We start from the raw sequence: 124,128 nt of genomic DNA, 5'->3' as shown, positions 1-124,128 counted from the left end.
GCCTTTAATAACCATTGCTAAAAATAACCAGTTTCAATTGTTTCCTGCAGCTTTGACATCTCATCTTTCTCATGACACCCCCGGTCTTTACAGCCACAGCCAACTTGCCACATCTGAAGAGTTTCAGGAAGGAAGCTAGCAAGCCACTGTAGCGCTGAGGTAGAACCGCAGTGAGACCTGGGGCAGCGGTCATTGCATGAATTTTAGTGCTTGCTTTCAAAAAAGAAGGCACTTTTTTAGTTGCTGTGGGTTTCAGTAGTGATTTCAAACTTGCTTTTCTAAGAGATCATTTTCTTTCTTTTATGTACCTTGAGTTTAGATTCAGTGTAATGGAAGAGGAGGTAAGGCTCAAATCATTTCCACGCATCAGTGCTGTCACCATCCTTTTTGATAAGCATTTTTGGAAATATTGACTTTCTTCTGAAAAAGTACAGTATATTCCAGCAAAAGATAATGGTGTAAATGGATATTTAGATAACAGTGCATTTGAATTATCATCTGTATCACCTTTTACCAGAAAATATTCTTTTGCTATGAAAGTAAAGAGTAAAGTAACTGTTTAGAGCAGGGACCTGCACGACTTCTCTCAGAGCTGTGTCTGAGGCTACTGCAGGAGACATAATGTGCCACGACGTTGGTGTTGTGAAGTAGAGAAGCTTCCCTGGCTGTTGCTCTCTGGAGGAAGCTGGGACAAAGGAGACAGCAGACTCTGTAAGTAGCCCTCTGAGACCCTCTGAAGGCAGACTTGAAACCAGATTTAGATAACCCCAGGAGATGGGGCAGGATGGCAGAATGCCTGCAATAAGATGCCTGGTGACCTGCCATTGATCTTCAGGGGGCCATCAGAGCCCAGAAGTGGGGGAAGAGTTGGGAAAGGCAATTAACCTAAGTGGTCACAGATGTTCTCACTCTGTATCTGCCCTCTGCGGAGTTCAGTGCTGCAGTTTTTGTGGAATGACAAACTCTGGGTCCTAAATGGAACTACTGTCCCTCACAGGAATTAATTTTTTTCCAAAGGTCCGTGCTGCAGCTGTGCAACAGGAGATTTTAAATGCAGAAACACGTGAAACTATCATGCAGTAGACCTGTGTATTCAGATCCAAACTAGAACCTGTTTTGTCTGAGGAATAATTGCAGGTTTTGATATGAATTAATCCAATAAATTATTCTAAAAATGGGGAGATCTTTATCAATTGCGAAGGCCCTGTGTAATCCTCAGTGAATCTGGGGTCCTTTTCAGCAGTCCTTTCTCTCCCCCTCTTTAAGCAGACCAAAGAAGGTGAAATGAAGATGGAAGAAGATGTAAAGATTATTTTTTGCTTTCAGGTTTTAGCTAAACTTCTTACTGAAAGATTTAAGTGTATGTGCGTGTCTGTGTGGGTGAATTTATTTACTTATTTAGGACAACCTTTATTTTATTATTTCTTATTCATATAATATCTTGTTTGGTTAAGATTTTATTAGCTTATTTGGAAAAGTTACCTTGCTGAGTGGACTGGGCTTCCTTTTTTACTGAGTCATTCAGCTATTTCCAAACATCTTGAGATTTTGGGTACATTATTTTCCACTTCTCCCTGAAAAAACTGCAGTATCCCAGCATTGTTTTCTGCTGACAGCATTAAATTGGCAGAAGAGCTTTGAAGATAATTGACAAAATGACAGTATAGGATAAAATGTTGGAAGGAAACGTCTGACACAGGCATTCTTGGACTTTCTAACAGTTAAACCACAATGGCCTGTTGAAATGAATGAATTACTCCCGCGAAAGAAAGTAAATTTTATCCCTCCCAGAACTTGTATATGGAACAAAATGGCAAAGAACCGCTTACAGCAATGAATTGTATGGTCTGTGTCTCACAGCAGGCTAAAAGCTGGGCTGAAATTCATGCAGCCTGCTCAGAGGTTATCAGGAGCAGAGAAAAGCCATCAGACATCTGTAGTGGCAGCTGAGCCAGAGCTGGCAATAACCTTGCCTGTCACGGCTTCAGTGATGGATGCAAAGGCGGAAAGGTTTCTAGAGGTCTCCTTCAAAAAGCTCACAACATTGAGCAAGAAAACACATTTCTGCCCTGAGCCTTGTTGTCAGTAAGATCTGATCCTGGACATTTTAATGGCACCTAAGTTTCATATTAAATTCAAATCCCACCCTGAGCTGTGACAGGTGACCCTGAAGGGCCTTTTTAGCCAGTGCCATCGTCCTGCACAAACACATCACCTTGCACAAACACACTGTCTTGCACAAATGCATCTTTCTGCACAGATTACCTTGCTTGCCCGGCCCAGGAAAGGAGGCAGCACGGAAACAGATACACAGGCACGGAAGGCAAAAAAAGAAGCACAGCATTGGATTTAATGCTCTAAGTTAGCCAGAGAAGAAAGAAACAATGTCAACACAATTTCCAGAATGAGCTAAAAATATACCTCTTGGTTTATTTTTAGATGTGCCATGCTATCCAATAACAGTTCAGCTTTATGGCATGTAGAAATAGGATCCAGATTCTGATTTTGGTTGTATTGCTGGAAGTGCTCCATTGACTTCAAAGACACTTAATATTTTCACCAAAGTAATTTGATCAGAATCTGGCTGTAGATGTGTTGTTCTTCATGTGATTCACTTACACGTGAGCTTTTGTGAGAAAGAAATCTTTCAAAGAGCAATGTACTGATCTGTTTCACAGCTTTTTGAGGTTCAAATTATATGATGTGTCCTGAAAATGAACAGTGCTATATGTATGCTAAGTGTTGTGACATATTATATAAATGCATAATCCCAAGCATGCTATTTTCATTTTTGCCCGCAGCACAGTCATTACATATCTGTAGTAGGCTGAAATGCAAGCAACGTTGCATTTAGCAAAAGTAATGGATTATGTTTGTATATCGAGTTGTTAGGTGATCTGCTGCTTCTTACATCTAGGTCACTACTCAGATCTGCCAGGGTTAAGCATGGCCACTCATTGCTGTCTGCGTGCTTCTGCTGCAGCAGAACTTGTTCCCCTCTGTAACTCATCAGCTCTGGTCAGATCCAGGGAAAATGCTTTGTGGTGATCACGTGGCAGGAGGAAAATGCCATTCTTTGTTCCGGAATATCCTGTTCAAAGCACAGCTGAGCAGCGCTGGTGACAGGGGTGTAAAATGAATTAAGGACACACAGCTGAAATATCATCACAAGCACTGAAAAGCTAACTAAAATAGGAGAGAGAATGTTTAATAAGCCAACGGTTATCTTAAGATAGTAGTTTCTTTTTTACGAAGATCCAGCATGCTTGCCATGAAGTGTGGAACAGAAGGTCCAAGTAAAAGACGCAAGCCCAACTTCGAGAGCACCGAAGTTTATTCCAGCTGCAAAAACATGTATTCAGTTTTTTTTCAGGTTAAATTTGTATCTCATGCCTAATGTTTGTCATTGTTCCTGCGCTGCTGATATTTGCCCCACAGAAGCACAGTGAAAATCCACCCAACCAAATCTGAAGGCCTTCCGGTCCGTTTTTATGGAGCTCTTTCAGGGAACAAAGGCTGCAGTTGTTCCAACCTCATGGATACAAAACAGCTGAGCATGCGCCCTTCCCTCTGATTTCCATGGCAGACGTTGCTGAGTAAGGGCTGGCTGGGCTGCTGACAGGGCCATGTGGGAGGAAGATGAAGGTGCAGGAGGATGGACAGGCTGTGGGAGCGGATCCCTTTCCTTTCACACACATGGGAGTGGTCACGGAGCTTCCCTGCCCAGCAGCCTCTGAGGATCCTTGCACAACTCGGCCTGCTTTAAGCTTTTAACAAGGGTGTAGGAGTTCAGAAAAAAAATAAAAATACCTCCCTTCCCACAAGAAAAAAATTAATTGCAAAGGTTTGTTTTGATGTAGCGTGTACAATAAACTTGAATTGCCGAAAGTGAACCACACGGTTGTGCAAGTATCTCTTTTTTTCTTTGTTTTTTTTTGTCCTACTTTTCATTCCTGGTTAGCTGTTCATTTTGTTTTGCTCTCGGAGAAGGCATGCTGCACACTGGATCCCAGTCCCAGGGAGGCCAATGGCAGAGTCCCTGCGGCCGCTATCACCCCAGGGCTGAGACAGCTCCGCTCTGCTAACCCTGCTGGGGCTGCCCCATTACACACCAGCAGACAAACTGCTCCCTGTCATGTCCACTCCAGACAACCTTCGCTGTGATTCATTTGTCAGGCAAGGCAAGCATTAATGCTGAGTAATAATACCTAAATAGTGAATGGAGATAGGTTCCACTCTCCTTGTAACTGTGTTACTAATTATGAGTACTGCTTACTTCTTATAACATTCATCTGTTTTAATACTCTTCAAGAAGCGAGGAGCCCAATGTTTTTAGGGCTCCATACAAACAAGGCCTTGATGTTACAGCACGCTCTGTGCTGGGAGCCCATGTGTACTCACAGCTTCAGTGTCAACATCGAGCTCTGGAGACCTCAGCTGAACCCAACACGGATGCTTCAGATCTATTTTTCTGTTAACAGGCTCAGAATCTGGATCTTGGTTATTATTATTACCAGTACACAGCATGCCAAGATGTGAAGGACAAATGAAAGGACAGTCTAATGCAAATGATGCAATAAATGGGCACAGAAAATAGAAGGGAGAGAATGTAATCCAAAGGGACAAGGCCAAGAAAATGGTTGTTCAATTTAGGAAGAGCAGTCCAACAAAACTGACTAATACTTAACGGTCACATACTCACAGTGGAGTCATTTACTGTGGCCAGAAATGAAGAAAACATTAATGACTGACCTCTTCCATTCCCTTTTCTCTCCTTTTTTCCCTTGCCCTTATCCCATCCCATCCCATCCCACCCCATCCTGTCCCATCCCAACCTTCTCTTCATCTTTGTGCTTGGCTTCCCTGCAGCAAGATGAAGGCCTGATCTCAGCCTTGTTCCCATTACTGGTAGCATAGTAGGCATAGGTAAGGATTGCTGGTTGTCAGGGGAAGGGAGAAAGCTTCTGCTTTAGGAGTGATGGAAATGGAAGCAAACTCTTACCCTTCTTGTCCCCGTTCACATTTCACTGACAGTAACAGTCCTCCTCCTTTCAGACCTGCCCAGTGCCACTGCAGAATTTACTTAGAATTCATGGGAAATCTTATGCCCTTTGTTTTAGTAGAAACTGAAGTGTGGAAAACACCAATGAAGTTGTCCAGAGAGTCTATAGAAGAGAGAGAACCAAATAAATAAACAAATATACACATAAATACATCTTTTCACACGTAGGATGTTACCCATCTACCAAGCATTCTTTTTTTTTTCTGAGCAGTATTTTCTATACGTAGTCTTCTATGTTTTTTTCACACATTTTTGAGGTTTGCATTTCTTAATTTGCTTTGCAAATACTTGTGCCAGTGTTCATACCATTCATAAGCTGCATGACACGATCACCTCAAAACCTTTTTGTGGATTGGCCAGTTGTGCAGGCAGGGGTTACAAACAGTGCCATGTGACAAATCAGGCCAAAGGACAGGCAGCTGATGTGCTAAGCAATAGTCCTAATGTATAGCTCATGAGAAAGCCATTGGCTGAAATTGGCTTGTCAGTCATTTGTTAAACATTTATTAGCACTAAAGGCTATGTCCTGGATGAACTCGGCTGATTCTCACACCCAGGAAGAGTTAATGTGTCCTGAGGCTTGTGTTTATGGAACTACGTATTCGTTCATTGATCTCTTACCAATAGAAGAAGGCTTAAGGAATGCAGTTTTGTTGTTAATATTTTGCTCAATGTTGAGACAAAGGACAGCAGTATTCTATAGCTGCCCTGTCAGTCTGAATGGACACGTCATATACAGCAAATGACAAAGTCAATAATTAACATAAAACTCTCCAAGTCCTACAGCCGACTCCTAGCATCCTTCCTTACCTTTTCTTTTTCTTCTTCTTTCTGGGGAGGTGGATTTAATCTTCTTTCTACAAGTCTGTAAAAGAATCCATTTATAGAAACAACAGCATTGATAGAATTCATTAAAATATGCCTAATTATTTGCAAAATTAAATATTGTTTCCAAAATTGTTATAAATCTGAACATAAAAACTTCCAGTGGAAATTCCTGTCCTTTTACTGCAGCTTTAGCATTTAGAGCATTTTTAAAGGAGCAATATTGCCACGCGTCCAAAGCAATTCCAAATTCCAATTAAAGGATAACATTATGTTGAACAGTTACAATGTTAGAGATTTGTGCATGATTTATAAGATATAGACTGAAGTGGTTTCTTTCAAATGTCTACACAGACCTGAAGGTGGTACGTAATGTATATGTGTGTATCTGTATGCATCGTAAAACTGCACACACGTAAATATGCCATGTACAGGCACACAGACCAGTTCAGGCACACAGGCACACTCCAAAGACATCTTCCATTACGGATGTTTCTGTCAGTGGGAAGGAACGTGATCTTTCGTAACAAGGAAGTAATTGTTTATTTTTTCCTTGCCGTTTTGTGGCAGGAATTAGACATTTCGTGTTTCTTATTACCATGCAGTAATTACTCCTTGTATGCTGAAGGCACAAGTAAAGCAGAGTGTTTCCTAATTCCCAGAAGGCTTGTGTTATCTCATGGTGACACACACACACAGAGCGTGGTGTGACATTTCTTTCTGATATAGGTAAATTGGCTAATGCTATATTTCAGATACAGCTTTGCAGTTCCATTAAAACCACGCTTGCATTTCCCTGGTTGCAAAATACTTCTTCGAGCTGTAGAGTACAGAATAAAAAAATTGTGGAGTGCTTTTGCCACTGAGATTTTAATAAAATCCCGAAAAGGACTAAACAGAAACGTGCCACTGCTGAAAAGCTCCATAGACAATATTTGGGAGAAAGCTGCTTTCTTTACTTTAGGAAAGGATATTGATAATCCCATGTGGCCGACAAGCAACAGTATGAGGACAGCTTTCTTAAAGCATATTGCCAATATAAAGGACACGTATTATCACTAAACAATTTCATGGTGCTATTCTCAGGTTCTGACTATTCCAAGCTTTCATCTCTTCTATCAGCAAATCGTATGAGCAGCCTTCTGCACGTGCTCTCATCCCATGCTGCTCTCACTTCTCAATATTCTCAGTCATGAACGAGCCCAGGATGCATCCCAGCTTCCCAGCTGGCTCCTTGTGCTGCTGCTGCTGCAATGAGCAGTTTGGAGAGATGGACAATTCCGTGTCGTGACGAGACCCCAAATCCATCATTACATTCTAGTTGTAATGTGTTTTTCTCAGTTCCCCATAGCAAGGTGTCATTCACTACTCTGCCCTTCACTTGAGATTAAACTCCACCAAGAGGAATGCATAGTGAGTCTGGCCATGTGAAGACAGATTCATGACAGGATAGACTGGGGACAGAGAAAAGACCCTTCTGGTTATTGTACCTGAAGAGCTCCTCCGGGTCCCTCTCAGTTCCTTCTAGAAAGGAATGTGAGCCATGGAGCACATATTCTTAGTGTAAATAAGTTACTGCTTTCTGCCAGTGAGGTGATACAGCCCTTCCTTTATACTAGATATTATACTCACAAATAAATTCATGCATGTACATTATAAATACATGTAATCTCTAAAACCCAAGCTCCTCTGTGTTACAGAATCATCAGTAGAGGAATTTTTTTCGTTTATTAAATGAGAACTTGGACATGGGAAGATTCTCCAAGGGGAACTCCCATCTATCATGAGAAAATCATGAACCAGGCTGTCTTCCAACTATGGTCGTAAGTCATTTTATCTTTTCTCTTAGTAAAAATCACTCCTGCTAGTCTGAGGTATTAACAGGTGGATTTTTGGCAATAGCTTTTCATGCTTTACATGCTTTCCATCAAGAAAAAGGGGGAAACACATCTGGGTTGGAGAGAAGAGCAGACAAACAATTAACTCCAATACAGTTAGTGGCAATAATGAGATCAAGATGAAAAACATATTTTTTGATTGTGGTTTTCTTTTTTTCCTGAAGTTGTTTCTGAAACAAAGTCCCCTATGGATGCATTTCTCAAGATGACAGCCTCTGCTTTGCATCTGTCCTACAAAACTGAATATGAGCTCTGAAGTTCAAAACTGGATTTCAAGTCAGACAAAGTTCAAGGCAGTCTTGGGATTTTGGCTTGGTTTCACATCTGATTGCATAGTGTAAAATGCTGGTCATCTCAAGTCAGTGACACAAATCATATTTGTTTCAGTGGGGCAAGAATGTCACCAATGGCAGTTTAGCAGTCAGTTACCAAAAAAAAAAAAAGAAAAAAACCACTCTGATTTTGACCAGACAGTCATTAGGGCATCTTTATTCATGCCCATATCAGCCATACCTATAGTATGCTGGATCTATGTTTCCCTCTCCTTACACTTATCAAAACTTCCCTGCCACTCTTTTGCTGGATCTCTTGTGTCAAAGGTTGCAATCTTCAGATCCAAGAGACAAAATATTTGCTAGGAAGTACCACAGCTTGAGATAAAGCTCTGACAGCATTTTGGTGCTTGCAGTCCAAATCCCAATGGAGTCATAGGGCAGATCCCACTTATTTGAATGGTCTCTAGATCAGTTCTTTTTAAAGCTCTAGAAGCACTGGATGCCATCATGTGAGATAAGCCAGAAGTGTTTGTCCGAACAAATTGGCAGTAATTCTGAGCAGCTATTATCTTCAGTTTTTTTATCATCATGTCATCCTCAAACATTCATGACCATAGATGGTATGAGCTTTTTGCCTTTATTCAGGAATTTCTTCTTCAAATTCTCTTTTTCTGAAGGCAGCCTGTGCTTGGATGACACGGAAAACATCTGGAGCATGATGCAGCCCCTCACATCCCCATCCGACAAACAGATGGCTGAGCACGCCTCGGGCAGCGCAGGAATATCACCCCACTCGGAGAGCTTTAACCATAACTCAGCTAGTTGCTCCAAAACATCATATGTTACACCAACATTTTGCACAAATTGAGTAATGTGAAATGTTCTGCCAAGCCTCCTCGGTGCGCTCCTCCTCAGCTGTCAGCCCCAGGACAATGCTGGCAGTGAGGAGCCCTGCGCTCCCGCAGGAGCTCAGCTGGCCTGAGCCTGGACTGAGGCCAAATGGCTCCTCAAACGCTTTCCATGGGCTACAGCCGAACGTATATCGCCTGCTGCATTCATGCCATTCCTTCTAGTGGAAGGAAGGCTTGCATGGAAGCTGCTGGAGTGCTTGCAGTTCTCTCTGGAAGTGGGTGAGGGAGAGGCCCTCCCTGGAGAGCTCACACCGCAGTGTTTTCAGTGACGATAAGTTTACACATAGATACTGTGCCGCCAGATTTTGTTTGCTCAAGCCTCATTAAACTTTGTGGAGTTTAAATGTAGCAAAGCCCCAGCTCTGGCTTATAGTATCCTTCTTGTTGACCACTGGCCTTGCCGTAATGACCAGAGTGGCGTTCTAGGAGGGCATCCCCTGTTGGGATGTTGCACTGCTTCACCCTCACCCACTGATTTCTCTCACATTTCTCCACCACAAAGCATAGGGGTTGAGGGGCTCTGTTTCTTCCCTAGGTGTTGGTCTTGATCAAACTGAGCATATACTTCAGCGGAGTGTTCATCCATAGCCACTTTTCAAGCAGCAGTGAGTAGAGCAGAGCGTGGACACAAAAGCTCCTCTCCATTCATCACTCTGGATTGGTAACGGCTTTTGCAGTTCAGTTTTGTAAAATAGGGGGGTTGTTATATGGACACCAGCGGTGTTGTGAGAAGGTTGTTGCTGCGTCAACTTAGTAAGGCATTGCACAGCAGGATATTAGTGGGCCATGAAGATGATGAAAGGGCTGGAGCACCTCTCCTGTGAAGAAAGGCTGAAGGAGCTGGGCTTGCTCAGCCTGGAGAAAGCTCCAGGGAGCTCCATTATGGCCTTCCAGTACTTGAGGGGAGCTAACTGACTGTTAGTTATTGCACATGTCAGTGGAAGAGAAAGATCTTGAAGAACTGAAAGAAGCCAAGAGATCCTCTGGACGTAAGTAAGGCAAAAAGACTGCATTGGCAAGCTGCCTCTTGTGGTCAAGGAAACAGGATCCTATGCCCACTTTCAGCAATGAGAAAATAGTTGGAAGGAATGTCTTTTAACCAAGAATGTGTGTTTGCATTTACTCATATTTGAAGTTAACAGCATAGAAGGATGTTGTGCTATTTATAGTTTGCATAGCAATGAAATTTCACAACTGAGGAATATCAGGCTAAGATTACTTCAAGCTGAATAGTAAGAAAAAATATATGTAAAAATACATTCCATACAATCCATTGTTTTTTTGAACAACAAGCCTATGATGGATTCACATTTTGATAGTTATGTAGGTAAGTAATGAAGTAAGCAGAGAGTTCAAGTTAATTGCATATGAATTGAGATCTGCACCAGAGAAGTGTTAGAGGTCTGCAAACCCAACTTGTTAAAAGCCACTGATGCATTTGTTGTTCTCCATTTTCCAGGGGTGGAACTGCCCATTGCCTGCAGTGGGAGGAATCCCATTTACTCCAGGCTGGTATATCTTCCCCAGAGTGCAGTAGTCTGGGCTGCAATCATTAACTCTGATTACAAAAGAAGCTAATCCCTGACGTTGTTCCTCTGCAGTGTCTGTGTCAGAGCTCTTTCCAAAGCAGTGATCTCCATTTTGGTCCTTCGAGGGTTCTCCGGGAAATGCTTGAAGGCCTTCTGTTGGGTCAGAGCCAGTAGTTCCTGGAACAGATCCTTCTCTTGCCTCTTTCTCTTTTGAACTCCATGTTGGCCAATCTCTATGCACTGCCTACTGCTCGGTGGGAGCTATGGTAGCAAACAGCCCAAAGCAGTGTTTAAAAAAAGGAGGAAGGGGGTTAAGGTTATACTGTCTGAACATCAGTCCCCATGACAAATGCAATAAAATGCTTCTGCTCCCTTAGCACCACCCCATCTTCATTTTGCACTCGAGTCCTGACGAGGTGGTGAGATGTAATACAGATTGCTTTCACTTGCTCCAGGGCCTCATGTCACAAAGATGAGATGCTTTGGAACATGGCAAGACAAGGGGTAAGGAATTTCGGGCATTGTGGTGTTCCAAGTAAATAGATGGCACTGGTCAGCAGATGAGTCACTCTGTAATGCCCCAGGTTCTCTTTGTATAGGACAGTCTCAGTGAGGGAGTCTCAGAAATCGTGATGAACCTTGCAAAGGCCTTGTACAAGAGAAGTGCCTTGTCACAGTGGTGGCCTAGCAGCTTCAGCATTCCTCTCCGTGCTATGCTCTTGTGCAATATTCAGCCCTGCTGGTTTGTGCAGTGTTGGCTGCTCTAATGAGTCTCCTGACTGAATCCCAGTGCACACACCAGATCAAAAGAGCTTTCCATGGATTTTACACTGTTTATTTTGCTGCCTTCAGTGCCTGTGCTGCAGTCTTAGGTGCTTTGTGAATGGATAACCACCACATAATGTTTGGAGTCTCTGCTTGCAATACTTGAGGAAAGGTGGTCCAGCATGTCTGTCAGTGTCACATGAAGCTCTCTGGCTTTGCCTTGGCACAGAGGCCAGGACAGTATCTTCCTTACTCCCTCTTTATCTTGGAAATGTTCCCTAAATGACTCCACATTCTGGTGGTTCCTTGAGAGCGGTGGCACACCGCTTTCAGACTGTATGACATCACATGGCAGTTCAACTTTGTTCCTTAGCGCCGCTGCAGGACAGTAGTCTACACTTTCATATCAGGGCTTGTGGAGGTCACTAACCACACCCTGCAATTTCAGAGACAGCGCTTCTGTTACCAGAGCACTTAGCTCTATTTCTTCACGCTGTTTTTTTTCATGTTTATGGCAGATTACTACCTGCCTCTCTGAGAGAAAATACAAGTTCTGTAACCTCCTACTCACACGTTCAGTGTTTCTGGAGACCTAAAGCTGCATGATCAATGCATGCATCTGCTGGTCTGATGCAAAAGGCGGAACTTGGCTGTTTTGTTAAAATCACAAATGACCCGTCAACACTGAGCTCTCCCTTTCAGTCTCTCCAAGTTACAGGAAAATTGGTGTGGGTTGCTAATAAGGCTTCTGCCACCACGCCAGCTGACTTTGTCTGCAACGCCAGTCAAGACAGTGACCAATTTTGCAATTTCAAGATGGAAGTGATAGTGTAGTGGTACCTAGTAGTGCTGAATTCCATTTTAGTCTTCTGGAATGGGACATTTTGATCTCTTCTGGAAAAAAAAGAAAAGAAAAGAAAAGAAAAAGATCTTTGATTACCATTTGACAAAATGATTTGACTGATACGTGGAGCTGCGGAGCAAAAATACTGCAGCCATTCTCCTTTGCCAGATGACTAATAAGGTGGAAGGAAGAGTGCTCATTAGAATGTTGAACAAATAGTTGCAGCAACATATACTGTAGAAAAATAATTTACAACTGCTGTAGATGTCTTCCAACACCACTGTGTGGGCAATTTTAATAGAAGAAATGGAGGCAAATGCAAGCAGCTACTGCTGGAGGCGAGAAAGGTGATGGTTACTTAAAAATGCCATTGACAGACCTCACTTCGCAGAGACTCCTCGTAGATCATTAAATGGATCATGTCATAAATCATTTGCCCATCCCAATCCTTTGTTCTGACACAGTGCTACGAGTCATCTGATTTGTCAGACAGTAGGATGGTGTCAAAGTTCTGTTCCATGTCTCATTTTGTGCCCCAAGGCTGAGAAAAAGGATTTAGCTGCAGCAGTGAAGAGCAGATAGAACTATGGCTATTGCCTGGTACATTTGCCTTCAAAATAGTTATATAACATTACTTTGACTTGTTGCATAAATCCACAGGACTGATATTAAAACGGAACCAATTGTGCCAAATTTCATGAGCCCTTCAAATGAATCCTCACACTCCATCGTGACTAATGCCTTCTAAGGTTCTGAGAACATGCCAGTGGCTTGCACGTTCTGCTCTGGTTGAGAAACAAAGAATCTCCATTCATAGAGAAATCTTTCAAGTAACTTCATATAAATCAATCACAACTGCACAGTCAGTTTTCTTCATCTCGTCAGGTTTTAATTAAGAAGTTACGTCAACAAGCGATGACAGACTTGAGCAGCATAGCCTTCTTCAGAATGTGCAGATTCATCTGAAGGTGAGAACACAGAACAAATCTCTGTGCTGCCCACAGAATATGAGCAGAAAATGACCTGCAACACAGAAGAAAGAGCACTGAAAGACAGATTTAAAGAAGAATTCTCTCTGACCATTAATTCGTTGGCCTAAACGTAGCTGCAGAATAAATGAGGCAACTGTATGTTGCAACACTTGGCTGCATGACATCAGCATTCATGTAATGGTGATGATGGCTTATAAGGAATGAGGGAAAGATGGTCCTTGTTTTCTTTCCATGTATTCTCCTGTACATTTTATTGTCTTAGTTTTGAATTGAGGAGCATATTAGAGGATGGAAATCCTTGTTACAAAGCTATCCAGCACTGACTATATCCTTCTCTTTGCACTGTATCCTCCTGGTGGATTTAACTAATGTGTGAAAAGTACTGACACATACCCTGACCAGATTCCAACAGATTTCCAGGCAAGTCTTGTGAAAACCCAGAACTGACAATCCAATATGAGGAGAAAGGAAAACAAGGCAATATGATTTAGAGGTTCAACCATTTCAGGCCTCCTTTCAACACCATAGAGAGGGAGAGATAATGGACAACTCCATTTAAAATAATTTCTTTCAAGACAGATAACCTTAAAAATAGAGAAGAGAAACCTACAGATCAGGGGGTTGTGAAATCTTCTGTCCATAGACTTGTAACTCATTTAGTTTTCTGCTTGCTCAGGAATTACAGATTAAGGAACTTAGATCAGATTCACAAGAAAAGTAGAGGACTTTGGGGACTTTTTTATCTTTGACCACAAACATGAAGGGCTTACATTTTTATCTTTCAGTTAGTTAGCTCAGGATTACCTAAGATACAGGGACTTACTGAGGATTTGTAGAAGTCTTTTCAAAGTGCTTTTGTTTCTACATTATCAAGCAGTTTAGGCTGGCAACTTCAGGATTCCTCGCTAACTTTGTTTTTGTTTGGTTTATTTAAAGATGTGTTTCATATAACATGAGTGTTATAACTTTTTCTTTCCATTAATCATTGAATGTCTTAAGTAAATGCCATGATTTAATCTTTAAATCTTTAAAGCTTTTGCTTTCTCACATTTTGTGATATTTCACCTGCATTATCCTGAGTTAGGCCTCAGTTCTGCACAGGTATCCAGCCATACTGACTGCTGCAGTTAAGCAGCATTTTGTTCTCTCAGTCTCATTCTCTGAGGATTCTGAGGACATAAAGAAGATGACAGCTTTAAAATTTAACTTGCTGCTTATTCTTTCATCATGAGAAGTTGCTTTAAGACTATGCAAGTCTCAATCAGTGACTGATGTTTAGTGCACCAAATAAATGCTCTGGATAGATATGAGCCCATATTTTGCTTTTGGTATTTGGGAAATATTATCTCACTGTAGAAAAGTCAGAGAACAATATTATGCAGGCAGGCAGGATTTCTGGGAAAATAAAAGAAAGTCTAAAAAAGAATAAAGAGGATAGAAAAGGTAGAAGATGAAAGCAGTGCTGGAGAATTTACCATGTAGTTAGCAGCTTCATAATGATCAATAATAACCTGCACTTCTCAGAGGCAGGCAGCATAACCACAAGATAATTCACAGGAAAAAAATTGATAACTGCACACCAAGAAACTCACATGCTTACTGATAACTACATCGTCATGAACAAGCCATTTATTTGTACAAAGAAGACAAAAATATTTCCCTCCTCTCAGTAAATATTTTTGCCCCTTTTAAAACGGTCAGTAACTTTCTAGACAGAAAAGTATGTTATCATACCTGCCATACGCTCTTCTTATGAGGTTTGCATTGTTGGATAAAAAAATATATGAAACACTTTGGCTTCAGCTTTATCTTCCAGACTTTTATGTACCTTCTCTCAATACAAGCAAAGGGCAGTATTGTGTTTGAGATGCATCACCTGGGTCCAAAATGGAGGGGAGTAATCTGTATTTATCCCACACCTCCTCTGACAGAATGCTGCAGGGTTTGTTTTCAAAAGCAGTTTCTGATTTTGCTGTGCTTGATGCATGTGCCCAGTTTGATCAGCCTGAGGTCACATATTTAATGCCTCCAGCTCCAGCTGAGGTCCATGAGATCTACAGTTCTTCCTACACACAAGTCAAGGTGAGGATGCTCTAAGAGCAATCAGGAATGTCATTTCCCCAAGTCAGAAGCCACGTTTGAAAGTCAAGGTTTTACTCTGTGATTATTCAAAATATTTAATTTAGGTGCCTTGAGACTCAACTGGCTGTAAGAAGCCTAGGGCTCCTGTGGGCCAAGTGAGAAGCTTAAAGGCTGGCAGTGTGAATTTGTAATCTCTGTAGAACAGGATATCATCTCAGCACACAAATCCACCCAGAGGTTGAACACTGGTGTGCTTTGGAAGTGCTCATGTTTACACTGAAATAAATATATAGAAAAAGCAGAAATGGGCTTTGCTGATCCTTTGATTATGCAAGCAACATATGCAGAGTGTTATGTGAGAAATTTCCCCACAGAAAATTTCATTGACTAGATACCTATCTAAACAGACCCAGAAGTAATGGCTTCATGATGTGAATAAGGAGCCAAGCAGAAGATTAATGTATCAATATTAGGAACCTGATTTTTGTTCTTTTTAGATTAGTTCCATCCAAGAGCATTTCTCTTGAAACTGATGAATTTGCCATCATTAAATTCTTTCAGTGGAAATAAAATCAGACTCTCTAAGAGAGAATAGTCTTCTCCGTTTCCGATGCAAGTACGTGGGCAATAGATATTGAGGGTTAGGAAGAGCTTAAGTTCAGTTTAATCCTTTTATTGAGTTATTACATGTTACAGTGAGCTTGATGTCATTGTGGGATATCATCCAAGACTAATAATAATCATGATACTATCACATGAAGGTTGGCTTTTATCCTTATTGCAGCCAAGTGCAGCAGCCAGGAGGAGAGTGAAGAGAGAGGAGACTTTCATAGCTTTCTTCCTGTTCACGTTGTGCAGAGACATTCATAGAGAAGTTGGTCTTCTGCAGCAAAGAGATGCTTTGGTTGAGAGTCAAAGAAAAAAAAATGGTGACACTGGTGCTATAACTCTCTCAGATCTCCTCCTGATGTGGGATCTACAAAGGTTATCACGGACCATGGAATAATTTCAAAGGGTTTTGTTATTTTTGTTACTGCTATAACCCAGGCTCAGTAGAGTAAGCCTTCTGAATAGAGGAGGATTCCTCTAGCCTTAAGCTATTCATTCTAGTTGTGAAAACAGAAGAGAATGTGACCTACCGATATCTCCCTTCCAGAGAATCATGAAGTCTCTTGCAGCATCTAAAGAAAATCAGCTGCCTGTGGGGATAAAAAGATTACAGATGAATTTACCACTGATAAGCCCCAGCTTTCGTTTTTTAAAATGGTGTATAATTCCCAGCAGATGGTCTTTACGTTCTCTAAGTTGAACATCATCTGAAGCTCTGGCTAGGCAAGATTTGGGTGCTTCAAAGCATAAATGTACAGACTCAAAACTCAGTCCATAGGGAAACAAAGCCCACCCTCAGGCCACTATTCCCTGGGAGCCCTGCCTTCCAACCAGCTAATTCAGATCTACTTGTGGGTGATGCTGAGTACACCTAAAGCCCCAGGTAACACACAGGAACTAAGATCAAGCTTTTCAAACACTGATCACAAAAAGATTGCAAGCAAAGTCAGGCTGCATTGCAGTGCAGTGCAGTGTGCCCTCTTCAAAATGTTAATCCCTTCACCTACCCCTGACCAGATCTCTCTCATCAATTGGTTTCCTCATTACACAGCCTGCAAGCAGATCATCTTCTTGTCTTGAATGGTAAGACTGATGCAGAAAAGGTTTTCTGCTGCTGGTTCCAGTCTGAGCAGCTCCTTTTTGGAATCGCTTCTGAAAATGTATTCACAGCTTCAAGACTACACCTGCTCAGGAGATGCCTGTGGCAGTCAGTAGGGAATGTGACTAATTAAATAGGAACAGATTTTAAAAGATTGCTTCACCCAAGAAGCGAAAGCTAATAATTATATGGAACAAGATGATTACCTGGAACAAGATGATAAAACTGCTAATGTTCCTGTTTATAATATGACTGTGAAACTTCTCTGCTAAAACTGGGCTGCAGTGCATTACAATTTACTGTCCGATAATACAAAAAGTAATGCTGCCAGTATTCTTTCAGAATCATACTTTTCTTCAAATGAAATCCCACATGGAACTGCCCCGTCCAAATAACTCCTACACCTTTTTGGATGATTATCTTCACCTGGGAAGGAGGAAGGCTTTGGCACAGATCTGCTTTTGCTTCATGTGTCAAATGTATCTGAGAGCTTCGATAGATGTTGAAGAATTGGTCCCTTCTTCCCGGGAGGAAAAGGAGTAACATCTGTGTGAGATGGCAGGCCATGGTAATGGGTAGATCTGTGCTTCTGTGAGTTTGAAAGGAGGGCACAGCGCTGTGTGCACACCTTCTAAAACTGCCAGAGCTCTTTTGTTCCCTGTCAGCTGGGGCTGTGATTGCAGGGTGTGCCTGCTCCACGCACACAGCCATTACACAAGCAAATACAGCAGTTAAAATGTTGATATTTCATCTGTCACTGCAGAGCTGATTCCTCTGACCTCTCTGTGGCAACGTCCCAAGTGCTGTGCAGGTTCAACCCTGCTCTCCACCCAGCCTTTGTGCTTTTTTATTGATATACACATTTCTCCTATTTTTCTATATTTCTTTTAAAGAAGCCTGAGTTTCTGGAGAAATAAATAGCAGGTTGCAGAAGGTGCCAATGTGTCGTACCACGAGTACAGTTCAGTGCAAGTGCTGTCTAGACTCAACCACTATTTTACAGATGGCCCTCTACAGCACATTAAATTGCTGGTTGTCTCAAAACAAACTCTTCCTCCTGCTTTAGTCTCCCACACCTTCTCAGAAGCAATTTATAATGACCTTTGCAGGTTTGCTTCAAAAATGTGAGTTCTTGTTGGCATCTGAAGGCCAATGTGGCCTCGATGCTGTACTCCACACCCATGTGAAACTCCCAACCTGAACCTCAGCAGCTGGGGTCAGCATCACCAGGGCTGCCACACACCACCCAGGCCTTCGGAATTGCTTTGATTCTTTCAGTTCCTGTGAGACAGTTCACATCCATAGAACTGTATATGACTTGAAAAGGCTTGTTGGATCAGGACTTAATTTTACCTGAGACAGGCTGGGACATTCCTAGATGGCCTGCAGTGTGTTTATTGGGCTGAGCGAGCTATTTCAATTTTCAAAAGCTTCTATAAGTAACGGGTCCACCTTAATTGTTGCTTGTTTTTAACCATTTGTCCAACACCTCCAGCCAATTGGCAGGATTAATAGGTTAGCGATGCTATATTAATTAAAATCATGAAATTGCTCTGAAGGAAGGAAGAGCTAATTAACTACGGAGCATTTATACACTAACCAAGAGAGAACCCAAGGGAAAAAGTCTCCAGTATAATTAAAAGCGAAGACATTTTTCTTCACTCTACTGTCTCCCCATTGTCACAGTCACTAATGACTTTTGTGTGGCTTTCTGAAAGGTTTTCTGATCTGTGCATAAAAATACCTAGAGGTAATCTGTACTGTTTTTTGCCTTCCCAACCTTTTTTTTTTTTTCCTGGCAATACTTTTGATGCAAGAAGTAAACTTTCCTTTGCTATTCTGAAATTCTGGTGAAGCAGCTTCTTCCTTGCATGCAGGTTAAGGCCCAAACCCAGCCGTCAGCAATACTGGCATGGCACGGTACAAGAATGGGGCATGCCACAGCAACCCTTTCCATGGTGCACTTTCCCTTCCTACTGTACATCCCACACTTTTCCTCTGAATGATAGCTGAGATCACTGCCCTCTGAGTAAAGAATTTCCTCCTAACGTCTAATCTACATCTCCCCTCTTTTAGTTTAGGCCATTTCCCCTTGTGCTATCACTATCAGACCACATAAAAAGTCAGTCCCCTTCCTGCTTGTAAGCTCCTTTCAAGCACTGGAATGTTGCAGTGAGGTCTCCCCAGAGCCTTCTCTTTCTCTCCTCTTTGTCTTTCTGAGGAGAGATTACACCAAGCACTCCAATCTCTGGATGAATAATCTCGTTATTTTCCTGAGAAAACATTTTGCCACGCTTATGCAGCCAAGCCTTGCCCAGACATGTTTTCAGTAGATGGGAGCTGATAACACGTGGAGGAGGGTGTGGGATGGCCCTTCTCTGTGCAGCCTCTCGACATTAATCACTGCATCCATGACAAAAAGTGTTGATGGAATAGGTTTAGACAGGCTTTTGGGTTAGAACAAACCCAATGTGGCACCGGCTCAACCATCACTACTTTTCCTGCTGGTGGTTGCCTGCTGTGACGCAATGGAAAGCTGCGTTCTGGTGCTGTTAGCTCCTGATGCCTGCCTGATGCAGGAGGGTAAGACAGGCAGGGCAGCCCCCAGCCACACACACCTCCCTGGGATGGGACAGTAGGAAGACTGAGATTGCTGTTGTTGGACATAGCCTTCCTCACAAAAAAGCTTTTGACTTGGAGAGCTTCACATCTTTTTGCGTCTCATGCTTTGAAATCTATTAGGAGGAAAGCAGTTGGTGCAGACAAGTACTTTTTTTTGTTTGGTGAATTTCTCTTCAGGTATCGCCACAGTGTAAATAATTGAAAGCTTGCTATTTCCTCACTCCTGCTGGAACTGCTGAAAGAAAAATATTGGCAGCACATCAAAACTGTCACTGATTACAAATATCCTAAAGAGAGGGATTCACATACCACAGTTGCAGCTGCGAGGACTGGTATAGTACTTGGAAGCTGCTGGAGCAGATGGAGCAGCAGGTTTGGAACAGAAGAGTAAGTGCAAGTGTCCCCAGCTACCACCAGATTCTGCTCCCCACCACTCAGGATCCCCCAAGCTTTTTGCTCCCCTTCCTCTCCTTACATTATTCCCAGCCATGCAGGTGACCTGGAATATGGCTCTCTTAGCACTGGACAGGCTAAAGGCTCTTTTTCCTGGTAAAAGGACTTCAGTCCTTTTTGGAGAAACTTGCTGTTCTCTGAGTCAAGAAACCCCAAATCACCCTTGTTCCAGGCCTGATGTACTCACCAACTTTCCTTGGGATCTGATGATTTTTGTCTGAGGATGGAGCATTGCAGTCTTGCATTTACCATTTCTCCTGGCCTTCAGCCCAATTGGCAGATTGTCTACAGCATCCTTGCAAGAGCAATGGACTAGGCTTGGAACTGGCACCAATTTTGCTTGGTTGGATCAGAGAGGTAGCCCATTTGCTGAAGTATCTAAAGCATGAGCTTAGCAAGGATCCATGCAAAATGAAGAAATAACCCACAGCTCACTGGGATGAGCTGTCTTGACACAAAGCTCACAAGAAATTGCTCTGCACCCTGACAAGAGGAAGGCAGCTCTTGGAAATACCTCTGCAGTGTTAATCTGCAGGGTTCCAAGCTCAAACGTAAGAACTTAGACAAATCCTTTGATTATATTTTCTTAAATAGTAAAATTAATTCTTAAAAGTAAATTAATTTATTGGAGTACTTACAAAATGTGTAGAAATCCACTGAAAGCAAGCCAGGGGCTAGCACAGCTCACATGGACCTTTGGTGTTGGAAGTGAAACAGACTGCACTCAGCTGTGAGCAGTACAAACCCCACTGCTTGTTCTCTTTCTTCACAAGTTGCCTCCTGGGCTTCTCCAGCTTGTCAAGTCCACTGCAGTTGCATACTTAACAGCTGTACCTGAAGCATGATAATTTAAACACTCAAGCTGGCAAGTATCTATGCAAAAAGCTCTTGCAATATTCACCCAATTCTAGGGTGAAAAATAGCTCAATTTCCTACAGTTGTAACAACAAATTGTATTTGTAGCAAGGTCGTACTATGGGTTACATTAGAAAAACAGAGCAGATTTACCTGGGGGAGGAAAGACAACAAAATATGTACAAATCGTAGCATCTAGAAATTCACTTTATGGTCAATCTAATAAGAATGGCTGCTTTTCTGTATGTATTTCAAGGAAAGATAAGGTAGAAACATATACTGTATTTAATGTTCAGTACAGTTCTGTAAGTATGGGCTAGTACTGGTTTTGAGCCTAAGGAAGCAAGTGGCATTTTCTACTTCTCTCACATTTCTGCAAGATCTGCATGATCCAAGTCTGACTGTATGGCCAGAAAATCACTCAGACTTGTGAGCCAAAAGCTAACATCCCTGACTTATTGGCACAAAGCACCTTTCCCTGCAGACACTCCACGCTGCTTCATCATTTGGCTCTTATTTTTAGCAGCTTCCAAAACTGATAAAATATATATTGTTACGAACGTTTTGGATGTACATTTTCAAGGCCTCATGACCATGAAGTCATGCTTGTGTGTGTCATTCTTTCCATTAGGGATGAGCCTGAGGTGCCGAGTTTATTTCTGAATCCAGATGGGTATTTGGATCCTTATTTTTCATCTCGGCACATGATCAGATTCATTTACTGGCTAAAAACACATCAGGATCTGTACTTTTGAGTACTCAGTGAAAAAAAATGCATTCAGCTTTATGTTACTACTGAATTAGGCAATCGTTCTTTCTTCCTGTGCAGAAGACATAAAGTGTGACTGTAATGAGCAATCACAAAAAGCAGAATCCCCACAGTCTTCTGAAGTTTTTAACCTGTTCCACATCAGCAAAAGTTCAGCACCTTTTCACACTTCCTTATTTTTAGCCTCAGGATGAAGGAGAAAGTTGTCTAGACTGCATCCTTAGAGCCAATTAACTGTTCGGAGGAAATACACAGCAGGGAGAAATACAAAGATTTGGCTGGGATTCCTCTTATGTATTTTCACACCATGTCCTGAAGGATCACTCATTCCTTTGGGCATAGCACAGGCTGCTATTTTGTGTTACAAAGTCATGCCAAAGTTGGGGTATTTCAATGTGTTGATACTGCCCAAGCTCTGAAGCAAGAATATGCATTTGGGACTTTGTCCTTGAACCAGAAGATGCAGATCCTGAAAACATGAAAATGAATGCATGTAGTATTTCTCTGTATGCTGTACACATGCCAGCTAAGCTCCTTTTGCCCACAGCTCCAGCTGAAGATTTATTACTTGCTGCAGAGTGCTTGTTCCAGCTGCTATTCAGATCAGTCTTCTCCCTGGTTAAGAGCTGGTTAGGAAGCCTAGAGAGCACAAAGGTTTTAAAACACTTTACCAGCAGGCTGAACATTGGTCTTCTGTAAACGTGACAACATTCATCTGTAATAATGGGCAGAATACTACTTACTTACCACCAGTGTCAGAAGCTTAACAAGCAACTTAAAACAGTCTCAAGACCGTCAGAGGGATGTAGCTTATGCTAAAACAGAGGGTAAGCTGTCACAAACATCATACCTCAAACTTTATTACCCTGTAGACATGCTAGGGCAAATAGAGAAGCGTGTGTCCAAATGCTGTGGACACAAACAGCTCTGGGATGGCCCAAAGGGTTTAGCAGGAGAGCAATACACCTTTTGCATTCGAGCTTTATTATAGCCCATACTGATACATCAAGTCTACAACTCTTCAGCCTTATAGACAAAGACATCCGCAACCACAGGCTTTCTGGCAGCGCAGAGCTACACCTACAGTCCAAAACATTTCGGGAACCCTTAGGGATGCAGTCACAGCCACAGCTTACTGGCAGCACACAAAAGAAATGTCTGTAGTGTGCAGACTTTCTGGCAACACAGCTGCATCCCCAGAGCCTGGCTTCCTACAAGCAGTGATATACCAATCATACCACATCCCTTAAGGCAGAGAGATGATACAGCAACACCTCACATTGCAGAGGCAAACGCCTCTGGAAAGGAAAATACTTTCTTTTTTTTTTCTTCCAAATATACTGCATAACAGGGGCTCTCTTATTTATGTGCCAACAGTGTTAAAAGCTATCTATGCATGAAGTGACTGCTCAAGTGTTAATAAAATACATTTAAACTACACAGCCTGTGCATTCTGCTGAGTTGTACAAACCACGAGAGCTCTCTGCTGTGGTGGTTTATGTTTCCACCAAGAACCCATAATAATGAAAGCACTGACCCAGCAATCATCATTGAGAGTGCAAGCCTTCTGATTGCTCAGCTGGCTCTAGTTTCTTTCTCGAGAAGAGACCGTGTAACAAATCTGGTGAGTGGCAGGCTGCATGTAAAGGGTCCTGACTGTTGGTGCTCCTGATGCTCTTCAAGACAAGGAAGACCAAAATTAACGGAGGAGTCATTTAATAATATATAGCACATCCTGATTTGTTATTTAGGATTATAGCTAGCTGGGATTTACTTTAATCTCTGTGAAGGACCAGGTCTGTCTGGAAATGGCAGCCTTTGTGCTGTAGCTGATCTGCTGGCCATCGCATCAATCCAGAGCTTTTCTTATGGCTACTGCCTTCATCTTGAGCTCAGGAACAGTTTCAAATGGGGTCTTGACTTCCAGGCATTCCAGGTGGAGTGCGGGATTTCCATCCTGGCAAAGAAAATTGGGGAATATAAAGGAGCTTTCTGCTGCCCCGTGGCTTCTGGTCTCAGCTGAGAAAGCTGGCAGTCTCCAGATTGCTGCCTGAAGCTCGCTCAAAGGAGCTCCTCTAGCAGCACATCTCTCAGGTCTCCCAGAAATGAACAGGATAGGATATCTCTGCCACTTTCACACCACCAAATTATAAGAATTCATTACTAATAGCTTGCCAAGTAATAATCCCAAGTCTGTTAAATTTTGTCTATTATACAGCAGTAATAGATGCTTATTAACATGTAGGATGTTCATGCACAAGGGCTCTGAAGAAATCCGGGTTAGGATTTGGAGTTTCTTGCTCAGGCTTGTTTCCAAAAGACATAACTCAGCAAGAATTCCTTCTCTGGAGATCTTCAAAGCCCGCCTGGACACGTTCCTGTGCAACCTGCTCTAAGAAGACCTGCTTGGTTGGACCAGATGGACCCAGAGGTCCTGCCAAGCTCAGCCAGTCTGTTATTTTACATGTGAAGAATGATTCTGCCTTCTTGCTAGCTCATTGCTATAGCCCAGTGGTCACTAGTTGCATTACACGCACCAGTGAGAAGACATTTTGGCAGAATGCCTTTGGGTGAGATTGTGTGGCAGCATGCTCTTAGAGTAGATGGGGGAAGGTGGTTTTGCAGCTGATGCTCTTAAATCGTCTTCAGTGGAATGAAATGGTTGGGAGAAGGTCCCATCTGTATGCAAAGGGGTGCCTAAATGACAGAAAAATTGCCCCACAGAGCTTCCAACATTGGAGATGGATAATTGTGCAGACTTGTGTGGTTACAGATGAAGGGTGTTGCTTCCCTTACGAGCCTGCATAGACATCAAGGCTGGAACCATGACCTAAGCCTTTATTGAGTACATGAGACAGGTCTGGAAAAGAGGACTCTGCATGGCTGGTTCCAGCACTGCAGTGTTTATGAGAGGTTATAAAGGTGAAAATCAGGTGAATGAAAGGATACTGCTAAATGTATGGATAAACCTACATGCTGACCCATTCTTTTGGGCCTTCATTACTCCTCATTTTCTGCATGGTGTTTTTGTGATGGCACTGACTTAATTTGTCCTGTGCTAGTGGAGCTGGTAAGCTGCACTGCTCTGCTGCACAGTGAAATGCAGTCAAAAATAATGAAAAAAAGAAAATACAGTCCATATCTTTACAGAAAGCTTGTAAAATAAGTTGCCAGCATAGCTTCTATTTAATGACAGTAAAAATAAAAAAAATACAATAATGATAATAATAAAGTAAGGCTTAAGGCTGGTATCTTGGAGAGGAAATTGAAAATGAAATATTTCCAGTTTGTTGGGTTATGTCTATGTCTTGCTAGGCTATGTCAGGCTCCATTCCTACTTCAAAGTTTACTTTGATCTTTCTTTATTTACATTAGCTTTTGCCACAGTATTCACAAAGAGTTTTCAATGACTGCTCCAAGTCATGTATTGCTCCATGCTAAGACAACTTTTAAGCCTGTATTGTGATGGTGCACATTAGCTGGAATAACAATAACATGCCCAGCAATATGAAGTATTGACCCTATCCCTTTAATGCATGCATATCAGAATTTATACAGTCTCAGTGGTTGTTCCAGATAAATTGGAACAATTTCTAACCAAAACTCTTCAAAGTTCTGTGAAAGTTGCCTTACAAACCCAAACCTCAGCATGGTTTTTCCCAGAGTATGTTCACTCATCATGGTACGTAATCATAGAATCACAGAATGGTTTGGCTTGGAAGGGACCTTTAAGACCACCTCGTTCCGCCCCCCTGCTATAGGCAGGGACACCTCCCTGTAGACCAGGATGCTCACAGCCCCATCCAGCCTGCCCGTGAGCTCCTCCAGGGATTGTCCTGTTGATACATGTCCTTATAAAAAGTCCCTCCCCAGCTTTCCTGTAGGCCCCTTCAGAAGGCTGTTATCAGGTCCCCCTGAAAGTTTCACCAGGCTGAAGAGCCCCAGCTTTCTCAGCCTGCCCCACAGGGGGGATGTTCCAGCCCTTTGCATAAAGGTACATAAGGAGCAAACTCACAGATCGCTTTGCCCGAGAGAGGTACATAACAATTGCACTAAGACAATTGACCAAGACAAGATCAAGCAGGGCACCAAGATAAACGGCAGAAGGTGACTATATCTCAGTTATACTGGAAGCAAGGAAGCAGAAAATGTGCAGGGTTTTTACCTGCTTTGCCTAGCTATAAGCAACCAGCAAGCTTGAGGGCAACAGAAAACCAAGCCCTAAATGCAGAGCCTCTTCTGAGATTCTTGCTCTCCCTTGCCTGATCCCACAGGACAGGGCAAGCAGTATGGAAATTCCCACAGAAATCACAAGACAAGGTGGCTTCTCTGTATTTCTAAACATTCCAAGGATGAAGTAGAAATTTCAAAGTGTTTGCTTATCATTATTTCATTACTTACAGCCAGGTCTATTTAGGAGGTATCATCATAATAATACTACAAAAAGTGTCATCACAAATTAGGTAGCATTTTGCAATGCAAAACCCTCTGTTTTTTTCCATCCTCCTCGACTTTGGCTAGATAGTTGAAAGGGTGACATAAAGGAGAGACTAGTGAGATGATCAAAGTATTGGGCCATGAGTTTCATTTTCATTAAGGCTTTCTTACGCCTCTGTAGAGAGAGGGAGCCCTAAAGCATGCAGGTATACAGGTAGTGGCAGACAGTGTGAAAGAGCTGTGGGTTACATGGAAAGCAGATTTTATTCTGTAATTTACACTTGTCAGAAGGCTACAATAACTGTATCACTCATGCAGGGTGTGGAGTATGAATATGCTACCACATGTTCCAGAAACCAGACAGTCACTACAGAAGACTTTTTGTAAACACCAACTTTCTTGGTCCCATGAAGAATCTGTTGTAATCCAAGTGATGTTCCAAATTTGAGTCTGGTTAGGAAAATGCAGAATTCTTTAGATAACAACTGTAGTTTTACTTATGCAATAATCTACATTTTCATTTAGGACTACAACAGACCAGATAGTGCATTCTGCTAGCCACGCTGAGGGGAAGAAAGGCAAATTCACACCGTTCAACAGATGCACAGAACAGTGCCTGGGAAAACCCAAGTTCCACAGCACCATTTCAGTATTCCTAAGAATATCTGCTGTTGCAATACATCTGACTAATACTACATTTACATAAAGTTTTTGAAAACAAAAATGTCACGTGTACTACCATAAAATGACAAAGTTATTCTAAATCCATGGTCTTCCTACAATAAGAAGATATGGCAAAGTACTTGCTTGACTGTGTCTGAAAGCAGACCCAGAATGACTACTTTTTGAGCTGCTGACTTTTCAGCTGGTTGCATTGCTTGAAATGGTCTGGTAAACACAAAATACTTCCCATTCCATACAAAGAAATGTGTACAAAGTGTTCACACCTTGGAATGGGCAGGCAATTAGAAGTTCCCAGTTCATTTCTCTATAATTCTGTTAAGCTTCCCATGTCCTAATTTCTCTATCTTTCAACCTAAGAATGAATTCTTTCCTTAATAAAAAGACAGTGAGATCTGCTATATGCAGTTTTATTCATAAATGCAAACCATTCCAATTTCTCATTTAGAAAATACTTTCCGTGTTCTCAGTGAATACCTACAAGTGGTTTTTAACATTTCTTCTGTAGCAATATCACTAACACAAGCCTCGGAGTGATGCTGACTATAAACAAAAGTCACATTCCTTCTGCTTTCATCATATGCCTTAGTGGGTGTCATGCAGTTTGGAAAAGACTCTATTACAGTGAAGGCGCATAAGACTGAAGTAGGACAAGAGATGACTAATGTATTCCAGACTGAAGATAAAAGGGGAGCTGGACACGTTTCTTTTGTTGCCACTGAAACCACTCGTCTCTATCAGTAAGGAAAACAAACAGGAGGAGAGATGCAGCTGATGCTGTATATTAGAAGTCTGCATCTGCTGTGCTGTTCTGGGCTGACTGGTTATAAAATCAGGAGAGCAGCTGGAAAAAGAGACTGTAGGAGGTGTTGTCTGTGGGAAAGGAGACCACAGATCCTGAGGAGCAGAGACATCACAAATTAGAGCTGAGATGAGCTCCCTGAATTCAGATGGGAACATAAACACTTTCAGAGTAAGGATATTTGCATTCCAGATCTGAATGCTTTCCTCTATATTATACTGGCCAGTTATGTCATATCCAGATTTGAACTCCATTAATGTTATAAAAGCAAGAACCCCTTTTCCTACTTAAAGGCCTTATCTGCAGTGGTCACAAATCACTGTAGGTCCGTTGTTCTCACTGAGAATCTGAAGTGAAAGTTTTACTGATTTTTTTTACCGATTCCATATTTTTCCCTAAACACATGCTTAGGAAATGCTAACAGCACTACCAGTCATGGGCTGACAGTGTCAGAAATGGTTTGCTAAACCTTGCGATACTGAGAATTTAATTTTAGGGAGATAGAAGAAAACAACTGCTGATCAGATCTCTTTGTTCAAGAGTGAATTACAAGCCACTAGAGGAAGGTAATCTATATTCTTAGATGTTTTGGGTTTTTTCTGTCTAGAATAAAAACTCTACAAAAATGGAATTGAATGAATTTATATAGTTCCTACTTGTAAGGATTTTTCTCCCTTTTGAACAAAAAACTCCATCAGGAATGCCACAAAGATTGTTCTGTCACCATCCCATGTTGCAGTTAGCAACAGGAGGCTTGGAAAACAGTATTAACCTGGGGGGTTTCATCGCAGTAGGACTAAAGCTGTGCTGACCTGCCGTGAAATCGTCTTGGGATGCACAACTACAGATCACCATCAATGATGTTCTCAGGATAACATGCACCAGAAAACTTATTTTCCAGCCTGGGTACAGTGCCAACTCACTTGCACATCCCTTTGCAGTGAGCCAGCACAGCTCAGTGTAAACTCTCTCAGTTCTTCAACTGGGGGTGGGGGGGAAGTGTAGCCAGAGGAAATACAGATCTAACAATTTTTAAGCAACAAGCTAAAAAGTTTCAGGAACCTGAGACAGTGAAATGTCCAGCACCATCTTGTGGTACTATCATTAATTCAACCAGTCACCCTGTCTCACTTTCTGCTTTGGTAATTCTGTGACTCTTGCTGTTTCCCCCCCCCCCCCCCCCCCCCTCAAAGAGAGCTGATGAGAGATTTATTGTTATAAAGCAAGAGCACTGATACAAATCTGCTGCCAAAAAGAAAGGGCTTAGGATTAGCTGTGTTGTTAAAGATAGGATGTGCTCCTCCGTTTCAGACAGAAACACAAACACTTCAACACTTGCTGTTATTACTTGAAAAGAACTTTAAACCTAAAATTAATGGCTGTTTATAAAAAATGCTGTTAGGCAGGAACTGAGTTAGGTAACATCACACATACCCAAAGCACAATGGGGCAAAGGGCAAGAACACTATACCTTATGTGAAACTGTGCTGGTGTTGGTGTATAGTGCTGGTGTACGAGCTGAGCCCCATGTTCCTCGTGCTGCTGGCACCCAGGAGGGCACTAAGCATCCAGCATTTCCTTTAGAAGGCTGAGGAGCAGTTCCTTCTCTGAGGGCCTGGCCAACAATGCCTTCCTCAGTTGGACAGGGTCTGCTTTGCTCCAGCTATCACTGAAATAGAGCTGCTGCCACATTTGCTTACATAGCTGATGCATTACCAGTATCTAAGTCCTTGTCCGCACAGCACTCTGCAAGATACTCCATATAAATGTGTATATAAAACCACATTGTGCTCTCATCTAAGTTTATAAAATGCTCTCATGGAGCTCCACAGATTCAGACCAGAGTTGAACTGAGCAAAAGAATGGAGTCATTTATGGGAAGCTTTCAATGCTCTCTGAACCGTTGCTTCTTAGCCTTACTTTTTCAAACAACAGAACTGCCCGTCTGCTTTATCTTCTCTGCATGGATGCATGAATTAAACTCCACTGTGAGGTGTTTCATTCACAAATGTGAAGGCTAAAACATGTTTTCACTCACAGAAATGATGCAGGTCAAACTCCACAAGCTCACCCCATCTTTGCTCTTTGGGTCCCGAAAGCTGAAACTGCTCTGCCTCTTGTATCCCAGTGCTTCCCAGCCTTGAATTTAAAAGTCTGCGTTTATGGATATAATGTTTTAGTTCACTAAGTCTTTGGCCTCTGAAACTGGTAAAACATTCCAACTTTAAACAGCACCTGGCAGAAGGATTGTTTGTTTATTTTTAGTATGATTTGTTGCAGCAGAAGTTGTATTATCATTACCAAATCCATTTCAGAAGTCACTGGATTCTGTGGCCTCCACCTACAGCTAATGTAAACTGGTGCTGCTCTACAGACATAATGTCTCCTGAGGATCTGGCTGCATTTCTTTGCAGTGTTTGCAGCACTGCTGCAGACTTTGCGCATGTACAGTGTGCATCTCAAAGAATCACGGAATCATAGAATGGCCTGGGTTGAAAAGCACCATAATGATCATCTAGTTTCAACTCCCTGCTATGTGCAGGATTGCCAACCACTAGTCAAGGCTGCCCAGAGCCACATCCAGCCTGGCCTTGGATACTTTTAGGGATGGGGCATCCACAGCCTCCTTGGGCAACCTGTCTATGCTCATAGCTTTCCCAGGGATGACATCTGCTGGTTCTGTGACTGGGAGTGGCAAAGACACTCTATGCCACCTTTTACCCTTGCTTCAGCGAGGCATGCATAGAATGAACCCTGTTACTTTCATTCCTCAGAATAAGTCTTTGATAATTTCTGTATGGTTTTGTATTCCTGCTCACGCTTCAACTCTACACTTTTCGATTCAGGTTGAGGAACAAGTAATTCTTTTAAAAAATAAGTATTTTAGGATGAAAATGCATGTTGAGGAAAGGTAAATAGAAAAAGATATTGCCTGGAAAAAGCAAAGTTAATAGGTATTGAATCTCAGATGCACTTGATACTCAGTTCAGATATCAGTTTCCTTGATATTTAAGTGAGACAAGGCTGCAGCTTGCTATTGAACTGTATGCAGTTACTGCAACTCTTTCATTGAGTTTTACAGCAAATCAGGAAACAGAGCTCTGAAGTAAGACACCCAGACACATGATGTGATGTCAGTGGAGACTGCAAAGTATTTTAAGTCAGAAAGCAAATAGAAAAGCTCAGTGAACCATAAAAATTTAAATACATTTGAGAATATATATTAAACAGATTGGTGCCAGGAAGATTTCCCTGCACTTTTCTAAAAATTATTTCACCAAAAGATGAATTCTAGCACAACGAATTACAGAATAAATAGCAGATTTACCCTTCTTACTGCAGCTTAGAGTACCATGGGTAATATGTTGAACTCAATGCATGCCAATAAATTGAATTCATGCTTAAATTGTTAGGGTTTACTTAGTTTTGGCTTTTGGCAAATGTAATTTCAACCTGTCAGAAATAAAGTAACATGAACTACAGCAATGGAGTATTTTTATGTGCATGAACAAATAAGGGAGAATCATCAAAACTTTAACAAAGACAAAGGAAATTATTTTATTTGGTTGATGAGAGGAGCGTGGGGTCTTACTAAGTCATACAGGATAATTAAATGACTTCAAGTTCAGAAAACAATGAAAAAGAGGTAATACGTAATATAGATAACCCAAGAGGAGAAAAAAAAATGTTTCATAAGTAAGCACAAAGTTTAGAAAAAGATATAATACTCAGTAGTCAACCACTGAAGAAATGTCTCTGAATGCTTTGAATACATTCTTAAAAAGAGACTTTCTCTTGCTATTGCCTGCTGGAGTAATGATAAATGAAGACTTTCTGTTTAATGGAAGATTCCTACTGAAAACAAATTCTTTGTACAAGCTGATGTTCAGCAGCTATGTTTGCCTTTTAAGTGAAAATAAAGACAAGCCTGGCTTTGAAAGCAAGTTTCTGTACCACAGCTTTGTATCCATTATCTGCCCGAGCCAGTCATTGTGCACTAAGAGAGAAGGTGTTTTCCTTCAGAATAGGAATGCATTGTCTATGCTGGGCCAGGAGCAACACTTGGCCACAGTACTTTGAGAATGACCTATAATTTAACAAGCATCAGGCTCACATGAGCTTGCAACCAACCTCAATGGAAAACTGATTTCTTTGAATCCTGTGACATGGAAAGGTTTGACAGGCAAGATTGAATCTACCCTCCTCTATTAAATCCTCTGGGTGAGCACAATATCAATATGAGCACCAGCAGCATACTCAGGATGCTACTCTGTCACTAATCTTGGTGCTGTAAAACATTTTTGGAATTGGGAATTGCTGTGTGGGATGTGCACGTTTCTGTGGGATGCACAGGACATAAGGAAACATGTTCTTACAGCTATGTCCTCCGTTAAAAAGGTAAGGAACATCCCCCTCCATGGAGGAGATTTGGGTAGCAGCAATACCATCTAACTTTAAGGAGAGAATTTCAAGAGATTATGAAACTTATTTCATGAGAGGGCACTGTAAATTACCAAATAAGATAATTTCTCATAATGATATTACAATATAATTGCATGAAGTTCAGAAAGAATCAAGATTTAATAGAAAAAGGGGAAAAGTAACTCACCAGTCAGCTTTGTAGTGAAAATGAAACAAAACATGCCTTTTATGATGTGGGAGAGTTTTTTTACTATAATGCCATGCCTACTAATTTACTCTGTATAACAGAGATTCAAGGCTAAAAAAAACCCAAGCAACTCAATGAAAAGAAGAAATCAAGTAATGCGGATGTATTTTAGTATTAAACTGAAATAACATTCACCTTAGCAGAAGGCATACAGAAAGGAGCTGAGAGAGGGAAAAGAAAGTTCCTATGCTCTTCCTGGGGAGTGGCTGCAGCTGTACGATCTTAGTATATTTCTCTCACATCTTTTTCTCACCCCCAAGAAAACATGAATTCCAACCTACCACGTATAAAGAACATGAATAACATTGTCCTTTACTTGTTAGGGGTCACAGGGTAATGCCTGGTGGGGACACGTAGAGCACTGCTGGCTGTGCTCCTTGTCCAGCTCCAGACCAAAAGTACTTTCCAGCCTTCGCTTGCAGAAGCTCAGCCCGTGCTCTCTGGCTGGGGGGATCTACAGGTCAGTGCACTGAGAGCTTTTATCCTGCTGATGGTCTGCAAAATGCAGCATCCCTGGCTTTGGTCTGTCCAGGCTGCTCAGAGTTGAGGTTGGATCCCTGCTGTTTGCAGCCATGCAGCTGTGGAGCAGCTCTGCAGTGAGGGCCAGGGCAGCAGCTGATTGCCAGCAGACCTGTCCTCCTTGCCACAAAACTTGTTCAGCCAGCGCAAAGCAGCTAAAAACGAGACGGTTCACAAAGTTTGAGAGCTCTGCTATAGCTAATTATTTCCAGCTACAGCCTGTTTTGAGGGTGGCATTGGAAGAAGTTAATTAGTGGGTATTTTGACTGTCTGCTGAAACTACTTTTTTACATTCAGCTAGGTCGGAGTATCCTGACAATAATAATATGTAAGTCTAAACATACTGGTCTGGTGGAAGAGCAGCACCTCATGGGAGACTGCTTTTATATCCCTTTCTTTTTTTTTTTACAGATTTTTTTTTCAAAAATGAACTGAGCATGACATGTTGTAGCTGGTGGTGCAACAGATCAGGCCAGAAAACAGCAGCTCTTCCCCATCCTGGCATTAAACCAACAGGCTCCCGCTTCCCTCAAAAGCAGTGTGATGCTCTGGCTCTTGTTGATGTGCGGCCATAGAAAGCAGCACTAGGGGAAAAATCCTTTCTATATTTGCTGCAGCCTTGCAAAGCTTTGCAGAGGCAGGTGTGTGGAATCTTGGAGCACTGGAGAAAGTGCCAGAGTCTTGGACCAGGTAATGGGCATTCCTTTCTCTTTTCCAATGTTTAGTAATTCAATATTCTCATTCTGAGAATGAAAAACTTACACTGTCCTTGTTTTGCATGATACCATTGCCCTGAGGACTGTTGCATTCTACAAGTACACACAGACATGTCTTTAAAGCCTCCTATGGAGACATCCACTGGATAAAAAGCATAAAACCTATTGCTATCTAGCACATTCAGATTTCAGGCTTATATTTATTTATACAGGGAATAAGTGATATTCAGGTTTGGGCACAGCTCTAAATACCTCAGAAATTCAGGGTTATTTGTGTCAAGTCTGCAGATTGAAGCTTTTATTTGAGGATGGATTGTTGTTTGCTCCCCACCTGCAGGCTGACCTCTGCAAGCTGTGGGAGAATTATTCCAATACAGCCTCCAACTGTACATTTATTTCTAGAGCTATGCTGTTGTTCGGGTAAAAAAAAATAATAAAAAGTATAGTGACATTCTCCACTTTCAGCTGAAGCAAATTACTCCTGGTACTAACAGCTGTTTGCATAGTCATCACTTAACTCATTTATTTCATCAAACTAAATGCATGTCAGAAATACAGTTCAATTGTTGCTGGCACTGAGCTTCGTAATTACACCTCTGAATTAAAAAAAAAAAAAAAAGAAAAACAAAAGTGGGTTAGAAAAGGACTTTAAAGTTGTAAGAATGGAGAAAAAGAAGTAATTTCATAAATTGTCACAGGTCAGATATTTAAAGCAGAAATGAATAATTCCTTTAAGCAGGTAGAATAAAGGTGGCCCAGGAAGCTGCCTCTTGCAGATACTAGCACACTTTAAAGTATGATGTCCACACTGTATCATATTTTTCCTAAACAGTTATTTACATTCTAGCCAATGCTTCTGTTCAGGATTGTTATGCATAATTATGTGCTGTCACGATGATCACCGTGCATGCCCTGAACCACTGCCCCCAAGACAAATTCTCTGGAGGGCAGCTCTCTTCTCTCCCAGCCTCCCAGCTAAAGCAGCTGGGGGCTGCCTCTGTTCCTCAGCAGGACTCAAAGCCACTCAGGGATCCCAGCCCCTCACCAGGCTGAGCCTTCTGCGTGCTATACCCATTACAAATCCTTCTCAGAGCCCTTCTCTTTGCTGCCCACAATCCCACAGCACTGCTCTAGCTCTAGGCCTTTACTTCACCCAAACCTGAATCCCTAAAAATAACTGTAATCTGAGGATTATCCTATGACTGTGTGGCAGCTGTTGGTTATGATATTGACTGTAGCATTTCCAGATATCTGGTGTTTGATTACCTGAAGGAATAACAAACAGCACCAGCTTCATCTTGATGTCTAGGCAATTTTTGAAAGCAAAAAGAACTTTCACCATTTTTGCCTGTAATGACACTGATGCCAAATCCAGAGGAGCAAATTAAATACCATTTTTAGAATAGTAATTATAGGTATCAGAGCAAAGCTTGCAGACAGTTTCCTTTGGAAAGTGGCGCAGTTGAATGGACAAATATTTAAATTGAAGAACAAGTTCCTATTCTGGGGAATAGACTACAGAACTTTACTCAGCTGCCGGGAGATGGTCTCCTAGGTCAGGATGTATGGGTTTGCTTAAGAGTGGGAATTGGTAAGTTGGAGCCACTGAAAGAGGTGAAACTTCAATTAGTGGTTTCTAGAATCATAGGTGGTTTTTTCTCTCCAAGGCTATTCATTCTGGTGAGAGCTGCAGAAGAGAAGGATGTACAGTATCCTGACAAAGAGGCTTCAGTAAAATCACACTATCAATGAGGAATCTGGAAGCTTAGAAAGCAAATGTTTAACAGGTTAAGTGATGGTGTCAGGATTTCATAATAGAACTCAGTATGATTATAAAAGTTAAAGAAGCTCTAGACTTCACCATTACACTTCTACAGGTTCCCCTCCCAAACCACAGAAACAGTAGGTGATTTGATGGAATGCATAGAAGGAATATTTTTAGCACTGACAGAATGATAGATTGTAGATTAATTTCCACCCTGAAAATGGCTGTAAAGCCATTTAAATTCTCAGGAAATCCCAAGGTAAGAAAGGTAAAGAAAATACTGATCTGAGCAAGTTGAACTTAGAAAATTTGTATCTGACTACAGTCAGGGGTTGAAACAAGTGCTAAACAACCTGTCTCTGCCATCGAAGACTTCCCATTGCGGATGCTACAAAGCCGTGGCAGAACTAGGTCAATACAATGTCTAAAGTCGACTTCTTTTTTTTTTTTTTTTTTTTTTTTTGGCTATCTGCTGCCCTCTAACAGCGGTACAGAGGAACCACATACTGTTTTTCACTTGTCTAATAGAAAAAACAGGACTTCATTTCTTCTGCACTACACACCTTCCTGGCTCCTGTAACTGCAGAAATGGCTCCTACTTCCATTCTCCTATGGTGCTGGAAGAGAGAATGCAAGCTGGGATTGCCAGCATGAGTGCTCCTGTTATCTCACTCATAAGAAACTAAGAGGGACCTGCAGCATAACTGTAACACAGAGTCTTCAGCACTATCAAAATTTAAAAACAAAACAACCCTGCTAGGAAAGAAAGGATCTTTTGGGTTGTTTTTGTTTGCTGCTCATTGGTTTTAAATTTTCTGTCTTTCAGAGAAATTCTGTACTATGTGTAGACTTCGTATGGGATACATATGGTGCAGGAGGTGTTTTGGAATAACATAGCCACAGCTGCACTTACAGAACAAAACCAAGAAAACCCAGCCCAAATTTTGAAGGCGTGTTATAATCCTGAATCTGTGGGAAAAAAAAAAAAAAAAAAAAGAAATACCGATCTCTATGGAACTTGGTGTATATTCTCCCTGTAACTATGTGGACGATTTATAACAAGAATTGCTGCTATTTCTGAGCTGAGATTGGGTTTCTATTCTAGCTGCTCAGTTTGTTTCTACTCCATGCAAATTCAGTCTTCTGTCAGACTCTTGAAAGAGTAACATAAATAAAAAATGCAGGAAATCAAATTTTCTTCCTGAAACCTACACAACCACTGTAGCATTAGAAAGGGGTTAACAGTTCTGTATGATTTTAAATGAATTTAATGGGTACTTCCAGACTGGATCATCTGTAAATGTTTGTTTTAAATGCCAATTTAGCAAGCTAAATTATAAGTAATCTCCCTCTCTATGCACGATGAACACACGCTGTTCTGTTCAGACAGTTTGAAAGTGGGAAGAGAAACCCTTTCTCTGCCAACTTCATTCCTTTTGAGAATTTATTTTTCATGCTGTGCGGGCCTGCAGATCTGAAGGAGAACTCTAGCTCCAATAGTGATGCTGAATAAGACTGTCATCCGGTATTTCAGATCCAGTTTTAGAAACTAAGCAGCTAACGCTAATTGGATTAGCTGCTAGCCCACTGGCACTCTCAGTGCTTGTGACACTGGCCCATCTAATGAGCCCATGGCACTATGAAGTTAAAGAAATTACATGGAGCTTAAAGCCGGCAGCTGGCCTGTCTCCCTTTTCTCTCTAGAGGTTGTTTATTTCTCTCAGGAGGCACAAGACATGCAATTTTCATATTGTTGTGCCTGAGACCTGGACTTGTAAGAGTGTAATCCCACTCAGCAGCATGCAGCCATTTTCTGCTGCAATACGTCTCCTAAGAGGCATTTATAGATATTCCTTTTCCTTCTGTCTTTGAACAACAACAAGAGAGGGGCCAGCCTTCAAAACCTCCTTTTTTCTCCTCTGGAGTTATGTTTAGGAATAAGAAAAATCAGTGAAATCTCACTGAATGGAACAGATGACAACAGGATGTAAATTGGTCACATCTTAAAAGACATTAAGTCTCCCTGATTATATAAACAGATTGGTTATCTGCTGATGCTCTTAATGGGGAATTTAAAAGACAAATTACTATTTGCATGTGAGAAAACATATTACAGGCTTTTAAATACACCTTGATAATGGCTTTCTGATTTTGATGTAATTTGTTACCCTGGATATGTGAGATAACAGAAAAATCCTTCAATAGGAATGTTGTGCCTACAGTCATAATCCATTTTGCAAGTTCAGTCAAACCTGCTAGACCCACACCACCTAAAATCACAGATGATAGTGAAGGGAAGTTTGAGGACAGGCTGTGGGTTGAAAACTATCCATTCAAACAATTCTGCAAGTACACGGGTTTGCAAAGAGTTTGTAAGCAGAACTATTTGGCAAAAAGTTCACCATACAAGGTACTTGCACTGAATTCTTTGGCTACTGCTATTTGAAAGGGATCCATTTAGATTCACCATGTAGGCTAAATTTCTCAGCATGTGAGCCAGTTATCTCAGCCCTAAATCCCCCAGATGGCAGTCTGAACTCATCCTTAGAGATGCCAAATTTGCTTTGCTGACATTCAGGTTTTTGCTCATTAAGGATCATAACGAACAGGCTTCCCTTGTTCTGTTTTTATATATCTCCTGATCCTTTCCCCAGTATTTCTCTCAGATCCATGACATCAAAGTCTCACTATAATGAATAAAGATATTGAAAAGATGAACTTCAAATACAGGAAAGGAATATTTTTTTCTTGATTGATAGCACATTAGAAAAGTTGTAAGGATACAGCATCTATAGCTATGTCAGCTGCATTCTTAACAACACCAAAACCAAAAGAGAGATGAGAGATCTGTAACTTAATCACCACTCTAGAGACTTTTAGCTTATGTGCAGAAAAGCCATATATGTAATGTTCTACTGATAAAAGCAATTATTTTTTAAAAAATATAGTTCAGACACATGAATAATGTAGTAAATCTATCTTATGGGTCTCCATCACTGACTAAGCCTGTGAGCTATGTTATTTTAAAGGGGCTTAGATAAAACTCAGAGTCATATCTGCAAGTTGTTTGAATATACGTTTGTGAACGAAGATATTGTAACATTTATTACTGACTTTTAAGAGCAGGGGATATAAGGGACAAATGATGGACTGATCACCTCTGCAAGTAAAGCTGCATTGCTGAAAACCGATTGCCTTCCTTATTTCTGTCTGCTTTTGTTTTCAGCATTCTGAACATCAGAAAACTATATTAAGCTTGTTCAGAATCATTCACAGGTTCATTTCAACAGTCTTTGGCCTGTAAATTTACCAGTTTGAATGCTCAGTACTTGAATTCTCATTCATATATGTTTGTCACAACTAGAACAAAAAGTGAGTTGGGTACACATGTACACATACACGACTGGGGAATGTTACTGGTAGAATCACAGTTGTAGCAGAGATTTTTCTTCTGGCAATGTTCATCAATGTTTGTATGCTCTTTTTCTAGGACTCTTCTAGCCCATGAGACTATCTGCTGAAATATTCATGAACAGTGAACATAGATGGTGTATGGGAACTGCTGAATCACAGCCTGAACCTCTGATCACCTGAGGTGAGCACTGAATCAGCCCTGGGAGCACAGGTGAAGGCAGTTCACCTGTGCTGCTAGAAGGAGTGGAGCCTGGCTGTACCTCTCCTAGAGCCATGTAAGAGCTCACTGCCAGGAGGAAAGGGTCTCTTCTGGAGATCCCTTCTCTGGAGTTTTGCAGTGAGTCCAGGATGCAGGTAAGCATTCTATCTATTCTCTTTTTGTTTTTATAGCCTGCTTTGTCTAATTCTCTTGTTTATTTTGTAATTATAGCATCTTTATGTTTATAGATTATACAGATGGGAATAAATATGCTTGCAGTGAATTAATAACAAAACATGAATATGCTCAGGAAAAGTTGTGTATTTTTTGCTTGGCTCTTGTCTCTCAAGATACTGAGCCTAGTAGCTGATAGTGCTTTTCCCTGAAACACTGAAATCTGGATTCTGAGATTGCAGAACTTGGGCAATACGAAAGTATGAAACCTGGCCATTCTCAACACAGAATGCCCTTATTGGAAGAAAAATTCTTTACTATCTATGGTGAGTCTCCAGTGCCTGCTGTCATGCAAGCCACAGTGGCTCAAGGAAGCAGTAGAGAAAGCAATTCTTCAGGAGGACAGAAAACCAAACTACTACATTCTGTCAGTTTTCTTCCAGTGTCTCCTATTACTGGTGGCTGTGAGTCCAATGTAGCAGGGGCCAGTGAGAGGGTGAGATGGAAAGTTCTGTGGCGTCACTTTTTTCCTTATTTTTTTTTTCCCTTCACTCCTGCTGCTCTTCAGCTGTATCTTGTCTTCATCAGAACTAATTCAGTTAATTCTCCATTCTAAAATGAGTCAGTTGTTGTTGGTGCATAGTTGCATAGCAACATCTGCCACTTGCAGGCAGAGATAACAGGCAAGCAGGGATGCTAGTGTGTGCCTGGCCCAGGAAGATGAGGAACAAAAGGAGCAAAGCAGATTGCTACTCCATAGGGTTTTGCAGCTGTGCGTCACACTGCTACAAACTGGCAGATATATCAGAAGGGCAGGGTTTGATTTCATTTCTAGAACCAGCTTTTGGAATAAAACATACCATCTCAGTGCAGGACACATCCTTCCTATCTCAGGACTTCCTTCAAAAAATACAAAGGAAATTGTGGGATGAGAACTTCAGGGCTTTTTGCCATCCCCTTGTGGGTAGTTTTGTGTGGGAATGTACTTTGGCTCTCTGTGGAAATGTTCAAACCACATCTTTATGCACAAAAGTCAAGAAAGACAAAAGTTAAGAGTCAGAATGGGCAGCACCAATTACATTCAATGATTCCAGAAGATCCACATGGTCTTAAAAATCTTGCTATTTCAAAAGAAAAATCTGGGAATATATATTTAGAATTCAGATTGTCTACAATTATTTTATCTTTTTAATAGAAGGTTGGGATGGCAAACACATTTCTCCATAAGGATTTGTGAATAAAGTTCCTTGTACAGTCAGAAGCACAATAATCTTTATGCCTTCTTCACAACCCTAAATTGCAAAGGATGAATTTGGGGCAGGGGGCAAACAGAATTTTATTAAGTCTTACAGGCTCTTGTAGAGAAATATCAGCTGGAGATGTTGCAGTGTCCTGCCTAAGTATGCTGAGTGGAAGACTTAACCAAGCCCAGATCAGCTGACAAGACATGCTGCCCAGCCCCCTCATCTTCCCCCCCCCCCCCCCCCCCCCCCCCCCCCCCGCTCCTGTTTGTGCTGTGAGTCAGAACATCTGCTCTGATGACTTAAACGGAAGTCACTGCTTTAGTATGTTGTTTTCCCTTCACAAACTCAGGCTTCGATTGCACTGTATGTAAGAAATTGAACTTACAGGAAGAGAGAAATATCAACAGCGTATGTAGTGCTCCAAGGCATCTTTCTATCACCTGCTAGCCAAAAGCAGTATTTACTGAACTTGACACTCTTCCTGTGACAGCACTATCAAAGCTTCATGCTCTTAGCTCTGTCCCAGTTGTGCCTTGTGGGGACTCCGAATAGGGAACTCAGGGCCCTATCTACTGGATAGACAGAAAGGCCAAGCACAGATATACCAAGAAGATGGTTTTTTTGATGCAGAACACTTCCTGGGCTGTATTTTTAGAGGGCATATACCAAATAGACGCCTACATTTATATAAACATTTTAATCATGCAAGTAGATGCTCAGGGGTGACAATGTACAAGTTATATGGAAGCTTTGGGAACTGCAGGTATTCGGAGGGTGCAGGAGAGACATCTCTTAGGCATGTAAGGATGCACAACTGCACTTAGCTTTGATTAAGCAGCAAGAAAAGATTTGGCACAAACACAAATGTTCACATTCTCTTTGCATTTTATTGAATGCTGGTTAATTCTTGCCCCCTGTCCATGAGAGCTAACTGCAGTACTGGGAAGCCATATATGCATGTATTTGAGAGGGTAATTGCATGTATCAAACTGACATGACAGTATACATGCATCTATTAAATAAATTGTCAATTTCATTTTCACCTATTAAAGATCAACTTCAAGACTCTGCATATGATAATACAATCACATTTATTTATGCTAACCAGCCTGCTTAAATGACAGGTGGAGATCATCACAGATGATGAAGAAAGTTTTACTCGCAGCACTCCATGGATCTCTGGACTGACCCTAAGCAATCACTTAATCTTTCATTATCTTCAGTTCCTCACATGAAAAACCCTCCTAACTGTGCTTTTTTTTTTTTTTTTTTTCAAAATGCATTAAGGTATCCAAATGATAGCAACCATGTAAACTGTAATAGGAACTATTGTTACTGTAGATGTATTGATAATTTTGGATGTTGATTGAGCATTTAGCTGAACGGCTTCAAGAGCTGATTTGTATTTGTGACAGAGTTTTTTGAACATTTTAAAATGGATTCTCATATAATTATAACGAATATTTTAAAATTAATAAGTACTAAATAAGGCACAACAAACACAAATGATAATTCAGTAGCCAGAGTGATAATGTGAGTTCATTGGAGCTCGATCCCCTCTTCAAATATTAATTCACTTGCTGAATTATTCATTTCCTTATTTTATGAATTAATCGGTATCTTGGCAGTTTTGTAACTTGACATCTTTGTGTACAGCAAACCAGGCAGGGATATGACGGCATCTTACACTGTTCACTAGTCTCTAAAGGAGGAAATTTCCATTAGGTGACAAAAGTGTCACTGGAGAATGACAAACCATACTCTTAATTTAATTTCTTGTGTGCTCTTCGCTTATTCACTTGACATTACTAGTGACTTTGCATATGTTACACCTAAATATAATTAAATGCCCTTTTCCCATAGACTTGAGATGTTTAATTAGTGTTTTCAAAGTCATTTGTCCCTGTTGCTTTCAACCTTTCCCACACTGTGACCTTATTTGACAATGTATTTCCTTCCCATCGGCACACAGCGTGTAATTTTATGCCTGCTCAGGATAAAGGCAGGATTCAGACATTCTGTCTTTAAAAGGCAGCAAGATTATTCAGCTGCTTGAATTCAAGTCTAACCTACACATTCCCAGAGGAGCCACCAATTTTAAACACAGAAACAAAGCACGCATGCTGTTACTAAGGGCAAAACTGTTATTAGGTGCTGATTGATTACTGCAACAAAATAAAACTGAAGACACCAGAACTTGTCAGGACAAGTTAAATACGGGTTATGTGAAAATCCGACCAGAGATTTTCTAGAAGTTATAATCTGAGGCAATTCCAGTTTAGAATGAAGCCTCTCTTTGTGCTCAGTCCTAGATGGTCTTTAAAGACCACCCAAAACGCTCGGATCAAAACTCAAACCTCTTATACTTTCAGCAGGGCTTGTATACTTGCACCAGCACTTCTGCTCTTGACTATCTGCCTGGTAAAGTAGCTGCTGCATAAAAATAAACGTAAAGGGCTGCTGTTGAGGGAAGTTTCTCTCAGGCGTGAAAAAAGCCATTCTGTGGTGCTCCTCTCAGTGTGCTTTTCTTTGTGTTTGGATTTCATGTTGAGGGACATGGTTTAGTGAGTACTATTGGCGATAGGTGGATGGTTGGACTGGATCATCTTGAAGGTCTTTTCCAACCTCGGTGATTCTGCAATCCCTTCTCCTGGCCCAAGGGGAACACTGGTGAGGCTGGGGGGCAGCTGTCAGCGCTATACTGACATTACCCAGTCACCCTCAGTGCTGCTGCCACCAGGACACCTCAGCGTCCAGAGATGGAGCAGAAATTGGTGGGCGTTACATCCAACCAAGAGCCACGGTGCAAGAATTCGATTATGAGATCGAGTCAGCGCCTCAACGCGCCTACCTTCAGAGACGGGGCGGCTGAGAAGACGGGCCGGCTTTTCCTCTCAACCGAGTACTCAGGCACCTCTCGCATGCCGATTACTGCATAACGACTTGGCCCCGAGGTGAAAACTCCGCCTGGAGCGGCTGAGTGCCCTCCGCTCCACGCAGCGGGCGAGAAGCACCCGCCCCCTCACAGGGGCGCCCGAGCCACCTCTCCAACGGCTGCCAGCGTCACGTGACGGCCGTCGCGAGGGGGGGGGGGGAGCACTCGGCTCTGCGCATGCGCCTTGCGCGGGACCGCGCGGCTCCGGCTGCGAGGGAAGGCGGCGACCGCTTCCGGGTCGGGCGGCGCGGCGGCACCATGTCGTGCGCCCTCGTCCCCTTCGGCCGCTTCCAGGATCTGGAGGCGGCCCGCGACTTCCTGTGCCCTCACCGCCGCCAAGGCAGCGCCGTAGCCGGCGGGGAGAGCGGTGAGTCCGGCTTGCCGCTGGAGGGGGATCTGGGGTTTGGCTCCGCATGCGGGGCTCGGTGGGGCGGCAGCCCGGCTGTGCTGAGGATACAGCCTGCCGAGGAAGGTGCCGGCTGGGCGTGCCACGTCTGCAGGCTCTGCTGTCACACTGCCGGGCGCTTCTGGTGCCCGTCCGACCTGCCGCACTCGTCTCCGTCCTGTGGGGTGTGAGTGAAGCTCGTCAGGCACTGCGCGTCTCCGGCTTCACCGTGGAAGTTTGCGGTGTCCTACTTAAAGGAGTGCAGTTCTCAGAGGGTTCTATTAAAGTGCGCATGTCTGAGATCGCAAAGCGCGCTGTGAGCGTGCTAAAGAGTTAGTTTGGTGGCTCCGACGAGAACAAAAGAAGTCACGAAGCAACTGGTCAGGAGCTGGAGACCGGGTTTGTGTTGCACGGGGCAATCCATATCATGGAATGGATTTGGTTGAAAGAGATCACCCGGCCCCATCCCCAGTCGTCGGCAGGGCTGTCCCCCCAGTTCAGGCTGCCCTCATCCAGCCTGGCCTGGAGCACCTCCAGGGATGGGGTTTCACAGCTCTGTGGGCAATGCCAGGGCCTCACCGCCCTCTGAGTGAAAAATGACTGTCTGAAATTTAGGCTGAAAAAGCCAAGCTTGCTGTGTTCCCACAGAATGACTGCAGATCCAAACCCAGGGCTCACAGCACAGTGATAGAGATGTGATATGGCATTGACTGTGTGTTGCTGTGCATGGCTGCTTTTGTTCTCATTTGAGCCACCAAATTAACTTTAGCACAGTCTTTGGGCTTTCTGGCAACAGTGTGGAAGGAATGCATTTGAAGAAGCTGATTGGGATCCTTCTTAAGTTCTCTCATCTATGAACTGAGCTATGAGGGAATGCTGAGATGCTTATTTGAAAAAATCTTAAAGGTTTTGTAGGAGATCAGAAGGGGCAAGGCAGCACAGAGATTGTGAAAATGTAAAAATACACTAACTAATTTACTGCTGAATCTTGTTGGCTTCTTTTTTGTGTTTATGGTTGAATTTAATACACTCTGTTGTCGAAATGCACTTGGAAAGAAGTAATTTGGGAATAATTTTATGTAACTTGTCTCGATTGTTGTGCATCTTTGATTATTCAAAACTCCTAATAGGAAGCAGTAATGTTCTACTACCATGCTTCTCATTTTAATCCTATGGTACTGTGAAAAATGTACACAGATTCTGCATGGCTCATCTCTTAGTGTCAGTGGTATCTAAAGGATTCTGGAACTGTTAGCACCCTGTTAAAGTGTCTGTTGGATACTGAAGATAAAAGCTGAGGATTGTGTTTGTGTTTCTAAAGGTGCGTGTTGAAAGAAATTCAAGTATTTCTCTATCATTTGATAATACATGCAAGACTGATGGGTGTAAAGGAACTTCTGGATGCTTCTGTTGGTGTGGATTCATCAAATGGCAGCTGGAAAGAGAGGAGGCGTTTTGTCTGTTGTAGAAGCACAAAAAAATGATAGCAGCATTGAGATTGCATGTTCTAGAATGTGCTGTTCATCCTCTTTAATGAGTAGACTCTATTTGGGGCTATTTTTGTATTTGCTTATTTAGTCATCAAGGCTGAGTATCAAAACTGAGCGTTTCTCAAAGTACCATTCATTTAGACTTATTCACATCTTTTGGATTGGTAGCTGTAATTTTTTTTGATACTGCAGCTATTGGCTCTAAGTGAGTTAGAGTCCTCAAAGCAACTTAAAGCACACAAACACGCCATGTTGGAGCACAGTGTCTCAGTGCATTCATTTTTGATCAGGTGGAGCACTGTTATAATTTGGAGAGGTGTCATGTTAAAAACGAGCAAGTTGTGTAAGTATCTTAAGTGAGGGGAAAAAAGAAATGGATTTGGCTGTGTGGAATGGGAGGTTCCTTTCCCTTTACATTTGTTTCGGAGATCATAGAAATCATTGTCATTGTTTCTTGCTGCCTGCTTTCCTGCCACTCTGCAGTCTAAGCAACTGAGTCACTGAGCTGTGAGGATGTTTGGAAACATGTTATGCTGGGTGAGATGGTGTAGGTAATGCCGTCACTGCTGCTCCTGAGGTCTTGTACTCTGAGTTGCTGTTTTTGTCTCTTCCTTTATTCTTTACACCTACATATTAATCCAGTCATTTTTCTTAGTCAGTAGCTGAGTTGCGTGGCAGATCAGAAAAGCACTTAAGGTTTCCTATAGTCATTATAATTTGAGGAATTTATCTACAGCTTATTTAAAGTGATGTCAGGGATCACTGTTCTACCAGATGCTGAACTGAAACAAATGTACAGCACGTTAGTGATGTAGCCAGGTGTGCCTGATGCTAGGTAGGATTTAGGGTTACCAACATGAAGTAAAAACAAAAATTCAGTACTTGCCTGATGTGCAGATAGTCATAGCTCGTAAATGTGTTTATCTCCCATTACACAAATGACATTCTTCCCCTCCCAAATCATTTCTCCTTGGGAGCTCCCAGGTGACGATGCTTGCATGTAGTACTAATCAGGTAACTTCAGGGTGGTACACGGCTCAGCCTACAACATTAAAATGCTGCTGCTTACTTTGGGTGGGGCTGGGCATGAGACTGAGGGGGATGTTTTGACCTTGGTAGGTGATGTCTAGAGCCAAGAGGTATCACTTCTCTGCCCCTTTTTACAATAGGAATGAAAGATAACCTTGGTAGAGGAGCTCTTCTCCAAAACCCCACAGTGTTAAATTGACAGCATCCTGAAAAGCATTCTTCAGCCCCATTCCTTGAAACCACATATTTGGAACTGTGCTTAACACACTTGGCTTTATCTAGACTAACTAATTTGATTCAGGAATTCAGAAAGCCAGACTTTTTATTTCAGAGCTTCAAACAAGGTTAAAAAAATGCATTACAAAATTAATTTCTAGCTGGCATTTGGCTATGGGATTCTTAAGTGCATCTGTATGCCTCTTATTCAATTTGGTATTTTCCTGTTGAAGAGTCTCTCGATAAACTTTTTTGTATTGCCTCTTTAATTAGATCCTCGCTCTCCGGATTGTGTTGTATACACTTAAGGTTCTTTTCTTTCCATTCCTGTAAGATATAAAAAAGGATAATGCCTTCTTTATGTTTCATATGTAAAGTACATTCTGAGATGCAGGGCAGATGAAAAGATAGGCTCTCAACTCACGTGGGAAAGTGGTGTCAGAGTACTTTGTCCAAACATCCTTCACACTGGTTGGTGTTCTTATTTGTTTTGTTCTGGTTGTTTTTCTGTTTTTACTGCTGTAACATCTTTAGTGGATAGCTTTCCTTCTTTCTCGTTGTGACTGATAACTGGAGCTGCTTGCAATTGAAAAAGGAAGCACGATGTTTTATGTGTCATCAGTTTCATTTCTTTCCAGTGTTGTATTGTTTCACAACGTTTCCTTCCTGTTGTGCTACCTCCAACTTTGTTTTTGGATAATCTATGACTGTAAACCGTGGAAATTTGCAGCATTATTTGAAAAAGCTATGTAGTATGGGACCATTTTAAATCATGTTTGTTTTTTTTGGATTAAAGCAGTTAAGAGATTCTTTCTCCCTTAGATGGTCACAAGAAATGCATTAGCTGGTTTTTGTTTCTTTTTGGATTAGGGGGCAAATTTAATTTGAATGCCATCTTTTTTCTTTTTCATTTCTTTTAAGATAAGAACAGTGCAGATCTGCAAAAGGGCTTCCTAGTAATGCTGTCAAAGCAGCCCAGTATGTCTGACAGTCTCCAGTCAGGGGGAGTTTGGGAAGAAATGCCCTGTGATTACTGAATGGCAGAAAGTTGTAAAATTATTTTTAAATAAGTCCTTGGCTTGAAGAGAAAAGAAGCTGATATTTCTGCCCATGTGAAATCCAGGCATAGAACAAATTGGTGCATGACTTGGTTTTATATGCAAGTAGGATGTATGTGTTACATTTCTACATGATGCAGCTTGAGACTTTATGGACTAAAATCTAAAACCATGTTGAAGACAATATTCTGTCTTGAACACTTTATTCAAATCTATCTCATTTAAAAAAAGAAAAACAAACAAAAAACCAACAAACTTTTTTCAGTCATATATCCACATATATAGGGGTGGTTTGATCACCTTAGCTTTTTTCTGCACCCAGTTTTCAACACATGTTCTCCATCTTCTTCTGAGGGATATTTTGTGATGCATTACCACTAGTGAGTAATGCTGTGCTGTAGTTGAAGTATTACAGGTGTGCCCCCCTGCTGGTTCTCTCTCCATTATTTCTGAGATGAATCACTTGTTTAATACTCTGCTTCACTCGCCATTTCAGTTGCATTGCATAGGTGAAGTTCTTGATATGGATAGAGGCACCGTTTTTCCAGAATTCATGCCTGGAAGGATGGAAAGAATGCATACAGGGGCTTGAGAAATGTGCATCATTAAAGTACATGGGGCAGTCTGTGTAATACTGGGTGGATACAAAGGAGTAAGCTTGTAATGGCTGTAAGCTGGAGGACATGCTGGCCTTACAGAGCAGGTCACAGCTGCGAGAGATCTTTGCAGCATCACCAGTGGGATGATGCCTCACTATTACCTCATGTTTTCCCGTCTCTCTGGATTTCTGAGCTATCTAGATTCATCCGAAAGATGATGACAACACTTATAGTACAGCTGTGCGCATAAAGGCTGCAGGAATTGTAGCGGTGAGGGTTTTATGGTGGGTGTTGAGTCTCAGCATTGATGTGGCAGAGTTCTGGTGGAATAGTTGGTCTGTTCTGTGCTCTGGGGATTGAATTGGCCCTGATGGTGCTTCCTGGAGGTGGTTTTGACTCTCTGGACTGTGATGCACTGACAGTTTTCTTTCCTGCATGAATTATATAGAAAGGAGGTTTTTTTTCTTTTGAGATAATAAACGCAAATGGAAATAGAATTTGGTTAGCTAGCTTAAACTAAATATTGACGTGGTTTCTGTTTTCTTCTTGCAGCTTATATTCAAAATGCCATAATTCTCCTTTATTTGTACACTGGAAAGTCATAAAGCCTCATCTTGTATTTGAGCTTGTCTGTTGTTGTTACGCAGGTAGACCTCTTGAGATAACTGCGCAGCCAGCTCTGTATTGGCGATGATGCAGTAAGCTGGCTGACTCACCCGTCTCATAGATGGTGGAGAGGTTTCAATTTTAACAAAGGTTACTCATGTATTAGTTGTTTGGTCATACACAGTCTTGTGAAACAGCAGCGTTGGTGGAATGCTTCTTTCTTAATCGAAAATATTTTTAAAGTCGTTTTTCTTCATTAATGGTACAAAAGCTTAAAAAATCTGCATAAGTAGAGTTTAGATTTCAATTTCTGTTTTGTTTTCTAGCTTGATTTTGTTGTTAAAGTAGCCAGAGGTTTTTAGAGAAATAGAGTGTTCTTGGTATAAACATTCTTGTTCATGCTGTTTGGTCATCCAAAATGTCTGAACCTTTCTTGATTAAAGCTAAATTTAAACTAGGTTGAGATGAGATGCTTTAACTTGTTAAGGTCCATGCAGCCATGACGTCAGTTAATGAAGCTCTTAGAAGAACTCCTCAGAAAATGCTTGAAGTCTAAAGAAACCTGAAGCAGTAACATCAATACATCAATTTCTGTACTTTTTTTTTTAAAGCTATCACAGTGATAAGCTTGTAGTCTTATTGAAGCTTTCAGTGATGGTGGTGGTTCAGAATTGTGTTAAACCTGCTCACTGCAGGAGCTGTACATCTTTTACTATTTAGTGCCTGTGTGCAACTAACCTTTGGATCTTCAGTTCCCATCAAATGCAGAAGTGTTAAATGAAAGATTTTCAAATGTTGTTATAAAAGACCAGTGCCTCATCCCTGGTAAGACAGCTGAGAAGTAGACTTCTTCCTACTAATTGCAATTTTCTCAGCTTATTTGAGCTATTTTGTAAGCTTGTAGTTTCCTGAGGTTTCTGAATGATGTAACTGAAACCGATTGGTGTCTTGTTAACTTTCCCCTGCATTGTTTTGCCAAGAGGTGAATAGGCAGTGCCAGTGTGCTCCTTTTCCCCGTGGAGGCTGTAGCTTCAGCTTTGCTGTGGCTTCTTTGAGAGCAGTTGAATCTGTGTTGTCCTGGCCGTGGAGATTCTGTTATCAGAGGTGAATTTCCTTGCACACAGTCATTTCCTGTCAAAATGGACTTACCTTGCTACCGGCTTGTCCTGCAATTGACTGAAAAACAAACCAAAAACGCCAATATGGAAAGGAAGATATTTTTTCATGCAAAATTATTTCACAAAATTTTTCACACATGGTTCTTATGATTTGCAGGGCTTCTGACCTTGTCAGTATGATGCTCAAAGACACAGATGTGAATCCTTGAAGGGATGAGACAACATCCTGTCTCCTTACTTTCTCTTTAGCTTCCTGCTAATATGTCCAGGATTGTACTTCTGCTGTCTTTGAAGGAGTAACAATTTTGAATAAAGCTAAAGCTTGGTTTTTACAGAAAGGTCTTAGGTCTTCGTAGCTCCTGTTGTTTTAGCTTGCTGAAACAAACTAGGAGTTTATCTTGGCTCTCCTGAAAGAACTGTGGAGAAATTGAGAGAAGGCTAAAGTGGCTGAATGATTTGTCCAGTAAAGCGCAGAGGCCCTGCTGAAGGATGTGTTGCACAAGGCGCCGTAAGCTGTTACAGCCCAGAGCTCTGTGCACAGTTTGTCAGGTGCTGCTGCACCTGTTTCTAATCTGTATTTAGGTTACATCTTGATTTTATTGGCTTTTTTTTTACTCTTTCATAGATTTAAAGTGAAGATAAATAGGAGGAAATCCAGCTCTACCTCTTCATGTTGTTTTTTCTTTTTTTTCCCCTGCAGAGCTTGTTTAGTATCTACTACTAATAAAGTTACAGTGCATTGGTGGAGAAAGGAAAACAACTGCCAGTAATCCACTTTGTGGTTTTTCTTGCTTATGTCGTATTCATGTGAGTGTTTTTTTTTTTTGTCTGTTTAAAGCAGGTAAACCAACAAACTGGGAAGATGGTGGCTGGGGAGCCTGGGATGAAGCAGAATTACCAGAACCTGTAAGTTCATATGCATGAGTTCTAGGTCTCTGCATTTCAATCTCATTTTCCCTTGCAGTTACTGTGGAGGCACAAATTCAGGCATCTACTCTCAGAATCTAGGTGACTCTCAGAAAAACTGTTTCATAGCATATGCATATGCATATAAAAATATCGTGGTAAGAATAAACAACAAACTAAAACATTCTTCCGTGAATTGCAGGAGAGCTTCCTTCAGTATGTAATTGTTGTGGTAGAGGAATGCATTGTAAGGTGTAAGTAATTCCAGTATTTAAAGTGCATTATTCCTGATCTTTAGGAATAAATAAGAGAATTGATATGATCTTTTAGAACTGGTCTAAAAACTCAAGCGTACCTACCTGGAAATGGGTACATTCCTTCATTGCTGTCTGTTTTTTCATTGCTTTGATCGGGTCACATCCCTCATTCTTCTCTTACTGCTTGCCATTCCAATATGTAACTAATATTAGGAAGTGCAATTACCCGAAATCTAAAAACAGTGATGTAAGCTGATGTAATTACATGCTGTGTCCTCTGCGTCAGCTTTAATGGTTTGCAGCTGCCTGTGTGGTTAGGGGATGACAGTCCAAAATATTCGTGGGGAATGAGGAATGCTGGAAATGCATCAGATTTGGATAAAAGTGAAAGAGTAAAGTGGTTTAAAAAAAAAAAAAAAGTGTAGATTTTAATTTTACTTGGAACAAGTGCCTGAAATTAGCTTTTGAGGGAAAAAAGGAGAGTAGTTAACTTTATTTAGATACGGTGGCAAGGAAGAAAAAGTATTTCTATACTTTGCTCTTAGTAGCTGTCTGAATGGTGTCTTTTGGGGGCCTGGGCATGACAGTGAAGTTATGGTCATCAACCAGTCTTAAGTGTAGACTTTGAAATCCTGAACCACTGGTGTAAATATCTTTCTACTAGTCACACAGTACTCTCTTTATGTTGTGATGTATGGATGATATTAAAGAGGAGATGAAATTAAGCAAGCAGGATGAGGGCTGCACTGTTGCTCTTTGCCGGGAGAAAAACATCCTTCTTCCAACAAGCGTATTTGAGAATAATGCAGCTAGCCTGGGGTTGGTGTTGAGGGTGAGACTTGTAGCTGTCAGGGATGACTTGCATAAGGTGTTAGGGAAGCTGTTTCTGTATAGAAATCCTCTGCATCCGAATGAATCATCTGAAGAAAACTGCTTGATAAATTCCATGTTAGAGCTAATAGGAGAAGTTGAAGAATCCAGGCCTCGCCTTGCTAAAAAAAACCCTGTTCTGTATTTATCTCAATGTGCAGGAAGTATGCCTGAGGAGTGGGGCAGAATCTTCAATTTTTTACTTGAATGAGGAAAACTGTGTTATGAGGAAAAATACGTTATTACAGCTGAGGTGAAAAGTTTGAATGAGCATGGTGTGTCCTAGGGATGAGTCAGCCCCATGCTGATGTCAGGGAATAAAAGGGAATATAAAAACTTTCAAATAGGGTGGATATTCAGCTCTCATTTCAATGAAGTGAAATTATCAGCCACATTTTTATTACAAGTGTCATAAGCTTTTGTAATTTGGTAGATTCAGCAAGTGTAACTGAATTGTAATTGATCTTTTCCTAGAGCATTTCATAGAATCTTAGCATAACCTGAGTTTGAAAGGATCCCTAAGAATCACTGAGTCCAGCTTGTGGCTCCACACAGGACTACCCAACATCCAAACCATATGACTGAAAGCACTGTGCCAACACCCCTTGAACTCTGCCAGCTCAGCACCACAACCCCTGCCTTGAGCAGCCTGTTCCATGCCCAATGTTTCAATGTCTGAAGTATGTTTCTACATATATATACATATGTTTTTCTTCTAGAGGAATTTCCTACTTCTTCATTTTAGGGAGTTGTAGGTGAAAACAGTTCTGCATTTAATCCTCATATGTTTCTTATAATTAGTTGAGTTGGAGCTAGTTTTAACTGGGATGTGTAGCTTGTTGTGAACCATGTGGTTTGCTAGTAAATACGCTCTAAATCTTTTGCCATGTTTGAACTGTAAAAGGGAAAAGTGAAAATAAATATTACAATCCTAGCTCCCAGTGTGATTAAGGAAAAAGTATTACTATAGAATTTGGCATCCATAACCAGACAAGAATGACATGAAAGAAAGATTCACTTGTATGAATCAAGTGATAGCGTGGACGAAGGTAGTTATCAGAGTATTTGCACTGTGCTGATGTTGACCAGATGATGGACATTCAGTGTATTCTTTATATGCACAAAGTGACTTTTTAATGCTGTGGCATTATGAAAGGAAATGAATGTAACAGGCAACCATGAGTGTGGTCTGTCGGTTCTTCCTGCAGCTTTTCTCTGGACGAGACTTGCATTTCTTCCAAACAAATGCAGCTTCATTACTAATTTGCAGACTTGCAGATGTAATTAGTGTAAGGTTGATGCCTTTTTGTGCATTGTGGTTTTTTATGCAAATTTGTGCTTTAGCAATTTGATAGGTAGTTGTGCATTCAGCAGTAGTATTGATATTAAGCCAAAGTGTAAATTTGAATCTTGCAGGTTGTGCTGTGTTTAAAAGTCACTGCATACATTAACTAAAGCTTTACTTGTAGGAAGAAGAGGAATCTACTTCTAAGAACCAGAGAAATTACTGGCTTCAAGACTGTGTGTTATCCTTGTCACCAACAAATGACCTGATGGTAATAGCTAATGAGCAGAAGGCAGTCTTTTTAGTGTGTAAGTATATGTTCTGCTAAGTATGTAAGCATATAAATTTAATAGTAGTCAGGGCAAAATCTATTTTTTCCCGCTATTTCTGGAGTTATCCTTAGGAATATGAACATTGAAGAGCCAGCTCCCATTTATCTACTTGCAATGACCTGGTTGCTTTTGCCAATAACAATTGCAGTACATGAGTATGATATGTTGGTGATTCTTTCCCTGTACTCTGCCTTTGTAAAAACCCACCTGGAGTACTGCATTCAGCTCTGGGATCTCCGAAATAAGAAAGACATGGAGCTGTTGGAGCAGGTCCAGAGTAGGGTCATGAGAATGATCAGAGGACTGGAGCACCTCTCCTGTGCATAGAAGCTGAGAGAGCTGGGATTGTTAAGCCCGGAGAAAAAGAAAGCTCTGGGGATACCTTACAGTAGCCTTCTGCTACCTAAAGGGAACCTGCAATAAAAATGTACAGGGACTCCTTATGGGGGAGTACAGTGGCAGGCCAAGGAGTAGTGGCTTTAAATGAAAGGAGTTAGGTAGTTAGACAGATTGCATTAAGTTAATACACTGCAAGTGTTATTCTCTGAAGAGTTATGTGATCTAAAACCCATGCGGGTTAGTTGCTAATTTTTCAAAGAAAATAGGACAGCAGTGGTCCTCAGAAAGTTCCTATTGCATCAAGAATAAGGAGATGATTTAGCTTATCTGCTGGAGGGTGCTGCTAGAATGCTCAGCAGTAACTATACCACACAGTGGCCAGAAGTGTCCTTGTGTCTTAAACTTTAGGTGTCAATCAAATGCCACACTGTGCTAGTTTTCTTAGTTGTCCATCTGCAACTGGAAGTTGATGAAACAAAGTGTCAGTTGTAATAGCACTCTGAATAGGAAAGCATTGCGTTTTCTAGCACTATGCTGATTAAAACTTGCCAGCCTTAGTGTAGGGTTTTCATGTTCTCAGGGTTAGCACTAAAATTTTGTTATTTATTTAAGCTTCAGTAATCATCCCAGAAGAAGTTTGCATTAATTGAACCTTTAAAAATTTAATGAAGTGGGTATTACTATATGTAATTTTTTGAACAAAACTGGTCATTTCATAATGATTTTAATAGTATATTGGATGTGGCTCTGGGCAGCCTGGTCTAGTGGTTGGCGACCATGCACGTAGCAGGGGGGTTGAAACTTGATGATGGTCCTTTTCAACCCAGGCCATTCTATGATTGTTCCATGCAAGTTTGTACAAAGGTACGAGTTTTTTAGAAAAGTCAGTAAAAATAATATTCTTTTTAGTCTTCAAGGTATATGTAACTTGTGGTTAATCTAAGTATATGTAACTCGTGGTTAATCTAAGTGTGATAAGATGTATTTTATGAAAGAGCTATTAGGAATAGACTTCTGTGAGATGTAAGACATTACAGTTTTATAGATGGCATCTATTTTTAATCATAGCTAAATGGAAGCAGAGTGACAAGGGAAAAGAAGAAATGCAGTATGCTGTTGGCTGGAGTGGCTGTCTGAGTGTTGAAGAAGGGTAGGTGTTGGAATGCAGTTGTGATTAAAACATTGTTTTTCTATTTAATAATTAACAATTTGTACTGTCAGCTTTGTTTTTTGCTTTTGTCCAAGTGCATTTATGTTTTCAGACATTCATATGTTGAAAACAGAAATGGACTAACCTGGGTGAGCTTTGCGAAGGTCACTACTCATGGGTACTGTGTCTCAGGACATGCTCATATAAATTAGGAGGAATTCTGTCAGTGCAGTTTAATGTATTTACATGTAAATTAGAAATCAAATCTGGGTTTTCAAGCTTTATATAAGTACTAGGAGAATGTTTTTTGAAAATCTGCTTTTCAAGTAGAGGTGGAATTTTGGTAGGGGATGTTGCTACTGGAAGTGCATGAAATTGTTCCAGAAATAATTCTTTCCATTTTCAAAATCTCAAGTATATGTGAAGATCTCTTTGGTTAAGAAGTCAGTCCAAATTACAAGCTGTGAGCAACATTCATGTGCTTTTTCTGTGTTCATCTTTTCAGATGCATTGAATTTATCTATCTGTGACCTCTACAGTAAATAGCCTGTTACCAGTTTTTGTGACTTTTTGAAATGGTTTTGGTGCTCTAAGTCATTTAAACAGTTAGAAAATTTGCCTTGGAAATACATTTGGTATTTATACAAAATTTCTGCTGGATCTGTCTTCAAATAACCAGACTGACACTTTCTGGAATCTCCCATATGGAGTAGGATTTGGATTTCATTATCAAGTTTGCAGTCTTGAGTTGTCTGCATTTGAGTATGCCTGTTGGCTTCAGCCTTCTGTTATGCTGCAGGAGGTGCTGAATTAATCGGCCATTTTCCAATCTGTATGATAAGCCTGCTGCTGCAGTGAATTTGAACTATTTTGTAACGTGTCCCTTCAGGGCTTTTCCCCATTCTACCACTGAAATTACTATGTCATCTTCTACTCTAAACAAACAAACTGCACAACAAATGAACAAACCCCTCTGTTCAGAGCCTTAGTACTGTTCTTTGAGATCCGTTGTGGAATGGGTGGCTTTCTTTAGATAGACACAGCTAAATTTGTTACAGCTTGATTTAAGGTTTGCAAGTGTTTCCTGTAGGTGAGGGTTCTATTTCTGTGGAGGTGTCAGTAGGACAGTCTCTGCCAGATTGTCTAAAGCCTTGTGGTGTTTTTTGCCCAGAGCTGTCTTTAACTGATATGTTGTGAGGCAGCTAAGCTTTCCTCTTAAAGATGAGGTTTCACTGAAATGGATATTAAGTTGTGATTATATTGCAATTCATGTCAAACTTGTGTTTAGGAATTTTTTTCTATAATTTTCTAGCCTGGTTATTTAATTACTGCTTGGGGAATGGAGGTGGTCTGAAATGCAAATAATCCGCAGTACTGGAAGCTTTTATGCTTCAAATGCTATTCAGGATGTAATCTTGAATTTATATGGTATTCCATAAAATCTTTGTATTTCTTCTGTTTCCCTAGACTGTGTAAAGCTTTCTGTTGTAGAAACAGCTAAATAATTTTTGATTTGAGATATTGAAGCCTGCTCCTCTGCTTGCCTTCTGCGTGCTGTGCCTGCCATGCTCAGTTTCCGTTACTTGGGAAGACCAAGTTACTTCTTGAAATGTTATCCAGTTGTAATGATGAATACAATGGATGTAAAAATCTATTTGGTTCCATAATGTATTTCAGAACTGTGTTTTTGAGAAGTGTGGTCCAGGTGTAGTATTTGTTCTTTTAAGCAGCGAGTCTTTACTGAGAGTACTGGCGGAATGATCAGTCTTGAGTAATGAAGGAGAACAATAACAAGGTGTAATAGGCACTCACTGCAATCTGTTTAGGTACTTACATGACCTTGTAATTCAAAATGCCTTTAAAAGGAAGGTTTTCTTTTTTTGGTTTTTCTCATTTGAGCTTGATAAATTATGTGCTGCATTACTATATTGTTAATATGTTTAAAGTGTTGACAAAATGTCATGTAGAGCAGTCTTCTACAACTGGAAAGTAAAATATGCTTATTAGTTTTATCTTTTTCTAGTGAATGTGTGAGCAGTGTATTGTGTATCCCATTGGCAAGTCAGAAGAGGTAAGGATTGATATTCCTATGAATATGCATTCTCCTTACATTACACCCTCATATGTTTATGACTTAGAGCAGGATTGGTTTTTAACTTCTAATGTATCTTTATGAAACAGGAGCTCCACAGGTCGTCCTGACTGGACCTGCATTGTGGTTGGCTTCACCTCTGGCTATGTTCGTTTTTACACTGAGGTATGTTTCTCAGCACAGCGAGCCCACAAGAAAGCCATTCTAATAAATATCTATTTCTAAAAAACATCTACTTTCACAGACAATGTTTTTTGTCTTCCCTGAGAAAAAGCACAGTAATGGTCACACTTATTATTCTTTCTCTTTTAGAGCGGAGTGCTGCTTCTTGCACAGCTTTTAAATGAAGATCCTGTCCTGCAGCTTAAGTGCAGAACCTATGAAATTCCCAGGCATCCTGGTGTCACAGAACAGGTTTTGTCAGATTATTTCAAAAGCGAACTGGCAGTGTTAAGGGGTATGGAAGGGAGTCTTCTCTGTGAATCCTCTACGTCCTTTACCAGTTTTTTCATGGGTAGAAAATTCCTTACAAGAGACTGCAGATTTCTTTTTCTAGAATTATATTATATAGTTTGAGGAGGATTCAGCATTTCTTATTAGTAATTCAGCATTTCTTGTTATTAGTAGCATTTAGTTTACTCTGTAGATTTCTTGTGGTTATCTCAGCAGCAGCATTGCAAAGGAAGGTTTAATTCATCTCCTATTTCTCATTTATGTGCACAAAATATGATAATGTGTTGATGATGAAAGGAGAAAACAAAGCTTGATAGGTAGGTGCCAGGAGCTCTATGTACGCATTCACAAGCATTTATGTTCTTTCACAGAGAAGATAGCTAAAAATTGAAGCCATGGTTATGAGAGTGCTAAGAATCTGCATAATGACTGTTTCCTACAGAGAAGTTTTTTGTAGAGCTCAAGCTACTTAGTAGAAAAGCCAGCTTTCTTTGCTTTTGGCTGAGTAGGCATGCTGTGTGCAGAAAACTAATGAAGTTAAAGACATTTCTGAGTTTGTGTTATGCATGTGTTTGTGCATTGCTAGCATGATGTTTTGAGATCGGTTTTGAAATACAAAAACATTAAGGAATTTGAATCCTGAGTTTGTGTGACCAAGTTAATGTTTTTGTGCCCAAATGGTAATGCATGTGCTAATCCACTTAAAAATTTGGCTCATGAAGCATTGTTGTATTCTAGATAGACCTGATTTTCTGTGGTCTTCACAAGCCACTGTAAATTTTATATTTTCTCCCTAAGCCATAAAATGTACTAAGCAAACATAAGAGCCATTGAAGGAAGACAAAATGATAAAATGTCAGGCCTGAATAACTATTTATGGGATGGCACAACACTTAGTTCTTTTAGTTCTGCCTTATTGTTTTGCCTGGGGCTTGTTAGAAATTAACTCTTTGGGTGTAATACTTGTCTTCATGTAGTTAACTGCTTATTTTCTAGCTACTGTGTTGTAACAGTTGCAGTGATTTCTCTTTTTTTTTGTCTTTAATTTTTTCCTACAGAATGAAGAGCTAAGTATCCTGTATCCAGCAGCAATTGTGACAATTGATGGTTTCAGTCTCTTTCAGTCCCTACGTGCTTGTCGCAACCAGGTAGCAAGAGGTATAGTTAAGAGAAAGTTTTTATTTCTGAGTCTCTTTATTTTGTGTAATGTGAAATACTATTTACTTACACTTATCAGATATCAAGTCAAGGTAAAGTTCAAATCTTTTTTGCTTGTCCTTTAGTATGGAGGCATCTTTTGCATTTGTGGTAATTCCTTACACCGCAGAAAATGTCCTCAGCACAAGTTGTCTGAGTGCCATTGACTACTTTGTACGTTCTCACCGTAGTGCTGTGTGCTGGTTGTGGCTGGGATAGAATTTGTTTTCTTCACAGTAGCTCATATTATGCTGTTTTGTATTTGTTACCAGCACAGTGTTGATAACATTAGTGTTTTAGCTGGTGCTGGACAGTACATAGTGTCAAGGCCTTTTCTGTTTCTCATACTGTCCTGCTGGAGAATAGGCTGTGGTGTATGAGAACTTGAGAGGGGACACAAGCAAGAGAGCTCCCTGTTTCTCATATCATGTGGTGTTGTGCCAGTAGTAAAAGATGGGGCAAAGGAAGAGGAAGGGAGGATGTTCAGAGGTAGTGTTAGTGTTAGTCTTCTGAAATGCCTTTTTTTTTTTTTTTTTTTTTTTGTGACAAAACCCTGCCTTTTTTGAAATGGCCAAACATTTGCCTGCTGGTAGGGAGGAGCGAATGAATTCCTTGTTTGACTCTGTTTATGCACGCAGCTTTTGCTTTACCTAGTAACTGCCTTTATCTCAAATCGTGCAGTTCTTTTCACCATCCCCTGTGGGGGAAGTGAGTGGCAGCTGTGTGGTGCTTAGACATGTTAACTCACAACGTCATGTTAAAGTAATTCTTTGGCTAGTGAGTTGCCACATAAATATGCCTAGACCACAGAAATAAATTGTAGTAGCCTCTGTAATTTGTGTAGAATAGTAAACCATGCATAATTTGTAAACTCTGTAAATAGTAAATAAGGTTGTGATGGGTATTGTGAAATTCTATCCAGTTAATGGTGTTTTAATTTCATTATGGAAAGTATTTCAAAATGCCATTTTACTTCAGCAGCTATTCAAATGTATGTTAAATTAAAATTATTCTTCAGATCCTATCAATTTCTTTCTGTTATTCTTTTCCTTTGACTAACTAGATGTGTTTCTTTTTTTTTGTACTTACCAACATGTGTCAGCTGCAGCATCTGGCAACGAGAATGTTCAGCCACCACCTCTAGCTTATAAGAAGTGGGGTTTGCAGGACGTGGATACAATTGTTGACCATGCTAGTGTTGGTAAGCATTTTTGTGTACCTTCATATTTGGCTTGAATGAAATTGAATGTTTTAGAGTTAAACTTGGGTTGAGAGCACTTACTAATGGTTCTGTTTGGGTAGAAATAAGTGGGAGAAGACTGATGTAGTGAATAATCTGATTAACCGTCACCAGAAGTGTATTGTACTTCTCGTTGTTTTGAGCATTCTCCTTTCAGTCTGAGGAGAGAGAGAAAGGGAGGCAGCTCTAGCCTCTCATTTGGTAAGAAACAACAGAGAGACTGGATAGATGCAGTTCTGTTTCTTTCTAAGACTTTGTCTTAGTTGTTTTGCTTAGAAGAGCGAATTACGTTTTTTTAATTAACTAAAATACATTAGGTTTCTGTTCAGTTCTTTGGAATTAGTGTGGTTAGGGCTACTCCTTTCCAAACGTTGAATGATCAGCCAAGAAAACAGGGCAGGAACGTATTTAGACTTAAATCAATCATGTACTTTTGTATAAAACACCTGCTTTTATGTTTTTGGTAGGCATTATGACACTATCTCCTTTTGATCAAATGAAGACTGCCTCCAATATAGGTGGATATAATGCAGCTATAAAGAACAGCCCACCTGCTATGTCTCAGTATGTTACAGTTGGATCCAATCCCTTCACTGGTTTCTTTTTTGCCCTGGAGGTATGTACCTCGAAGCTGACTTGCTGAAATTGCTTGAATGATTAATCCTTGTCATCTCTGTATCAGTATTCTTATATTCATTTTATGCTGATGTTTCACCCTTTTCTTGACCTTCAGAAAATGGAATAATTGGGAGAGTAATGTCTACCAGTTTCTGTCACTGAAAAAATTAATTCCTTAGCTCAAAACAGATGTCACAGTCATTTGTTAATTTATTGCCAGTTAGGTACCTTGAGGTTTTATTTATTAATAATTAGATTGTGGTTCTGTTCACTGTTCACAAGCATCTTAAGCATTTTTGGAGACCTTCAGTCTTTGGTTATGTACAAACAGAACCACTACATGTGGGAGAGAACTAACAATTCTTGCTTAATTATACCTATGATACATTCATGCTTCCTGGTTGGGTTTTTTTGTGATTTTTTTTTTTTTAACCTTGTATTGGAGGAAAAGAATGCCAGTGTACTTATGTATGCCTTGTATATTCAGACTGCTAGCCTTATTGGGGTCAGAAGCTGACTGGAAATGCTAGAATTGAAATTTTTATTATGTGCTTGCCTCTGCAGTGTGATTAAGACAAAACTGCTAAGATTTGTGTTTGCCAGGAAATCAAAGCCATGCACCAGATAACTCTCTATAGTAAATCATACACAGAGTTTCTTTAACTTCTGTTACAGACAAACATACTGAGCCACCAGTGACTTGCAGGAGGATTTTTGAAATGGTAAAGAGATGTCAGAATGGCTTTGCTGGGGCAGTGAATTAAAATTTTGCAGAGTGTTAAAGCTATGCTTTCTGAGCTGAAAGTCCATAAGAGAACTGAAAAACTATTCTGCAGTTGAGTTCAGTGTAAGAACTATTTCTTGGCATTGTAAACGCTATTCCTTCATTCCAGGGTAGGTCACAGCTATTTCTTGACTACCTAAACGCTTTCCCTTCTTTCAGGGTAGCTCACAGCCGCTGTTGTCTCATGTTGCCTTAGCAGTTGCAAGTAAACTGACCTCAGCATTATTTCATGCTGCCAGGTAACAAAATAAAAGATTATATTAAGTGATATGTTGTAGTAGATTCATAATAATTTGAGATTTTTTTTTTTCAAAACTGTTAGTATAATTCTCCTAATGCCTTCTTCTATTGCAAGTGGCTGGCTTGGTTGGAAGAGCAAACATGAGGAAGAACCTGTCCAAAAACAGAAGCCGAAAGTTGAACCTGCAACCCCATTAGCAGTGAGGCAAGTTTGATATGCTATCTCAATTGCTGGAAAGCTCTTGTGTTCTTAATTATTTAAATGGTTTTGAAAGGTATAACTGATGAGCCTGTGTGTTTTTCCCAGTGTTAAACAGCGATAGTAGTTTGTAGATCACTTGTTTTAGGCTTTGTTCCATTTCAGTTTGTCATTCTGTGCAAATTACTCATCTCTTTCAACTCGTTGATATGAAAGAACAATTTGCATAGTTCAATGTCAGTATAAATATGTTAATATCACCTGAAATTTATCACTGAAGTACTTCAAAGAAACTGTGTGAGGTGCTTACTACTGATGATAACTTAAAGCATCTCAGAAAAATTAGGAAGTACACTGATTCCCTGTAGGGTAGTGAGAGAGGAAAATGGGAAAAACAGGTTGTAACGTAATGTTTTTCATGACAGATGGTAAGAGACTAAATTTGGTTGATTTTCTCGTGTGTTTTTTTCCTTGAAGTATGTTCAAGACTACTTGGAATTAAGAGGGCTTGTAAAGTAACCCACAGTTCTGAGATCCTTGTCTGACAGTGCTTCCCAAGGCAGTTATTTATCTTAATTCCTGAATTCTGGTTTTCAGTAGGATATTAACAGACCTTCAAGATAATTCTGCTTCTCTTGCTAGACAGCACAAAAACTTGATCGTTATTTGTTAGTTTTACCCAAATCTTTTTGGTACCTTAATAAAAAGCTAATCTATTACTGTTTAGTATTTCTGAAGAAAGAAAAATCTATCTAGTGATTTTCTGTTTGATTTCTAGGTTTGGAATTCCGGATTCCCGTCGTCATGGTGAAAAAATATGTCTTTCCCCATGTAATACTTTGGCGGCAGTGACAGATGATTTTGGAAGAGTTATTTTACTGGATGTTACAAGAGGACTTGCAATTCGCATGTGGAAAGGTATGATATTGTATGTCAATATAGCAGTAATGTTTCAATACAGTGTGGCTTCTTCTTTTCAGAATTGCAATTCCAAGAGTTTTTCAATAATCGAAGTTGCTCTTCATATTTGAAGTTTGTAGGTATGGTGTGGTGCTTTCTAATGTTCCTGGACCTATTTCTCATCATTACTGAGAGCTTTCTATTGTCTAGATTGCAGTGCCAGAGTCTCAAGGTTTTTTTGGTTGTCAGACGTGTATTTACCAGCCTTTCCCTGCTGTGGATTTGAGTGAGGCTGTTGAAATGTGAAGTAGTTTTTTGGATTTTTAAGCAAATAACACTCAATGAGTTAAATGTTATATTTTCTCATTGATAGAGTTGTTTTGCCACCTACTTAGTATAATATATTTTGTTATAGACTCATTTTATAAGTTCAAATTTTGCTTGTGGTTTGAAATCCTCATTCATACTTGCTAAAACAATTACACAGTTTAACGAGGAGCATCTCTACTTAAACACTTGTGAAGTTTGTAGTAGGAGAAGGTACTTGCATTACTCAGAGTAAACGGACATTTAATTGATTTACTAAAAATTGCATTTTAGTAATTAAAACATATGAATGCAAACTTACATTCTACTTAATTACAATATACGTTTTCTTCCCTAACTCTTCTTTTTTGTTGTGTTGAAATAAGAAATATGGGTGCTTACTGCGGATCTTCTGAGAAGCATTTCCATCACTGTAACGTTGGAAGTACAGTCCTGATGGGTTTCATTTTCTTATGGTTTCTCCTAGAAGAACTTGTTCCTTCTGAAAGCACTGCAGCAGAGAGGAATCCTGATGGGTTCTAAATGTGTACCCTAGTTTTTAGCAGGAGTCTGGCTACTGACCAGAGATGTGCAGTTTAAATCTTAATCACATCTAAATTTCTGTACACTAAAGAATCTGTTTTTTCTTACAAAGGATACCGTGATGCAGAAGTTGGTTGGATACAGACTGTAGAAGACCTTCATGAGAGGGAGACTGAGAAGATTGATTATTCTCCATTTGGAAATGCACAGTGTCCAAGCAGAGTGGCTCAGTTCCTTGTGATCTATGCTCCAAGGAGGGGAATTCTGGAAGTCTGGAGCACGCAGCAAGGGCCTCGTGTTGGGGCCTTCAATGTGGGGAAGTATTGTAGGTAAGAAATTTTAGCATGTGGGCATGCTTTCTGTGCTTTTGCAGCACCTGGATATGCCAGTGGCAGAAGTAGAAAGCACTGGCAGGCTCTTATTGTGTTACCGGCAGTGTTTATACTGAACATATCTTATTACATATATATAAATATATATATATAAATATATATATATAAATATATATATAAATATATATATATATAAATATATATATAAATATATATATATATAAATATATATATATATAAATATATATATAAATATATATATATATATATATAAAAATGGGATTTTGTCATGCTTTATCACTGTATAGTTTCTTGATTCAGCAGATGTTAAGCTTTTGCTTAATTGAACAAAAAATTTTTAAATGTGAACATCGAAGGATGCTGATTTTATTATTTCCTATAAATGCCATGATTTCTTAATTGTTTTTAGACTGTTGTATCCTGGTTATAAAATAATGGGCTTAAACAATGTTACCAGTCAAGGATGGCAGCCCCAGACTTACCAGATATGTCTTGTTGATCCAGTTTCTGGAAGTGTGAAGACTGTCCATGTACCTTTTCATTTTGCATTGAGGTAAGGACTATTTGCTCTGTATAACTAAATTTCAGTTACTGTTTTTAGAAACTATTTATAGAGAGCCACTCTTGTGTTCCTTCTCAGACTGAGTGATTCTCTGGTAATAGCCTTATTGGTTTGTGTGCATTAACATAGTTAATGTGGTGTTACCTTTAAGTAGCTTACGTATAATTCAAGTAGAAGACTTCCATTTTATTAACACATACAAATGAAATTATTTTTCTTCAGTGATAAAAAGAGTGAGCGAGCAAAAGATATGCATCTAGTGAAGAAGTTAAATGCTTTGCTCAAAGCTAAAACCTCAGATCTAGGTAGGTCTTCTTAAATAATTTCTTCAAGCTGTATGTTATGAGGTGGTGCTTCTGTTTGTTGTCCTGTAAGTGTAGAAATGATGTTTTTGTTAATGATGTTTTGATAATTGTGTGTGCTGTAAATTATGATCCTGAAATGGTTGTATTTTTTTTTTGTAAACTACTGAAATACATTTATCTCATACAAGGATCCAGTATGAGTGTTATCTGCCCTTTGATTAAACTCTACTCTGAGTGCTTGCTTTTAACATGAGCCTTTTGCGACACATTTTTGCTCTGTAATGGAGATCAGTGTTTCAATGAATGTATCCTCCTTCCTTTAAAAAATATTCTTTTCTTATGAAAGATAGATTTGGAATAAGAGATGCCACTGAGCTGTTTTATTTTCACCAAGCTTATTTTTGGCAGCTTTTAAAAAGTATCTTAAATTCTGTAGGATAAGCCAATGTGCATCACAGCTGCAGTGCAAATTGACTTGCTTTTTTCATAATTCACTTGAAAAATAGGAATTAATGTAGTAATTTTCCTTGTTCACAGACTTGATTGAAGCTGAAGCAAAGGAATTAATACTTGATATTAAATACCCTGCTACAAAGAAACAGGTGAATATTTAATGCCAGTGTTCTTCAACATTAAAAAAAAAAAAAGTTATTAGTTTTGATAAATCTTTCTTAAACGTTTTAAAATACCTCACTTGTTCCAAGAGTTACTTGAAGCAAATCATGGAGCTGTTACTTTGACTTGTGACTTCCTGAAGGTATCTTCCACAGTAAAAGCTGAAATAATAAAAGCAGAGCAGACCAGCAGACCTTGTTATAGGATCAAACTATGCCACAGGTATATGTGAAGACCAAAAAAAAACCTGTAAATCATTGTCAAAGTTGTACTGTTGTTGGCTTACCTTATGCCTTAACAGTAAAGTGAAGCAAATGTTTAATTCTTTTGAATGTCTGCTTAACAGGCTCTGGAAAGTATATTGACAAGTGAACGCGTGCCACTTTCGTCTCTCACAAACATCACTCAGACGTTAATGGATAATTTAGAAAAACAGGGTAGGTGGATATTTATTTTGCAATTACAGTGAGGCATTTCCACCATATATGCAGTGCTGTAGGACAGTTCTAGAACTGCTCTGTTCCACAGAGAGGCCAAATTAGATCTGCTTAGGTTGGGTGCTAGGTATCACAGAATGTTGCTTCTACACGTTTATTTTTTTCTGCACAGACAGCAGATAGCTTGCTAACAAGTATGCTTTGCTATACTTGCCATGTACCTAACAACTTGTGATTATATTTAAAAATAAAAATGAAGTGACTGGGCTGAGTGTTTGCATCCAGAAAAAAAATTGCCTTCAGAAAGAAGGCTTCACAGAATTTGTGTAGAAGGCTTTTGCTTTTCTCTCTTTACTAGGAAGGCAGTAAAGATATGGTATTTTGGATCTGTAAATTTTAATGTACTGATGGCACAAAGTCCTTATCACTGAAGATCTGAGCTTTGGCCAGATGCCTAGTATCTTCTCTTGGTAAACTTCACTGATGTTTTATTCCATGTTTTGCTGGAAATCTCTCAAGAGTCTCAGGAGTTGTCATTTTTCATTTAAAACAATCGAAATAAAACCCACCACCACAAAAAAAAAAAAGTTGCTGAAAGTCTGTGAAGTTTTCCTCTTTGAAATGATACACTTGAATCTTTCCAAGTGGTGAGAGCCTTCCTTATGCTTGAGGTAACCCCCCTTTGGGAAGCACAGCTGGGTATATTGAGGTGAGGAATAAAGTGGAAAAGCATGTGCCTGCCACTTCCTTTGCATGTGTTGGGACTTCTCAGCAGCAGAAGCTTGCACGTTTTTCTGTTTTTATTTTCTGTGGATTCATTTCAGCTTGGTAGGTGGAGATGAGTCAAGAAATCCCCACCACTGCTGTGTGGAAATTCTGAATAAATCATTTTTCAATTAGAATGGCTATGTCCCTTGTCCTGCCTCAGTGAAAATGTAGCAATGCATTTTTATAGTTTAGAGGCTTTGAGGGAATCTTTTGTTTTGTCCACTTGAAGTGGTGAGTAGAATGAGTTTCCCATGGGAAACTGTAAACTTCTGTAAGAAGTCCTTAAAAAAAAAAAAAAGTACCAAAGAGAGGTTGACAGAACCATATAATTACGGTGGTTTATTTCGGTGTGTATTTTTCTCATTAATCTCGTATGGTCATGTGTTACATTATTTCCTCACAGTCACAATGAAGAACAAAGTTGGCTCATGTTCTAGCCTTCTGTTTTCAAAAGAGTAGTATCTTATCTGCCATTTGTGTTTACTAGGTAAAAGATAACAAGAAACATGCCAGGGCTGTGTGAATGTTGTGGCTGTGAAGAAGAGGTCCAAATCTAGCAAGCTTTGTGTGTTTGTAGGGTTTTGAACAGCAATGTGGCAATAGTGTTTAAGCTTCTTGGGGAGAAAACCATGTTTAGACCTTCTTCTAGATGAAGATGATGTGTTCAGAGATACCTTCTGTATAGAAACATCTTATTAGGATCTGTGTTAAATGTTTTCAACAGATAAGTTTTTTTTCCATGCTGTGTTGATGTTAGCTGCAAGCATTCTGATTGCTTTAATGACAAAGTTCAGAAACAACGAGATCTTAGATTTCCACGACTTAAAAAGATGAAAGAAATGAAAAGGCAGTGTCTTGAAGTGATCAAAATGATGTATTGTCTTCGAATATCAAACTCTCTTCTGATGTAAGGGATGTGCTGTTAAAATATCGGCAGGACGAATAAAAGATTACAGTCCGACATTCAGGTTTTGATTAAAAAAAGAAAAAAAGGAATTTGAGACTTAGCATCTTTCATTTTTTGGCAGTTTGTGGTTTGACTTCAAATCAGGAAAAGGTAATTTTCTGTTTGCTCAGTTCTGCTTTATCAACACCCTTCATTTTAAAAATGAGCCCGATATCTTTCTCTTTAATACTTACCATAAAAATAACTCTTGTTTTATTCTGCCATGAGCTAAGCATAATCATTGCAAGCAGCACTGCATCAAAAAATTATGGTGAGATGTAAGGCCCTCAGTGTAATTCCCCAAAGCAGGACTTCTGTGCAGTTGTAAAGTGTGTCAGGCCATATATTCAAATTAAGATACAGATTTTCTTTTTCTTCTTCAGAGCTCGAGTGTGTGGATGAAGGCTTACTGCAGTTCTGTGCAAACAAGCTGAAGCTGTTACATCTCTATGAAATAGTGAGCAAGCTGAATTCCCAAGGCATACAAGAAGGCACTGTGTCCTCAGATAATGTGAGTAAATTCAAAGTTCAGTTATCGTGTAGAATTGAGTGATGATTTAAGCATGAAAAGATGTTCTTAGGGTTTTTGAAAATAAGCAGATAAATGAGTTACCCATTTTTGTAGGCTAAAGTTTGTAATAAAGTACTTGTTTATAAATATTCTTTATCTATTTTAAATGTTTTATCTATTTGCTGTACAAATTTTTTGCAAATAATATACCTAGCAGTCTTTGGCAGTCAAGTACACTTGAAAGAGAAGTGAAAATAAAATCAGGATCCCCTGATATCAGCTCTTTATGCAGAATACATAGTGTGCTCTTAACTTTAGTTTTGCAGAGGTATTTTAGAACCGATAGAAATCACAAGACCTGATGCTTGCTTATGTGAGTTTTTAGGCATTTCAGTAGAATTCTATGGTCGCATCATAATTTGCCTTATTTTTGTTATCATTTAAAATAAAGCTTGTGCTTTTCTAGGAATTATACAGATGGGTGATAAGTCATCCATCAGCAAACGTGCCTGTATGTCATTAGCAGGATCTAAATACAGTTTCCTATTGAATTAGCTTAAATATGAAGTTAGCTAAGGTCTTTTAGCCAATATGAATAACTGAATTTGTGATTATTCAGTAATTTTAATATTTTAAGGCATTTTTGATGTCAGAAATATTTTGACTTTTCTGATTTGTTGTTTGGTTGTTTTTTTTTGTTGTTTTTTTTTTTAAGTTTGTAACATCCTTTTGTAAAACATTGCATTAGTCTTGTGATATGGGATTTTTGGGGTTTTTGCTTTCAAGGACTTGGCTAAACTGCTTCGGCTGGAAGAAAAAGATTTTCATAGGCTCCAAACATTGCTGGAGAAGTACAAGAAAGAAAATGCCCAAACTGCTGTTCAGTTTGCTGACGAGAAGGATGATGTATTGTCAGTGAAAATGTTCTTGGAGTATTTAGAGTGTGAAAAGGATGCAATTAATGTTAAAAATATGGAAGACAACGAATGTGTGAATTTAGGTAAGAGCTACTGAGCTGCTTGTCAGAATACCTTTAAGACTAATTATATCCTAAGATGCTATAAATACATATTTTAGCTTAACCTGGTGGCATGTAACAAGCTGGCCTACATCAACAAAGTTTCTCACAGTAATAGCTCCAGGCTCTTACCTTTAGGCATGGGACAAGTCTTTCTGTCTAGAAGGATATTAATGCAATTTAATTACATATGTGGATATGTTTACCCTAAAGCAGCGTTATCACTCTCCATTTATCTATTAACTGCACTTAGTTGGACACTGGTACCTTATAAAGTATTTCATGTCCTTGCTGGTCACTGCATCTCAAATGTTGAGTTAGTGATGGGGACCTCAGAAATGGGAGCTGGCCAGAAGCAGTATAGAACTATTAGTTTTAGGGAACAGAGACCCCTCCTTGGTGGAACTGGGGAGGTTTTTGACAATGTTGATCTGAAATTTTGGTGATGCAGGTCCTGAACATGGCTGGGCTGTATGTTGGCTTATGGGTTGGGATTACTGTCTGGACTCACCTTTAGTTTGCAGATTTGTTCAGAGCTGGCCTTGAGTGGCTTTTGTTCAATAACTGTCTCAAAGGCTCTGTCTTTCTACATTACTTCTTTTCTGGGGAATCATAGAATCAAAGAATGGCTTGGGTTGGAAGGGACCTCAGGGGTCATCAAGTTCCAACACCCCTGCCACAGGCAGGGCCACCAACTTCAGGATTCCTGGTGCAAGAATGGAATTCTGTGCACAGGCGTTATGTGGTGTTTGCCTAGTGGTCCCCTGCTTCTTTTGGCCTTAGTTGTCAGACTTTGAGGGAAACTGGAATAGAAAGGTGAAGCAGAAGAGGCTTTTGTCTGTGTGGTTTTGTCTGTAAAACTGTTACTTACCTACTTAAGTGAACTTGCATTTTCTCTACTGTTACGGTTTACTTGGGTTTACGAACTGGGATAGAAGTACTTCTCCCCACCCCTTTGAATGAAGATCATCAGTAGGATATTCAGCTCTAAGTAAAACAAAAATAAGTGAAATATGAATGTTGTGCTGAGGAATTTATACCCATAGCTTTTGTAGTACTGAGAGTGAATTATCCAATTAATTTGTTCTGGATTTGTTTTTTTTTAATTGGTTGAAGTGTCTCTGGTTTTCTGTACAAGATGCAGCATTCTGCCATTCAGGTAGGGGTTACTTAGCAGATAAACTTGTCCATCTCTTCAAGCCATTCTTTGAATTGAAATAAATGCATAACGCAGGCAGTATAATAACCTTTGTTTTATTATAAATCCGTTTGTGTATGCTGTAGTTTGGTAGGAATGTTTATGTCCTTTGTAATGAACCACCTTCTCCACTATGTGTCAGAGTGTCCTGCTTAATGCTTAGTAGTCCTCTGTATTCAGTCAGTGGGACCTGACCAGCAAGTAGTATTTCCTATAATTCTAAGGAAGAGGTGATGTCTCTCGATATCATTCATCATGTTGATGGAATTTTACTTCAGGCAGCTTTTTCTTCTGGAAGTGTTTGTGTGGAGAGAGCTCTACAGAAGAAATGTGCCATGAGTTGGAATCAGCAGGTTTTAGCCCTCAAATTTTGTTGGTAAGGTATTTATTACACACTTTAAAACTTTCTGGTTTTGAAAACAAAACGCTGAATTGAAAATTGAGTGTTTTATTTTTGGACTGTTTTCCATGTCCTCATATTCATCTTTTAAGTGCTAAGCTTAAATATAAGCGACTTAAAAGGTGTCAAAGGAAAAAAAAAAAAGTAGAAAATGTGAGGATGTCTGGAGGCCTGCAATGTTCTTTTAGAATTTTCTTAAGATTTATTTTTTACAGAGAGAAGCAACAGTAAAGTGAAGTGGTTAACTGCAGTGACAGAGACACTTTTTACAAATCCCGTTTCAAGCAAAGAAATTTAAAAAGAAAAAGCAATCAAAGTAAATCTGTCAGAATCACTAGTGCTGTTGAGACACTCATCTTTCTTTCATCTGCTTGTCATTTTATTGTTTTTACTGCTTTTCTAATATTTGCTGATGACTGAAATACGTGTTTAAATATTAGCTAGCTTTTTTAAGATTTTCAGCTGTAATATTAAGTGGTAATTTTTACCAAGTTAAGATTGCTCGTATACTTGTGTGACCTGTCTGTGCCTTCAGAAGAGTATTTTCCAATGTATCTAATTCTATGAATTGTATTCATAGAATTGTGGAATGGCCTGGGATGAAAAGGACCACAGTGATCACCTACTTTCAACACCTCTGCTATGTGCAGGGTCACCAACCACCAGACCAGGCTGCCCAGAGCCACATCCAGCCTGGCCTTGAATGCCTCCAGGGATGGGGCATCCACAGCCTCCTTGGGCAGCCTGTTCCAGTGTGTCACCACCCCCTGTGTGGAAAAACTTCGTCCTAGTATTTAACCTAAACCTTCCCTGTAATTGTATTACTTCCTTTAAAGTCCGTAAGACACTGATTTGCTCAATACATTTTTAACTTTCTGTACACAGAACTTGCACAAGAAAGTGTTTGCATTAGGTATATTGCAGTATAAAAATCCTTTGTTCTGTTGTTTAAATTTTGTGTTTCTCTTTCTAGTCACTCCTTCTGAACTTATGGCTTTCCAGAGAAAAAGATATTCTTGAGAAACCAGATTCTACCAGTTGCCTTCACACTATGCTGTCACTTCTGAGCAAGATGAAAGGTGAAATGTGCATTTGGAATTTTTAAGCACAACTAATGCCAATTAATTTCAAATTGTCAGTAATTTGATTCTATATTATTTTCAGGAGGTTTTCCTCCTCTCCAAAAAAAATCTGACAGGATTCAGTGTTTCATGCTGACAAATTCTGTAGCAACTACCTCAATAATATAGTTGAAGTCTGAGGACTGTTACATTTAAAAGCATGCTTGGTTCCTTGCAGTGTCACTCAGCTCTAAGTGGATGCAGCTACTATTTGGCATCAGAAAGTGGCTGTTCTGATACTTTTCCTCTGTTTCTGCAGTGTATGGATTTGTGCCCCTCTCTTGTGTGCTGGGTGCTCAGAAATCCTTTGAGTTGCATTAACTTGTGTTGAGACCAACACAGTTGCTATTTTAGATGCATTTGTTCATTGAACATCTCTGTAGTTTGAGGGGTGATCTGTGAGGTCAACTTTGCATTATTTTGGATAAGTTGTGTAATAAACAATTACTGATTCTCCTGGCTCATTGAGAGCTGCTATGGGTATATTAGCATCAAGTTCCCTTATGTCCATTTCACCACAGGACATCATTGAAACTGGAAGCATGAATAAGCTGTTGCTGTTGTCTGAACAATTTAATTCTGCTGAACGTGGAGAGAACCAGATTGAGCACATTGAGTACATGGGGAATCATAAAATCACATGGAAGCTAGTTGTGTTGTGAAGCACTGTATTATAATATTCCTTAAGTCTAGTGAGTGCAGCAGGGTTTACTCCCTAGTGATTTAACCTGTTGCCTGCTTTCTATGAGTTAATCTTGGAGAAGGGGGAATTCACATTCTGCTTTTGTTAAAATAATTAGTGTTGTAATCTAAGAAATATGTTACATATCTTAAAAAAAAAAAAAAACAAAAACAAACAAACAAAAAACAAAAAAAAAACAAAAAACAAAAAAAGGTAATTTAGACTAATTGGAAATTGCTCCTAATGTATGGCGTATTAGTAAGTGCTGTTTTCAGGGTTACTGCTTTTATTAGTTCTAATACCTCATTACTCAGCATGAGTTTTCTTGCTCTCCTGGTCTCCACAGTTGCTATTGATGAGTCCTGGGACACCCAGTCTGTTTCCCCCTGGTGGCAGCAGATGCGAACAGCTTGTATTCAGTCTGAAAATAATGCAGCTGCCTTACTATCTGCTTACGTTGGACATTCAGTTACGGCTCAGATAATTGACAGTGTGACAGAGAAGAAGGTCAGTCATCGTGTACTTCTCCCTTCAGTTGTATTCACTGTGTCAGTTTCATAGCAAATTGCTGTCTTTGTCATGGAGTAACACCTACAGCGTTCACTTATCATTCTAACATGGGTGCAAGCATTCCCTCCTGCAAGCATGAAAATCAGTATTTGTGTTTGAATAGTACTGTGCTGAGGTAAATGAATGATATATCAGAAGTGTTTGCTATGCGTACTATGTGCCAACTGTACTGCCAACTTCTCTATTGCTATCAAATAATACTGACAAATCCTGTGCAGTTCTCAGACAAATTTAAGAAGCTCACAGCTGCATTTTTAATATACTGCTGAATTTTCTTAGCCTTTACTATTATACCTCCTTTAAGGTGTGAGGTTTGTTTTGGTTTTTTTTGCAGTAAGGATCTGTGTTTACAGACTTGTTATCACTATGAAACTGCATGCAGCGTTGCCATTAAGAATGAAAATACTTCTTCCGTTTTGAAGTAGCACTAAATGTGTGAGTTTTACTGCTTGTCTTGAAAGATTAGGTGGAGTTTAGGTGATGTTTAAACTTGTAAATAGGTTGCTTTATAGGCTGTACCTAGGTTGCTGGGAAGTGTTGTAGTAACTCTCTCCCTTCATCTTAACTAATCCAATTCTGTAGGTTAAAATTTCCAGTGTTGCCCAAATAGGAACACTGGTACATTGTAACATATTATGCTTTACCCATACACTCTTTCCTTTGCTACTTTTTTTTACTATTCTGCTCTTGAAAGAAACAGTCACAGAATTTCCCTTCCATACAACCGTTTATCTTCTATTCCTTTTTTTCCTACCACGCTTTGGCTTACAGCCTCAAACTGCTAATGACCAGGCACCTGAGAAACTTTGGAGTTTGTTGTTTTAGTGCAATAAGCTAAAAGTGGGATCTGCACCCTACTGGAAAAATTCCTGGTGTTCCTATTAAAGTATTTGCTCATTAACATGAGAATATCAAAATAGTGCACAGAACTCTGATACTGTATGGTCCAATTCTTCTGGGTCTGCGAAACAGAAATACTTTCTTTCATATGGTGGGAAATAGAGATGTAGGTGAAATAATCATATATGGAAGGAATGAAATATTGTGCGTGTGTTGGAGGACTTGGAATCTCATCAAAAAGATTTAATTAATTCATTTTTCAACCAAATACAAAATTTAAATAGGGCAATAAGATGACCTTTCAGGTCCTTTTGTTTCTTCATGCTTTTATTTAAGAATCTGTGTGTCTTGTGAGCAGTGTGAGATGTTAACTTACCTTTCCATAATAGGTAATCTATGTATCTTGAGCTATCTAATTTTGAGTATCTCGTGAGATACAGCTTTCAATTTTAATATTGTGCATTTTCTTAAAGATATCTGTGCTACTTAAAGTGAACAGACACGAAACAGTTAATATGTTGTGTTAGTTTTCCCAAATAGTTGTAGGTTCAGACACGGAATCCTGGGAAGCACTTTCCCTTGATGCTGAATATTGGAAGCTCCTGCTGAAACAGTTAGAGGACTGTCTGATACTTCAGACACTGCTGCACAGCAAAGTGAGCAAGAAGACAATAAGAGTTTCATCTCTACAGAGTGAGCCTTTGGGTAGGCTTTCTGTAAAGAAATTGCTGGAAGGTGGAAAAGGTATGTTTTTTTTCTCTTGGAAGGATGATTGATTGTCTTTGTAATGCAGTTCTGAGCCTTCCTTACCTACTTCATGAAATGGAAACTATACTGGAAATTGTTCTGCTGTTTACTTTTCTTAGCTTAAAAACAACGCAAACCATGTATCAAACTGATAAAAGGCATTACCATAAAGACTGCATTGTAAACTTAAGTCAGCTGGTTAATACATTTTTGATTGGCAACATCAACTTAATATAATTAATGATATTAGTTAATAGCATTTATTTTCTGTTCTTCAGTTGTGAACTTTAAATCTCCTGGGATGTACACTGACTGTATTTCAAGACTTCTTTGTTGTTTTACTGTTCCAGGAGGTATTGCTGACACTGTAGCAAAGTGGGTTTTTAAGCAAGGCTTCAATCCTCTTGTACTGAACTTGGCACAGCACAGGAACAATACAGATAATACTGAAGAATCTGAAGAAATGCATACAAATATCTTTCTTGAGGAACCAGAAATAGATGAAGACTTGGAAACAATCCTAGGTAAGAAAATAACATGAGTTTTTTTTTTTTTTAATTTTGACTCCTTTCAGAGATGCCTTTGTTACTGTTGTGAAATAGCAGAAATTATGAGAAGAGGCCTGTCTTGTAACTTCTGCTATTTTTCTTTTTCCTAGAGCTGCTGCAACTTGCATATCAGCAGTTTCCATGCAGTCTTGAAGTGGATGTGCTCCATGCACACTGCTGTTGGGAGTATGTAGTGCAATGGAATAAGGATCCAGAGGTAAAAGAACTTCATTTGCAGGGAACAGTGGTTAAGAATAACTCTCTAGAAGCACTTCCACAAGTTTTAGTTGATAAAATTCTTCAGAAGACACTATTTGATAGCGTGCTGGTTACAATTTTACTGCTATAGAGGGAAAGTGTAAATTAAATTGAGTTCAAGGGTTGAGTGGTAACACATAAAGACAGGACAGTGTGCTTCTAAGCTGTCAGATTCTCAGGTGTTTGAAATAAGCAGCATGAAGTGTTCCATCAGTATTTTGTAGTGTAAAAAAAAAAAAATCATTACTGCATAGGAGTGATGAATGTTTTGTCTAAATAGATCATAGAATGCTTTTTAGACTGGAATCCATTCAGTTTAAAGAGGGAAGAGATTTCTTGAATATTTTTAGATTTTTTTCCTTCATTTTGCCACTGTTGGGGATAATTGTTAGGGGAAAAAAAGCAAACATGGAATTGCTGTTTTCCATGGATTTCCTATAAGCAAATGGAGAATGTTGTCCAAAGTTGTAATGCTATCAGAATTTTCAGATGATATGAAAAATGCAGTCAGCACTGCTTGTATCTGTGCAGTGCAACATCTTGCTATGGGAAAAAAGGTTCATTGGAGAATTTTAAGAGCTTACTCTACCATAATGAAAGTGAAAATTAATCTTTCTAGCACAAATGGATTTTGTATGTAAGAAAGTGGATTGTTATTATTCAGTGGGGATATCTTTCAGCAGTGAGTAAGTTAGTGGTACATACTGTTGACAAAACCCTGGTGTGAATGACTGTGTTTATGGATACAGGTATGTCAGGTAGCAGGAGAGAAGAGTGCAAAACCTCAGAACAAGTTCTACAGCTGTCAAAAATGAAGAGCTTTATAATAGACCTGGGTGTCTTAGCAATCAGTAGTTTACATTTAAAACAAGTTTTGCATAATGAATAATATTAACTTGTTCTTTTACTTTTTTTGTTTTACATAAGGAAGCATGCTTTCTTATTAGGTCTATAGATCATCTTCGATGCATCATTAATGCTCACGTTCAGCATGGTAAGTATGAAGCTGTTAATAAAAATGATCTTTGGAACTGCAAATCGACAGTTTTGTCAACAGACAAGTGTAAATACAAGTAGTTGATAGCAGTGGCTGTTTTGCCAGCAGCCTTGACCCCAAATAAACTTCTTGCTCATATTTTTCATGTGCTAAGAGTTTCATCAGAAACATGGATATATGTTGGTTACATAAAGCTAACATTAATCTAAAAGCTGCTTAAGAAAAAGTGTTTAATTATTTTATGTGCATTTAAAATTCTAGCACATAGTCCTTGTAGTCAATTACAATTCATGCATTTCTTACTCATGAATGCACTTCTGAATGTTTGATCGCCAAGAAAGTCTGCTCCAGGACATCTGAAGTCCAACTATAAAGCAGTGAGCATAACTGACAATTCCTTCTTGTTTCATTCACCATCTAATTTTAAAATCCCCAGTGTTACAAGAACTTTGGCCCATGGCTTTTCAGTCTGTACTTGTATTGCCTAAAATCTCTCCTGCATTCACATGGAGTTCACAAGTTTGTGATTGTTCTAGGTATTGCTCTGATGATGTGGAACACATTCATAGTAAAAAGGCTTTCTTCTGCTACGTATCTAATGGACAAGGTGAGTGTGGCACTATGATAGTAGTTTTGAGGCTAGTATTTATATGCTGTGGATTTAAATTAAAAAGTGGGATATCTTTTAATGTAAAGGTCAAAAAATCTCCTGCTTGTTAGGTGTATTGTGTGGGTAATTTTTGGATTCTGAGGAAGGAATGCATATCTTAGAATATTCAGTTGTTCCTTGGAATGATCAACTGAGTATTGCTTTAAGCAGTAACGGAGTCTGGCTGATGTACTGAAGCCTTATATGCAGCATTAACTTGTAATTACTGAATAAAACATTTGAAGTTATCTTTGTGTGCATGTATGTATTTGTACATAAAGGTTTCACTTAACAAAGTAAGTATTTTTTCTGGGCCTGTTTCCTGGTAAGTTGTTGACAAGAAGCTTCTCGGGTTCTGCAAGCTGCAGCTCTTCCAAATGTTGGAGGTAAATGAGCTCTGCAGAATGCAGAACGTTTTATGAGTACTGTTGAGCATTTTAAACTCATGCTACATTGCTGAATCACCCTCTGGCTTGTAGCTTGTTTGCTATGAGTTTTATCAGTACTTTATCCCTGCTAAATGTAGTGCTTGCAATATGCAGCATACCTGCTGATTGGTAGACAGCTATCTACAAGATGGAAGTCCAGGTGTTGACAGTGATTCTAAAAACAACAAAACCAACCAAAACACAAAACACACCCAATAATTTTCTATCTTGTCCTTTTTTTTTCCTCTTCCTATGCTCCTCTGATTTTCTGCTTTAACTTTTGGCTGAACTGTGTATGAATTGGAATATGCCATCTTCCTCATTTCTTTCAGCAAATGGGCTTATTAGTTGTGTGTATCTGTGGTAGATGCTTCTGCAGAAGCAGAAAAAAGATGTTTCTTCCAGTTTTTCTGCATGCCTTTACGTACACCCATCACCATTATTTCTGCCTACAGCTGCCACACAGGTGTTTAATCAGTCCCAACAGCAACAGCTGAAAGTTGTTTTCAGTTCAGGTGTTGAATCAGTGCAATGGGCCACAGTGACTCAGGATCCTGGTATCTCGCTTCAGGCATTTAGGCTCTGCCAAGATGCATAGGAATTTTATTTCTTTCTGCTTGTTGAAGAAAGCTTCCACTGATACGTGATTCATTGCATGCAAAATGTGGTTCTACTTGCAGAAGTGGAACTTAAGTGGCATTGTAGTAACATTTCTGAACAGGAATGACTTGAGGGGCTGTTTCTGAAGAATTTACATGGGCAAAGGATGAAAACCATGTTGTAATATCTTTTTCCATCTATCCCAATGAATATTCTGGAGCTCTCCCTTTTCTTCTCCCTTGTTCTCCATGTTTCCTCATAATATCACACTTGCCATTATTCTGTATTATAGAAATCACTGGGAATTTCTTAACCAGATTTAAGATTTGAAAGAACCTGTGGGCCTTAATTCTAAACGTTAAGAATGATGAACTTGGCATTGGTGGTGTTTGTTTCTGCCATCTACAGTATGTCTATCATACATCACTGGCACCAGTATTTAATTCATAATTCTTCATATACATATATTTATTTATATATATATTTAAAGAAAGCAATGCAGTGTGTTGCATCATGTAGCTGTAATGAACTTTTTATATTAGGAATATTCTAAGTAATAGAATATTTGCAAGATAACAGATGCTCTATAATAATAATGGTGATTTCACGTGCTGAAACATGGAATTTTCTTTAAACAGGTTGGAAAAGCTCCGAAGGACAGATTATGCAGAAGGGCAAGTAACTGCTTCTGTCTCACATGAGGAGAAATTTAACAAGAAAATCCTCTTTTATTTTAATATTAGCTTATGACTTGTTTTTGAAGTGTGAAAGTTTTGAAACTTGAGGTCATGTGACAAATTGCTGTTATTTTTCATTCATTTTTTCATGTATAACTTTGTTGTTTTAAACTCTTGCAAGGCAATTGATAAGCTCAGCAAATGGAACGTACTGGATGTGATTACTTGAGCTGTTCTATCTTCTGTGGAAATGCAATATTTTAAATATCCAATTGAGCTTTACATTTATTTTTCAAGATAACGGAAAGCTTATTTTCTGCTTTTTTTCTGTTGCTTCTAAATCTCTATGCTTAAATGAATGTTTATTTAGCTTAAAATATATAATAGGCTTAACAATGTGTTTGTTATATCAACACCTGTTTTCTCAGATATATATATATAGCTAATAAAAGCCTGCTTGAATTCTGTCTGAAACAAATGGAATTTAATATTGTTAACAGGATGTGGGTATGAGTGACACAGCCACGACAGCTTTCCTTGGCTGCTGCTCAGATCTTCTGCAAACGTTGCTAGAGGTAAGATTTTTATTTTTTTCTGTAGAAGGAACTAATTTACATTAAGGCATATGCTTATCCTAATTTCTGCATAATTCAGACAAATGTTCACAATCTCGTCTCGAAAATACAAAATTCTCTTGTTAATTTTTTAATTTTGTTGCAGAGAGTTTCTGATTAAAGATGTGTTTTTTGTGTAGAAGGCCAATACAGATCACATCTTGTGTGTGACAGCTTTCTTACGTTCATCTGCTAGGCTGATGTGAGTAGTGATGAAATGCAAGCTCCTGTCCTGGACACTGAGGATGCCTGGATGTCTGTGGAAGGGCCGGTATCGATAGTAGAACTGGCACTTGAGCAGAAACGCATTCACTACCCACTTGTTGAGCACCAGTTTGTGTTATGTACTGTCTTGTATGCCATCATGAGGTTTTCTCTGAAGAGTGTGAAGCCTCTGTCGCTGTTTGATAGCAAGGTGAGTCTTCTGAATGCTGATGTGCCTACATTTCATTACTGCTGTCCTTCCTCTTGGCATCTATAATGCATGCTACCTTCTACTCTTCAAACTGTTTGTGCATGGTTTTAAGAAAACAGTTAACCCACTGTGGTGTTAAAGAAGCTGTCGCCAGAATTCAGGCTGCCATAGGAATTTGGTGTTTTACTTTGAATAAAAGATTTGTAGTGACCTCATCTGCGTGAAAATGCACTCCTTAATCATTAGTTGGCCTGGAAATACTGCGTGATAAAACAACTGGTTGACAGGTTTTCCTAGTTGCTTTGAGAAGTGCCAGATTAGAGAAAAACATAGTTAAGTTCAGAAATGTTCTGTTACTGTTGCTGATGTATCCATTCTTGCTGATGAGTATTCTGGAATTCTGGCCTTGAAGAGAATAAACTGTTTGTCATTTAAATACCTGTAAACCACTGAGGAAAAAAGTCTCACTACATTTTAAAATGCAATGTATATCCAACCAGACATATGTTGACTTAGATATAAAGAATGTACCATACGCTGAGCTTTCTTCCTCCTAAACAATATAATTAAAAAAAAATTAAATTAAAAATTAGAGTACTGCTGTGGGCTACCATCTAATTCCTGCTGAGGAGAAAAAGATTTAGATCTGCAAAGCATTGTGCTGAAGATTTCTTCTTAATGATGGATTGGGTTTTTCTAAATGCAGAATGTGGCAGTTTGTGGTAGGTCCTTGTCTGTATGCATGCTCTGATGGAGCAGTTTTATCTGGTTTTAGCATTTTACCATATATCGCATTCTGTTGTTTTTATACCTTTTATGTATGCTTATCTATTAGCAGCAAGCATATTATCTCATGCCATTTAAGACTGCATGTTGCTTCTCAATAATATAATTGAAGGCTGTCCCTGTACCTCTGTGCTTATGCATACAACTGTAATTCTCAGCCATCTTCTTTCTTGGTGTCTGAAAAGAAGTGCTTAAGCGTTTCAAAGACCATTTATTACCTTGTTTCTGAAAAGCAGCTCACTGTCTAAATTTAGACATTTGTAAGCTGCACCATTGCAATACTGGTAATACATTTGTACATGATTTCATGAGTAATGTGCAGTCCTATTTGGTGTTTCTCTTGGCTGTTCTCTTCATTCTGGAGAAGGGCCCCAGTATGTAAGGAAAATATTACAAAGATTTTATCTTTCAACACTTCTTTTGTTTCCCTTGTTAGTACAGAGCAGGGCTGCCAGTGGTGCTCTGCATCGATTGTGCTACTGTCAGAGGTGGCATTGGGCTGAAACAAGGGCTCCCACATGCCATCATTTTGCATTTTACCTTAAATTTGGTGAATCTGTAGTCCAGGAGACCTTTTCAGTGGAGTTAACTATATTATTAAGTAAGACTTAAAATGCATTTTTTGTATAAGATAGTTAGCATTTCTTCCTATATATCATGCTTTCTTGAAGGATAAGGGAGTAGGAAATACATCCAGGCTTTAGCTCCAGCTGGTATTATAGCAGGTACAAACACTTGCCTACTAAATTAGGTTAAGTTTGAAAGCAAATCCTTGATAGATTGTGACCGCCTGAGCAAATATTTTGTTTCATAGTTGTAACTTAAAATATCCATTTTACTTCTCAGAGAGATATAGGAGGTGTAGTACAATTAAATGTAAAAAAAATTGAGGCTTCTTAAAATTGGATCAGCGTGGATTACTTCAACTGTATGTCTGATCGGCTTTGGTTCTCAATTTTAGGGTAAAAATGCATTTTTCAAAGACCTTACTTCAATTCAGCTGTTACCTAGTGGGGATATGGATCCAAACGTGTTATCTATACGACAACAGGTAGGTGTAAGTTATTGAGAATTCCTGCATTTCTACAATTTCAAATGATACTGAAGTAACTTTTAATTTTTGCTTTCAAGTTCTTGCTCAAAGTTGTGAGTGCAGCAGTTCAGATGCTATGTTCACAAAAGGCCAAAGAAGCCTCAGAAGAGGAATTGTTTCCCTTTGAAAAGGCAAGAAATTGGCCAACTTTGGCTGTGGATTTGGCTCAGTATCTTCAAATCTCTGAGGATGTGGTCAAAATGCATTATGTCTGTGAATTGTACAGTTATGGGATGGATCATCTCGGCGAAGAGGTAATAACCCCTTTTAATAACTTTATAACAATATGACATCGTCAGGTATTCTGCTGAGGTTACATTTTCACTTACTGAAGATGTCTACAAGGGTTAGGCAAGTAGTGCTATACTCAGAAAATCCTCACAATGAAAAATCAGAAGTTGGAAAAGTGATTTCTCAAGGTGGGTCATCTTCACCTTCCTAGCAGATATCAACTGGTGGAAGCATAACAATGGGGAGCTAGGCTGTTGGTCTAAACTGGTACAGCCCTTTTTATGATACTGCAGTTAACATTTCAGGAGCATGTCTTGCTTCTAAGTACAGAGTAATTGTCTTGCTTTGTTTTCTCTTCCACTGTTCAGAAGCTTTTAAATGTTTTGTTTAGAGAACCAAGTAACACGAGTCTCAAAGCCATTTTTCCTTACAGTAACTAGAAGCTTCCTGTGATTCAGCGTTTCAGGGTGATCTGTGTCATGCTCAAAATAATACCTAGTTCTGTGTGTGTTTCCATTTTCAGGCCTTTCTTCAGGTATCTGACAAAGAAGTACTTGCATCGCAGCTGCTTATACTGGCTGGACAGAGACTGGCCTTTGCTTTACTTCAGATACAGACAAAGGAGGGAATGGAACTCTTTGCTAGACTTCCTCCAACACTTTGTACTTGGCTTAAAGCTATGGTAAGTTAAGCATGATTTAGGAAAACGGAATCATAGGTTGATTTACAGAAGATTCTATTTACTTAGATGTAGATTACATCTGAATTGAGCTTTCTTGCTAATGGAAGCAAGAACCTAGTTCTCATTTTTCCTGGTGCCAGTTCTCTTTCATGAGGAATGAAGGAGTGACTGTTCTGTTGTGGGGGTTATACTTTCTCCTGAAGTTCTGGCAAAATGATTTGTGCTCAATTTAAAAAAAAAACTATTGGCCATCTTTTCTAATGGCAATATTCAGAAATCAGTGCTTCTGTTTATCCAGGCTTCAGATCTGATGTTTTCCAGATTGCATGAATAAATTTGATTGAGAATATTGATTAGCAGTGAAGATTCAGTTAAGAAGAGTCTGAAGGGCAAAATAACCTGTAGTACAATTACACTTCTGGGTCCAAGCATCTGCTTAATTCCCGAATAGCAATTTTGTTATATGAGACAAGGAGGGCATATGTGCAGAAGCTCATCTGCAGGGAATGCTCTAATGCTGTGTTTGTTCTTTTATATAGGACCCCCAGGAACTTCAAAATGTGCAAGTGCCAATTGCTACAACAGCTAAACTGGTTAACAGAGTAATAGAGCACTTACCAGAGAATCACGGGCAGTATAGCCTGGCTTTGAATCTGATAGAGGCCGTAGAAGCAATCTCATCATGACATTCTCCATTAGAACAGTTCTGCTACATAGTGCTACAATGCATGATTTTACCCAACAAGGCTGACATTTACAGAAAGAAACTTTCGTGTGGCTTTTGTTAAACAAAAAGAACAATGTTCCCCACCCCACAATTCCAGAAGGTAATTTTAAATTGGAGTGTATTTTAAATTCTGCACTAGTACAGAGATGTTTAGTTTCTAGTACACTACTTGTCAGTATTTGAACTGCTTAGTTATTTATTTGACTTGAGCGCTTCTTGCAGTAGTCTGAATTGGGTATATTTGACAGCAGTTTTAGTCAATTGACAAGATCACATCCTGTGATATTTTTTTGTATTTCATGCTAGCAATAACTGCTGCGGTTACAATGTTCCATGCCTCATTTATCAGAAGAAGCTGTAGAGTTAAACCTGAGGAAACACTTCAGTCTTTTAAGTTATCCTGTAATGCCAATGCTGCTTTTCCAGAAGCTAGAATTGGTGTTGGGCTCCTGTCTGCTACCTGCACACAGACGACAATAGCTGCACTACAAGTAGAATGGAACATGGCAAGGCCTTACACAAAGGGAGAAGAGACCATGTTAGAATCAGCTTGGAAGGGAGAACCACGTCCCCAGACACTAATATGGACCCATTTTCATCCAGTTTTAGTCAGCATTGTCTCTGGGGCATGCTGGGCTTCAGCTAAAACTGGTTTCACGTCCCTGTCCTTTATTATTGAGCTCTGCTGAGTTTATGTAGGTCTGTATGTACTGTAAGGTTGTTCCCTGTTTTACCACTGTAGAAGATGTAGTATGCTCTAAGACTCTGCACAACTTGTAGTCAAAACCTGCTTCAATAGTTATCCAATTTCACTCAAGATCTTTACTTCTGAATACCTTAGCCTTAAAAAAAAAACAACAAAACCATTACATAGGACAGTACCTGCAGGGAGTCATGTAGTGAATATCTTCACTACAGGAGTGATGTTAGAAATGATTATCTTACATCATTAGTAGTTTTCCTTCTACCTAAAGGAAAGCCAGGAAAGGAAAATAGTGTTGTTGTAAGCTGTTTTGTCTTGAAGTCAGTTGAAATTACTCCATCTTGTAACCTGCAAGAAACACTCATAGCATACTGCACTGTTACAGACAGAGTTTGGTCTTACCTTTCTGAAGTATGTGCTGCTGTCATCTTAGGTTAGACTCCCCTGGAAACGGCTCTGTAGGTGGCTAGTTCTGTAAGACTGTCAGCTGTTCAGCATCCCCAGTTGCTGATCTCTGCACTTTAATGTAGATGATGAAGGCTTTCTGAGAAGGTTTGATGCAGTGTTTGACTTCCTATAAGGGTATGAGGTTGTGTGACTAAAGAAGAGTTTCAGGTTTGGTTATGGAAGGGAGTATAGAAATTGAAACAGGTGTAGGGGAAGAATGCAAGAAGGCAAGACTAGGCAGTGCCTGTACTACCTTGCCTGGCAGAACTTCAGCCCTCTGCAGAAACAGACAGGCCAGAGAATCAGTCCTGAAGCCTGAGGAAAAACAAAAACATTTCTTAGTTGCATTACATTCCTGTATCCTGGTACAGTTGTGTAAAGGACCTCACTGTAACTAAATATCATGCCAGAGCTGACACTCTACACCAATCAAATCTGTAATGTATTGTAAGTAATATTCTGTATATAGTGCTATTTTGTGTCTAATTTGCTGTGGATTTGTGTAAATTGATTAAATAAAATTTGAGGAGGTTTCATTGTGTGTTTTTTCCTTCTTAGTGGTGCCCATTCCTTTTTGTTTTGTTTCTAAGAGGAGATGCCCTGAAGGACTGTTTCTTTGGATTCTGCCCATATGACCTGAACAGTAGGCCATACAGTACAGGTATATCAAGTATAACTGCGTTTAGAGAAGATGGCTTACTAAAACAAGTAAATCAGTTTTCTTGAACCATCATTTTTATTAAGCAGAAAATTCATATACAGTTGAATATATACATATAGTTCCACCCAAAGCACATAAATTCTGCTCCAGCTGGGGGTTCAGCAGCAGCGCTTCTGAGGTTTCAAGGTTCCAAGACCTGTTGCCTGACCACTGCTTTTACAACTTTCAATTATTTAGTATGTTAAGAGCAGCCTGCACGTAGGCACTTGATCCTCATGTGCTTCCTTTTCCAGCAATGACTTTGAGGCAGCGGGGGCAAGGAGTGCTTGTGGAATCTGAAGTGTACCTCCTGCAGCGAGGGCATTTTGCTTTGGCAGTGGGTAGGGCTATGACTTTATATGAAGATTCTTCACGGATATCTCCACCTGTTAAAGGAAACATTGCTGAGGTCATCTACACACAGGTGTAGTTAGCATATTACATCCTATGGATGAAGGGTGCAATCCAATGGGTTACAGTACAGAGTAATAAATAAACATGGCGTGGCAGAGAAGCAGACCTGGACAGGTTTTCTTACCTTCTAAGTTAATCAAAAAGTTCCCTGTGACAATGTTTGCATCTGCAGGTGTTTCTTTAGGTATCTCACTCAACAGAGTTGTTTGAGAAGCCATCATTATTTCATTCAGCTGTGACACTCTTGAAGATTCTTCAGCCTGTAGTGCCTATGGGAGAGAGTTAATTTTCGGACCTGGGTTTGCTCCTCAGCATCCTCCTGCTATCAAAGGTTAAACAAAACAAACAAACAAACAAAGAACTGCTGTGTGATTGCAATAGCTGTCATAGTCTTGCCAGGAAGAGAGCACAAAGTTTGCTTATATGAAACATTGGGCTATACCATCTCCAGCAGTCCCAACCTCAACTAGGTTGTGACTGTATATTTTTTGTGGTGAGTAAAACAAAGCCACATACTGAAGCAGAAACAAGTTCACAGAAATCAGCTTTTTTTCTTTTTGCACAGATAGCTCTAATTTTTAGTTGCATCTTTTACCTCCATTAATTCAAATAGCAATCCAGGCTCAATTACAATGATGACTTCATATTCCAAAGGATTCTTGCCAGAGATGGAGCCAAGGAAAGAATCTCTCATTGCACATGCACCTTCTATTGCTTCCTCAATCCCAGGTTTCTTCCACCCTGAGCTTGTGTTAATCCAGCCAGTACGAAACACACCCTCTGAGTCTTGAGAGCAAAGCAAAGGAAATTTTAATTAAGTGTCTTTCTATTTAAGTAAGCTTTTAAGTGAATAAAAATAAATCAAGAAGAATGGCTTATCTCTGTATTTGTATTCAACTGTGCAGTTCAACACACATTAGAAGAAGTCCTTAGATATGACATTTTACCTTTCGTGTAAGGGAGGTGCTGGAAAACCTCCTCTGCTAAGTGAGGAAGAATTGGTGCAAAGGATCGAACTACTGCATCTAATGCCTCTGCTAGCACAGTTTGGCACGAACGACGCTTAGGATCTTTTTCTTCTTCGCAGTAGAGCCTGCAAGAGATGAAAGTGCTGAGTATTACCTTTGTACTTCCAAGTTAATGTTACTGGTCGAGAATCATACTTCAAATGGAATGAAGCTTGAAAGCACAGAAGTCTGACCTAGTGTGTAGCAGGAAAGCTTTTCCCAATTCTTGATTTACAGTAAAGCGATAAGGGTACAAAAGGTTTTGTGTAGTCAGCCACGTTTTTCATAGGTAGGAAAGCTTTGTGCATTGCATGTTCATTGACTTCACTATAGAGAAAAGAATCTTTTCTCAGGGAGGTGAGCCTGTCTTATATTTCACCTGTATTTAGGGCTAGGATTTTTTTTCCCATTGCTTTAGGTACATTCTGGAAACCAAAAATCACTGTAACCCCCACTCAGTACAACTCCCTTCCCCTGCAATGCGGCCCTTTCAAACTTATAAAGCTGTCAGATTAAATCAGTGCTTAAAGAGACATCCTTAGGAGTCTTCAGTAAAAGACATCAGGCTGCCCAGCTAGGTGCTGAAGCCCCTTCCCTATAAACTCACAAATACCATGGGTGTACACACTTCCAGGCAGAAATACAGCTTCAAAAATCCCTTCTTAAAACAGTTTCCATGTGCACAATGCTCAGTTACCTTCCAAAATGATTCAGTGCCCTCAGAGGAGACCAGAGAAGCACACTGATCACAGAAAGACTCAGCTGACAGTGACTAAGCTCTCATCTGCAGTTATGAGTGCACGACAGCACAACCCAGAGCTGTATTCTCTCAACATTTGCATGACATTACTACCTTCCTCTCCAAGGGATTAATTTTCATTATTGGATTTTTTTCCCCCCTTGATGACTTAAAGGCAGCAGTACTGAACTTACCTGTCCTTGATTACACTGAAATAAAAGTTAGACAAGTTTCTGGAACAGAATGCTTGCAACAATCGCACAACTTTGCTGTAATCGTATTCTTTGTATGCTGCTGTAACCTGGGAGAGGGAGCAGAGAGAGAAGAATGGCACATTGGTTTTTATCACACAGCATACAGTGAGCACCTCAATGAATCTGAAACGTGGGCTGTGCTAAGTGGAGTCTGGGAGACTCTTTTCCTCAAAAGATTGTTGGAGGGAAAAAGTGTTAATTCAGCTAACTAATTAGGACAGAAATAATTCTAGTTCACATTTTAAGGGAGAAGATGGAGAAATCAGAAATTATGTCTGTTCTTTCCCATTCTGCAGAATAATTCTAAATGATACATAATACTAAATGCTGTCATGCAGCAGATTTCTGAATAAACATTAGATTTGTTTCTTTAGCTCTGAGCCTACTTGTAATTCGAGGCCTTGGGGCAGAGGTCAATGTCAAAAACAAGGTGAGAATGTTAAAACCAAAGCCTTCCTCTTAGAAGCTGACATGTACTAAAAGAAGCATACTGTGTCTCAAAAAAAAAAAAGCCTGTGATTGTTACTTGCACACCTGCTACACACTTTGCTCATACACTTAAAAGCATGTTCCCCTAGAAGCCATGGCCAAACAAAACCATTACACATGCATACATTCATCTAAACAGAAATTACTCATACCTTGCTGCCGTAGTCTTGCAATAAATGCAGCATGTATTGGTCTACTATGTACATCTCTGAGGGAGGGATGGAATCTGTTTCTGGATTGAAGCCAGCCATGTTTCCCAGCATGAACCGTAGTGTATTCCGAAGCTAGGAACAAAGCAGCCAAGTTAAACACTGATGCTCTGCACTTTGAATGAAACACAGAATGAGAATCTCCTATAAAAAATTAAAGCTGGTTGCTTTTCAAATTGATTGGTGGAATAATTACAGAATGCCATGAAGAACATATGCCTAAAGGACCTATAGAAATTGTAAAGACTGGGGGTTACCTAAGCTTGCTGCACAAAGCACGTGTTTATCCTTCACACATTTCCTGTTTGATCCACACACGTAAAGAGCACAGCAGCACCCGCCTATGTGAGTTCAGAAAACTGAAACCGAAAACCTTTGCAATGAATGTTACCTATCCAACATAAACCCAAATATAAGGAGGACCTGCCCTTAGCATGAGGAGTATTAGTGCATTTGGTCCTTACCTTGTTGATGTCATCTCTGGCAGCATTAAGTACCACGGGCCCAATCAGCACCTCAGTAAAAACATTGGATTCAGCCACCCACCAGCGGAGAACATCGGCACCGTACGGGGGGTCCTTGGTGTGATCCTAAGGAGAGACAGAGAGGAAAACTGGTAGGGGGGCCCTGCAGCACAGTGGCCACTGCAATTCCACACTGACAATGCTGTGCATGTATCTGCAATTGTGCACAGAAGCCACTGCATTTGGAGTCCTTCACCCCTCCTTTGGCAAGGCTAACTGCTGAGCCAGGACTACAGCACTGTGTATGGGCAATGCTAGAACTAAGGTAAGATAAACTTACCTTACAGCCTTGAATCCTTTGAATACTTAACATTAAAACATCAACGTTAGTATCTGAAGATACAGATATTTTTTCTTCATACTGTTTTCAGCTCTGGAAAGGACCTGTCTCCCTCTAGAAAGAAAGCAAGCTATGCCCTGTTACATCGAGCCAGATAAATAAACCTTCGTAAGGATTGGTCCTTTTGTCCAGACAAGTGTAAAACCTGCTTAACAGCTTCAGAAAGAACAAGAGCAGGACTGGGCAAGGAATAAATTCACAGCATCACCTCAGTGCAACCCTCCCTGATCCCCAAAAGAAATCAAGTTCCTCAAATCTACAAGTAGCCCAGTTGAGACTAGAAGGCTTCTGGGGTGCAAACACTGTTTCAATTCCCATATTGCTAGGCACAACTAAATTTAAATTAAAACCTCAAATCCCACCTCCCCATCATTTCACAAACAGTGATTATTCTTAACTTAAATCATTCTACATCTGCCTCAGAATTTATTTTCTCTTAGCTGAGAACAGCTTTTTTAAAGCACTACATTTGACATACGATAACTCAAGGTTTTTACTCCAGCCAAATGGAACTGCAAAGTAGCCAAAGCGTCTGAAAAAACCTTATATAGAGTTCTGCTTCAAGACATCCGCATAGAGAAAAGACAGCTGTAGAATCTGGGAGTGAAAACTTCTAATGAGCAACTCTAGGAAACTCAAGAGTTTGACTTACATCACCTCCATTGATTACCACATCAGGGTCAACCACATTGCCAATGGATTTGGACATCTTTTCTCCTTTCTCACCAAGAGTAAATCCGTGAACTACCAGAGTCCTGAAGAAAAGATTTTACAAAACAAAAGAACATCACTGAAAAATCTATGTTAAGAATACATTTCTAACAGTGTATCCACAGGTAGAAACACTAAGAAATCTACATTGGTAAGTCTGAGGCTTCACCTGTAGAGTTCAACCAACCATGAATACGCCATGCTACCAATCCAAATAGAGCACAAATGTTCATTTTCCTCATTTCATCTCACCCTGTTAACAGATATCCAGGGCACACGTTTCAGATGTATTAAAAACTAAAATATTATTTACTATTTAAGCCGACATATTTCTTAAAAGTTGCTCAGCCTCTTAGCAAATGACTCATGTTATTCTTCTCCATGTTTCCTGTCTTCAAGACAGTATGTCACAGCTATGAGACACCACACACATGGTGATGCTGAATGCCTTACAGCCACATGTTCCAGTCTGAATGTGCCACATCTGCCAGTGACCATAACTAATTTTCATACTGAATCTCCCATAATAATCCCTTTGATTATAGGAGTTTCAGAGACAGCAAAAGAACAGACTTTAATACCTGTATCTGATAATGTAATAGCATATAACCTGAATAACTCAGAAAGAAAACATCTATTAAGGTGGAAATTTTTTAAACAGTAAATCCATTCCAATCTAACTTGCAGAAAACTTTACACTGAAAACACAAAGCCATAAATCAGATACATAGTAATGGTTTCATTTCTCTTCTTCATATGCCATCAAAAGCCTAGAATTCAGTAAAGGAACTTGTAACGTGTTTGCAATCTATGCACTTACTTGTATGGTGCTTTTTTCCTTGTTGCCACACTTGTCAATAGAGAAGATTGAAACCAGCCTCCCAGTTGGTCTTTTCCCTCAAGGTATACATCTGCTCTTTGCTCTGTGCCTTTAAAAACAGAAGATTTGTGAGTATTTTTGTTTGTTAGTTTGTTTTAAATATCTGCCTTTGCCTCTGAACAACTAATAACAGAAAATCTCTGCAAGCCATTACTAGAACTTATTTTGCTCTTCAAATGCAGTAGATCAATTACTTCTATGAACAATGCACAGTTAATTGAACACAGAATCATGAAATCATAGAATCATTTAGGTTGGAAAAGAACATTAAGATCATCATGTCCAGTCAGCAGCCCACCTCTACTGTGCTCACCAACCACGTCCCTCAGTGCCACAACTCCAGGGCACTTGAACACCTCCAGGGACAGTGACTGCACCACCTCCCTGTGCAGCCTGTGCCAGAGCATCACCACTCTTCCTGAGAAGAAAAGTTTCCTAATAACCAACTTGAGATAACAACATTATCCAAGTGATACTATTTTGCACTGGTATTGCAAAATTTGTTAAGATCCAAGGGCTGCTGAAATCCAGATGTGACATGACTGCCTAGCCTGTGTAATGCAGCAGGGATCTTCAGAGACCATGAAGCTGTCTATGTGATGTTCACCAGTAACACAATTTACATTTCTGGTCATTGGCTGCCAGGAAGGTTACAAATTTCAGGTGAGCATTGAGGCAACTTGAGAACATGCTGCGTGAAAGAGGATTCTGGAGGAGCCTGGCTTTTCCCATAGGGCTGAAACAGAGCAGTAAAGCTTTAATGGCCTTCCTGATGAAATTCAGTCACTGTATGAAAGGGAGCAAGATCTGTTGATTCAAGAAGCCCTTCCTAGTCTGACACAGTTCCAGTCAAGTCACTATCAGAGAACAGCATGACATGCAAGCCACAAAGCCTAGAAATGTGCAAGACTGTATTTGGAAGAATGCAGGGACAGGAATTCCCACATATGGAGACAAAGATTTCTCTGCTCAGGTTTTAACTTATAGTTCCTCTTATCCACTTCTTAGGACCCCTCACACAATGCTTCTTTCTGCTGCTGCCACCCTTGATTTATTTGTTTAACCTAATGGAAGTTTCGATATTTAGATCCATCCTGCAATAAAAGGAAGTTCAACATTACAAAGGTCAAGGCCACGCAGTTACAGCTAGCGCAAGGAAAACGTGTGGGCAGATGGAAGGGTTTTTAACACGTTTATTCCTGCAAAAGAATCTGCACAGTTTGGGTTTTAAAAGCAGAAGAAGTAGGGATCAGTCTTTGTCTTAACAGATGGCAAAAAGAGTTGTGAGAACAAGGCTTGAAGAAAGCACACCTGTGGTTATGGAGGAAAGTGGAAAATCTGTTCCAACAGCAGCAGCAGAGCTTTGTTATAGAGCCAGTTTACCACATGTTGCTTGTAAAGAAGTGACCTTTCCATGGAAATGACAAGCTAAAACTTAGGCAAGTGAACAGTTCTGTTCAAACAACTGATGGTAAATTGGCATTGGCCTTTTTGATGGGAGCACAAACGCATGGCAAGCTAGCTAACGTGAGAGTTTGATGGGGGTCTGAACATCTCATCTGTGTAACATACAAAGGAGTGCTGGATTTGCAAATACAAAGCCTGGCTTGTAAGTGCACAGGCAGCTCCTCTACCTCAGTTTCTTTAAAGTTACAGTGATTATACAGAAATTAATTAGCACCATGAACACTTCTTTCTAACTTGAAGAATGCATTCAGCAAGGAGCGGAGCCTTCAGTTACTAATTTCACATTGAATTATAGCACATAGGTCATTAAGGAGAATGACAATTTATGGTCCTTCAGGTTTGGATTTCAAGATTCCATATCTTTGATCTTACAGACTTTGACTTTTGGATTAAACGTATTGTATTTTAATGCCAGGAATGAATCAGCTAAGATAAATTCAAGTCTCTCAGTCAGCACAAAAGTTAAAGCACACAGATAGGTGAGCTGTAAAATAATTACATTCATTCAGTTAAATATTAGCCAATAAGATAGGGAAAGAGTTATGCTGAGAATTACCATCATTGCAGTGCGAAACTAAGGGTGAAAAGCAGTGTGACTTTTACCAAGAGCAGATCACACACAGATGGAGCTCAGTGTGCATTTCTATATGAAACATTTTGAAAAATGTTGATTTCAGGTTTGTAGTACACGTGGTGCTCTGCCCATGGGGAAAATGATGAGGTTTATAGGACAGCTTTAAAGATTTTGCCTTTACCACACCTTCTGGCATGCACTGTATTAACACTCTGCTTGTAACACAGCACCACTTACCCATGGATGAAACATTCAAAGAAATTTTAACACCGCATGAAAAAATGTGGAAACACTTTCTTTCAGTGCTTGAGGCACACGCAGCAGGAGAAGCATGGGATGAGATCTCATAACAGTAAACTGCTCAGTGAAAATAGTGCTATGCAAACAGAGAAGCAAAAAGGATCCCCAGGAAACCCTGAGCATCAGAAGGGGGTTCCAGAGCACATCACAGATGTGGATCTGCTCCAAATGGTGCAAGCTGCTTCAAATGGAATTGACACACGATCCAGTGATACTTGTACAGTTTTGGTCCTGTGACTACAGCAACTAAATGTCTGATCTCAGTGTGTGTGTGTTGCACCTTACTGTCACAGTGCCAATGCAGAATGGCACAGTCACCCCCCAGTTTGGTTCTGGAGCCCACTCTGCTCCATCTCATTAGATGAGATTTCACTCACAGACAGCGCGTTCAATCCTATGTGAGCTCATACCCAAGTTCCCCAACACACAGAGGTGATATTTTTGGGAGAACTGCATGGTTTTGTCTTGGCAGGGAAACCCGTAAAGCTGTTTATTCCTGCTGGTTGCTCTCAATTTATAGTTCTCAGTAACTTGAGTTCAGTGTAGAAAGCCACAATTACGAACATGAGTCACATGGTTTTAGCCATCCATTACATCCTCCAGTTGTCCTGAAATAACTCACGTGTTGCAGCCCTTTAACAGAACCATGGCTTTGCATTACTGCTGTTATCACTGATCTTCTTCCACAAAATGAACAGGTAGCACTTTGCAGGTAGCATGCCAACTCCCACGTGCCAGCGCGCCTTCATGACTTTAAGCTGCAGAAAGCTCTTCAAAACAATTCTGGTTTTGTCCCTGGATTACATCCTTTTTCTTTTTCCCCAAAAAGTATTTGGGAAAAAGAACCTGACCAAATAGTCTGTTTGTAAGCTTTGACAATTACTTTTACTTCCTACCATAGGGAGAAATTCTGCAAAAGGTTTTCAAAGCTGGGGCACATTGAGAAATACAAAACAAAGCTACTAATTCAACAAATTCTCTTTCAAAGTGCATTCTTCACAAAGGGAAAATTAAATCTGCCATTTTATATGAATCTCTGGCTTTGCATTTCCACATCTGTGCCTGTGACTGGGAGACAGAAGAAAAGGAAATGCAACCTTTGTAGCATTTCTGAAGGTAAAGAGCTTATGAAATCATCTTTCTTGTTAGTCCTACTCCCAAATTTTGAACCTGCTGGGTTACTCCAGTCATGGCAAAACGAGAAGCCTCACACACCAGTTCCAGCAAGTTCCAGCAAGAAAACAAATGAGCAGACAGAGAAGAGACACTTTAAGAGTACCATGAAGAAAAAAGCCTGTATTGTGAAAAACAAAACATTTGCTGGATGCCACAGAATCCATGAGAGCCTTAAACAAATTAACAGCAAATCAAGGGTACTGATTCTGCTATTATTTAACACTGCATCCTTTCTTTACATAGGATTAGAGAGAGTTTTTGCATCCTGAAGTGTTAAGCCCTCAGAGTATGTGAGGATGTAACTGTGCACATCAAATACCACGACTTCCCAACACTTGTGAAAGTCAAACCAAGCCAGAAACTTTTCTAAAGAGAATGAACTTTAACATATGTAAAGGTCTTCTTATAAAATGAATGTTTGCTGATGGTACAGTTGCCTGACCACGTTGCTATGAAATAAAACCTCTGGTACTAACGTGTTTTATAATTCAACAAGATTGTTATCATGTAATTGTGTACTGAGAGTTTAAAGTCCAGACTCAATGCATGGGATCAGACTCCTCCTCTAGAAAGGACTCCTGACTTTGGACTATCTTCCAGGCAAACAGTGTGTTTTACACGGGTAGATAGCTAGATACACACTGTGTTGTGTATATTACTCAAACACAGAATTGCTGCCTATTTTTCTATAATCTTTTCTATATTATTTCACTTACAGCAGACCTGCTGGGTAGCAACTACTGACAGCTGGAACTACAGACAACGTATAGCCAACAAAATATTTTAAGCAACAATATACTGCTTTAGTTACTGAAAGTAATGAGGAATGAAGTTCTACTGTATGCCTACATTGTTAAACATTCTTAGATTCTGCAACTGATCTCAATTTTGGTCTGTTTCAAATGCAATTCCCTGGCACAAACTGAAATTTATTAACTGAAAAATAATTTTAAAGCTACCAGCTAGCAGCAAAATGCTTTGGCTATCTGTGCCATGAAATTCTATACGCTTTTATTAGGAGATATGTTGTATGACACATGACAGGATCAGATCAAATAATGCGTTCTAAAAATCAATGGCACCTTCAACTACACTGAATATGAGTTTGCCAACACGGAACTCTCCTCTTTATGAGCAAAAGCAGCTTTCAAGGAGGTCAAAACCAGTTTGCTGCTAGCATTACCTGACTCAGCTTTGCTTATACCAAGAGCATCATGCAAAACAGTTACATTTTGTTCTCCAAATATTATAAAAGAATGATCAACACATTCATTCTGTACCTTCCAAAACATGAGCCCAGGAAGTTCCACTATCGAACCAGATGTCCAGGACATCCTGCCCCTTGACATAATCCAAAACATCATGACCACCAGCCTATTAGGAAAAAAAACCACACATGTTAAGAAATGCAAATGGAATACACCATATCATCAATGCTTTTCACAGAAATAAAATACATTTCATTTCTGGACCAGTTCTGCACAGGTTATGCTACCAAACTCCATGAACAAAACACAGAGTAATTCAGATACATAATTTCTGATGAAAAACCCAAACAGAGAAAGGAGAATTACAAAAAAAACTGAGATGGCACAGTAACACTACAGTTTCTGTTTGCTTTCTAACACAATTGTACAGGGAACAACACAAAGGCAGGAACAACTAAATACAAATTCAGATTTATTTTAATGGCAAAGACTCAATCTGTATTTGTGCTGATAATTTAAGTTAATTAGAATGTTAGTTTCCTCTCCATCTAAGAAGAAGAGAATGGAGATCTAAGACCTAAATTAGGAGCACAAATCTGAGATTTGCCATATTCAGGTATCTCTTTCTGAATGTTCCTGTCAAAACAATCATGAGAATGTATATTTTTCATGACTTCCCACCACTGAACCATCTCACGCACTTGCTGTATTTAAGTCAAAAATTACCTTTGCTACAGCCTCTTTTGATAATAGCTGTTCAATAGGAAGGGTCCACCATGCATCTGTTCCTTGCTGCTCCACTATTTTGATGATATCTGTGATTGTTTCACTGGGTTAGCAAAGAAGAAGACATTCAAAATGACACATTCAGCTGTTGTCCACAGTAGGTAAGGTGATGTTGAATTGATTTTTGACATCATTTAATGCCAAATTTAGACATACACTGAGGCAGCTTAACAAACAAAAAACTGCACTTCGTATTCTTGATTCATAGAGCATTTCATGAAGAGGTAACTTTTAAAACTTCAGTTGTATTTAAAGGAATACAGCAGATCATCCTGGCTCAAAAATACCAAACTAAAAGCACCGTGTTACCTAACTATCAGAGGTAAGTTTTTAATTCCTCACTTCTCAAGTTGAACAATTAATGTACATCTTGACAAGGTGTTGCAAAAGGGGGACAAGTAAAGTAAACACCTGGCACAATTCTCTTGAAAATACAGCAGGTTGATGACCTCACTTCCTTAGAGTCAGTGCTTAGTATTCTATTTGGACATCAGCATGTTTTCTCTGCACTGCCATGAAGCTGAGCTGTATCACAACAGCATTTACTTGGCTCTTACAAAGTTTAAGCACGAAGACCTAAGCTATCCAAGAAGTTGTAAAACAAATTATTACATAGTAACACCACAAGGTAAGAAGGTAGGAAAACACGATCTGACTGTTGACTGTGTGGGAATAAAATTGCAATGCCAGACCTACCATGGTCTTTACAAAGTAAATTCACATAGAACAACAGAGGACACGCTAACACACTAACACACTAACCAGTAACACTTTCAAAATGGCAACACACCATCACTCTTAACCCTTAAGATCTGACTGGATGCCATTCACCTTCCACTTTAAGGACCCTTGGGACACAATTTATGACTTTGTAATGCACCTGCTATTTATCTTGGTAAAACAGCATTTAGAAGCTCCATTTCTGACTGCTATCTTTTCCTTTCAGAAATATTTGCATAGAGGTTTATTTGTCTGCACTTCCAGTTGTGAAGTGTTACCTCTCAAAGACAAATGCAAACAACTCCAGCTCTGGTACACTCCCTGGAAGCTAGGCAGCAAGCATCCCTTATGCTTTGCCTCCTTCAGGCTAAATCTACAAATTCAGAGAGCTCTCAGGAATAGACAGTTCAATGACAGCAGAGATCAGTTCGCCAAACATCTGACCAATTCTAAGCTTTACAAAAGGGAGGTACAGCCTGAAGCACTATCAATCAGACACAGGGTTTGATTTTCGGGTGATCCTGTGTGGAGCCAGGAGTTGGACTCGATGTTCCTTGTAGGTCTCTTCCAACTTGGAATTATTCTGTGATTCAGAATTTTCTGACATTGCAACTATAGATTTACCCCAGAGTTCTCCAGAAATCAAGAGGGGAAGAAAGAAAAAAGAAGGCTTCCAAATGAGTAATTTCAATGACAAAAACAGATTTGCCAAAGCTGCTTTAAGTCTGCATTCAGTTTTGAATCTTTCAAGCTCCTCCAGCTTCAGAGCAAACAAGCAAAGTAACTGGACAGTCTTAAGGAAGACTGATGGTTATTCGTTAACGTGGGCAGGCCTGTCGTGTTCAGTACATTTCTGTGCAGTGCTTGTTCTTTAGGAATTATGTAGGGTAATGATTTACATCAGCAGTATCTGAATAAAACCATTTTGAAGGAGGGAAACGTGAAATACACCCTACTGTTTGCTGCTGTCAAAACTGTGTTGCTACCCATCTCTCCTCAGCAGAGGACATTATGGTCTATCAGACAAATATTTGGAGAATTTAAGGAGGGGACAACTGGGGCAGAAACGCTGTGGTAGTGCAAATTGTATCACCAGTAGAGAAGGGAAACTGCTCTCCTCATCAGCAGCAGGGGAAGGCACAAGAAGGAAGCACAATTTTGCTATCAATCTCCCTTGCGGAACCACTATGAAATGACTGCTTTCACTTACCTAAGTGCAGCTGCTAACACCACACACCAGCTATCTGCCATCATAGATACACCATTTCTACAAAACATGACATGAACTAAGCTTTCTTCAAGCGCACTGCTATGCAACGCACAAGCTTACAGTGTTAATTCATGAAATAATTTAAAAGACATTTTTCTCATGAACTAACAGATCTCATTACACTGCACACAAAAGTTCTCACACAAGTATGAGAAGGCCCAACTTGCATTATGCATCCCCTGCAATAAATAAGGACTCCATAACCATCAGGTCAACTTGCTATTGGCCAACATTTTCAAAGTTCTATCATGGTTTCAAATCGAGTAATAAACACTTCAGCAGTGCATTTATTTTTCCTCTTATGTCATTTCCCTGCAGAAAATACATAAGCATTAACAATCATCTAATCAGGTATTTTGAAGAGGGCATAATTAAGACTTTGAGGATGTAATTTCACAAAACCTTTTCCCTCCTACATTTTCAAAGAAAACCCTGACAAAAAAGCAACCCCACCCTGGCACTGTGATCTTTTTGTAGGATCCTTATGATTAACTGCTACCAAATGAGAGAAAAAATGAATATATTTAAGTTATCAGTAATGTAAGGAGGAAGATTATTGCAAAGTATTTTTGTGAAGTGACCAAGAGAAAACCACCTTCCTCAAATAACTACTCATCACTTTATAATCTGTGAGCTTCAGCGTGAGCATGGTAATTCCCAGAGTTAGCAATAAACACCATTGTAAAACTTTGCCCTGTATTCATACACGGTATCTGGAAGAACTTGCATTACGTGTCATTCGCTACGTTTTTAACACTGAAACTCCTACGGCAATTCACGCTACCACGACACCAGCCAATCACTCTCAAGTTTGATATTGATTGTGCTGAACACTTATTTAATGTGTTAACAGAAATTAGGCAGCATTAAGATATAGACAGGAGAAGAATACAGTTCCCGATGGTCTCTCGACCTCTTTTCAACGGCAGTAAAGAAGACAACTTATCTTCTTTCTACCATGAATTGTGATCCTTCAGCAGTAAGTATGTAGGTTATGGTAAGTTGCTATCACTCGCAGCTAATGGAGACATTCAGTGTTTTAAAAAGCTAATTAGAATAGTAGACCTACATCCAAAATGGGTTGGTTTTCTTTCCTGTTTGTTTTGTGTGTGCGTGTTAGAAATGGAAGTTACTTGCAAATCAAAGGCACAGAGTGGGGGACAAGAGTTCTGTCACTGTAACAACTTTTGCAATATTTATTGGCAAAACTGCAATTATTATCATCTGAACAGGGTATTTGTAAAATTAACAAGCTAATTCATGAGATAAAAATAAAGTGTGTATCTCACATTTATTTCCTGGTCTAGAACTACAAAACTGGTTTTACTTTTGGATCTCTTTCTCTCCTCTTCTTCAATTTCCTCAAATCAGAATATTTTCCTCAAGAATGTGATTCCATAGAGAAAGTTGAGGAAGTTTGTTTATTTGGACATTTATTCTATTCATTTATTCTATTCATCTATTCACTTGTGCAGAAAAAAAAATCACATTTGTATTTCTATATTCTCCTAATTCTTACTAGAAACTGCAATATTAAAAAATGTTTTCTCTCTTCTAGATTTGTATCGCTGTAATTGTTACTTAACTTCTGATTGTAATGCAACAAGGTGTACTCTACAAAAAGAGCTTAGCCTTCAGCAGAGCAGTAAATTTATAATTTACAACAGAAATCATAAATTCAACAAGAATAAATACAACAGAATCATAAATTCTAATCTATTTAAGGACTATGTGGAGCCACAGCAGCAAACAAGACTCACAGGGAGATCTGGCATCAAACCTGGTGCATAAAAGATTATAATCTAACTTTCAGCTTTCAAGTAAGAAAGAATATTTTGCAGTCACCAAAGATTGTGTCTGTTTGGGACCAGCAGTTCTACCTTGAAAGAGGAATTTCCTGCAAACTTCCACATGACAAATTCATGTGTTCTGACTTACAGAGAAGCCCCCAGCAGTTTCTTTTAGGCATCTTTTTTCCCTAATATCTTTTTTAAAATTATTATTTATCTTATTTCAGTTGATAATGCAGAGACAGGATCACTCAAGACAGACCACTGGTGCTCTCATATGTAACAGCAACTCCATGTGGACTACACTGACTTCCAGTGGAGATGCTGTTACTTTTGATAGTGGCTCAAAGACTTCGGATCAGCTGCTACTGGAATTACATCGATCCAGCGTTCAACATGTGAAAACAGCCTGAGTTTTGAAATGTAAGTTATTATTTATTGCTGTATAAACGATATTGAATTATTTGCACTGATAAACCTCTCAAGAGGTGGAAATATGTCAGCAGCCTATTTTCAACATGACAATGCAAATGCAATGAAATATTTAGGCTTCTGTACTTACTTCAGTAAGAACTGGTGTCCAGGAAAATGACCTATGAATTGACAGACTGCTTTCAAAATGTGCCTGTCATTTCTATAGGCCAATATTCTGTGCACTTTTCCTACTTTGGCTGCCAAAGTCTGCTATTAAAAGTCTGCTTTCAATCTTTAATGAGAGCTTCATATTTTACTTTGAAAACTTCACCTCTACTGTAAAACATTTTAGGAGTAAGGAGAACTGAGCATCAGAAGCTGTCAATTGAATTAAATAAATCTAATTTTGCAAGCATGTTGGATAAGTCTCTTTTTCCCCCCTTGAAGAACACTGACTGAACATGCCATGGTATCCTTTTGTCATTCACCATGTCGACTGCTGGGCCAACACCCATACACAAAAGGGAGAGCCATTAACTGATTGCAAAGCCTGTCACACCAAAATGGGCACATACACAACCCCTGGAATCATCTCACACAGCTCAAGCATTTCCAGAAGATACATATTTTATTGGTTTTCAGGATAACTTTCCTGTATCCCAAAAGAATTCCCTTACCTCTCACCTTTCAAATGCTCTCTGTACCAAGTAGGACTGCCATACTGGATCAGCTCCTTTAACTGCTGAAGGAGCAATTTCTTCACAGTGCCCTTCATGTCTGACTACCAGCTTCTGAACTGTATTTCGTTATACTCAAGTTTGTTTTAAAAGCACATTTGTAACGACTTTTAGCAAGCACAAGGAACACACTCAAGCCTACTCTGCCAATGGACTATAATAAGTATTCCTCAAAAATAGCATACGTTCAAACCAAAAATACATTCTTTTAAGATATAGTAACAGTTTCTGCAAGTAAAATGATTTCACATTCCACAAGGCCTCCATATTTCCTGATGTGCCTCAGCATTACTCAAGTACTATAAAAGACTACAGTTATTGTAGTCATTTCTCACAGTTATTGCCTACAGTAGGAGGCAAAGTACTTACCTGTGCACCTACACACCCAGTCACACCAGGTAAAGCTAAGGACTAGCTGCTTAAAGTCCATTCCCTACTGCCTACACCCCAAGTCTCACTAGCTATTACATTTACATGCTCAGTCCAGCTTCTGGAAAACAAGCTGGACAATTTCAGGAATATTTATTCATCAGCAAAATAAAGAAAGTTCTGCAACACAATTTAAGTTAGTCTTCAGCTGTGTAATCTCACTGTCCATACTGAATTTACACAAACATTTCTGAAGTTAAAATGTATAAAAAGTATAAAATGGAGTTCTACTAGCATATAATAAGGCAGAAAACAATTATGGAAATAAACAGTGAATATGGAACTCTACCATACTTCAATGGAATGACCTCTTAGAGGGTGTTTGCAGTTGAACACCTCTTTGCTGCCCAAAGGAGTAAAAGCAGTAACCTATTAATTCTGAAGAGACAAAAAGGATGTGGCTGAGGTTTCCTTTTTTAAAGCACAGATGGACTCCTTCTGCATTACACTGTCTGGAATTCCTGAAATTCAATGTTTGCAATAACTGGGCACTGTTGACAAAAGATGGCAGAAAAAAGCACCTGCAGCTCTAGACCTACCAAATTATACACCCAGAGTTCCCTCACTCCCATTACTAAAGCTGACTCTTCAAAACCACTCATTTTACTTTAAAACCAAGTGTAGTTATTTGTTTTCCAACTGATTTGGTTATTCTACTTCAGATTTCTCATTACCAGTTAGTGAATTTCAAATTGTTATTCTGTCAAAATATCAGTATTATTCAATGTATAGTGCTAAGCTTATAGTTAGGATCTATTTTAGTCACAACTTGCATTTCATTCCTTGCTTAAACGTAGAAGTCAGTGACTACTGCCATCTCATTTAACTTGGAGGAGGAGAATGAAAGCTGCAGTTACTATAAAGGAGACTCTTCAGATAACTTAAGTATCTAAGTTGATTGATTCTTGCCTCTTCCACAAAAAGTCGCCTCCAGTAATGAGTTTCTGACTGTTTTAATTTATAGCTAAATTCGGTGTGCGTATAAATGATTGCAAGAAAAAACATATATTTATACTGGAATAGTTATAGTAAGTTTTATAATACTGTATAATTGCAGGAGAACAGAGCTCATTCCTTCATTTCTCAGTATAGAGTTAGAGGAATACCTGTTTATCAGGCTTTCTCCCGTGTCCTTCTGATAAAAAACAGGAATAGGAACACCCCAACATCTTTGTCGTGATATACACCAAAATGTCCTTCTGTCCAGCATTTCAAGCATTCTGCTCACTGCAGATGTAGGAATAATTTTCACTTTTTTTAGCACTTCCTATAAAGTAGACAGTAAATTGATGGACAAGATTCAGCATTCAGACACATTGTTCCTCACTCACATACAATACATACAGTCTAACACAGAATCACAGAATCCTTAGAGTTGGAAGGGACCTTGAAAGGTCATTTAGTCCAACACCCCTGCGATGAACAGGGACATTCACAGCTCAATAGGTTGCACAGAGCCACATTCAGCCTTGCTTGAAAGTCTCCAGGTACAGGACATCAACCACATCTATGGGCAACCTCTTCCAATGCCTCACCACCCACACTATAAAAGACTTTTTCCTCACATCTAATCTACAACTACCACCTTTAAGCTTGAAAGCATTTCCCTTGTTCTATCACAACAAAGAGTCTGTTTTCTTCTTTCCTGAAGCTTCCCTTTAAATACTGAAAGCCCACTATCAGGTTACCTCCAAGTCACGTCCCAGAGCAACTAATACATATATATATATGTTTTGCCAGCTCTGACAGACATACCCTAGTGAGTTAAAAATAACTTCAGCATCTCTGCTTTGAAACTGCATCTTGACACACATTACCTGCATTACAGAGTGTGGGTAACCACTCACTGCCCACCTTTCTGAATAACTGCCTTGTTTTAATTCTTTCTAGAAAAAGGATGAATATGGAATAAACAACTCATGCCCTAAGTAGAGCAAAAATCACTGTTACCCAAGACAGCCTAATGTACTGGTTGGAGTTTTCTGTGCAGATGTACATAGTTTTAAAGAGCACTGCATTTAAAAAAATAAAATATTTTAAAGTGATTTAAAATAGGACTGTGGCAGAATGAATAGACGATCAAACAAAGGCATTTTACCTTGCAAGACTACTGTAATGACAAAGCTAACTTTACCAGTGATAAAAATACTATGTTTCAAGGTCAGATCAGAAGAGACAGTATAAAAAACATTTTGGGGAAAAAATTTCAGCAGGTCTTTAAGAATCTTATACATCTCCTGCAAATACAATGAACAAACTTATCAGTCATTATTTTCATCCTGAATTATACAAATATTGACAAAAAATAAAGTGACAACATTAATGGTTTTTATAATACTCGACACAACTGTGTATTGTCTGTACAGGTCTGCAGTGACCTGCATCAAGATCATTTCCCAGTTTCAAGTATTATCAGCCACTTCTAAGTGTCCCACAGAAAAGCAAAGTAAGATACCTGTGCTGTAGCCTTTACATTTGTTGTGTTTACAAACCACTGCTTGCTGGCACGAATAATCATTGGTTTTTTAGTCCTCCAGTCATATGGGTAGCTATGCACATATTTCTCCTCTTTTAACAAACTCCCTGCTGCCTGAAGCATCTTAATGACTAAGAGGAAAAAAATGAAGCAAGATGAAAATCAGGTTTGACCACAACACTCATGTTAACTTCAATTAATTCCTTTCCACAAAGAACACATAAAAAAAAGTGCTTGCATCTCATCCATATTCAAAACATCTTCAGTTTATACGAACCGTCAAGATACAGCTGCAGGGATGTAACACAAAGTAATAAATGGCTAAACATCAGATACTCACCAGCTTCATTTCCTTCTTCAAGTACATTCTTGTTTTTAAGTTCAGGACCTGCAGCTTCAGTAAAACGCCCACTTTCATCCACAAGACATTCCTGAAAAACAAAAACACAGATTATGTCAATAAAATACTAAATCACAGTATCACAGAATCACCAAGGTTGGAAAAGACCTAAAAGATCATCCAGTCCAACCGTTCACCTATCACCAATAGCTCCCACTAAACCATGTCCCTCAACACAACATCCAGCCTTTCCTTGAACACCCCCAGGGTCGGTGACTCCACCACCTCCCTGGGCAGTCCATTCCAGTGGCTATTAATTACTTTTTTTGATAGTCAAAAGTGAGTTAAGCACTCTGCCGAGTAGCTACTTTTCTAATGAGAAGCAAATTATGTTAGATTTGAGTATGCTTCAGGTTTAACAAACTGCAACTTAGTAGTTTACCTTCAGACAAGTTAATTTGACATAAGAAGAAGCAAGCCCCACGATGTTTGCAAAAATACCACAATTATCTTCCATCAAGTCATTGGTTAGTATTTGAATGATTTTTCAAACAGTTAACCAACAGCTGCAGGAAATCAAGAGCAAAAGGTGAAATAATCAAGTACCGTGGGTAGCTGATGGTGAGAAGCTACACTGTAGTCTTCCATACCATGAGCTGGGGCTGTGTGAACTAATCCCGTTCCTTTTGCCATTGTCACATGATTTGCAGGTAACAGAGGAGATACTCTGCCAGGAATTGTGGGATGAGCACAGGAACCATCAGCTAAATCTACACCTAGGGTAGGGAGAAAAAAAAATGAATAGGAAAAATGGAGAAAGCAGAGAAACAATTCATGGATTCAGCTTCTTACCAGAGAGCAGAAATGGAATAAGTGACTGTATGCACAGGATACTTTCCATATGTACTGTTTTATCTTATTCATAGGTTCCCACCCAAATGCTTTCAAATTCTCTGTATTTTCAATTTTGCACACTTTTTTCTTTGAAATAACAGCTTCTCTCTACCTTAGACAATATTCCAGTAACACTGATATTCCACTTAGAGATACTCTTTGCATTCCCATTTCTTAGGGACTGCTATCTCAGTGTTTTACAAACAGATCTCAGAGTAGGCCAGCAAACTACCACTAAATACTAGTATTACCATGAAAAATTCATTTCAGTTCTCTAAGGTATGTGCAAACGATGTACAGAACAAATGAAGCCAGTGACCATTTAAAATTAAAAAAACCAAACAAACACAAAATCTTAGTGTTAATGCCTAGCTGAAAATCCAGCATCAGAGCTTGAACTATCCTTCATGCTGCAAAATCACCTTTGTTGACCTTTTTTTTCCTAGAGGGAGTATGTTTAAGAATAGCTGTCAGACAGCTTAGCACACAAATACAAAAGCTAACAAGTATAAACAACAACTGGTATGATATAAGTAAATATAAAGAACAGATATATTTCTTGTCAAGACGGCTCAGTACTACTACTGGATGCTATCTGAAAATCATGTGATTCAAAAAGGTGGAACCTGTGAGGAAGACACCTCCAGCTAATTTTATCATCAGGTAAAAACAAGATCATTAAGTGGAGAAACTGATAATTTATTTTTATCTCTGAAAAAGAAGGCATGGAAAAACAGCAGAATAATGTAAAAAGAAAAAGTTTTTGAAATAGATTTCTCACCTCCTTTACATACATGTATTTCCCTGAATCACGCATGTAGGCAAATGACTAAAATCCATAAATGACACAATAAACAACTCAAAATACTGAATCAGAAGTCTGCCTGTTACAAAATATTACTGTGCAGTATGTTAGGATGCAAACTTAACTGCTTTAGGTTCTCGGTACAAATACCTCAATCATCCTCATGAAAAAGGCTTAAGACATTGAGAAAACAAAGTACAACAGTGAGAACTGAAGTGTATTAAATGACAGTACTGGCTGATAGAACCAGCAGTTACACTGCACTAGCTATTTTTTTCCAGTAGTTTTCATGTTATTTAGCAATCAGGCAGTCAGTAAAGCATACTTGTAACCGATTCCTTGTTCTCATCGGCTTGGATTGAAAGACAGACGAAGTGCAGTCAGTATAAATAAGATTTTGATCCTTTTGTTTAAATTTTTCAAGTGCGAATCCAGATTTTAAAAAGTAATTTGAAATCTATGACTGAGAATTTCAGCTACAATACACCAATACCAAGTCTGACAGACGACTCTTTGTACTATTCAAGTAAAACATGTTCACATAACATAAAAAGTCAAAACAGAAGCAATTTTCAATTACAAGATTTCTAAGCTACTTAATATAAACAATATTAAAATCTACCTTTACACGTTGATATAACCTCAAACTGTGTGTCCAAAACAGCCGCTGTAGATTCAACTCTATCTGCAGCTAGAATTAAGTGTTCACCAGTAGTTGCACACTTCACAACTGAATATCTACAATGTAAATATAGACTTATGATACTAATAATTACAAAAATCAGAAAGGTCAAACATGAACATAATGTCTAAAATACAGCAAAAGACTTTTAAGATGCACATATTCAATTCACTTTTAAATCCCCAAAGAATTTCAAGATAGCTCAGCATCAGAAAGAAGAATTAACTAGAAATGAAAACAGAAATTAATGTATTAATTGAGCTAAGAATGAGGTTTACAATTGCATCGCTTAAAAAACGATGCCTTTAAAAATGTGATGGTAGTTCAAAATATTTTAACTTTGCTGATAAATATTGATAAGAATGATGAGATTAAGTTAAACACACGTACTCTGCATCTGGCATGTAGCAAACTGCTTGATTTGCAGGCACAGTCCAAGGTTGTGTGGTCCAGACCAGCACACTGGTAGGGGATGATCCATCTACAGATGTAAATTGGAAGCACTTTACTTACAATTATGATAAAAATAAAAACTGTCATTCTTAATATCTGCACGGAAGTCATACCTATCACAGAGGCCAGCTTAGGTGGTGATTTCAACAGGGGAAATTTCATGTACACAGAACGACTGACATGCTGCTCATTGTATTCAAGCTCTGCTTCAGCCAACGCTGTTCTGGGTAGTTAACACACATAAGTTAATATGCCTGAGCACAAAAAGCTACTAATAGCCTTGCTAAAATTTAGAAGGCAAAACAGTAAGTCGATTCTTACTTTGCTGAAGGAGACCAAAACACAGGTTTGTAGTCCTGATAAATGAAACCCTAACGACGAAAGGGAAAGGAAAACAAACGTTAAGAGATTCAAAAGTCATAAAACAAATCAAAACATACATACTCCATGATCAAGTTAGTGTACCTTATCATACATTTTGTGGAAGACTCTCAGCTGGTTAGCTTCATACTTTGGATCAAACGTACAATAGCAGTTGGCCCAATCTGCCATGATGCCCCAACGAATGAAGGCAGCTTTCTGTTTCTCAATGGCTCTTTCTGCAAATTCTTTAGCTGAAAGGTATAGTTCAATTAATTATATTCCCTCATCCACTAAAGCCAATATAGAAACATTTAAAATATACTATTAACGTATCTAAGAGGCCTGAGCTGAACATACTGAAATTATACACTAACTACTGATGTGCATCATATAGATTAATCAAGCTTAACAATATATATTTCAGAGAAGTAGTTACATAAAGTAACTGCAAGAGGTAGAAAGATACAGTTAAGTAAAGCAGGAAACTGTACAAGAAAGACAGGGAGCTGTTGGGGAGAGTCCAGAGGAGAGGCATGACGATGATCAGGGGGCCGGAGCACCCCCCCTATGAAGACAGGCTGAGGGAGCTGGGCTTGTTCAGCTTGGAGAAAAGAAGGCTGCAGGGTGACCTCACTGCAGCCTTTCAGTACCTAAAGTCAGCCTACAAACAGGAGGGGAATCAACTCTTTGAAAGGGTAGACAACTGCAGGATAAGAGGAAATGGTTTTAAGTTGAGGGAGGGAAGATTTATGTTGGATGTCAGGGGGAAGTTCTTTACAGAGAGAGTGGTGAGGTGCTGGCGCAGGCTGCCCAGAGAGGTTGTGGATGCCCCGTCCCTGGAGGTGTTCAGGGCCAGATTGGATGGGGCCCTGGGCAGCCTGGTCTAGTATTAAATATGGAGGTTGGTGGCCCTGCATGCAGCAGGGGGGGTTGGAGATTCATGATCCTTGAGGTCCCTTCCAACCCTGGCCATTCTGTGATTCTGTGAAACTAAACCCTCTGTTCTTTTGTTTTTATTTTTAAATTCACAGTCAATGTTACGCACATTCATTACAGCAACAAATTCAGCCTGTGTTGAGTCATTTTGCTTCTAGTATTATATTGTACACAGTCTGCTTAGAAAATAGATACAGTGACCTTAGAAAGTATCAACAACACCTGATATTAACAGCTTACAGTAAAGTACAAAAACTATATATAAAACATAAAATCAAAATATGGTGAGTAATACGTAGAAATACTTAAGCCAACTTTTCAAATATGGATATTGCAAACAGTACTTTACCTTTTTGTCTAATTTCCACTGGTGACAGATTTTCAGCTCCTTTCACTTCTGACAATGCTTTCAATTCAATTGGCAATCCATGACAATCCCATCCTGGCACATAATGCACTTTATAGCCTCTCATCATGTGGAAACGATTAGTGATGTCTTTCAAAATCTGAAAGGACAGAAGGTTAGCTCTGCAGCTTCCCCACGTGGAGTCAAGGCAGTATGACTAAAGATCTTTCTATTAAAAACAAATATTAAAGGGGACATAATTAATTTACATCAAAGACCACACGTTTCTTATTCTTCTTGCTCATCTTTTTGCACTTTGGCAGAACTTCAAAGATCTCCCATCAAAAGAAATCACATTTTAGAAACATGAAAGATCAGTTACAAAGTTGCAGGACTTGAAGTGAACAAATCCTACTTGCCCTCAAGCATTTAGCAGGATCTGCAATGTCTGCTAGTGCACACTATTGCTTCTTGATATCAATGACCACCAACTGAAATAGGAGGCTTTCATAAATGTAAGTTTTTATACCAGAACCTTAAGAAGCTGCAGGAAACATTTTACTTATTCCCATTCAGTAGCATTTATAAGACTATCACTCTCAAGCTGGAATGTAAACACACCCAAGCATATTCAGCATCATTATTTGAAACTGAATTGCTTATTTTAAAAGGCATTAACGTTTCATCAGTGGTTCTATTGAGGGTACCAAGATAAAGAACAAATGCAATACAACAAGGTTGCAAAATACCCTAAGGAGAAAAAGAACCCCAAGGCACAGCTCAACCATGCACTACAGTAATTGTGTGTATGTATGTGTTAGAAGTGCATGAATATAAACAAACATTCCCTCAAATGTGTGATAACAAACATAAGCTGCATTTAATATCATCTAGGAATGGATTTTCTCTAAAAATACTCTGTTGTTTTACAGGAACAACCTCAAATGAACATTCAGCACACAGGTACTGTCTACTACTGCATATGGTGTTTATGTCATGGTAGGGTCTTCATAACGATTTGGTGTCTTACAGCATCTCTGTCACTGTATCACTTGTTTTTGCCCACAAAATGAAAATTAAAAGCCCTGAATACCAAAATTAGCCCAAACATTTAGAAGGGTTATTAATAATAAATGGTAATGGAGAGTATACAGTGTGTTACAGGAAGCATTTATCATTTCAAAACATAACAGCAGCATAGATTGGTTTGGGTTGGAAGGGACCTCAAAGCCCGCCCACCCAGCCCCACCCCCAGCCATGGACAGAGCTGCATGCCCCAGCTCAGCTGCCCAGGGCCCCATCCAACCTGGCCTGGAGTACCTCCAGGGATGGGGCACCACAGCTCTATGGGCAGCTGTGCCATAGCCTCACTGCCCTCTGAGTTTATTTCCCCCAGCAGTATGTATACAAGTAGGTATTTACTTTATTTAAAGCATGGCCAACGTGAGGGTCTCCATTGGCATACGGCGGTCCGTCATGAAGACAGAACTCCTGCTTGGCTTTCCTTTGCCTTTGCCACGAGTACAGCTCCAAGAAACCACTTTTCTGTGGAGACAAGAGGAAAACACCCAAACCGTCACACCTCGGCGCACTTTCCAAAGTCGGGTGGCGAAGCACTTTAAAAACGAAGCGCACTCCGGGCGGAGTCGCAGCCCAAGTTGCGGCACGACCCCCGCCCTTCCGGTTCCGCACCTGCTGTATCTCCAGCTCGGTGTCGGGCTGCAGCCGGCCCGGCAGCTGGGCGGCAAAGCGACTGTGCGGCAGCAGCACCGTGTCCCGGTACTGCGAGCCCTGCCGGCTCTCCTCCGCAGGCTGCCGGCTGTCGGCCTCCGAGGCGGCCGGGCGCGCCCAACCGCATGCAGGTCCGAAGCGGGCGCGGAGCCGTAGCCGCGGCGCGGCCCGCCATGCCCCCAGCATCTTCACGGCTCCAAGGGCCGCGTACGGAGCGCACTTCCGGCTGCGCTACGGCGAGCGGGGAGGCGGGGACGGGTCGCCAGAAGGGACGCGCCGCAACGCGTTTTGTTTTTTCCCTTCGCGGTGAAGCGCCGCTCCGAGCGCGGGGCTGAGGGGCGGCTGTAGGCTGCGATAGAATACCGTAGGCTGTCGGGAGCTGAGGGAGCGTGAGGAGCTCGGCGTCCGCTTTGAGGTGGAGGTGAGCGGGGCTGCGGGACGGTGCTTCACAGAACGGCTGGGCTGGGCTGAGGGCTGCCCTTCCTGTTGTACGGCAGTGTCGTTAGGTCTGAGTGTGAGTTAGAGCTGCAGGACACGTCTGCTTTAATAGCCCTGAAAGCTAGTTGACTTGGCAGCGATACTCAGTTATATTCAGCTATATTCGGTGACTCGGTTGCTTGGGCTAAAGGATGGACTGGCTACGAAACGTGCTTTGAAAGGAACGCTCAGATTTAAGAGCGGGAGGTGACTTCTCTTCGCAAGCGTTCTGTCAAAGCCCAAACCTGTTGGTCCAAAGCGAGCTGTTATAATGTTGAACGTGGTGTAGAAATGTACGTTTGGGATTCTCCTCGTCAGAAAGAGGGTGTAAAAGTGTGGCACCCCGGGGCTGGTGCCGCACGGGAGGTGCAGCTCTGTGAAAATAGAAGGCACCCCTTGCTGCAGGAGCGCGTTTGCACTTTGTTGGCTGGTCAGTATTAGGGAAGGCAATGTTGAACCCGCTGTTTCTGATTCTCTTTAATAAATCCTGTTTTTCATAAGAATATTTGAATTGTAGGGGTTACTGAGATTTCCCTACAGAGAGGAAGTAGGTTTCATTCTGTAAGAGTGGGAATGAGCTACATTCAATTTTCCTTCCTGCTAACTTATTTCATGTGGCTGTGTGTTCTACATCTTGCTATGACGTAGAACTTGCTGTGACACGTATTTGCTCCATCACTTTCCAGTCCTTTAGTGCTGTTTTTGTTTTTTTTTTTTTTTTTTTTTTTTGCCACAGATAGCATTTCCAAAATCTGCCCTGTGACTGCTTTTGCCTGTCCAAGACAGACAGCTTTGGGGCTGGACCTTGGCTATTCTACGTGAGTCTGGAGCACTTTGCTCCCATTCATGAGCAGTAAATAATAATTAACATTAGCTACTGCACTTTCTGAAAGTAGTTCCTCAATCAATCTACTCTTTTAGCTTCAGAGTTCTGACTTTTAGAGAAACCTATGCAGTGTTTCTAAATGCTGAGAAGGTTCTAAAACCAGCTGCATTTAGGATTTTGATTCCTCTAACATTGCTCTTTGCATTTGCTCTAAGCAGAGGTAAAATTAGAGTCACATCATATACAGTAGCTGTAGACCACATTATAGACCTTGTATTATACTGAGTAGATAAGCAAGAAAGAAGGTGTGTTGTGTAGTGACCTGTTGTACAGTGACTTGTGCAATACTTGCTGCAATGGCTGCTAACAGTCTGTGACTCTGAAAGAAGCCAGATGTTTATCGTGTTCTGTTCAGGGATTAATTATTTCCTCTGTCTTTTCTCTAGCTCTGTGCTCATGTGTTTTACTTGGAAGTAAGTAATGTATGTGAGCTCAACTCAAAAAGCGTGCAGTAGAAGAATGGATAGGAAAACATAAAAAACAATCAGCTCTGCATTTTAAAGAATACAGAATGGTTGTCAGTACATCTTACTCCTAACACAGAGAAAACCTGGGAGGAAAGGGTGATTATTGGCCTTTAGTTACAGCTGTAGTTATTCTTTAGTTTGGGAACTGAAGGCATAATGGATTGCACTGAAATGTTCTAGGGAACAGATGTAGAAGACAATGCAATGACAGGACTTACAGTGTTGAGAAGAGGAATGCAGATGTAATAGATTTTCTTAAAGAAATCAAGAGAAGTTCTAGAAATATAGAAAGAATGGTAAAATTTAGGTGAACAGATTTTCACATACAAGTGCAGTGTTTGCATTATTAGCCTACTTTGTCCACAATCAGTCCACGTACAAAAATCCATTTCTTTACAATAAAATAAAGGGTGAAGTTGGTCTTGGCATCCTGTCCAGTAATTTCGTGTTTGAGTTTGGCCAAAAATGAACTCTGTAGGTTCAAACTGAAAAAATGAACTTAGTACATGAGTGCTTAGTACATGTACAGATTGTACTTTTTCATGGCTGTTATGATGAAGAATTTCTGCTGCTGTAATTGTGTTGGGGTTTTTTATTGGTTAGTTTTTATTTAATGCCAATTAAGTGGGGAAAGGTAGTTTCAATGTCAGTATGTTGATATTAGAAATTTGTGCCTAAAATAACACTCTATCCCTGTGTACTTCTTCACTGTATTTAAAAATCACAGCTTACCATTAGTACTCTCAGAAAGTAATTCACTTTCCCCTTCTTATTCAGCTTAAACAAACTGCATCTGCTTGGAATGTTAAGTAAAATATTTCCCTGTGAGCGTGAATGTTGTCTTTTTTGTTTCTTTTCAGCATTCAGTATGGCTTCTCCAACTCTGCTCATGCGTGTCGTCGCCTCTGCGTATTCTGTTGCAGAAAAAGCTGCAACAATTGTTAGAAAAGTAATGGCCGGAGGGGATCTGGGCATAGTGGAGAAGGTATTTTTTAACTCTGTTTTGATTTCATTTCTCTTATGAAGATGCAAGTCAGACTGGTATTTTTGAAGGTCAACAACAGGGGAAGGAAATACAGTCAATCCCAAATTTCACCTCTTTGAATCGAGAACTATTCCTTGTTAAAAGATTAAAAGAGCTGGAGGAGAAGTGCATTTTAAATTGTATTTCTACAGGTTTCTTTTCAGTTCTGAAAAACCATAATTCTGTTCCAATTCCCCTCACAAAGCACAATGTTCAGATAGCATGTCAGAATTGATAATAGTGCATCTTTCCCATTAATTTCCACATGTGTGTCCTGACATCTGTAGTACAGGATACAGTATTATGCCATGTAATTTTGGATTAGGACAAATCAATGTTTAATTTCTTAAAACAAAAATGAAATGACTTTTCAAAGTAATTTTGGAGTTATTCTAAATTGAAAAGAAGCATGAAGTGACAGTCATCTGCACAATGTTTTTAATTTGCTCTAAGTTATTATGCTGCACTGATGAAATGGGATCTGGGTCTTGGCTGCAGTACTAGAACTGCTGGAATGAACTTTGAAGTTAGTTCCAGCCTTATGAATATGCTACAATATTATATGCTGCATGAAGGGTCTGTATTATTTCATAGATCATAGAAATGTTTGGATTAGAGGAAACCTTAAAGATCACCTAGTTCCAACCCCCTGCCATGGGCAGGGATGCCTCCCATGAGACCAGGTTGCCCAAAGCTCCATCCATTCCAGCCTTGACTGCTGCCAGGGATGGAACAACCACAGTTTCTCTGGGCAACCTGTTCCAGTGTCTCACCACCCTCGTGGTGAAGAATTTCTTCCTAATATCTAATCTAATTCTATCCTCTTTTAGTTTAAAGACTTTTTACCCCTTGTCCTGTCACTATACTCCTTCATAAAGAGTCCCTGGGCAGCTTTCTTTTTTCTCTTTGAGGATCCAGCTAGCTTAAGGTAATCTTAATACAAAAGTAAATGCTTGCTTTTATCAGTTTCACTGATTAATTCAGTTTCACTTAAAGAAATAAAAAGTGAAAGTTTTAATATTATTTCCCAGTGCAACAAAGATTGCTCAGTCATTTTCTAATGTAAGAAAACTGGCACATTTTGAACTCATATCAAATAAATATTTTTAAGTGCAGTATAACATAACTATCAAAAGTAGCAGGTGATATAGCTTCTAAATACCTTATTTTTATGAATGCTACAAACAGTCAAAATCAGATTGAAAACAGTGAGCAACAGGAAAGATTTGTTTGAGGAGCTAGCAATCTCAGAGAACTCCTGCAATCCTTTTAATCAAACTTGGCTGGGAAAGAAAGAGTGCAACAGTAGGAGTCTGGAGAGAAGAGATATGTAAAAGAATGCAAAGTTCTCATAATTCATCATTTTTCTGCAATTAACAAACATGAAGACCAATTCTGGCTGGCCTTACTGAATGAAAGCTTCAGAAAAGTTTGGAAGAAAATGTTCCACCTTTTCCCTCACAACGGTGAGCTCCCAGTGATCCATTAATCACAATGAGGTGCAAGGACAGCTGAACTTTTAACTGGCTCTTCCACTCCTGATTTTCAGAGTTTCCTTCCTCCCAGTCATCTCTAATATCACCATTTATAATGCTTCTCTTTGTAACCTTTCTACAGTGTTTTTGTTTTTTCTTTTTTGTTACAAAGATATTTTGTCAAGCTATTCTTACATTATTGATGACCATTTTGAAGAACAACTTCATACTGGTTTTATTCACGTCTCATGGAAACAAGGAGATCTGCAATAATTTGATCTATCAAGGTCTGAAATCAGCATCAAATTCAACCAAAATTTATTAGAGGATAAGCGGGGCTTTTCAGAGAAAACTTAAATATCAAGTCTTATAAGAGTAGGCAATTAGATAAGGGATGGACTAGGCTTGGAGCATGCAAAAAAGTAACCCATAACTATCTTCCATTTCTGTGGTTAATTTCTGTAGCTGGACAAAGAAATTTTATGTCACCGAATAAGCAGTTTCGTGAACATTAAGGCTAGAATTCCATTATACTCTTTTTGTTATGTTTTGATGTACGTGAATTCTTCTCCTCCTTTTGGCAGAGTGGAGCTGATGACTTGCAGACCAAAGCTGACCGACTGGTACAAATGAGCATTTGTGCTTCACTGACACGGAAGTTTCCCAAAGCAACAATCATAGGAGAAGAAGTAAGTGCCTCATTTGTTTCATACTAACTATTTAGCTTGCTGTGACTTGCAGTGGAATATACTTCGCAAGGTTTTAGAAAATCATCTCTTTGCAGGGGGAAAAAAAAAGCCACCAGGAATCTGTCCCATTTTATCTTTCAGTACGTTAGCTTTGTCAAGTAAGCTGCAAGCAAATCAACAGCTCTAACTGAGGTGAATGCAGCACCTTTTTGCAATAATTTTGAGACTCCTTTTCGTAGGATTTACCTCCTGAAGAAGTAAATGAGGAATTAATTGAAGATGGCTACTGTGAAGAAATACTGAAGAAAACTTGTCCTGCTCAGTACACAGGAATTAAAGAGGAAGAGGTAATTTTACATATATAACTTTGTATCTTATGCTCCTCTATATTGCTTTGAATTAAAAAAAAAAAAATAATAATAATATTAGTGTTGTCAGTTTCTCTTTTTGGTTTGATACTCATACATGATACTTGTGTAGTCATGAGCATCACACTTCTAGAGCTGGAAACACTGAGTATCCCCTTGTGCAATAGTGAGAAATGGAAATTTGCTTCTGATTCAAATTTTTAAAAATGAACTGACTTTGGACATGAGAATATCATTCCCATGTTTAATTTAAGCCTTGATACCTCTGTTAAGATATTTCCTAACAAGTTCTCATGAGATTTTTAGGTTTTCTGTAAAATACTAATAATGTAGGTTTCAGTCGTATCACTGACTGAAAAACTGGAATATTTTTATTTCCTTACAAAAGTAAATACATATACTAAAGTAAATATATATGCTTTGCATGTTTAACTACATTATTTGTATTTGTTTATGCTGTTCTTTATTTTTTTTAACAGCTTGTAATATGGGTTGATCCTTTGGATGGAACCAAAGAGTACACTGAAGGTTGGCTTCTCAGTTCTGCTGATTCAAAAAATTACTGCAGTGCAGTAAAGTATTACGTACATGTATATTGGTTCATGATAGGAGTTACATACAATATTACTTCATAAGGCTGACTTTGTTTCTGTACTTTGGGAGTGCAATGGAAATTTTTAACCATCACCTCTCAGTCCTAACAGGTATAGAATAAACCTGATGGGATATCAAGTTCCTACCAGTTTTTGTCAATTCAGGGAGCAAAAGGCTGCTTTTAATTGCTGGCAGATTGTCTTAAAAGGTTTTTAGTCAAATAAATTTACATTTTCATACATACTTTGAACTGGAGAACTAAATCTCCTGTTTATACAAGTGTATGCTTAATTACATGTGCACCATTCTTTTCAAATTACTCAAATGATTTGGCTGTATTCATCATCATTTCAAGATAAAATAAAACCCTCCCCAAAATCATTATTATTAGGTTATGGAAAGAAATCATTCACAGAAAAGCCCAATTTGTGCCCATAGAAATAGACTTTACAGTAAAGAAGAAAACGCAAACAAAAACCTCGTAAAATGTATGCCAAAATCGTGCCCTAATTTCCTGCTGCATCTTTTAGTTGATTAACATCAAATCTTTTAGTTATTTTTTTTCCCCTGTTTTCAGGGATGAGATGTAGAACTGCCATGAAATTGCTGTTTCTGAAGACCACTGAAGAATCTAGACTCCCATTTTTAGAAGAATATAATCACATGTCATTATATAGATGTATCTTTCAATTTTTCTCATTATGTGTTAATTAGAGCATAGTTCACACTAGAGAAATTCTTTCTGGGACATGCTTTGAAGACCTTGAGGCTAAGAAGATTGCGTTATATCAAACAACCCATTGCACCAGAAAATCCTGATTAGTATTTGCATTTTTAAGACACCACCTCGCATATCAATTCATGGACTTTTATTGAAGGTTTACTTTCATTCATTTATTCATTTAATGCTTTCTTTATTTCAAGCATAACTACCTTCATATTATTTCTGTACAGGTCTCCTTGACCATGTCACTGTTCTCATTGGAATTGCTTATGGAGGCAAAGCAATAGCAGGAGTTATTAACCAGCCATATTACAACTATGAGGTATCAAAGGCACTCATTGGTTTGACAGCACTAGGTGATTTGTAACTGTCTTTTCAGTGATATTTCCAGTTAGCAAGCTTTCAACTGGAAAGCAGTGTGTATTGGAGTTGATGACATAAAAAAAGAATTTTTTTGTTTTGTTTCACGTAAGCAAAGTTTTTAATGTTTATTTCCATGAACTGAATCTCAAGGACCTGGTAACAGTTATAGTGAATCTTGAGGCTTGTGTAGTATGACAATATATATCACATATGTACTGTACACATTAATACAGTACATAACAAATTCCTATTTAGAAAAAAGAATATATCTGTGTTTTTACAGTCTAGGCTACAGATGCTTTACTAAATCTGTACAATTTGTGATGTGTGGTAACTGCCCTAAATCTGCAGCCATAAACCTATCAGTGGTAGTAGATAGGTTAGAGTGCATCAGGCCACATCTCAGGTTTAAGTCCAAGATGGCCAACCTACAACATTTGCATATATTGAGATGAATGCACTATTACATGTGTTAGTAGGAAAAGCCTCAAGATGTAGTCTGATTTATTAAACTTAGTAGATTTAAAGAAAAATCTTGAGCTAATATAATGCACATCAGTTAATTCTACGTGTTCTACGTCTATATGATAAAACATAACAAAATGACAATGAAGATATCACTAACAGATTGTGCCTTAAATAGAGAAATATGCAGATATTAGTTTGTCAGTCATGGCAAACAGAATATCATGCATCACCATAATGTCACAGATTAGAAAACAGTAAACAATCTCCTGAAGGTTGGACAACATGTTACTGCCGTAGACAGAAAGAGAGCTGAGGCATTCTGATTCCTCTGTCTGAGCTGTAGAGTACTTCTTTTTAAGTGCCCCATGTAAATGTATCTCAGTGTTAATAATATACTCCCTAAGATGGAACAATGTCTCTAGCCACTCTTTTCCATTTGTGCTTTAAACACTGGTCACTGTTGTTAACCATCATCTGGACCTTTCCTTAGACAGGAGCTGATGCTGTACTGGGCAGAACAATCTGGGGAGTCCTGGGCATAGGTGCCTTTGGATTTCAGCTCACAGAAGTACCAGCTGGAAAACACATCATTGTTACCACCCGTTCACATGGCAGTACTCTGGTAAATGAATGCATCAGTGCCTTGAACCCAGACAGCATTATCAGAGTTGGAGGAGCAGGAAACAAGGTATGGAAACTTTAAATCTTTTGGTTTGATTGGGAGGTTGTTACATCTTTGGAAAAAGAAACAGAATTTTTAATGAAAACATTTGTTTACCTACATGAATATACAATGAATTTCCTCCTTTGTTCCTAGCACAGTCTGCCATGTGGTAGGGAGTCAAAATTCAGTACAGATAGATTTGTAACAAGGGCTGTGCTGGTCATGGCTGAGGCCCATCTTCACTTGTGTCCCATTTCTGGGAGATGCAGTAAAATTTATAAAAAGACTGGAATAACTAAATGAGAATACAGTTTGATCATAATAAGGCTACTGCTCCAACTGTCTAGAAGCAAACATCTAAGGATAAAAATAGGAACAGCACAAAGTAATATCTGCTTTGCTGTTATTTTGAAAACTTCCTTTTGTCATGGCTGTCAAAAACAGACTGTTCTGTCTCTTTTCTCCAACATGTGCACAGGCCCAAATGGCTCCAAGATAACACAGAGCCAATCTCCATTTTTCCTTATTAAGTACTACAAGATAGGAAATCTTGTTCCTGAAATGGAAAGCAAATTTTCATCCTTTAGACTGTATTTATAACAATCACAAAAATAGATAATTCAGGATGGTAATAGAGTGTCTTTCTCAATGCTTATAATTATATACATGTATAGTTATACCTGAAAGGATCTCATTTTCTAACAGTAACAAAAAGCCCTGTTTCCTGGTGTTATTTTTTCCCTGGTTCTAAATGTCTATTCATGACAGATCATTCAACTCATAGAAGGCAAAGCATCTGCTTATGTATTTGCCAGTCCTGGATGCAAGAAGTGGGATACCTGTGCACCTGAAGCTATTTTACATGCAGTGGGAGGTAAGTTAATAGCATTCAAAATCCTTTCCAAGGTAAGTGAAATGGCATCAACGTAGGTTATTTAAACTTATCACAGGAAAGAAAAAAAAAAAAAAATTTAAATATGTATTTGAGAAGAAAAATGACTGTATGTATGTATTTTTAAGTGATCGTGATTCACTAGGGGGCTTTGAGCCCTTTGAAATAAGCAGTAACTTCAAAGGGGCAACAAATTATGCAGGATGATAGAATGGTTTGAATTGGAAGGCACCTTAAAGATCATCTAGTTGCAACTCCCACACTGTAGGTAGAATGATGTGCTTCATAACATCATTTATTTATCTCCTCTGTAATCTACACTACTGTGTTCAGAACGGGGATAGCTTTAAGCAGGTTAACTCAGACACAAAAAAACAACCAATCTGGGGCAGCACAGTGCTGTATTTAGCCTCCTTGTTATGCAGGTATCTCGTGGTTAAATTAGCTTGCATAAGGGTCTGTATTGCTCTTGCTAAGTGATTTCCAGAAACTCACTTAAGACCAGCTGGGGTATTTCTATATTATACTAGAGTTGGTGGTATACACGTACCCTGTCTCTTACTTGAACTCGGGATTTTACTTTCTATCTATCAACTGCCAGTGTATGATCTACTCAGGAAGCATTTTAGTTCATCCATAAGTGATAGCTGTAGTTTTCCAGAAACAAGGAATTTTAAATATTGCTGATAGGAAACACAACTGCTTAGTTATTTAGTATCAGTTGAGAAAAAGCTATTGTGCACAAACTGGGAGAAAAGATTAAATTTCACACCTAAAGACAGGTACATGATTCTCAAGGGCTGTTTTTGTTTGTTTGTTTTGTTTTATCACTTGTACTAATAAATTAGATTATCTCTCTCCAACTCCTTTTTACTGAAATATTTTTTTTCTTTGTTTTGCAGGCAAGATAACTGATATCCATGGAAACTCTTTTCAATATAACAAAGAAGTGAAACACATGAATTCAGCTGGGGTCCTTGCCACTTTGAGAAATTATGACTATTATGCCAGTCGTATTCCTAAGACAGTTAAACAATCTCTTGTGCCTTAGAGCACAAAGTGTCTTCACTTGGCCTGGAAATTCGAGAAGGTGAGATTGTAGAAAAATTAAAGAAAGAAGATAACCAAGTTTGAAATTGTTTTATGGAATCTGAATCTAATTCTTACATTAAGCCATTCAATAATCTCAAAATTACCTGCAGACTGTCTACTATTGGATCAAATTGTTTTGCTATGTTTAGCAAATAATATAATAACTACATTTCTTCAACTTTAGTTTTCCATATTCTTTGGAAATGGAGTATGCATTCCATGTAATATGACTGTGGTTAATGTACTGCTAAACAATATAATTCAAAAGCCATCTTAGTATTCAGGGCACAAATTCATTTTAACTTATCTACCAAATTTTGTTTAGTGTTTTTTCTCATTTGTACTCAACAAGATTTTGTTGTGTTAAATGCAGATGGAGTAGGAACTTAAATGGATGGATGATCACATTTATAATAAAAGTGGATGGTTTTGATTCTTTGAAGTGAAATGTGATCTTTCAATGCATGTATTTGAGAATGAAGTGAAGTTGGTTTGGTTGCTGTTTGGCTTCCCTTATAGTTATAGGCCAAGATTCTCCTTTAAATACACACGATTTCTGAGGCAATATATTTCTAGCAGGACTTCTGTCATATATCTGTAGCAGCATTTATTGTACACTGTGGTTCTCTCTATCTAGCAAAACTGTGGTAGTTTTTAAGCTAATTCTAGGGGGTTCTTAGTTTCAAAATGATTTAGCTATTTAAAAGCCATTTTTGCAGCAGAAGATTCATTGAATTTAGGCAGTTGATAATAGTCTTTTCATCGGTCTATTTTAGGATGATATACTTTATTTTACTTAGTGAGTCTCTTAAACTTCTCCTCTACCTGTTCTCACTTTTTGAAAGACCATCTTTCAATCAGTTCAAGCTATATATCAACCAAGATGAAGTTACATGCAAGTAGAGATGCTCTCCCTTCAGTGTAGCAGAAGGAAACTTAAGTACAGGAGGTCTTGCATGCAGGGAGCAGCTTGAAATCATCCAGTTACTGAAATGACTTATTTGAAATAGTCAGTTTCAAAGTGTAATTGAAACAGTGTTGTGCTGTATTTCTTCCCATCCCCCATTTCTGACCTGCTGCCATCATACTGTAAGGCTATTGGATTTTCTTAATGCCTCAAATCTTTACTTGCACTAATTGTACCCAAAAGAGATATGTAATACAATGTGCTTCTAGACACAAATGGAGGAACAAAGATTGCTTACCAAATTCTAAAGTTTTAAACAGATCCAAACAATTAAAAACACTTTCTGGTCCCAAAAAATCCAAGGGCTATGCTTCATTAGGCTACTGTTATCCAGCTATCTCAGGAAAAGATGGTAGACTGAACTTAAACAGAGGAAACATACGATTTTCTTTCAGAGGTAACAATTTAGTTTTGCTGAACAACTATTGGTGACCTAAATTGTCAAACTGCCAGCTTAAAGTGTCCTTTGTTATTCTGAAGGCAGAGAAGAAGAATGCCACTTCCATTAATTAATGACTGTGACTCATACTGAGGCATGCCATGAGTGGCTGCCAATTCCAGTGGACTACACAGCTATTTTCTTTCTCTGTTCTCTGTACGGATAGAAAAGTGGCATCTGTCAAGCTCGCAGGTCTGTGGTATTAGGCAGGGTGCCTGAACTCATCCCTTGCTTACTTAATGCCTGAATGCCCAGCATGACTTTTTCTCTTTAACCCCTGATGACACTGTGAATGGCAAAGTTGCCAAACCCCTTCAGTGTCTTCCTAATAACCAGAGTCTGGGTCTTTCAGTTAGCTCTGATCTGTAATATACAAAAAAATACATTTTCCATATAGCTGAAAATTTCAAAATTCAGTTTTCAACAGTGGTGATGTTATGCTTATTTCTTGTATTTAACACAATTTACTTTTCAAACTGCATGCAATTTGGATTCAATCCTTTCCTCACACTGGTAGCACCAACCTGACTTCAGTGCAGTACCTCCAGGCTTGTTCTGTTTTTAGGGCTAGATGGCTTAAAGCAAGCAGGGACATCTTAATGCCAGATGCTGTGAATGAGACAACTCTTGCTGAAGAATTCCCAGTCTCTTCATGTGCAAACATGGGAAAGGAACTGGGGAAGCTCTTTCTTCAGAGAGCACAGCTTATCCTTACAACATTTACAGATAAATTAGCGAGATTGTCACTTCACTTGCCCTATCATCAGCCAGTCTTTGATGCTGTAATTACACTAAAAGCTGCATACAGAAGAACAACACATGCTTCTAATCCTTTCATCTAGAGCCTACCTGTCTTCTTTAAGTGCATGACTAGTAATAGCACATACGACAGATTCAGCCTGTTTTAATTACAGCCTTCCTCATGTTTTGGCTCCTTATAACTTTAGTCATTCCACAGGCTGATTGTGACTGAGGAATGAACTACCTAGCAAGTCCAGATTAATTTTCATACTCAGTTATACATCCAGCTCAGGTTGGACATTAGGAGAAATTTCTCCTCAGAAAGGCTGATAATGCACTGGCACGGGCTGACCAGGGGGTTTGTGGAATCACTGTCCCTTGAGGTCTTCAAGAAACATGGAGGTGTGACACTGAGGGACATGGTTAGTGGGCATGGTGGGGATTGGTGGGTCTGAGTTGGTGAGCTTAGATGTCTTTTACAGCCTTAAAGATTCTATGATTCTGTAATTCTCATCTCTCTAGGATTCTTGGCTACTTTCGTATTCATTTCAAAATTGGTATGTGAGTTTGTGAAACAATTTAAATGAGATGTAGAGTGATTTAAAGACAAAACCTGTGCTAATAAGTCTTTCCTTGTAATAGTCATTCAAATGTAAAGTCAAGTCCAGAACCTACTGCTGGTAACACTCACCTGTGTGCTTATATCCTCAATCTATCTGATGTATGCATATTGATCTCTGTGCTCATTTATGGTTGCTTCACTGAGTGTAGAGCATACACCATCCAATGTTTAAACAGACATGTGTGGAGCTGTTTCCCATGCTCATGGAAACTGGAATGCCTCCTGATACAGCTAGATATATGGAAAATGTGCAGCAAAACTCAACAGCAGGAGTCAGACACAGGCTGTCAGGGAAGGTCCAGTCACACACACAGTCACAGAATCGTAGGGGTTGGAAGGGACTTCTGGAAATCATCTAGTCTGGCTGTCCCACTGCCGTGCTCCACCAATCATGCATTCACGAGCTCTTCTGCCAGCAAATTGGTGCTGTAAAACTGCAGAAAAGCACAGGGACACTGCAATGTCCTTGCAACAGTCTGAGCCAGAGCCTGCCTCCTAGAGAAAACTGCTAGTGCACTAGTTTTGTAATTAATTCCGAGACTGGATTGATTCACTGCTAGGCTTGTATGTGAGAAATGTACCACTGTAAGAGAACAGGGTAAACTGTGTGTGATTCTTCTCCAAAAGAGCAGTGATACAGTGGCACAGGCTGCCTGGAGGTAGTGGAGTCATCGTCCCTGGAGGTGTCAAGAACTGTGGAGATGTGGCACTGAGGGCACAGTGGGGA

The 124,128-nt window shown here is 39.4% G+C and overlaps 3 protein-coding genes across 6 annotated transcripts; 2 read left to right on the top strand and 1 right to left on the bottom strand.

The window, feature by feature from the left end:
• Positions 1 to 43,348: 43,348 nt before the first annotated feature.
• Positions 43,349 to 84,821, top strand: RAB3GAP2 (RAB3 GTPase activating non-catalytic protein subunit 2). 3 transcript variants are annotated; one of them, XM_048937903.1, is made up of 35 exons: positions 43,349 to 43,512; positions 50,488 to 50,552; positions 53,149 to 53,272; positions 54,704 to 54,785; positions 56,809 to 56,856; positions 56,967 to 57,042; positions 57,190 to 57,291; positions 58,389 to 58,488; positions 59,630 to 59,728; positions 60,235 to 60,383; positions 61,329 to 61,408; positions 61,525 to 61,614; positions 62,387 to 62,526; positions 63,470 to 63,686; positions 64,120 to 64,263; positions 64,495 to 64,577; positions 65,115 to 65,179; positions 65,539 to 65,629; positions 67,727 to 67,854; positions 68,641 to 68,854; positions 70,349 to 70,446; positions 71,444 to 71,549; positions 72,620 to 72,780; positions 74,211 to 74,427; positions 74,781 to 74,954; positions 75,089 to 75,195; positions 76,164 to 76,230; positions 76,770 to 76,840; positions 78,549 to 78,584; positions 79,088 to 79,162; positions 79,398 to 79,616; positions 81,364 to 81,453; positions 81,534 to 81,749; positions 82,250 to 82,408; positions 82,948 to 84,821. In XM_048937903.1, exons 1-35 carry the CDS (start codon positions 43,404 to 43,406, stop codon positions 83,092 to 83,094), a joined length of 4,149 nt encoding a protein of 1,382 aa, XP_048793860.1. In that variant the 5' UTR covers positions 43,349 to 43,403; the 3' UTR covers positions 83,095 to 84,821. The 3 variants fall into 3 exon arrangements, with proteins under 3 accessions (XP_048793860.1, XP_048793861.1, XP_048793859.1); XM_048937904.1 differs by having other exon boundaries at positions 50,485 to 50,552; positions 59,636 to 59,728; XM_048937902.1 differs by having other exon boundaries at positions 50,485 to 50,552.
• Positions 84,822 to 84,997: 176 nt separating this feature from the next.
• IARS2 (isoleucyl-tRNA synthetase 2, mitochondrial) lies at positions 84,998 to 110,732 on the bottom strand. The gene is made up of 23 exons (XM_048937907.1): positions 110,411 to 110,732; positions 110,141 to 110,263; positions 108,722 to 108,878; positions 107,539 to 107,687; positions 107,395 to 107,444; positions 107,187 to 107,296; positions 107,011 to 107,101; positions 106,561 to 106,676; positions 104,846 to 105,015; positions 104,240 to 104,330; positions 103,879 to 104,030; positions 102,530 to 102,690; positions 96,004 to 96,106; positions 95,350 to 95,443; positions 90,493 to 90,601; positions 89,614 to 89,716; positions 88,562 to 88,687; positions 88,041 to 88,172; positions 87,340 to 87,446; positions 86,347 to 86,492; positions 85,995 to 86,185; positions 85,524 to 85,668; positions 84,998 to 85,371 (listed from the first exon to the last, which is right to left on the bottom strand). Exons 1-23 carry the CDS (start codon positions 110,633 to 110,635, stop codon positions 85,220 to 85,222), a joined length of 3,003 nt encoding a protein of 1,000 aa, XP_048793864.1. The 5' UTR covers positions 110,636 to 110,732; the 3' UTR covers positions 84,998 to 85,219.
• An 8-nt stretch (positions 110,733 to 110,740) lies between these two features.
• On the top strand, positions 110,741 to 121,074 carry BPNT1 (3'(2'), 5'-bisphosphate nucleotidase 1). 2 transcript variants are annotated; one of them, XM_048937970.1, is made up of 10 exons: positions 110,747 to 110,870; positions 111,663 to 111,744; positions 113,140 to 113,264; positions 115,363 to 115,467; positions 115,707 to 115,814; positions 116,315 to 116,363; positions 117,384 to 117,475; positions 118,475 to 118,672; positions 119,417 to 119,522; positions 120,443 to 121,074. In XM_048937970.1, exons 3-10 carry the CDS (start codon positions 113,148 to 113,150, stop codon positions 120,589 to 120,591), a joined length of 924 nt encoding a protein of 307 aa, XP_048793927.1. In that variant the 5' UTR covers positions 110,747 to 110,870; positions 111,663 to 111,744; positions 113,140 to 113,147; the 3' UTR covers positions 120,592 to 121,074. The 2 variants fall into 2 exon arrangements, with proteins under 2 accessions (XP_048793926.1, XP_048793927.1); XM_048937969.1 differs by lacking the exon at positions 111,663 to 111,744 and having other exon boundaries at positions 110,741 to 110,870.
• Positions 121,075 to 124,128: the final 3,054 nt, after the last annotated feature.

The sequence above is a fragment of the Lagopus muta genome, chromosome 2, assembly GCF_023343835.1.
Source record: "Lagopus muta isolate bLagMut1 chromosome 2, bLagMut1 primary, whole genome shotgun sequence".
NCBI classification, from domain to species: Eukaryota; Metazoa; Chordata; class Aves; order Galliformes; family Phasianidae; genus Lagopus; species Lagopus muta.
Note: the sequence above shows the minus strand (reverse complement) of the source record. Positions and strands in the feature narration are given on the sequence as shown.

Coding starts and splice junctions, on each gene's coding strand:
- IARS2 (XM_048937907.1), bottom strand. CDS start 110,635: ATGCTGGGGGCATGGCGGGCCGCGCCGCGGCTACGGCTCCGCGCCCGC. Junction 108,879..110,140: donor TTGGCCATGCTTTAAATAAA/GTAAATACCTAC, acceptor CTGTCCTTTCAG/ATTTTGAAAGACATCACTAA. Junction 86,493..87,339: donor TTCAGTGTAATCAAGGACAG/GTAAGTTCAGTA, acceptor CATCTCTTGCAG/GCTCTACTGCGAAGAAGAAA.
- BPNT1 (XM_048937969.1), top strand. CDS start 113,148: ATGGCTTCTCCAACTCTGCTCATGCGTGTCGTCGCCTCTGCGTATTCT. Junction 115,815..116,314: donor CAGGAATTAAAGAGGAAGAG/GTAATTTTACAT, acceptor TTTTTTTAACAG/CTTGTAATATGGGTTGATCC. Junction 119,523..120,442: donor TATTTTACATGCAGTGGGAG/GTAAGTTAATAG, acceptor TTTGTTTTGCAG/GCAAGATAACTGATATCCAT.
- RAB3GAP2 (XM_048937902.1), top strand. CDS start 43,404: ATGTCGTGCGCCCTCGTCCCCTTCGGCCGCTTCCAGGATCTGGAGGCG. Junction 67,855..68,640: donor GCACTGTGTCCTCAGATAAT/GTGAGTAAATTC, acceptor TTTGCTTTCAAG/GACTTGGCTAAACTGCTTCG. Junction 79,617..81,363: donor TGTCGCTGTTTGATAGCAAG/GTGAGTCTTCTG, acceptor TCTCAATTTTAG/GGTAAAAATGCATTTTTCAA.